The sequence below is a fragment of the Salmo salar genome, chromosome 12 (assembly GCF_965601325.2).
Source record: "Salmo salar chromosome 12, fSalSal1, whole genome shotgun sequence".
Lineage (NCBI taxonomy): Eukaryota > Metazoa > Chordata > Actinopteri > Salmoniformes > Salmonidae > Salmo > Salmo salar.
In genome coordinates, this window is record NC_138302.1 from 73,845,470 (window position 1) to 73,989,648 (window position 144,179).

A 144,179-nucleotide genomic window follows, 5' to 3' on the forward strand; every position below is an offset into this window, starting at 1 on the left:
TTGGGGTTTGGGCGTACAGTATGAGACATGTATGAGGGGTTGGGGGTCAGAGCCACATTACTGGAGGGGCCTGAAGAGAGCCAGATGTTGCGTAACGACTCCCATAAACCAGCAGGGGTGCAGCGTCTCTCTGTTTCCCCCCTTTCTTTGTCTCTGTCTCTGACACCCTGTTTCTCTCTCTTTGCCTGTATCTCTCTCGCTCTCTCTAGGCCTTAATGACAGAGTCACAGCAATAGCTAAACAGGAGGAAAAGATGTTGAGACAACATCCCAACAACGTTTAGGGTTCTATTCAATCTGTATCGGTGAAGCTTAAAGGTATTTCATATTGAGCCGACATATTCAGTGTTTACCGTGAATGCAGTCTCCACTAACAAGGGAACATTGCCTTTAAATTTCAATCACGCTGTAACGCTGAATTTCCGTGATACGGACTGAATAGAGCCCTTAGTCAACGTTAGGCTTCCGGCGTCTCCCACCCAGCTAGATCAAAGTGGAGCCTTAAGTAGCACTGTCTGCTCTATGCACCTCCCCTGTCTGACTGCAACACAACCTCTGAGAGAGAGAGAGGGAGGCCTGACTGCCAACACTACACTGTTTTCACTGTGTGTGTGTGTGTGTGTGTGTGTGTGTGTGTGTGTGTGTGTGTGTGTGTGTGTGTGTGTGTGTGTGTGTGTGTGTGTGTGTGTGTGTGTGTGTGTGTGTGTGTGTGTGTGTGTGTGTGTGTGTGTGTGTGTGTGTGTGTGTGTGTGCATGCGTGTGTGTTGAATGTAAGCATGGCGATTTCATTATCATAAATAGGGACTGGGAAATCTCCTCCATCTTTCAATTTTACCTCTTTTAATTATTTTCTCTCCATCTAATGTTTGATGAAGTAAAAACAGATGGGATGGATAGGGCATTTAATTGCCCTGTACTGATGCTGCCTCTCAACCAACAGACAGGGGAAGACCCCCCCCCCCCCTCCTCAAACACACACACATCCTCCCCTTTAGTCTACCCTACAGGATAGTCATTGTGAACTGATAATGCTACTCATTGGAGAGTTTGGGTTAGGTTTAGGTTCTACGGTTAGTTGTTAATATTTAGTAAGGTTTGGTTTACTGGTAAATGGTTTAATATGGTGGTGGCCCATAGAGTGGGACTTTTCATCCACCCCTCCCTTTTCACCCCCCACATCTGATTTCTCTCCTTACTCTGTTTGCCATTTTTCTCTGCAGATACATGTTGGTTGCAGCAGTCTGACTGATACTATCTTCCCATCCATTTACCACAGTGACATCTACTCTAACCAGGTAGGCTAGTTGAGAACAAGTTCTCATTTACAACTGCGACCTGGCCAAGATAAAGCAAAGCAGTTTGACACACATAACAACACAGATTTACACATGGAGTAAAACAAACATACAGTCAATAATACAGTAGAAAAATAAGTCTATATACAATGTGAGCAAATGAGGTAAGATAAGGGAGGTAAAGGCAATTAATAGGCCATGATGGCGAAGTAAATACAATATAGCAAGTAAAATACTGAAATGGTAGATTTGCAGTAGATGAATGTGCAAAGTAGAAATACTGGGGTGCAAAGGAGCAAAATAAATAAATTAATAAATACAGTAGGGGAAGAGGTAGTTGTTTGGGCTATTTATAGATGGGCTATGTACAGGTGCAGGGATCTGTGAGCTGCTCTGACAGCTGGTGCTTAAAGCTAGTGAGGGAGATAAGTGTTTCCAGTTTCAGAGATTTTTGTAGTTCGTTCCAGTCATTGGCAGCAGAGAACTGGAAGGAGAGGCGGCCAAAGAAGGAATTGGCTTTGGGGGTGACCAGTGAGATATACCTGCTGGAGCGCGTGCTACGGGTGGGTGCTGCTATGGTGACCAGCGAGCTGAGGGGACTTTACCTAGCAGGGTCTTGTAGATGACCTGGAGCCAGTGGGTTTGGCGACGAGTATGAAGCGAGGGCCAGCCAACGAGAGCGTACAGGTTGCAGTGGTGGGTAGTATATGGGGCTTTGGTGACAAAACGGATGGCACTGTGATAGACTGCATCCATTTTATTGAGTAGGGTATTGGAGGCTATTTTGTAAATGACATCGCCGAAGTCGAGGATGGGTAGGATGGTCAGTTTTACGAGGGTATGTTTGGCAGCATGAGTGAAGGATGCTTTGTTGCGAAATAGGAAGCCGAAACTTTGGATTGGAGATGTTTGATGTGAGTCTGGAAGGAGAGTTTACAGTCTAACCAGACACCTAGGTATTTGTAGTTGTCCACATATTCTAAGTCAGAACCGTCCAGAGTAGTGATGCTGGACGGGCGGGTAGGTGCAGGCAGTGATCGGTTGAAGAGCATGCATTTAGTTTTACTTGTGTTTAAGAGCAGTTGGAGGCCACGGAAGGAGAGTTGTATGGTATTGAAGCTCGTCTGGAGGGTTGTTAACACAGTGTCCAAAAAAGGGCCAGAAGTATACAGAATGGTGTCGTCTGCGTAGAGGTGGATCAGAGACTCACCAGCAGCAAGAGCGACATCATTGATGTATACAGAGAAGAGAGTCGGCCCAAGAATTGAACCCTGTGGCACCCCCATAGAGACTGCCAGAGGCCCGGACAACAGGCCCTCCGATTTGACACACTGAACTCTATCAGAGAAGTAGTTGGTGAACCAGGCGAGGCAATCATTTGAGAAACCAAGCGTGTTGAGTCTGCCGATGAGGATGTGGTGATTGACAGAGTTGAAAGCTTGGCCAGGTCAATGAATACGGCTGCACAGTATTGTTTCTTATCGATGGCGGTTAAGATATCGTTTAGGACCTTGAGCGTGGCTGAGGTGCACCCATGACCAGCTCTGAAACCAGATTGCATAGCGGAGAAGGTACGGTGGGATTCGAAATGGTCGGTAATCTGTTTGGGTCAGTCGGTCCTAAGAGATGGGCGATTTTTTTGGCCTTTTCCCCCAGCATTGTACCAGCCATATCCACGCAGCAGGAAGAATTAAGTCCTCCACAATAGTATGGGGCTTGCCTGTCCTAGCCACTCGGTAGCTCACCATATAAGACGCTTCTAGCCCCTTCTTATTAAGGGTATCTGTTGCTTTTATACATGTTTGACTACTCGAAAGTCATCTTAATTCTTGCTCAAAAAACTCCTGTGGTTAAATTTTCAAATTGTCATGTTTCGTTTCTAAATGTCTGCGCAAGAGTGAAGGTTTCCCACGAGAGAGTAACGGTTAATGTGATTGGATGTTATTATTTGACGAGGCTACCTGTATTTGACATCGTGCTGTTATTTCGCTGAACACCAGATGGTGTAATGTTATTTTTGGCAGTGAAAGGCTACTCAGGGGAGAAAAAAACCTCACCCAAATGCATAGCCCTGCTGGAAAATATAAATGTAATGTTTATTTGGCGTACCCCCGACGGCATTACCCCAGTTTGGGAATACCTGGTGTAGACAATCTTTATACCATCTAAACCACTGTGAAATATATTTCCCATAACCAAAAATATTGTATTTTCAGCTGTTTGAAGCTGGTGTACAAAACCGAAAGATCCACCGCTACTTACACTTGCTTTCCATGAGGATGACAGATCTATAACTCACATTTCTATGTGAATTTGATTTCTGTAACCGTTAGCTTACCAGTGTAATATTGACATAAGCTCAGAAACACTTGTTTTGCAAACATGGTCCTGTTTTATCAATGGGCAGTTCATTACCTCTGTCAAATGAATATGTAGCATAAAGTTGTGTGTATTTGTATTTATTTTTACAATAAAGATGGTGACGTTACAATAATACACATTTACAATAGGCCTATATCTAAAAATACATAAAGCATAGTGAGACAAATACAGAGTGTACAAAACATTAAGAACACCTGCTCTTTCCATGACATTGACTGAACATGTGAATCCAGGTGTAAGCTATAATTCTTTACTGATGTCACCTGTTAGAGCCACTTCAATCAGTGTAGATGAAGGGGAGTAGACGCGTTAAAGAACCATTTTTAAGCCTTGAGACAATTAAGACATGGATAGTTTATGTGTGTCGTACAGAGGATGAACTACCAAGACAAAATATATAAGTGACTTTGAATGTGGTATAGTAGTAGGTGCCAGGCCCACCGGTTTGTGACAAGAACTGCAATGCTGCTGGGTTTTTCACACTCAACAGTGTCCTGTGTGTATCAAGAATGCTCCACCACCCAAAGGACATCCATCCAACTTGACACAACTGTGGGAAGTGTTGGAGTCAACATGGGCCAGCATCCGCTTGGAACACTTTCGACACCTTGTAGAATCCATTTTTTTTTATTTTACCCTAATTTTACCAGGTAAGTTGACTGAGAATACATTCTCATTTACAACAACGGCCTGGAGAATAGTTACAGGGGAGAGGAGGGGGGGGATGAATGAGCCAGTTGTAAGCTGGGGATGATTAGGTGGCCATGATGGTATGTAGGCCAGATCGGGAATCCATGCCCTGACAAATTGAGGCTGTTCTGAGGGAAAAAGGTGTTCAATATTAAGAAGGTGTTCGTAATGTTTTCTACACTCAGTGTGTGTGTGTGTGTGTGTGTGTGTGTGTGTGTGTGTGTGTGTGTGTGTGTGTGTGTGTGTGTGTGTGTGTGTGTGTGTGTGTGTGTGTGTGCGCACACACACACACAAAAAGAGCCTAACCAGTTAGCTTTGGCGCTTGATCAACCCTACTCCTTGGCCAGAGCATCCAGTGTGCGCTCTGAACATTCTGAATTTACGAACGGACAATCTGACAATGCTCTGAGTTTACGAACACCCAGAGCTCACTCTGAGCACACTCTGGCACTCAAGATCAAATGTACGACACACCCGTAGTATAAAGCAGCCTTTAGTCTTGAAATCGCTGGTGGTTCAGTACATTTGAATCCTTAAAGAGATGGGTGGGGCTAAGGATTTAGAGGGTGTGAATGCTGATGAATGGGTGTAGACAAAGAAGCGCTCTCCACAAGGTGTACCAAAAATATTCAAGGACCATTTTCTCACAAGTTTATCAACTTTCAAAGCAGAATTACTTTCTCATTGTTCCTCAACTGTAGTGTATGATATACTATTTTCTAGCTCTGAGTCTACTTTTACCAAATGTAAAAAACACAATTTCAAATTTTGCTACATAAGACCAAATCGAGCCAGTCGGTCACAGTTAGGCTGTTTGAGAAGGTTTGAATCCTAATCAACCTGCATACACATTGTTTGAAGTACAGAACAACATAGCTACTGTAGTAGGCCAAAGCTGTGTGCTGGGAAACCTTGGTAGAGCATGGGTGAAGTAGCCTTTCTTCAGGCCTAATCAAAGTAGGTTTTTGTTTTAATTTCAATGGTTTTTACACTGGAAGGTGATTTTCTGTTTAAGGTGCGTATCACAATATTTTCACATGCAAATCCAGATATTTTTTTAGCAAGTCTGCCATTAGCAGTGCTATTGTAACCTTTAATTTAACCTCTGCCAAAAAGTCTGGGCCTTAATGGCACAGCTTGCTTTTAAACCGTTGTCTGCTGGCTGTTGCCCTCTAATATCTAAAATCAGTTTTGAACTAACTATTAAAGTATATTTTGAATTTACCATGGATAGTCAAAAATCATTGTGTGCAGTTGTCAGACAACCTGGACTCAGGGGTAGACATAACAGGCAACGTAAGCACGGGACACTCCAATTAGTGTGATAGGTAACATTTCTTATGGTGCGTATTATTTTGTGGGTATCCATCATCCATTTCGTATGATATGTTCCGAATTGCAATTCATACAATGTTACGAATTTAAAAAACGTATGATATGTTCTGAATTCCAATTTGTTGTTGCTGACGTTAGCTAGGTGGCTAACGCTAATGTTAGCTAGGTGGCTAACATTAGCTAGGCTAGGGAGCGGGGGTTAGGGTTAGTCTTAAGGTTAGGGTTAGCTAACATCCAAAGTAGCTAAAAAGTTGTAAGGTGTCGGAAATTATCTAAAATGTTAAAGTTGTCTGAGATTTGAACACGCAACCCTTGGGTTGCTAGACTTTTGTGTTATACGCCCACCCATCCACTCCGACCAACCACCCTACTAAAGCCACCCCCAGAGGAAGTTGCCCCGACTATTTTGATCTAATTCCTGTTCCTAGTGTGGAATTACTTGTTTAGCTCCACCCTCTGAACACCGACGTATGGCTCCTTATACATATTGATTAATTGGGCGTGCACATCTCCACCTTCCTCCGGAGCACAGCACAGTTAACGGTAGCTATGACAAGGCGATGGACCATCCACTCTCCTCCTCCCTCTTCTGCGATGAAATGTAATGATAAAGGATGATTTCAGAGTTTAGCCAGGCAGCTAGCTACTGGTAACTCTTAGCAACTGTGGATAATTTGTTTCAAACATATGAGTACCTGTAAATATTTCTCATGTCTTATCCGGTGTCCTGTGTGAATTTAAATATGCTCTCTCTAATTCTCTCTTTCTCTCTTTCTGTCTTTCTCTCGGAGGACCTGAGCCCTAGGACCATGCCTCAGGACTACCTGGTATGATGACTCCTTGCTGTCCCCAGTCCACCTGGCCGTGCTGCTGCTCCAGTTTCAACTGTTCTGCCTGCGGCTATGGAACCCTGACCTGTTCACCGGACGTGCTTGTTGCACCCTCGACAACTACTATGATTATTATTATTTGACCATGCTGGTCATTTATGAACATTTTAACATCTTGACCATGTTCTGTTATAATATCCACCCTGCACAGCCAGAAGAGGACTGGCCACCCCTCATAGCCTGGTTCCTCTCTAGGTTTCTTCCTAGGTTTTTGGCCTTTCTAGGGAGTTTTTCCTAGGGAGTTTTTCCTAGTCACCGTGCTTCTTTCACATGCATTGCTTGCTGTTTGGGGTTTTAGGCTGGGTTTCTGTACAGCACTTTGAGATATCAGCTGATGTACGAAGGGCTATATAAATACATTTGATTTTTGATTTTGATTTAAATATACCAGCTAGCTAGCTACCATTCAGCTGTTTATCTGATAACCTAATTATCTGTAGTGTTAAGGTTAGGCAGTTAGTAGCTAGCTACTGTACTCGAAATGTAGCTGCCTGTTAGCTAGCTAACAAATCAACAGCTGGAACGACCTATTTGTATTGTTTACAAATATCCCCACTAGCTGACTACTTAAAAAAGGTCAAATAGGGGGTGCTTATATTTATCCTGTTTCACTGCATGTACAAGTGATAACCTTTACGTATGTGAGGTGTGAAATGGAAGTGTGTTTTTTCTGCCTATCCCAACTCCACAGGTGACACCCTCGGAAAGTGGGGTCACAACCAGGCGTGGGGTCACAATTGACTGCGAACAATATAACCCTAAAGCTTTTTTGGTCCTAAATATTTTTGTAGGGAGCCAAGGAATGCAACTATTGCCTTTATCAGTGATGGACAGTAGCTAGAATGTGGACCAATTATTTTATAGCAATATAGCTAGCTACTCATAGAATACCCCAACTTCTTGAACATTGTTTTGATGAGCAGGTTAGGATGTGACTTGGTCAAATCATACCTTGTACCAAATGCATTGGCTATCAATAAACATCTTACAATGTATACAGTAGAATTACATGACATGTATGTTCCTTATTATTTACTTAGTATTATCCTACTTCATCCAGATATTCCACTGTTGATGTGTATGTAGCACAAAATTACTAGTTAGCTTGTATTCTCAGAAACAATAACACCAGTGTTCCTTAAACAGAATGTGTATACTGTAATATAGGTTATAGCCAAGAGGAGGAAACTGTGGCTTGTTAGAGCACAGACATGGTTCGTATTTCAGTGGTGCTCATGAGGACTCCCATAACAATTGAAATGTCAATGTGGCCCCCTCAAACATATTGTAACATTGGGAACCCTCAGAAGTCAATGTGTTATAGGACCCTGAGTGCAGAAGTAGACTGTGGGCTTTATGTACATTGTAATCATTTTTTTCCATTCCATTGTTTGCTCAGCTTGTAATTGTATTTGGCTATGTAAACATTACAAGAACAGGCATTGAATGATAAATAGAAAAAAACATGGACGCATTCTTTGATATATTTTTTAAACAATTTCATCCACATCCTCACTTTGTCATTACTACAATATTGCTGAATGCTCAGCCTGTGTTCTTGGTCTGCATCACATAACCTGTAACGGCAGTCGTATAGAGGGGACCAAGGCGCGGCGTGTTGAGTGCTCATGATTATTATTTAATGAAAAAATGAAACACTTTACAAATGAACAAAAACGACAGCAAACAGTTCCGTCAGGCAGCAGACAACAAAACGGAAAACAACTACCCACAAAACACCATAGAAAAACCCCAACTTAAATATGATCTCCAATTAGAGACAACACGAACCAGCTGCCTCTAATTGGAGATCATCCCAAAACTCAACATAGAAATAGAAAAACAAGAACTAAACATAGAAACAACAAACATAGACTTCCCACCCATATCACACCCTGACCTAACTACACAGAGATAAAACAGCTCTCATAGGTCAGAGCGTGACATAGCCTGGGAGTCATCAGTCCTGTAAGGGATGGATCCAAATTTGCAGAATGGGTACCTGGAGCAAAATTGGGGAGGGTCATGCTTTTTCAATTTCAGTCAAGGGGAGGGTTCAGTATTTTTTCTTTTAAATATAGTCCAGTGGAGGGTCATGTAATTTCTAATTATTGAAATGTCTATATTTCTCAGTGTTTCAGAATTAGTTGCTACGGTATATAGGCGATATACAGTATTAGATATATTATTAGGTGCAAAAGGCACCTAAAGGACTCTCAGACCAGAAACAAGGTTCTGCGGTCTGATGAAACCTAGATTGAACTCTTTGGCCTGAATGCCAAGCGTCACTTCTGGAGGAAACCTGGCACCATCCCTACGGTGAAGCATGGTGGTGGAAGCATCATACTGTGGGGATGTTTTTCAGAGGCAGGGACTGGAAGACTAGTCAGGATCAAGGCAAATATGAACAGAGCAAAGTACAGAGAGAGCCTTGATGAAAACCTCCAGAGCGCTCAGGACCTCAGACTGGGGTGAAGGTTCACCTTCCAACAGGACAACGACCCTAAACACACAGCCAAGACAATGCAGGAGTGGCTTCGGGACAAGTCTCTGAATGACCTTGAGTGGCCCAGCCAGAGCTCGAACTTAAACCTGATCGAACATCTCTGGAGAGACCTGAAAATAGCTGTGCAGCAAAGCTCCCCATCCAACCTGACAGAGATTGAGAGGATCTGCAGAGAAGAATGGGAGAAACTCCCCGAATACAGGTGTGCCAAGCTTGTAGCGTCATAACCAAGAAGACTCAAGGCTGTAATCACTGCCAAAGGTGCTTCAACAAAGTACTGAGTAAAGTGTCTAAAGACCTGTTTTTGCTTTGTCATTATGGGTATTGTGTGTAGATTGATGAGGGAAAACAACGATTGAATCAATTGTAGAATAAGGCTGTACCATAACAAAATGTGGAAAGTCAAGGGGTCTGAATACTTTCCGAAGGCACTGTAAATAAAACTAGTCTGCAGTGGATATTCCAACCCTGAGCCCCGGCCCGCTCTGCTCTTTTTATGCTGCTAACCAATTCTGTGCTGTCTAGGCCTAAAGTGGCAGTTCAGGAGGAGGGTCAAAGAATTCTTTAGATGTTTTTATTTTATTAAGCCTAGTCTAAAAAATGCAATATGTTGAGCGTGGACTAGCCTATAGCCTATGTTCTGTTCAGTTTGAGAAAGTAGAGCGTGAAGATGAGGAGGACCGGAGGTCAACTTTGATAGCTTGCTACTACTATAATTCATTTGAATAAAAACTAAATGTTTCCTGCCCATAATATATTTATCAGAGTTATTGATCTCACAATGAGCCAGATTTGAGTAACTTCCATTATGGTGCTGAAACTTGAAGCAGCAGTCGTGGCACAATCAATTAGAAATGGAGCTGAAAGTAGGCAAATTCAAGTATGTATAATTCATTTAAAGTCTTCATTTTAATTAGACTTTACTAACGACAAGAGGGTATTGTTTTAGAGACTATTTCTTCCTATTTAAGAAATTTGGCTATAGGCTGCTATATTCAGTACATAGATTTGTCGACCAAATCTACCCACCATAACACTCTACGTTAAAACCAGGACTCAAATGAAGGTAATATGAGTAGGTATGCAATAGACCTACCTTTTATTAAAGAAAATTGCATATGGGATATCATTGTTTAGTTTCTTTGACATTCAGAATCTGAGCTACAACCTTCTATAGCCGAGGAGACCAAAAATTGACTTTGCTTATGAAGTAATTTAATTCTGTCACTGTCAATTGATTAAGCTATACACTTTCTGTACAATAGAAGATGTTCAAACCCAGACAGCTTTTAGGGAAACACTTGTGACCTTCTCTCGTTGGGTTAAGCTATGGAAGAAGAGTAGCCAGCAGTTAAAGCTGTCATTTTTCTGTATGCCTACTCTGTCTGGGGTGGAAAGGACAGGCGGGCCACTCGGGCTGGGCCGGAGGACAGGCGGGCCACTCGGGCTGGGCCGGAGGACAGGCGGGCCACTCGGCTGGGCCGGAGGACAGGCGGGCCACTCTGGCAGACCCGGGCAGTCGGGCCACTCTGGCAGACCCGGGCAGTCGGGCCACTCTGGCAGCTCCGGGCAGTCGGGCCACTCTGGCAGCTCCGGGCAGTCGGGCCACTCTGGCAGCTCCGGGCAGTCGGGCCACTCTGGCTGATCCGGGCAGTCGGGCCACTCTGGCATCTCCGGGCAGACGGGCCACTCTGGCATCTCCGGGCAGACGGGCCACTCTGGCATCTCCGGGCAGACGGGCCACTCTGGCAGCTCCTGACTAGCGGGCGGCTCTGGCGACTCCTGACTGGCGGACAGCTCTGGCGACTCCTGACTGGCGGGCAGCTCTGGCGACTCCTGACTGGCGGGCAGCTCTGGCGACTCCTGACTGGCGGGCAGCTCTGGCGACTCCTGACTGGCGGGCAGCTCTGGCGACTCCTGACTGGCGGGCAGCTCTGGCGACTCCTGACTGGCGGGAAGCTCTGGCAGCTCCTGACTGGCGAGGCTGGGCTGACACACTAGACGCCTGATGCGTGGGGCTGGTACTGGATGTGCCAGCCTGGAGACATGCACCTCAGGGCTAGTGTGGGGAGCTGGTCTGGGGCTCCATTCTTGCCCCGCAAAACTGCCCTTGTGCCCCTCCCCAAAAAAATTCTTGGGGCTGCCTCTCGAGTTTACTTAACTCTTCCATAGCTCTGGAAACGCTCATCCTTATCTCCGCCCACGTCCATCCTTCTTCCTCGTTCCTCCGCTGCTTGGTCCTTTGGTGGTGGGTAATTCTGTCACATCTGTCGTCATGGAGAGAAGTGGACCAAGGTGCAGCGGAGTTAGCGTTCATAATTTTTCATTCAAAACGGAACACTATACACTTCCAAAACAATAAAACACTGACAGCTCAACAGTACTGACAGCATAACACACTGAACAGAAACAATTACCCACAACCCCAAAGAAAAACACACACTACTATATAGGACTCCCAATCAAAGGCAACTCAACACACCTGCCTTCAATTGGGAGTCCAATAACTAACTCACACGTAACACAAACCCCTCTGCCACATCCTGACCAAAACTAATACAATTGCTCCCTCTGCTGGTCAGGACGTGACACACTGCTCTTTGCAGATCTTCTCCAAGTTATTAAGGTTTCGAGGCTGACGTTTGGCAACTCAAACCTTCAGCTCCCTCCACAGATTTTCTATGGGATTAAGGTCTGGAGACTGGCTAGGCCACTCCAGGACTTAATGTGCTTCTTCTTGAGCCACTCCTTTGTTGCCTTGGCCGTGTGTTTTGGGTCATTGTCATGCTGGAATACCCATCCATGACCCATTTTCAATGCCCTGGTTGAGGGAAGGAGGTTCTCACCCAAGATTTGACGGTACATGGCCCCGTCCATCGTCCCTTTGATGCGGTGAAGTTGTCCTGTCCCCTTAGCAGAAAAACACCACCAAAGCATAATGTTTCCACCTCCATGTTTGACGGTGGGGATGGTGTTCTTGGGGTCATAGGCAGCATTCCTCCTCCTCCAAACACCGCGAGTTGAGTTGATGCCAAAGAGCTCCATTTTGGTCTCATCTGACTACAACACTTTCACCCAGTTGTCCTCTGAATCATTCAGATGTTCATTGGCAAACTTCAGACGGGCATGTATATGTGCTTTCTTGAGCAGGGGGACCTTGCGGGCACTGCAGGATTTCAGTCCTTCACGGCGTAGTGTGTTACCAATTGTTTTCTTGGTGACTATGGTCCCAGCTGCCTTGAGATCATTGACAAGATCCTCCCGTGTAGTTCTGGGCTGATTCCTCACCGTTCTCATGATCATTGCAACTCCACGAGGTGAGATCATGCATGGAGCCCCAGGCCGAGGGAGATTGACAGTTCTTTTGTGTTTCTTCCATTTGCGAATAATCACACCAACTGTTGTCACCTTCTCACCAAGCTCCTTGGCGATGGTCTTGTAGCCCATTACAGCCTTGTGTAGGTCTACAATCTTGTCCCTGACATCCTTGGAGAGCTCTTTGGTCTTGGTCATGGTGGAGAGTTTGGAATCTGATTGATTGCTTCTGTGGACAGGTGTCTTTTATACAGGTAACAAACTGAGATTAGGATCACTCCCTTAAGAGTGTGCTCCTAATCTCAGCTCGTTACCTGTATAAAAGACACCTGTGAGCCAGAAATCTTTCAGATTGAGAGGGGGTCAAATACTTATTTCCCTCATTAAAATGCAAATCAATTTATAACATTTTTGACATGTGTTTTTCTGGATTTATTTGTTGTTATTCTGTCTCTCACTGTTCAAATAAACCTACCATTAATATTATAGACTGATCATTTCTTTGTCAGTGGGCAAACGTACCAAATCAGCAGGGGATCAAATACTTTTTTCCCTCACTGTAAATCCCGACCCTTACCTATAAGTTGATTTTGTCCACCCACACCAGACGCGATCAGGACACGCAGGCTGAAATATCAAAACAAACTCTGAACCAATTATATTAATTTGGGGACAGGTCGAAAAGCATAAAAAATGTATGGCAATTTAGCGGCTAGCTTGCTGTTGCTAGCTAATTTGTCCTGGGATATAAACATTGGGTTGTTATTTTACCTGAAATGCACAAGGTCCTCTACTCCGACAGTTAATCCATATATACAATGGTCAACTGAGTTTGTTTCTAGTAATCTCTCCTCCTTCAGGCTTCTTCTTCTTCTTCTTTGGACTTTATATGGAGGTTGGCAACCAAATTTTAGGTATATTACCACAACCGACTGGAGTGTGGACCTTAGTTCATCTTTCAATCAGGTATATGCTTCTAAAAACCAATGAGGAGATGAGAGGCAGGACTTGCAGCGCATTGAGCGTCACAAATAGAACCAAGTTGTATTTTAGCGCCTGGCTACGCAGACGCTCGTGAGCAGTGTGGGTGCAATGATTGAATAACATGTAAAAAACTGTTATTGAGAAATCGACGTCACCATCGTTCATTATACAATATGCTCTTTGCACAGTATGTTCATTATATGTTCTCCTCTCTAACAATGCACTGCACTGTTTTACAACATGTATCCATGTTTAACTAATCCAAAATTATGGCAAGCAGACAAGCTTGGAGTCGGCACAAAAATGTCTGTGTATCCAGTTACTGTTTTGTGTGCCAGTAAGACTACTGAGGAGACCACAATCCAGCAGGCTCCCGTCCTCGGCCTGTTCTCTACTGTAGCAGGGAGAAAAGAAATTGGCATGAGTCAGCCGTTTGTTTCTGCTCGGGTCTCACGGAAGCAGCATAGGCCCTAGTGAGTGGGTGGAGCAGAACTAGTAGAGGAAAGAGCCCAAGTTTAAGATAGAAGGCAGCTTGCAAAGGCAGCTTACATCTGGCATAGGGGAGCCTTATTTTACATCATCGAGCTGGCCCCACACCATCATATACCAGTGGTGGAGGTGGTTATGCATAGAAGTGCAATAATTAGAACAGACAAAAGGTGCTATCTAGAACCTAAAACAGTCATTTGGCTGTCCCCATAGTAGAACTATTTTAAGAACTCTTGGTTCCAGGTAGAACCCTTTCCACAAAGGGTTCTACATGGAACCCAAAAGAGTTCTACCTGGAACCAAAAAGTGTTCTACCTGGAACCAAAAAGAGTTCTACCTGGGACCAAAAAGTATTCTACCTGGAACCAAAAAGAATTCCCTTATGGGGACAGACACATTTATTTTGTTCATGGTCCATCTAATATAGTGGGACAATAGAATTAGCCACTTGTGTATTTGTAACACTGAGAAGGACAAAGCATTGTGAGCCGTCATTTTAAAGCATTACAGCAGAGATGGCTGGCAGTGTACACACCACGTAACATTGGTTTGGATGGGAGTGTCAGCTCTACTAATTGTATTTCTGTGTGATTACGTCATTGCACCTCCACTGTTATTCCCTCTCTGTTCTGTGGTGTGTAATCATCATATATCTTCCTTATAGACGTCTGACAGTGAGATTAATCTATCCTAATTAGCTATCCTAATGTCCCTGGAGTGAGACGAACTGTCACATAATCAATCTATTGATAAACGAACAGATAGATTCCAGCCCGGTTTTTAATTGCAGTTCTGTGGTGTGACAATACAATACTATCACTGCAGCACATGACTGGAGAACATAGGTTAGGCCTTGGAATTGGTCTAGGATCAGTGTTGTATTTTTAACAAATCCTAATGATTAGGGTTATGGCTAGGGTTTGTGTTGAGCCGGGGTGTGGACACGAAGCTAACTTTAGGGTTGGGATTACTGTTTTACTTTAAGTACAATATAATACCAATACCTTAAAATGTACTTTGAAATAATGACACAATAATGAAGGCACTTTAAAAACAGAAAGGCGGTCTCTAAATGTCACCTAGTTTATCATAAGTTGAGCCATCCCACTAGGCACACACTGGTTGAATCAATGTTGTTTCCATGTCATTTTAACGAAATGATGTTGAAATAACGTGGAATAGACGTTGAATTGACATATGAGCCCAGTGGGATGTCTTTGAAAGCATATTGGTGAATGACTTTGGACTGTTTGAATGGTTTCTGTGTGTATGCAGCCTGTGAGGATAACTAGGCAGACGCAGAGCTTAGGCTGAGGACTAAAGACAGAGTCCTCATGGGTCCACAGCAGTCATGGTCCTGTTGTTTACATCAAACATCCAACAACCGTCTGTTCTCAGTCCACACACATGCTTTGTCTTATCTTAAATGTCTACTTATACACCATCCTATACTCTCTTTCTTGCTCTCTCCATCTCCCTCTTGCTTTGTGTGCATGTGTGTGCGTGTGTCAGTGGAGGCTCCTCAGAGGAGGACCATCCTACTCAGTGAATTTCAGAAAAATAAAAAGTGAAACATTTAAAAAGTTATCCTTTTTAGATAAGACTATACTAAATATCTTCACCCCACCAAATATCTGATTATAACACACTTTTGCAATGGTCTACCGTAGCCTCAACAGCACCCTCTAGCGTAACACCATGGAATAGCCAGAGGACAGCTATTTTCCGTCCTCCTCCGTCCTCCTCTTCAATACAAAACCTAGGAGGCTCGTGGTTTTCACCCACTTCCATAGACTTACACAGTAGTTATGACAACTTTGGAGGACGTCCTCCAAACTATTGGCACTCTTGCAGCATGAACTGACATGTTGTCCACCCAATCAAAGGATCAGAGAGTTAATCTAGTACTGAAAGCATAAGCTACAGCTAGCTAGCACTGAAGCGTATAGAATGTGGTGAGTAGGTGACTCAAAGACAATAGTTGAACAGTTTTGAACAACAACAACAACAAAATTTAATGAAGGAGAAGCAGCGAGAGAGAAAGAGAGCCAGCTATATTTAGTTGTATTTTTTTTCACTTAGGCTGCTAGCTAATGCAGCTTATTTAGCCTACTCAACAAACTGACTCAAACAGAGAGGAACATTATTTATGTTAGGTAGCTGGCTAAGGCTATCCAACACTGCAACTCTTCCAAGTCAAGGTAAGCATTTGGTTTTATTAATTTATTGCCACAGGGGCCTGCCGGTGTAACTGCTAAACTGCTTGCTGTACACTGTCCTGTGTGATTGTACCCATGGATATGGTTTGTGGGTTTACTAACACATTCTAAGTTCTAGTTTCTTCACTATAACGTTAATATGGTGACAACGGTGTAGGATTGGTTAGCGGTTATGGTATGAAGTTTTGGCTTGGAGAGGTTTTTGCGCCTGGTCACAGACAGCTATTGTGTTGTGCACTGAAGTCCACAAGCGAAGGGGAAAGGTGAGAAGAGGAGAGTGTGTAGATGCGAGAAGGAATTATACAACAAGCCAAGTTATGATTCTGTGGCTGCTATGAAAGTGAACTGTGTGTGCGGTGATCAGGGGTGTATTCATTCTGCCGATTCTGTTTTAAAATGTTTCTTAAACGGAAGCAAAACGAACGAAACAGGGAGGCACCTATCTTAGTTTGTCCAATAGAAACTAGTTTTAGTTGCAAATGGAACATTTTGCAACTGTTAGGACTAATGATTACACCCCAGATCAGCTAGATGCAGACAGTAGTGTGCAAAGTGGTATTGAATGTGTCACTGTGTCGCCTTGATTACGCCAATTTGTCACTCGACCTGTGCACCTACGTTATAAACTTTCATTTGTAGGTTAGGTTGTAGCAACCTCATGATGGCTAAAGGGAAAATTAGAGTATCATGTAGTAGCCTAAACCTATCGATGTTACATTGAGTCGGGTGAATTTAATAGAAAGGCCATGCTCATGAAAACCACCACTGGCATGTGTGTTCTATAATACTGGTATGGTTTGGATACAAGCTCAGAGCACTAATAGTGTCTGCCTCAGACAGAGAGCCAATAGTTGTAGAGAATATTCAGTCTCATGTAAAAAGAACAGCAGCATCTACCCACAAATTTGAGAACAAAAAAGCACTTTAAGAGTCAGATGAAATGTCAAGGCATTTATTGAAAGTAGAAGTTTAATAACAACTTTAACAGTGCTTGAAGTGGAATTAAAAAGGTGACAGTACTCAATTTAATTGTACTATTTTTATAGAGTCAGTATTCTAGAAAGATGCGGGTTCTAGGGAGCTCTCCACACCACTCTAGACTGTCCCACTTCAACCACTAGCTCAAAAAGCTTTGTCTGATGAAAAGCATAGATCTCAATACATCAAACCATTCCACGACTGACCCTAACCTGATTACATAAAGGCCCTCACACTAAGCCCTCTACATGAACATCAAGATGAAGGTTAGGGGCTGTGTTCTTCTCCACAGCATCACCACAGTGTCTAACCGTATTGTATGTATGCACTCTCTGGCCATCGTTGCATTGACCTGCACATTAATAAAACACAGAGTAGATCCTTCACCCTCGTCTCCCTGACTCCTGGACAAAAAGGGAGAGATGAATTTACAGAAGCCAAAGGCGAGTCGCTCTTCATATCAGGGGTATTCATTTCTGATTTTCATCACAGCCTGTGACCCTGTCACCTCTATTAGAATGCAGCCGCTGTAATTTCATGGTTAATATTCAATAGCCACTTGTCCCCTGCGCTTGCTGTGTGCATGGAACATCTCTAGAGGGGATGTGTGTCATTTATGGTGTGTGTGACTGTATGTGTGTGTACGTGTGAGAAAGACTGTATTGCGTGTGAGTGACTGCAACTGTATTTGTGTATGTACTAAGAAATGGAAATGGCTTCCTCCAAAACAGTTGCAGATGTTGAGAGATGTTCTCTCTCTTTCTCTCCTCCCCATCTGAGGCCCAGTATGAATGGTTTCTCTGTGAGACCTGCAGGGCTGGCATCCAGTGCTGCTTGTGGCCCTGAGGCTAGACACTCACACACTGGCCCAGTTATCTCTGACCTCTACACGGGGACAGTGGGATGGACAGGCTGGGGTACTGACCTCACAGCCAACGCACACTGTACACACTGTACACACTGTACACACACACACACACACACACACACACACACACACACACACACACACACACACACACACACACACACACACACACACACACACACACACACACACAACACAAGACTCTTTACGTCTGTTCACATCTGTGAGTATCTATGTGGGTATAGTATACAGACGGGGTTGGAGGAAGAGAGAGAAGCATGAGAGATGGGATTAAAAAAAGAGAACAACAGAGTGAGATCTCCCCCCCCTCACTTTCTAGCAGAAAAAAGTCCCAGCGTTTCTCCACATATTGATGCATTGGCCCAAACAGGCATTCCTGCTCAACGACTGTGGTCTGTTCTGCATGAGCCCAGTTGTTGATCTGTTTTCTCCACAAAGAAAAGGAAGGGGGAGGAGGGAGTTGAACAGAACAGTGCAAAGACATGGTTATGAGGAAAACAAGATGAAGTAATCATTTTTCAGCAAAAATATAGGTGTTAAGATTATTGTCACCCCTGTTTTCAATACTCCGGTAACCTCCCCTTGTGAGAATAACGGCACTGGGCCTTTAAAATTTTTTTTCATGAGATTGGAGAACACATTAGGAGGAATTCAGTATGGAGGAATGGTCTAAGATCCCTCCCAATGTGTTCTCCTATCTCATAAAACATTTTAGAAAGAGGCTCAGTGCCGTTATCCTCGCAAGGGGAGGGTACCAGAATATTGAAAACAGGGGTGACAATAATTTTGACCCCTATCTTTTTGAGGATATATATTTTTTTAACTTGTTAAACAAAATCTTTCTCTGAGCAATTGTATTAGTATAAAATAATATAATTCCCTTTTTTTCCCATAAAATATAGCTCAATATTTGTATTATTTATTTGATAGTCTGTTTTGGAAAGACATGGAGGGTGCTCAACCAATGTGAATTGAGATGCTCGCCCAAAAAATATGCTCACCATAAAAAATATGTTTAATTTAAGAAAGGTTAAAAGATTAACGTTTCAGCATTCAATACATCAGAACAGTCTTTTTTTGCTCATCTTCATCAAGGGTGCCAATAACTTCCTTCATGACTGTACAGTCGTGGCCAAAGGTTTTGAGAATGACACAAATATTAATTTTCACAAAGTCTGCTGCCTCAGTTTGTATGATGGCAATTTGCATATACTCCAGAATGTTATGAAGAGTGATCAGATGAATTGCAATTAATTGTAAGTCCCTCTTTGCCATGCAAATGAACTGAATCCCCCCCAAAACATTTCCACTGTATTTCAGCCCTGCCACAAAAGGACCAGCTGACATCATGTGAGTGATTCTCTCATTAACGCAGGTGTGAGTGTTGACGAGGACAAGGCTGGAGATCACTCTGTCATGCTGATTGAGTTCGAATAACAGACTGGAAGCTTCAAAAGGAGGATGGTGCTTGGAATCATTGTTCTTCCTCTGTCAACCATGGTTACCTGCAAGGAAACACGTGCCGTCATCATTGCTTTGCACAAAAAGGGCTTTACAGGCAAGGATATTGCTGCCAGTAAGATTGCAACTAAATCAACCATTTATCGGATCATCAAGAACTTCAAGGAGAGCAGTTCAATTGTTGTGAATAAAGATTGGTACCAACACATCCTCCGAGAGCAACTTCTCCCAACCATCCAGGAACAGTTTGGTGATGAACAATGCCTTTTCCAGCATGATGGAGCACCTTGCCATAAGGCAAAAGTGAGAACTAAGTGGCCCGGGGCACAAAACATCGATATTTTGGGTCCATGGCCAGGAAACTCCCCAGACCTTAATCCCATTGAGAACTTGTGGTCAATCCTCAAGAGGTGGGTGGACAAACAAAAACCCACAAATTCTGACAAACTCCAAGCATTGATTATGCAAGAATGGGCTGCCATCAGTCAGGATGTGGCCCAGAAGTTAATTGACAGCATGCCAGGGCAGATTCCAGAGGTCTTGAAAAAGAAGGGTCAACACTGCAAATATTGACTCTTTGCATCAACTTCATGTAATTGTCAATAAAAGCCTTTGACACTTATGAAATGCTTGTAATTATACTTCAGTATTCCATAGTAACATCTGACAAAAATATCTAAAGACACTGAAGCAGCAAACTTTGTGGAAATTAATATTTGTGTCATTCTCAAAACTTTTGGCCACGACTGTAGATACTCTATTTAGGGCCTATCAAAATAAAGTGTTACTCAATACAACATGATTGAATCTTAAAGGTAATGTTCCAGCGTTAATGAAGACTGTATTCACGGTAAAAGCTGCATATGTCGGCTCAATCAGAAATTACCTTTACATTTCTATGGTGCAATCTGTTACACTTCAGCGATACAAATTGAATAGAGCCCTTAGTCTGTTCAGAGAAGAGGCATTTAAGTAAATATGGACATAATGGTAGATACATAGAGGAAAGACCAGTCTGCATCGGTACCTGATGACAAAAATATAGACACCGTTTCACTTCTAACACGGTCATTTTATTACACATGGTACTGGGTAACCACTAAACACATGTACTGGACATAATGTTTGTATCAGCTACTTTCACCAGAGCAAGCTAAGATTTCATCTTGACACCCATGAGATGTCTCAAGGCCCATTTCACGAGACAAGACATGAAAAAGGAAAAACTCAGAGAGATTGTAGTGGAGGGGAACCTTGCACTGTCAGGGAATGCAAAAAGTCACTGTTCACTCGGGCAGTATCAAGTTGATTATATTCCAGTTGTCTCCTAACTATTTAAGAGTTAACACCACAGTTTGACTACATTAGATACGGTTCCCTGTTTGATCCAGAGTGTATCCAAAACAACAAACATTATTACGGCTTCATATACGTATACAGTTGAAGTCGAAAGTTTACATACACCTTAGACGAATACATTTAAACTCAGTTTTTCACAATTCCTGACATTTAATCCTAGTAAAAATTCCCTGTCTTAGGTCAGTTAGGATCACCACTTTATTTTAAGAATGTGAAATGTCAGAATAATAGTAGAGAATTATTTCTTTCAGCTTTTATTTCTTTCATCACATTCCCAGTGGGTCAGAAGTACATACACTCAATTAGTATTTGGTAGCATTGCCGTTAAATTGTTTAACTTGGGTCAAACGTCTCCGGTAGCCTTCCACAAGCTTCCCACAATAAGTTGGGTGAATGTTGGCCCATTCCTCCTGACAGAGCTGGTGTAACTGAGTCAGGTTTGTAGGCCTCCTTGCTGGCACACGCTTTTTCAGTTCTGCCCACAATTTTCTATAGGATTGAGGTCAGGGCTTTGTGATGGCCACTCCAATACCTTGATTTTGTTGTCCTTAAATAATTTTGCCACAACTTTGGAAGAATGCTTGGGGTCATTGTCCATTTGGAAGACCCATTTGCCACCAAACTTTAACTTCCTGACGGATGTCTTGAGATGTAGCTTCAATATATCCACATAATTTTACTTCCTCATAATGCCATCTATTTTGTGAAGTGCACCACTCCCTCCTGCAACATGATGCTGCCACCCCGTGCTTCACGGTTGTGATGGTGTTCTTCGGCTTGCAAGCCTCCCCCTTTTTCCTCCAAACATTAACGATGGTCATGATGGCCAAACAGTTCTATTCATGTTTCATCAGACCAGAGGACATTTCTCCAAAAAGTACGATCTTTGTCCCCATGTGCAGTTGCAAACCGTAGTCGGCTTTTTTTTATGGCGGTTTTGGAGCAGTGGATTCTTCCTTGCTGAGCGACCTTTCAGGTTATGTCGATATAGGACTCGTTTTACTGTGGATATAGATACTTTTGTACCTGTTTCCTCCAGCATCTTCACAAGGTCCTTTTCTGTTGTTCTGGGATTGATTTGCACATTTCGCACCAAAGTACATTAATCTCTAGGAGACAGAATGCATCTCCTTCCTGAGCGGTATGACAGCTGCGTGGTCCCATGGTGTTTATACTTGCGTACTATTGTTTGTACAGATGAACATGGTACCTTCAGGCGTTTGGAAATTGCTCCCAAGGATGAACCTTTTTTCTGAGGTCTTGGCTGATTTCTTTTGATTTTCCCATGATGTCAAGCAAAGAGGCACTGAGTTTGAAGGTAGGCCTTGAAATACATCCACAGGTACACCTCCAATTGACTCAAATTATGTCAATTAGCCTATCAGAAGCTTCTAAAGCCATGACATCATTTTCTGGAATTTTCCAAGCTGTTTAAAGGGGCAGTCAACTTAATGTATGTTAACTTCTGACCCACTGGAATTGTGATACAGTGAATTATAGCTTAAATAATCTGTCTGTAACCAATTGTTGGAAAAATTACTTGTGTCATGCACAAAGTAGATGTCCTAACGGACTTGCCAAAACTATAGTTTGTTTACAAGAAATTTGTGGAGTGGTTGAAAAACAAGTTTTAATGACTCCAACCTAAGTTTATGTAAACTTCCGACTTCAACTGTATCTCTCAAATTCCCACTTCTGATTTCTAGTTTTATTTTCAATTAAAAACACTATTGTTAAGAGTAGGCATATTTCCAGGGCTTTACTCAGCAATGACTTGGATGTACAATATGACACCTCTCTCCACATTATTTGTAATCCGGAATAAAACTTTAATGCATATTTTTAATCTTACCTTAATCTCCATGTAGATGTACAGTTAGCTCTTTCATCAGAGATTCCTAGTATTCCCAATAAGGCATGTCTTTCATTACTAGTTACACCCAGTAATACAATACAGATTATCTATCTGTAAAGTCTGTAGTCTTTGGAATCAAGCAATTGGCTAGTTTGATTAGCCATAGCCTACAACCAAGTTTAAAACCTTCCACAGAATATAGGATGTAAAGATTCAGCAACAGCAAACTCTTTGATTTGCTTTGGTATTTCTGAGAGACAAAGGGCCCTATTCAATCTGCATCGCGGAAGTTCAGCTCTACAGCATGATTGACTACATTCACGGTAAACGCTGCAAATGTCGGCCCAATCGGAAATTACCTTAAAATGCATAGCGCAGAATCTGTAACGCTTCAGAGTTTCAGATTGAATAGACCCCAAAGTCATAAGAGGACCAACACAGTTTTTGCTGAGGGCAATCAGAACCCACTGGGTATAAAATATACAAACATAATCTTAGTAGAAAAAGACATTATATCTCATGAGTTGCTGGGCAGAAAAGGGTATGTGTTGGAGTGTGCAGGATCTATTCTATTATGATAAAACTAATATACTTACCATTCAAAATGCTAGCATATGGATCATACTTAGCATAATATCCGCAGATATTCTAAATCTGGGAATGAAATGACATTTTGAAGAACGACTGCTTTGCAGGGAGAGAGGTTGGAACTGATAACATAGAAATGTGATTTCACATTGGAAGAGAAATGCAAATATCTAAACTAAAATCTACACAAAATAAGATGGATTAATAGAATTTTTGTTGCAAGGAGAGACAATCCAGGCCTGGAGTAAAGCAGAGGCCTTCCGTTCACATACTATACAGTACAAGAGAATGAGGAGGTAAAAGCATTGAGAGTTTGAATGATCTCTTCCAGTCTATCTGTTAGTAACCATCTGTGATCAGTTTACAGCCAGACATTTGGACAATTACAGAAAGATGAAAGACGAGCTCTCCTTTCACATGTTTGAGTCAGATGGAGGATGTGTCGATTGTTTGGTCTGTCAATAACGCCCCTACAAACACTGCAGACTTTCGTTCCAGCCCAGCACTACTCAATTCATCAACTAACCATAAAATCTCGATTAGCTGAATCAGGTGTGCTAATGCTGGCTACGGAAAAAAAATATTTGTAGCAGTAGCTAGGTTTCCATCCAATTTGAGACAGATGTTCATGCAAATATTCTGAATTTGCATAAAGAAAATATGCGTATAAAAATCAGTGCCTGATAAAGCAGTGACACAAAATGTACTTTTCCTCTCCAGCTTTCATGTACCAAATAAAAATCTAAATCTAACATCTAAAGTAAATCTAAAGTGTTTCCATCGCATTTTCAACTCTACCAATAGTTTAGTCACAAAAACTGCTGTGTTAAATAGCAAATTTGCCAACTCTGGTCTTGGCAGATGCGCTGTAGCCATCAGCTCTCAGATACTGAGCAGATAGGCTCGTCTACATGATACGGTTATTATGGATAAGAGTGAGAATATCTGTACTTGTCAAATGGCAGTCAAGCGTCGATCATCACTTCACCATTTCTCGCATAATACATTTTACCGGCACAAAAATGTCGGCATTTTTTGTATTTTTGTATTTTTTCACAGCTGTCCTGATTTTTGTTTATACGGTATGACTTCACTTGCATAAACTGTGGATGAAAACGTGTTTAGTGTTGACATATTTCCATTGGTTTGTAGCCAAGCCCCCTACTCCCAGTCCTAGTCATCTACAGTAGACACACCCTCCACACAAACTGTGCACGCTGAGAAAAACGGTTAGCACTAAAACTGGAAGACTTTAACCTTGCCAAGGACAAACTAGGGTTCTGCTCCGATCTGAGCGACCATTTTCCTATTACTCTGCTGTCTTATCTACAGAAACACTGAAATCCTGTTAAATGGAGCCATTTTCTCATTTGCCTGCGAGGTCATTTTCATGCATGGAGAGATCCATTCATTGTGCTGCTGAGCCTCTGGAGACAGGGGGTTCTGCTGTAAGAAGAGACAGCTCACTGAGGCAGATCACTGAGGGTCCAAAGGAACAGTCCAGAGAGAGAAGCCGTTCAGAACCATCGCTGGATCACAGCTATCATGCAGTATACACATCTGCATAGCAATGGGTGGTAACAAGGGAGATATCCATAATTCTCCTTAGCAAACTGACAGGCAACACAGAAGAGAGGTGAGCAGGACAAGCCAAAGAGTAGTCCATGTCCTTAGATTGGTCAATTCCAATGGATTGTCCACAACATTGACCAATGCCAGCACTTGATCTTGGTCAAAGCCAATGATATGTCCTTACGTGGACCAATGGCAACTCTCAATATGTCCTCAATATTGGCCAATGGTCCTGCCCCTCCATTACCCTCTCTACTGAGCCTGGGCTGTGTGAGACAGAGAGATATCACCCACTGCAGTTTGGGAGGCTCAGGAGGAGAAACAGAGGCCGCAGCACTCCATACAGATCTCCAGGCAGTCTGCAGACTCGCAGCACGCGTCGATGATCCCACAGTCCATGTCACACGGCAGTTCACAGTCGCCGCACTCCTCCGAGGCGCAGCAGCAGCAGAAGCACGCCGAGTCGTCCCCCGCACACGAACCACAGGTGGCACAGTCCAACACGATGTTACACAGAGTCAGGAACTCACAGAACAGACAGGCCAGGATACAGTGAACACAACAGTCTGAGAGGGAGAGATGGGAGTTATTCATCTTTATTTGACCTGGTAAGTTGCTTGAGAATGCATACTGTTTGGACAAGAGGATGGGGGAGACGGGAGAAGGGATGGAGAATAATAGGAGATGAGACACAGGAGGAGGGAGGAAGTATAGGATACAGTGAGAGACTAGATCAGGTAACAACTCACCATCCTGTACCTCTGTAGGTATCTGGGAGCTGTTGCTCTTGGAGGAGCTCTTGCTCCTCTTGCTGCTCTGAGAGGTGATGGAGGGGTTGGACTGGAGCTTCTTGGAGTTCTTCATCCCCGACGAGGAGGAGGAAGAGGCTGCCTTAGGGAGGGAGCCAGGGGCCGGCCGATCACAGGGGCCTCCGTTCCTCACTCCGTTGGTGTGAGGGGCGTGCGTGCAGTTGGGGCCGTGTGTGTGGGGCTTGGCTCCGTCTCGTGGCTGGCTGGTTGACTGTGTTAGGGAGGGTTGTGTGTGGGGCTTGGCTCCGTCTCGTGGCTGGCTGGTTGACTGTGTTAGGCAGGGTTGGGTGGGGTGGATGTGGGTGGATCGAGCCTGGGGCTGACCTGAGGACAGGAACAAACATTTTAGTCATTTAGCAGACGCTCTTATCCAGAGCGACTTACAGTAGTGAATGCATACATTTCATACATTTTTTTTTTTTTTTCTGTGCTGGCCCCCCGTGGGAATCGAACCCACAACCCTGGTGTTGCAAACACCATGCTCTACCAACTGAGCTACAGGGAATAAAAACATTTACAATAGTTGCTTTCGTTGTAACCGCGGGACACATGGGAAACGTAGTCATTGATACAGCAGGCCCCAATGGCTCCTGGGAAGGGCCATGTGTATTATGATGACTTCTGACCTGGCTCGTCTAGACGCTTACACGACAACCCACAGACACTCTCCTCTAACGTCCCCTCCTCCTCTCCTGTCCTCCCCTCTCACTGCCATGAATAAACAGGAACAAGTTGGTGGGAGAAACGGGTCTTGGACACATCATCATTACAGTTAATCCCCGTAAGAAATAGGCCTTCAGTTTGGCCAGGTCAAATTCCCAGAACATTAAGAATCTATTCAAATCATTTACCAAGGACAATTGGTACTTCATGGTCTACCACTGGCAGCTGCACATTGCTAGGTGCCCCCTGCATTCATACAGTATGTAACTCATGACTGTGATGCATATATGGTTGCTAGTTTTAGGGTTTTGATTTATGTGGACAGAGGGGCTGAAATGGCCTGGTTCTCACTCCTCACAGTCTCAAATGTAGGCCACACACACACACACACACACACACACACACACACACACACACACACACACACACACACACACACACACACACACACACACACACACACACACACACACACACACACACACACACAGCCCTGGTGTGTTTACAGCCTACAAACCCTCTCCTGTTCCTCCTTTAACTCAGACCAGGGTTGATGTTGGCTGTCCAACATGCACCTCTTCGTATATTTTACTCTGAGCAGTGCCACCAGTACTCATTTCCTGAGGTGTGAAAGCACACCACCTCTGTCAAAACAAACACCTTGAAAAATATATCATATATTATGATAATATTTAATACCATCCTTTCGAGGCCCTAAATATTTTCTTGACCTGAACACACAGATGGAGAGAGGTGTGACTTCACAGGGTAGAAAACCACTGCAGGATGTCCAGAGAGAAACACACACACACACACACACACACACACACACACACACACCCACACACACACACACACACACACACACACACACACACACACACACACACACACACACACACACCGGGGGCTGAGATGCAGTGAAGCCTAGCGGGCAGTAAAACCGTCCATTAGACAATCATTCAGAGACAGATAACCCTGCTAGGGCTGTTTTGATTGGCCCATGGCCGGGGTCACACAACCAATCGAGTGTGATTAAAGATTCTTTCATTCAGCGTTTTCTAACCCCATTCCAGATGTCTGGCAACCCACGGGGTAGTGTGTGTGTGTGTGTGTGTGTGTGTGTGTGTGTGTGTGTGTGTGTGTGTGTGTGTGTGTGTGTGTGTGTGTGTGTGTGTGTGTGTGTGTGTGTATTGCGTCTTCTGAAGTATGTCATAAGTCAATACCTGCTGCTCTGCTGTTATGTCTCCTTTTTCCTCCTTCTCTCTCCTTCTCTCTCCCCCACTCTCTCTCCTTCTCTCTCCTTCTCTCTCCTTCTCTCTCCCCCACTCTCCTTCTCTCTCCCCCACTCTCCTTCTCTCTCCCCCACTCTCCTTCTCTCTCCCCCACTCTCCTTCTCTCTCCCCCACTCTCCTTCTCTCTCCCCCACTCTCTCTCCTTCTCTCTCCCCCACTCTCCTTCTCTCTCCCCCACTCTCTCTCCTTCTCTCTCTCCCACTCTCTCTCCTCTCTCCCCCACTCTCCTTCTCTCTCCCCCACTCTCTCTATCTCCTTCTCTCTCCCCCTCTCTCCCCCACTCTCTCTCCTTCTCTCTCCCCCACTCTCTCTCCTTCTCTCTCCCCCACTCTCTCTCCTTCTCTCTCCCCCACTCTCCTTCTCTCTCCCCCACTCTCTCTCCTTCTCTCTCCACCACTCTCTTTCTCTCTCCCCCACTCTCCTTCTCTCTCCTTCTCTCTCCCCCACTCTCCTTCTCTCTCCTTCTCTCTCCCCCACTCTCCTTCTCTCTCCCCCACTCTCTCCTTCTCTCCCCACTCTCTTTCTCACTCCCCCACTCTCTCCCCCTCTCCTTCTCTCTCCCCCACTCTCTCTCTCTCCCCCTCTCCCCCACTCTCTCCCCCCCTCGCTCTTTGTCTCTCCCCCTCGCTCTCCCCCGGTCTTTCACTTGAACCATTCTCACATTTTCAAAGATACAGTACAATGCTATGTAGTACATTACAGCATAACGGTTTGGTTCTGTCTAGAGGAGGAGAGAGCGAGGGATGGTGAGTAGAGGAGGGGACAGGATGTGTGGCCACCATTGTTCTCCAAATGATCGGTAAGGAGGAACAGTCAGACCCATCCAAACCCTGGACCCCAGAGAGAGAGAATCTGCCCTAAAAAACATGTCTCAGCTTTTCACTTCACTAGAAAACACGCACACACACACACACACACACACACACACACACACACACACACACACACACACACACACACACACACACACACACACACACACACAGAGAGAGAGACATAATTGCAGCCATCAACCCTAATCAGAGTCAGTTTTAGTGAAACCACACAGAGTGATGCCTTTACCCCACATCTCTGGTAGTCATTCTCTAAGTAGCACAGTGAAAGTCCATGTCTGGTTAAAAGTACATTCCTATGGTTGGTAAAGACAACATCAGCAGGAATACAATATTGTTTGTTTACTGAATGCCATTGGAGTCTTTAAAAAAGGATTGCTGGAAATGGAGCAAGGGGTAACTTCCTTCTAACTGGACAGAGAGAGAGTTCAAATGGTGTCTGGGTATTATTTAGAGAGGTAGGAGAGTTCATTCCCCCCCTCCCCTGTGTGGGTGTCTGTTACGTTCCCCAGTTTCTGTGTTATAGTTTGTGTTTCAGGTAATGGCTTCCTGAAGTTCTCCAAGCAGCTGATTGGTCGGCCCCATTGCTGATTGGAGAGCTGACCCCGCCCCCTCGTCAGGACACAGCTGTCTCCAATTAACAACCCCACCTAAAGCTATATAAGCCAGTGTGCTGTTGCTCAGAGGAGGAGACACACAGATGATGGCAGAGAGATATTTGCTGGGAGACACAGATAATGGCTGAGAGTTATAGCATGTTGGTTGTTGCTAAGACATTTGGTATGTACTGTGTAGTTGTTGCTGTGAGAGCTGATTGTAATTTTCTGTGTTAGTTTGTTGCTCAGAGAGAGCTTCTTTAATGTCCTGAGGTTTTCTCAGATTAGTTGTGAAATTGTTTGTTATTCTGTTTCCTTTGTTCCCAGGGGGGAAGGGGAAGGCACCTAGGGAGTGTTTAGGCAAGAGGCCCGCGGGCATACATATACCCGTAGTAGTTTACTGTCTATGCACACTAGGAAAGACCTGGGCGGACCATCCCCTGTATTTTGGTTAGTGCACCAGGTGGTGCTAGTTAGGTAAGTAGTGGGTAGGCAGGTAAGGTAGGAGAGGGGGCTTTGATATTTACTTTCTTTGCTTTGGTTCCGTCCAGCCCCTTTTCCCCAAACTTACCGTGTCAAGGAATAAATTCCCTGTTAACGGTATTCTCTGCCTAGTTGTCATCCTTACTCACACCTACAGTCCATACCTCTTTCACACCACGGAGAGTTAAGTTGTAGCAGGGTGTTGCGTTCCCTCTTTCTAGAGGCGTGCGTAACAGTGTCAGTATGAGAGTTCATTCCCCCCCTCCCCTGTGTGGGTGTCAGTATGAGAGTTCATTCCCCCCTCTCCCCTGTGTGGGTGTCAGTATGAGGGTTCATTCCCCCTCTCCCATGTGTGGGTGTCAGTATGAGAGTTCATTCCCCCTCTCCCCTGTGTGGGTGTCAGTATGAGAGTTCATTCCCCCCCTCCCCTGTGTGGGTGTCAGTATGAGGGTTCATTCCCCCTCTCCCCTGTGTGGGTGTCAGTATGAGAGTTCATTCTCCCCTGTGTGGGTGTCAGTATGAGGGTTCATTCCCCCCTCTCCCCTGTGTGGGTGTCAGTATGAGAGTTCATTCCCCCCCTCCCCTGTGTGGGTGTCAGTATGAGGGTTCATTCCCCCTCTCCCCTGTGTGGGTGTCAGTATGAGAGTTCATTCCCCCCTCTCCCCTGTGTGGGTGTCAGTATGAGAGTTCATTCCCCCCCTCCCCTGTGTGGGTGTCAGTATGAGGGTTCATTCCCCCTCTCCCCTGTGTGGGTGTCAGTATGAGAGTTCATTCCCCCTCTCCCCTGTGTGGGTGTCAGTATGAGAGTTCATTCCCCCTCTCCCCTGTGTGGGTGTCAGTATGAGAGTTCATACCCCCTCTCCCCTGTGTGGGTGTCAGTATGAGAGTTCATTCCCCCTCTCCCCTGTGTGGGTGTCAGTATGAGAGTTCATTCCCCCCTCTCCCCTGTGTGGGTGTCAGTATGAGAGTTTGTTCCCCCCCTCCCCTGTGTGGGTGTCGGTGGGGGTGGTTGTGTGTGGGTGTCAGTATGAGGGTTCATTCCCCCCCCTCCCCTGTGTGGGTGTCAGTATGAGAGTTCATTCCCCCCCTCCCCTGTGTGGGTGTCAGTATGAGAGTTCATTCCCCCCCTCCCCTGTGTGGGTGTCAGTATGAGAGTTTGTTCCCCCCCTCCCCTCTGTGGGTGTCGGTGGGGGTGGTTGTGTGTGGGTGTCAGTATGAGGGTTCATTCCCCCCCCTCCCCTGTGTGGGTGTCAGTATGAGAGTTCATTCCCCCCCTCCCCTGTGTGGGTGTCAATATGAGAGTTCATTCCCCCTCTCCCCTGTGTGGGTGTCAGTATGAGAGTTAATTCCCCCCCTCCCCTGTGTGGGTGTCAGTATGAGAGTTAATTCCCCCCCTCCCCTGTGTGGGTGTCAGTATAAGAGTTAATTCCCCCCCTCCCCTGTGTGGGTGTCAGTATGAGAGTTCATTCCCCCTCTCCCCTGTGTGGGTGTCAGTATGAGAGTTCATTCCCCCCCTCTCCCCTTTGTGGGTGTCAGTATGAGAGTTCATTCCCCCCCTCCCCTGTGTGGGTGTCAGTATGAGGGTTCATTCCCCCCTCTCCCCTGTGTGGGTGTCAGTATCAGGGTTCATTCCCCCCCTCCCCTGTGTGGGTGTCAGTATCAGGGTTCATTCCCCCCCTCCCCTGTGTGGGTGTCAGTATGAGAGTTCATTCCCCCCTCCCCTGTGTGGGTGTCAGTATGAGAGTTCATTCCCCCTCTCCCCTGTGTGGGTGTCAGTATGAGGGTGCATTCCCCCCTCTCCCCTGTGTGGGTGTCAGTATGAGGGTTCATTCCCCCTCTCCCCTGTGTGGGTGTCAGTATGAGAGTTCATTCCCCCCCTCCCCTGTGTGGGTGTCAGTATGAGGGTTCATTCCCCCTCTCCCCTGTGTGGGTGTCAGTATGAGGGTTCATTCCCCCTCTCCCCTGTGTGGGTGTCAGTATGAGAGTTCATTCCCCCTCTCCCCTGTGTGGGTGTCAGTATGAGAGTTCATTCCCCCTCTCCCCTGTGTGGGTGTCAGTATGAGAGTTCATTCCCCCCCTCCCCTGTGTGGGTGTCAGTATGAGAGTTCATTCCCCCTCTCCCCTGTGTGGGTGTCAGTATGAGAGTTCATTCCCCCCCTCTCCCCTGTGTGGGTGTCAGTATGAGAGTTCATTCCCCCCCTCCCCTGTGTGGGTGTCAGTATGAGGGTTCATTCCCCCCTCTCCCCTGTGTGGGTGTCAGTATCAGGGTTCATTCCCCCCCTCCCCTGTGTGGGTGTCAGTATCAGGGTTCATTCCCCCCCTCCCCTGTGTGGGTGTCAGTATGAGAGTTCATTCCCCCCTCCCCTGTGTGGGTGTCAGTATGAGAGTTCATTCCCCCTCTCCCCTGTGTGGGTGTCAGTATGAGGGTGCATTCCCCCCTCTCCCCTGTGTGGGTGTCAGTATGAGGGTTCATTCCCCCTCTCCCCTGTGTGGGTGTCAGTATGAGAGTTCATTCCCCCCCTCCCCTGTGTGGGTGTCAGTATGAGGGTTCATTCCCCCTCTCCCCTGTGTGGGTGTCAGTATGAGGGTTCATTCCCCCTCTCCCCTGTGTGGGTGTCAGTATGAGGGTTCATTCCCCCCCTCCCCTGTGTGGGTGTCAGTATGAGAGTTCATTCCCCCTCTCCCCTGTGTGGGTGTCAGCATGAGGGTTCATTCCCCCTCTCCCCTGTGTGGGTGTCAGTATGAGAGTTCATTCCCCCTCTCCCCTGTGTGGGTGTCAGTATGAGAGTTCATTCCCCCTCTCCCCTGTGTGGGTGTCAGTATGAGGGTGCATTCCCCCCTCTCCCCTGTGTAGGTGTCAGTATGAGGGTTCATTCCCCCCTCTCCCCTGTGTGGGTGTCAGTATGAGAGTTCATTCCCCCTCTCCCCTGTGTGGGTGTCAGTATGAGAGTTCATTCCCCCCTCCCCTGTGTGGGTGTCGGTGGACAGTAAACAGGTGGGTCTCTTGGGCATCTAGCAGCCAGACAGACTGACGAGGTTTCAGAGGAGTCATGACTGTCTCCATACAAAGCCTAAGGACAAACAACAAGGCTGACACACACACACACACACACACACACACACACACACACACACAGAGAGCGAGAGACACAGAGAGAAACAGCTCAGACTGCGATAGAGTGTGTGTGTTTGTGAGATAGAGAAACAGACGACAGTGTGTGAAAGGATATACAGCCCTAAGCTTCGGCTGTCTTGTCTATTTTGGGTCAGGAGTGATGTAAGGGCGTGCCACACAAACACAATGATTCAGCAGCACATAGTTAAAAATAACAACAAATAAAAAGCCAAACGACTGTGGGCTTAGCATGATGAAACTGGCACACCACAAACTGAAGGAGGGGAGAAACACAGAGCAGGAAGGAGCGTGAGTCAATAGTGTAGTCTGGGCCAGAGAATGCAAGAATATATACAAAACAGTGTGTGAGAGAGACAGAGCGAGAGACAGAGAGTGTTAATTTTGATTGTTTATTTCACTTTTGTTTATTATCTATTTCACTTGCTTTGGCAATGTTAACATGTTTCCCATGCCCATAAAGCCCTTGAATTGAATTGAGAGAGACAGGGTGAGAGAGGGTGAGAGAGGGTGAGACAGGGAGAGACAGGGAGAGACAGGAAGAGAGAGGGAGAGACAGGGAGAGAGAGGGAGGGAGAGAGAGGGAGAGACAGGGAGAGAGAGGGAGAGACAGGCCCAGTGCCCAGCCTGTTGCCTGCAGCGATGGGGGTGTGGTATGTCTGGCCTGAGAGAGGGTGAATCACAGTCGGCTGAATGCTCACCTCCTCCCCCCTCTCTCCCCAAATCCCTCCATTCACTCACCTCCTCCTCCCTCTCTCCCCAAATCCCTCCATTCACTCACCTCCTCCTCCCTCTCTCCCCAAATCCCTCCATTCACTCACCTCCTCCCCCCTCTCTCCCCAAATCCCTCCATTCACTCACCTCCCATTACCCTCCTACTGATCACTGCACCTCTCTACCTTTCCAACCTCCTCCTCACTTCCTCCCCCTCCCTCTCTCTCCAAATCCCTCCATTCACTCACCTCCCATTACCCTCCTAATGATCACTGCACCTCTCTACCTTTCCAACCTCCTCCTCACTTCCTCCCCCTCCCTCTCTCTCCAAATCCCTCTCCTCCCACCACCTCCCCTTCAGTCACCCCCCTCCCACCACTCTAGACTTGAGGCTATGATTACTACTGATCACTGCACCTCTCTACCTTTCCAACCTCCCTCCTCCTACCTCCCTCTTCCCCCCCTTTTCCTCCCTCTCTCCCTCAGTGACTCAGCAGTCTGACCAGTAGACAGTAAACAGAGTGCTGTTTATGCCAGCTCATCGGCTCAGACCAGGCCAGCTGAACTCGGTCAGAGCTGTGAGGGACCTGCTGGGCCCCTGTTTTCCCTCCCTACATATAGAACAGAACAGAACTGTTACTACAGATCACAGCTAATCACAACTAAGTGCTTTACATGGTAAGTACTGTCACCTTGTCCTTCCACTGTCACCTCATTCACCACCAATGGGACTTGATGAGGACTGGGAGGTGGGGGGGGGGGGGGGGGGTGTTAAAATGGGTGACCCCTCAAAAACACTGACCTCATAAGCCCCTGGCTACTTCAGCTCATTTTAATAACAATCTCTACAGGGATGGGGAATCTAATCTCAGAATAACAGAGTGTGGTATTTCTAAAGACTGGTATTCCAATGGAAGTGTAGCTTATTTCCCTATACAGAGTGGGCAATGGGGGCTGAGAGAGGATAAACGCTCTACTTAACTGGGAGAATGGGGTGAAAATAGGGAGAGAGGGAGGGAGGAGAGATGGAAGGAGGAGAGAGGGAAGGAGGAGAGAAGAAAGGTGGAAAAGGTGAAAGGTAAGACAGAGGAGAGAGGGAAGGAGGAGAGAGGGAAGGGGAAAGAATGGGTCAGAAGTAAAGTTGGGGTTAGGTGCCACTCTTTCCAGACTGTGTGTGTGTGTGTGTGTGTGTGTGTGTGTGTGTGTGTGTGTGTGTGAGAGAGAAGAAAGAGGAAGAAAAGGAGAGATTAATCAGACTAGTGTGTGCGTGCGTGTGAAGGAGGAGGAAGAGGAGGATGAGGACAGATTCATCACAGACTGGTGTGTAATTAAAGGCACTGTGTCACGATCCTGTTACATTTTACACCGGCGACACTCTAACCTGGTCCACATCCCCTTTAATGAGCCCATCATCATACTGACCTCACCAAGCTGTCAACTCAGCCTTTCCACTGCACTGTTGTGTGTGATACGCCTTACAACTAAAACGTTAACTAAATATTGCTCCATTTCAGCTGTTATTAACTTGTCTGTATGGAGCATTTTCTAACTGAAGTTGTACAAATGAGTCATGAGGACTGATGAATCCCTGTGGGTCCTTAACTCTCTGTGTTCCACTGTGGCGCCAGACAAAGGGAGTGAGGGAGTGAGGGAGTGTGAGTGAGGGGTCTGACAGTGAGGGGTCTGACAGTGAGGTGGTGGTGATGGTGCAGACCTGAGGTTTGGATGAAAACAGTTGAAAACATACAAGAGCACCCCAAAGGAGAGGTCAGTCATGAGTCAGACAGCTGTTCACCCCCCATGCTACTTACTGGCAGGGTGTATAGGACTGTGACAGCTGGACTGATGCTTTACTGAATCACTGTGCTAGAGACACAGAAACACACCACTCAACTACTGAAGAGAACAGCATACACACACGCAGGCACAGCACACACTCGTGCACACACAGCATACACACACACACACAGGCACAGCACACACAAACCCGTGTACACACTCATGCACACACACATGCGCCACATTAACACAAACCCGTTAACGGCTCTCTGCACATTAGTCTCAGACAGCTTGTCAGAGGCCCTGCGCCAGACACATGCTACAGCCATGATGTCATCACTGTGAGACAGAGCATCTGAGTTGCAGAATGCAATCTCGCTTCTGTTTTCCTCCACACACACACACGTCATGTACATGATGACATCACCACACACACACACACACACACACACACACACACACACACACACACACACACACACACACACACACACACACACACACAGACATCTAGTCATTTAGTCATTTAGTAGCAGCAAAAGCCACTAGTTCATATTTGATATTTATTTGATATATTTTTATTTCACCTTTATTTAACCAGGTAGGCCAGTTGAGAACAAGTTCTCATTTACAACTGCGACCTGGCCAAGATAAAGCAAAGCAGTTCGACACACATAACAACACAGATTTACACATGGAGTAAAACAAACATACAGTCAATAATACAGTAGAACAAAAGAAAACAAAAAGTCTATATACAGTGAGTGCAAATGAGGTAAGTTAAAGCAATAAATAGGCCATGGTGGCGAAGTAATTACAATATAGCAATTAAACACTGGAATGGTAGATGTGCAGAAGATGAATGTGCAAGTAGAGATACTGGGGTGCAAAGGAGCAAGATAAATAAATACAGTATGGGGATGAGGTAGATAGATGGGCTGTTTACAGATGGGCTATGTACAGGTGCAGGGATCTGTGAGCTGCTCTGACAGCTGGTGCATACGGGGGATATAATCTCTCTTTCTGGCTGTGGTTGTAGCAGGTAAGAGGATCTAGAAAGTTAGTCACAGTGTTGCTGATGATACAATAGTGTTCAATTTACAACTTCCACACACACACAATACGAGCCCCAGACTGACTCACCAGCCACCTGCATCAGCAGAGAAAAGCAGGCGGAACAGAGATGACATGGCTTGTAGATGCTGATCTAAGGTCTGTTTTGATTTCGTCCCCTAATGGTTAAGGTTAGGCTTGGGGAAGGGAAAGCTGATCCTAGATATGTACACCAGAGTGGGTCTAGGGTTTGAAAGGAGGTGTAGAGGATGGATGGAGGGAGGTATAGGGGATGGAAGAAGGGAGATATAGGGGGATGAAAGGAAGGAGGTATAGGGGGATGGAAGGAGGGAGGTATAGGGGGATGGAAGGAGGGAGGTATAGGGGGATGGAAGGAAGTAGGTATAAGGGGATGGAAGGAAGGAGGTATAGGGGGATGGAAGGAGGGAGGTATAGGGGGATGGAAGGAAGGAGGTATAGGGGGATGGAAGGAGGGAGGTATAGGGGGATGGAAGGAAGTAGGTATAAGGGGATGGAAGGAAGGAGGTATAGGGGGATGGAAGGAGGGAGGTATAGGGGGATGGAAGGAGGGGGGTATAGGGGATGGGAGAAGGGAGGTATAGGGGAATGGAAGGAGGGAGGTAGGGGGATGGAAGGAGGGAGGTATAGGGGATGGAAGGAGGGAGAAATAGGGGGATGGGAGGAGGGAGGTATAGGGGGATGGAAGGAAGGAGGTATAGGGGGATGGGAGGAAGGAGGTATAGGGGGATGGGAGGAAGGAGGTATAGGGGGATGGAAGGAAGGAGGTATAGGGGGATGGAAGGAAGGAGGTATAGGGGGATGGAAGGAAGAAGGTATAGGGGGATGGGAGGAAGGAGGTATGGGGGATGGAAGGAAGGAGGTATAAGGGGATGGAAGGAAGGAGGTATAAGGGGATGGAAGGAAGGAGGTATAGGGGGATGGAAGGAGGGAGGTAGGGGGATGGAAGGAGGGGGTATAGGGGATGGGAGAAGGGAGGTATAGGGGGATGGAAGGAGGGAGGTATAGGGGATGGAAGAAGGGAGGTATAGGGGGATGGAAGGAAGGAGGTATAGGGGGATGGAAGGAGGGGGGTATAGGGGATGGAAGGAGGGAGGTATAGGGGGAAGGAAGGAGGTATAGGGGGATGGAAGGAGGGGGTATAGGGGATGGGAGAAGGGAGGTATAGGGGGATGGAAGGAGGGAGGTATAGGGGATGGAAGAAGGGAGGTATAGGGGGATGGAAGGAGGGAGGTATAGGGGGATGGAAGGAAGGAGGTATAGGGGGATGGAAGGAGGGGGGTATAGGGGATGGGAGAAGGGAGGTATAGGGGGATGGAAGGAGGGAGGTATAGGGGGATGGAAGGAGGGAGAAATAGGGGGATGGGAGGAGGGAGGTATAGGGGGATGGGAGGAAGGAGGTATAGGGGGATGGAAGGAGGGAGGTATAGGGGGATGGAAGGAAGGAGGTATAGGGGGATGGGAGGAAGGAGGTATAGGGGGATGGGAGGAAGGAGGTATAGGGGGATGGAAGGAAGGAGGTATGGGGGATGGAAGGAAGGAGGTATAGGGGGATGGGAGGAAGGAGGTATGGGGGATGGAAGGAAGGAGGTATAGGGGGATGGAAGGAAGGAGGTATAAGGGGATGGAAGGAGGGAGGTATAGGGGGATGGAAGGAGGGGGTATAAGGGGATGGAAGGAGGGAGGTATAGGGGGATGGAAGGAGGGGGTATAAGGGGATGGAAGGAGGGAGGTATAGGGGGATGGGAGGAAGGAGGTATAGGGGGATGGAAGGAAGGAGGTATAGGGGGATGGGAGGAAGGAGGTATAGGGGGATGGAAGGAAGGAAGTATAGGGGGATGGAAGGAGGGGGTATAAGGGGATGGAAGGAGGGAGGTATAGGGGGATGGGAGGAAGGAGGTATAGGGGGATGGGAGGAAGGAGGTATAGGGGGATGGAAGGAAGGAAGTATAGGGGGATGGAAGGAGGGGGTATAGGGGATGGGAGAAGGGAGGTATAGGGGGATGGAAGGAGGGAGGTATAGGGGATGGAAGAAGGGAGGTATAGGGGGATGGAAGGAAGGAGGTATAGGGGGATGGAAGGAGGGGGGTATAGGGGATGGGAGAAGGGAGGTATAGGGGGATGGAAGGAGGGAGGTATAGGGGATGGAAGAAGGGAGGTATAGGGGGATGGAAGGAGGGAGGAATAGGGGGATGGACGGAGGGAGGAATAGGGGGATGGAAGGAGGGAGGTATAGGGGGATGGAAGGAGGGAGGTATAGGGGGATGGAAGGAGGGAGGAATAGGGGGATGGAAGGAGGGAGGTAAAGGGGGATGGAAGGAAGGAGGTAAAGGGAGATGGAAGGAGGGAGGAATAGGGGGATGGAAGGAGGGAGGAATAGGGGGATGGAAGGAGGGAGGTATAGGGGGATGGAAGGAGGGAGGTATAGGGGGATGGAAGGAGGGAGGTATAGGGGGACGGAAGGAGGGAGGTATGGAGGAAGGTGTGAGATGGATAGAGGGAGGTATAGAGGGTAAGGAGGTACAGGGGGATGGAGGAAGGTGTGAGATGGATAGAGGGAGGTATAGAGGGTAAGGAGGTACAGGGGGATGGAGGAAGGTGTGAGATGGATAGAGGGAGGTATAGAGGGTAAGGAGGTACAGGGGGATGGAGGAAGGTGTGAGATGGATAGAGGGAGGTATAGAGGGTGAGGAGGTACAGGGGGATGGAGGAAGGTGTGAGATGGATAGAGGGAGGTATAGAGGGTAAGGAGGTACAGGGGGATGGCGGAAGGTGTGAGATGGATAGAGGGAGGTATAGAGGGTAAGGAGGTACAGGGGGATGGAGGAAGGTGTGAGATGGATAGAGGGAGGTATAGAGGGTAAGGAGGTACAGGGGGATGGAGGAAGGTGTGAGATGGATAGAGGGAGGTATAGAGGGTAAGGAGGTACAGGGGGATGGAGGAAGGTGTGAGATGGATAGAGGGAGGTATAGAGGGTGAGGAGGTACAGGGGGATGGAGGAAGGTGTGAGATGGATAGAGGGAGGTATAGAGGGTAAGGAGGTACAGGGGGATGGAGGAAGGTGTGAGATGGATAGAGGGAGGTATAGTGGGTGAGGAGGTACAGGGGGATGGAGGAAGGTGTGAGATGGATAGAGGGAGGTATAGAGGGTAAGGAGGTACAGGGGGATGGAGGAAGGTGTGAGATGGATAGAGGGAGGTATAGAGGGTAAGGAGGTACAGGGGGATGGAGGAAGGTGTGAGATGGATAGAGGGAGGTATAGAGGGTGAGGAGGTACAGGGGGATGGAGGAAGGTGTGAGATGGATAGAGGGAGGTATAGAGGGTAAGGAGGTACAGGGGGATGGAGGAAGGTGTGAGATGGATAGAGGGAGGTATAGAGGGTGAGGAGGTACAGGGGGATGGAGGAAGGTGTGAGATGGATAGAGGGAGGTATAGAGGGTAAGGAGGTACAGGGGTATGGCGGAAGGTGTGAGATGGATAGAGGGAGGTATAGAGGGTAAGGAGGTACAGGGGGATGGAGGAAGGTGTGAGATGGATAGAGGGAGGTATAGAGGGTAAGGAGGTACAGGGGGATGGAGGAAGGTGTGAGATGGGGCTTGTACATTTTGTCCGTAGTCTAGTAACTCTTGCAGCACAGTGTATGGAGCTCGTTTTATAGGGGACATAAAATAAGAGAAGAATGTTGAATACAGACAGACACACACACACACACTCGCTAAAATCCCACAGAAACCTGTTTCATAAGTATTTCAACATTACCTGGCCCAATTCCCCCATAACCCTAAACCCAGTCCCTCTCCTAGTATTACCCAATCTCTCTCTCTCTCTCTCTCTCTCTCTGTCTGTCTGTCTGTCTGTCTGTCTGTCTGTCTGTCTGTCTGTCTGTCTGTCTGTCTGTCTGTCTGTCTGTCTGTCTGTCTGTCTGTCTGTCTGTCTGTCTGTCTGTCTGTCTGTCTGTCTGTCTGTCTGTCTGTCTGTCTGTCTGTCTGTCTGTCTGTCTGTCTGTCTGTCTGTCTGTCTGTCTGTCTGTCTGTCTGTCTGTCTGTCTGTCTGTCTGTCTGTCTGTCTGTCTGTCTGTCTGTCTGTCTGTCTGTCTGTCTGTCTGTCTGTCTGTCTGTCTGTCTGACACAGCCTCTTAAACACACCATCATTACAGCTCCTGGAGTTACTTTGCGGTAACTCAGTAACTATCAGGAAGTGGCTCACGTTACTTGGAGCAGAGGACCCCTGGCCGGACTACACTGGGATGATGTGTGTGTGGTTAGGGGTTTAGGGGGAGACAGGAATGTATGTGTGTATCAGTATGTTAGTGTACAGTATCTGTATGTTATTGATGCCAGGGCTGCTTTTCCAGCAGGAAGTGAATGCAGCACTGTATTGAGGGACCATATGGTGTTTAGGGGTCAGTGAAGGACATTTGTTCAGCTCTGTGATCCACCTTTACCGTTTGGACTTCTTGTGACCCATCAATGAAACAAACCAGTGTTTCTAGCCAGGACGAGGCCTTGAACTGTGACCCCCCCTAATCCAAAAGGTCTGATGATAAACTGTCAGCCCAGGTAATGGTCTATATTACTACATAAACATGGTTCATACTTCACAAAGATGCCCAAGAGAATACGGGGGAGAGACGGACACAGCCAAAAACTATACTGTCTGAGTCACTTAGGTATAGTAGTCATAGCGACTCCCAGCAATCACAGTTACCACCAAACAGACAGGAAATAGTCAAATGGAGGAGAGGTGTTTCATTTGGCCGCAGCATGTGGCGTTTAACAGGCAGGTAGCCTAGTGGTTAGAACGTTGGACTAGTAACTAACAGGCAGGTAGCCTAGTGGTTAGAACGTTGGACCAGTAACTAACAGGCAGGTAGCCTAGTGGTTAGAACGTTGGACCACTAACTAACAGGCAGGTAGCCTAGTGGTTAGAGCGTTGGACCAGTAACTAACAGGCAGGTAGCCTAGTGGTTAGAATGTTGGACCAGTAACTAACAGGCAGGTAGCCTAGTGGTTAGAACGTTGGACCAGTAACTAACAGGCAGGTAGCCTAGTGGTTAGAACGTTGGACCAGTAACTAACAGGCAGGTAGCCTAGTGGTTAGAGCATTGGACCAGTAACTAACAGGCAGGTAGCCTAGTGGTTAGAACGTTGGACCAGTAACTAACAGGCAGGTAGCCTAGTGGTTAGAAAATTGGACTAGTAACTAACAGGCAGGTAGCCTAGTGGTTAGAACGTTGGACTAGTAACTAACAGGCAGGTAGCCTAGTGGTTAGAGCGTTGGACCAGTAACTAACAGGCAGGTAGCCTAGTGGTTAGAACGTTGGACTAGTAACTAACAGGCAGGTAGCCTAGTGGTTAGAACGTTGGACTAGTAACTAACAGGCAGGTAGCCTAGTGGTTAGAACGTTGGACCAGTAACTAACAGGCAGGTAGCCTAGTGGTTAGAACGTTGGACTAGTAACTAACAGGCAGGTAGCCTAGTGGTTAGAACGTTGGACCAGTAACTAACAGGCAGGTAGCCTAGTGGTTAGAACGTTGTACTAGTAACTAACAGGCAGGTAGCCTAGTGGTTAGAACGTTGGACCAGTAACTAACAGGCAGGTAGCCTAGTGGTTAGAACGTTGGACCAGTAACTAACAGGCAGGTAGCCTAGTGGTTAGAACGTTGGACCAGTAACTAACAGGCAGGTAGCCTAGTGGTTAGAACGTTGGACCAGTAACTAACAGGCAGGAAGCCTAGTGGTTAGAACGTTGGACCAGTAACTAACAGGCAGGAAGCCTAGTGGTTAGAACGTTGGACCAGTAACTAACAGGCAGGTAGCCTAGTGGTTAGAACGTTGGACCAGTAACTAACAGGCAGGTAGCCTAGTGGTTAGAGCATTGGACCAGTAACTAACAGGCAGGTAGCCTAGTGGTTAGAACGTTGGACCAGTAACTAACAGGCAGGTAGCCTAGTGGTTAGAACGTTGGACTAGTAACTAACAGGCAGGTAGCCTAGTGGTTAGAACGTTGGACCAGTAACTAACAGGCAGGTAGCCTAGTGGTTAGAACGTTGGACTAGTAACTAACAGGCAGGTAGCCTAGTGGTTAGAGCGTTGGACCAGTAACTAACAGGCAGGTAGCCTAGTGGTTAGAACGTTGGACCAGTAACTAACAGGCAGGTAGCCTAGTGGTTAGAACGTTGGACTAGTAACTAACAGGCAGGTAGCCTAGTGGTTAGAACGTTGGACTAGTAACTAACAGGCAGGTAGCCTAGTGGTTAGAACGTTGGACTAGTAACTAACAGGCAGGTAGCCTAGTGGTTAGAACGTTGGACCAGTAACTAACAGGCAGGTAGCCTAGTGGTTAGAACGTTGGACTAGTAACTAACAGGCAGGTAGCCTAGTGGTTAGAACGTTGGACCAGTAACTAACAGGCAGGTAGCCTAGTGGTTAGAACGTTGTACTAGTAACTAACAGGCAGGTAGCCTAGTGGTTAGAACGTTGGACCAGTAACTAACAGGCAGGTAGCCTAGTGGTTAGAACGTTGGACCAGTAACTAACAGGCAGGTAGCCTAGTGGTTAGAACGTTGGACCAGTAACTAACAGGCAGGTAGCCTAGTGGTTAGAACGTTGGACCAGTAACTAACAGGCAGGAAGCCTAGTGGTTAGAACGTTGGACCAGTAACTAACAGGCAGGAAGCCTAGTGGTTAGAACGTTGGACCAGTAACTAACAGGCAGGTAGCCTAGTGGTTAGAACGTTGGACCAGTAACTAACAGGCAGGTAGCCTAGTGGTTAGAGCATTGGACCAGTAACTAACAGGCAGGTAGCCTAGTGGTTAGAACGTTGGACCAGTAACTAACAGGCAGGTAGCCTAGTGGTTAGAACGTTGGACTAGTAACTAACAGGCAGGTAGCCTAGTGGTTAGAACGTTGGACCAGTAACTAACAGGCAGGTAGCCTAGTGGTTAGAACGTTGGACTAGTAACTAACAGGCAGGTAGCCTAGTGGTTAGAGCGTTGGACCAGTAACTAACAGGCAGGTAGCCTAGTGGTTAGAACGTTGGACCAGTAACTAACAGGCAGGTAGCCTAGTGGTTAGAACGTTGGACTAGTAACTAACAGGCAGGTAGCCTAGTGGTTAGAACGTTGGACCAGTAACTAACAGGCAGGTAGCCTAGTGGTTAGAACGTTGGACTAGTAACTAACAGGCAGGTAGCCTAGTGGTTAGAACGTTGGACTAGTAACTAACAGGCAGGTAGCCTAGTGGTTAGAACGTTGGACTAGTAACTAACAGGCAGGTAGCCTAGTGGTTAGAACGTTGGACCAGTAACTAACAGGCAGGTAGCCTAGTGGTTAGAGCGTTGGACCAGTAACTAACAGGCAGGTAGCCTAGTGGTTAGAACGTTGGACTAGTAACTATCTTGCAGGTAGCCTAGTGGTTAGAACGTTGGACTAGTAACTAACAGGCAGGTAGCCTAGTGGTTAGAACGTTGGACCAGTAACTAACAGGCAGGTAGCCTAGTGTTTAGAGCGTTGGACCAGTAACTAACAGGCAGGTAGCCTAGTGTTTAGAGCGTTGGACCAGTAACTAACAGGCAGGTACCCTAGTGGTTAGAACGTTGGACCAGTAACTAACAGGCAGGTAGCCTAGTGGTTAGAACGTTGGACTAGTAACTAACAGGCAGGTAGCCTAGTGGTTAGAACGTTGGACCAGTAACTAACAGGCAGGTAGCCTAGTGGTTAGAACGTTGGACCAGTAACTAACAGGCAGGTAGCCTAGTGGTTAGAACGTTGGACCAGTAACTAACAGGCAGGTAGCCTAGTGGTTAGAACGTTGGACCAGTAACTAACAGGCAGGTAGCCTAGTGGTTAGAATGTTGGACTAGTAACTGAAAGGTTGCTAGATCGAATCCCCGAGCTGACAAGGTAAATATCTGTCATTCTGCCCCTGAACAAGACAGTTAACCCACTGTTAACCTGGTAGGCTGTCATTGTAAATAAGAATTTGTTCTTAACTAAATGGCTAAATAAAAAAATCCCTCTGTTGACAATTCAATTCAGAGGTGTGAGAGTGTGTATCTGACCTACTTCTTAGGGCTGTGTGTGTTCATTCAGGGTCCAGACGGTGTGACTCACAACACCGGGGCTCAGTAATGGAACCCAAACATTCAAAGCCATTTATGTATTTGTATGTATGTATGTGTGTGCGTGAGAGAGTGTGTACATATGTGCAGACAGATGTGTGTGTGTGTGTGTGTGTGTGTGTGTGAGAAACTCACAGGTAATGCTCTTGCTAGGTGTCGTCAGGTCCGGCTGTGAGAGACTGTTGTTGTTGTTGCCGTTCTCTGTGTCTCCTAGCAACCCCTCTGGTTTAACCTTTGGCATCTCGATGAGGGGCTCCATGCTCCTGTCCAAATCTGGAGGTAACAGAGAGAGAGGAGAGACAGACAGAGGGACAGGACCAACGTTCCCTCTAAGCTGCGTGAGCGCACAGCTACCCTCAGACTGCCACACCGAAGAAAAAAAAAAAAATGTAAATGTAACATAGAAATACAAAACATAGAACATAGACCAAAACCCGGAAATAATAAATCAAACACCCTACTACATACACCACCACCCCGAACCACATAAAACAAATACCCTCTGCCATGTCCTGACCAAACTACAACAACAAATAACCCTTAATACTGGTCAGGACGTGACAACATGGTGATCAAATAGCCACAATAGCCTACTTGGCCACTGTTAAAACTAATTTGAAGCAGGTACAGCAGTAAACACGTGCCGGAAGATGCACTAAAGCTCAGCAGACCTGAAATTTGCTCAGTGATTAAACATTTTTGAGGGAACATTGGACAGGACACACATTCATCTGGAGGTAACAGAGCGAGGAGAGAGACAGACAGGACACACATTCATCTGGAGGTAACAGAGAGAGACAGACAGGACACACATTCATCTGGAGGTAACAGAGAGAGGAGAGAGACAGACAGGACACACATTCATCTGGAGGTAACAGAGAGAGACAGACAGGACACACATTCATCTGGAGGTAACAGAGAGAGGAGAGAGACAGACAGGACACACATTCATCTGGAGGTAACAGAGAGAGGAGAGAGACAGACAGGACACACATTCATCTGGAGGTAACAGAGAGAGGAGAGAGACAGACAGGACACATTCATCTGGAGGTAACAGAGAGAGACAGACAGGACACACATTTATCTGGAGGTAACAGAGAGAGGAGAGAGACAGACAGGACACAAATTCATCTGGAGGTAACAGAGAGAGGAGAGAGACAGACAGGACACACATTCATCTGGAGGTAACAGAGAGAGACAGACAGGACACACATTAATCTGGAGGTAACAGAGAGAGGAGAGAGACAGACAGGACACACATTCATCTGGAGGTAACAGAGAGAGGAGAGAGACAGACAGGACACACATTCATCTGGAGGTAACAGAGAGAGGAGAGACAGACAGGACACATTCATCTGGAGGTAACAGAGAGAGACAGACAGGACACACATTCATCTGGAGGTAACAGAGAGAGACAGACAGGACACACATTCATCTGGAGGTAACAGAGAGAGACAGACAGGACACACATTCATCTGGAGGTAACAGAGAGAGACAGACAGGACACACATTCATCTGGAGGTAACAGAGAGAGGAGAGAGACAGACAGGACACACATTCATCTGGAGGTAACAGAGAGAGGAGAGAGACAGACAGGACACACATTCATCTGGAGGTAACAGAGAGAGGAGAGACAAACAGGACACACATTCATCTGGAGGTAACAGAGAGAGGAGAGACAGACAGGACACATTCATCTGGAGGTAACAGAGAGAGGAGAGACAAACAGGACACACATTCATCTGGAGGTAACAGAGAGAGGAGAGACAGACAGGACACATTCATCTGGAGGTAACAGAGAGAGGAGAGACAAACAGGACACACATTAATCTGGAGGTAACAGAGCGAGAAAGAAGAGAGACTGAGACAAAGGCAATAGACATTCACAAAGCCTTTATGAAGGCTACTTAAAAAGGCTATGAACTGTTATACTTGAATTCTTCTCAAGTTATTGAATGTCTCCTCTTCCTCCAGACAAGTTGCTGAGAACAGCTGAAACATCACTATTTTATCACTGTAGCTGCTTTGTTCTGTCTTTGATAGAGTTGCCAATGTACTCAAGGACTACCACATATAACACTCATACACATGGACCGAGAACACACACACACACACACCCTTTCATATTGTAGATTCCACTAACAGGACATTGAACGTCTACTGCTAGTCATTCCAACCTTCAAGCTGTTCACTGGATGGAACACAGACTGTATAATTACTCCTCTCCCTCAAACAGAGAGTGAGTGAGAACATCATTGTGTGAGGGAGTGTATGTGTGTGTGTGTGTGTGTGTGTGTGTGTGTGTGTGTGTGTGTGTGTGTGTGTGTGTGTGTGTGTGTGTGTGTGTGTGTGTGTGTGTGTGTGTGTGTGTGTGTGTGTGTGTGTGTGTCTGGAGACAGTACAATCCAACCCCTTTTGACTGTTTAGGGGTGTATGTGCATGCCTGTGAAACCTGTATGGGGTATGTGAGGACATATGTAGTGCATTAAATGTACGTGAGTACATATATAGAGCATTAAATGTATGTGAGGACATATATAGAGCATTAAATGTACGTGAGGACATATATAGAGCATTAAATGTATGTGAGGACATATATAGAGCATTAAATGTATGTGAGGACATATATAGAGCATTAAATGTACGTGAGTACATATATAGAGCATTAAATGTACGTGAGGACATATATAGAGCATTAAATGTACGTGAGTACATATATAGAGCATTAAATGTACGTGAGGACATATATAGAGCATTAAATGTACGTGAGGACATATATAGAGCATTAAATGTACGTGAGGACATATATAGAGCATTAAATGTACGTGAGGACATATATAGAGCATTAAATGTACGTGAGGACATATATAGAGCATTAAATGTACGTGAGGACATATATAGAGCATTAAATGTACGTGAGGACATATATAGAGCATTAAATGTACGTGAGTACATATATAGAGCATTAAATGTACGTGAGGACATATATAGAGCATTAAATGTACGTGAGGACATATATAGAGCATAAAATCTACATGAGGACATATATAGAGCATTAAATGTATGTGAGGACATATATAGAGCATTAAATGTACGTGAGTACATATATAGAGCATTAAATGTATGTGAGGACATATATAGAGCATTAAATGTACGTGAGTACATATATAGAGCATTAAATGTACGTGAGGACATATATAGAGCATTAAATGTACGTGAGGACATATATAGAGCATTAAATGTACGTGAGGACATATATAGAGCATTAAATGTACGTGAGGACATATATAGAGCATTAAATGTACGTGAGGACATATATAGAGCATTAAATGTACGTGAGGACATATATAGAGCATTAAATGTACGTGAGGACATATATAGAGCATTAAATGTATGTGAGTATACATGTTTAATATGTGCCTGCTGGAGCCAGGCGGTCCATAATGAAGCTGTAATTATGCAGGGCTACACACACAGGTTGTGGGCCTCTGAGAGGTGCAGACTCATTCCTGGGCAAATGGGAGCCAGCTGGGTTTGATCTGCCATCTGACACACACACACACACACACACACACACACACACACACACACACACACACACACACACACACACACACCATCTTCTCTCTACTACAGACGCCATATCTCTACTACAGACGTCATGTCTCCACTACAGACACCATGTCTCTACTACAGACGCCATATCTCTACTACAGACGTCATGTCTCTACTACAGACGCCATGTCTCCACTACAGACACCATGTCTCTACTACAGACCCCATGTCTCTACTACAGACGCCATGTCTCTACTACAGACGTCATGTCTCCACTACAGACACCATGTCTCTACTACAGACGCCATGTCTCTACTACAGACGCCATGTCTCTACTACAGACGCCATGTCTCTACTACAGACGCCATGTCTCTACTACAGACGCCATGTCTCTACTACAGACGCCATGTCTCTACTACAGACACCATGTCTCTACTACAGACACCATGTCTCTACTACAGACACCATGTCTCTACTACAGACGTCATGTCTCTACTACAGACACCATGTCTCTACTACAGACACCATGTCTCTACTACAGACGCCATGTCTCTACTACAGACACCATGTCTCTACTACAGACACCATGTCTCTACTACAGACACCATGTCTCTACTACAGACGCCATGTCTCTACTACAGACCCCATGTCTCTACTACAGACCCCATGTCTCTACTACAGACACCATGTCTCTACTACAGACGTCATGTCTCTACTACAGACCCCATGTCTCTACTACAGACACCATGTCTCTACTACAGACACCATGTCTCTACTACAGACGCCATGTCTCTACTACAGACCCCATGTCTCTACTACAGACACCATGTCTCTACTACAGACCCCATGTCTCTACTACAGACGTCATGTCTCTACTACAGACCCCATGTATCTACTACAGACACGTCTCTACTACAGATGTCATGTCTCTACTACAGACCCCATGTCTCTACTACAGACGCCATGTCTCTACTACAGACCCCATGTCTCTACTACAGACACGTCTCTACTACAGACACGTCTCTACTTCAGACGCCACGTCTCTACTACAGACGCCACGTCTCTACTACAGAGCCCATGTCTCTACTACAGACCCCACGTCTCTACCACAGACCCCATGTCTCTACTACAGATGCCACGTCTCTATTACAGACGTCATGTCTCTACTACAGACGCCATGTCTCTACTACAGACCCCATGTCTCTACTACAGACCCCATGTCTCTACTACAGACCCCATGTCTCTACTACAGACGCCATGTCTCCACTACAGACACCATGTCTCTACTACAGACGCCATATCTCTACTACAGACGCCATGTCTCCACTACAGACACCATGTCTCTACTACAGACACCATGTCTCTACTACAGACGCCATGTCTCTACTACAGACGCCATGTCTCTACTACAGACCCCATGTCTCTACTACAGACCTCATGTCTCTACTACAGACGCCATGTCTCTACTACAGACGCCACGTCTCTACTACAGACGCCATGTCTCTACTACAGACGCCATGTCTCTACTACAGACACCATGTCTCTACTACAGACGCCATGTCTCTACTACAGACGCCATGTCTCTACTACAGACACCATGTCTCTACTACAGACACCATGTCTCTACTACAGACACCATGTCTCTACTACAGACGTCATGTCTCTACTACAGACACCATGTCTCTACTACAGACACCATGTCTCTACTACAGACGCCATGTCTCTACTACAGACACCATGTCTCTACTACAGACACCATGTCTCTACTACAGACACCATGTCTCTACTACAGACGCCATGTCTCTACTACAGACCCCATGTCTCTACTACAGACCCCATGTCTCTACTACAGACGTCATGTCTCTACTACAGACCCCATGTCTCTACTACAGACACCATGTCTCTACTACAGACACCATGTCTCTACTACAGACGCCATGTCTCTACTACAGACCCCATGTCTCTACTACAGACACCATGTCTCTACTACAGACCCCATGTCTCTACTACAGACGTCATGTCTCTACTACAGACCCCATGTATCTACTACAGACACGTCTCTACTACAGATGTCATGTCTCTACTACAGACCCCATGTCTCTACTACAGACGCCATGTCTCTACTACAGACCCCATGTCTCTACTACAGACACGTCTCTACTACAGACACGTCTCTACTTCAGACGCCACGTCTCTACTACAGACGCCACGTCTCTACTACAGAGCCCATGTCTCTACTACAGACCCCACGTCTCTACCACAGACCCCATGTCTCTACTACAGATGCCACGTCTCTATTACAGACGTCATGTCTCTACTACAGACGCCATGTCTCTACTACAGACCCCATGTCTCTACTACAGACCCCATGTCTCTACTACAGACCCCATGTCTCTACTACAGACGCCATGTCTCCACTACAGACACCATGTCTCTACTACAGACGCCATATCTCTACTACAGACGCCATGTCTCCACTACAGACACCATGTCTCTACTACAGACACCATGTCTCTACTACAGACGCCATGTCTCTACTACAGACGCCATGTCTCTACTACAGACCCCATGTCTCTACTACAGACCTCATGTCTCTACTACAGACGCCATGTCTCTACTACAGACGCCACGTCTCTACTACAGACCCCATGTCTCTACTACAGACGCCATGTCTCTACTACAGACGTCATGTCTCTACTACAGACCCCATGTCTCCACTACAGACGCCATGTCTCTACTACAGACGCCATGTCTCTGCTACAGACCCCATGTCTCTACTACAGACCCCATGTCTCTACTACAGACGTCATGTCTCTACTACAGACCCCATGTCTCTACTACAGACCCCATGTCTCTACTACAGACGTCATGTCTCTACTACAGACCCCATGTCTCCACTACAGACGTCATGTCTCTACTACAGACCCCATGTCTCTACTACAGACCCCATGTCTCTACTACAGACCCCATGTCTCTACTACAGACCCCATGTCTCTACTACAGACGCCATGTCTCTACTACAGACGCCATGTCTCTACTACAGATGTCATGTCTCTACTACAGACCCCATGTCTCTACTACAGATGTCATGTCTCTACTACAGACGCCATGTCTCTATTACAGACCCCATGTCTCTACTACAGACGTCATGTCTCTATTACAGACCCCATGTCTCCACTACAGACACCATGTCTCTACTACAGACCCCATGTCTCTACTACAGACACCATGTCTCTACTACAGACCCCATGTCTCTACTACAGACCCCATGTCTCTACTACAGACACCATGTCTCTACTACAGACACCATGTCTCTACTACAGACCCCATGTCTCTACTACAGACGCCATGTCTCTACTACAGACACCATGTCTCTACTACAGACCCCATGTCTCTACTACAGACACCATGTCTCTACTACAGACCCCATGTCTCTACTACAGACCCCATGTCTCTACTACAGACCCCATGTCTCTACTACAGACACCATGTTGTTTCTCTGTGGTTTATAAAAACCCAAAGTGCCTCGCTCGCTCATATTTTCTACTTTTTTAACAGCTTATTTAAAACTGCTGTTGAGAGAACTTTAAAAGCCATCTTTAAAACTACTTTAAAACTACTAAAACTACTAACGTCTGCTTTTACGGAAAAGATTGGTTCCTTTGTCCGAAACCACGTTGCAGTATATTCTTTAACTGTGTTGTTGCAAAAACATATGTATCATCACAGTCTCGTTGTGTGTTAACTTTGCTTAAAAAGGCTTCTGGGAAGCGGTGTCTTACAAACAGTACACATGAACTACAACACAGTAGCCATTTTCAAGGTGAGAATGCCTGCACTGTTATCTCTTCTTTCCTTTATATTTTAGTTAGCAAAATCAAATACTCTCAACTAAAATCCATATTTGACTTTTGAGACATCAAAAACCCTCAAACAACATGGTAGAAGTAAACATGTTTACACAGAGAAACTAATCATCATCATTATTATTAATATCAATATACTCTTCATCTTTAATGGAAAATATCAAAGCCATCAAAACAACATGCTAGGATAAACAGGAAAAGTGTGTGTGTGTGTGTTCTCACTGCGAGTGTTGACCTGTATGTGAGCAGGATCATAGAAGAGGGGAAATGCTTCCTCTACACCCTGTCTCTCCCCCTCTCACACACTGCCCCATATACAGAGACACTCCCTGTGTCCCTCCTCCGCATGTGGAAAACATTTCAAAGGCAGCGGCCGCCATGCTGCTTCCATTATAGTCAATCAGGACCTGAACCAGATATAAAAGCACTAGTCAGGGGAGCCGCCATCAATACACTGACTGTTCTCTCTCTGTGTGTGTGTGTGGTTCTGAGGTATGTGTGTCTGAAAATCAGGGCATCTATTGTTCAATCTATTGTTGTATCATTCTTTCTATCTATACTGAGCACAAATATGAACACAACATGTAAAGTGTTGGTCCCATGGTTCATGAGCTGAAATAAAAGATCCCAGAAATTTTCTGGAGGCACAAGAATATTATTTGGCTAAAATTTTGTCCACACATTTGTTTACATCCCTGTTAGTGAGCCTTTCTCCTTTGCCAAGATAATCTGACAGCTGTGGCATATCAAGAAGCTGATTAAACAGCATGATCATTACACAGGTGCATGTTGTCCTGGAGGCAATAAAAAGCCAATCTAAAATATGCAGTTTTGTCACAACACAATGCCACAGATGTCTCAAGTTGTGAGGGAGCGTGCAATTGGCATGTTGAGTGCAGGAATGTCCACCAGAGCTGTTGACAAAGAACTGAATGCTAATTTCTCTTCCATAAGCCACATCCAACGTCATTTTAGAGAATTTGAAAGTATGCCCAATCAGCATCACAACCGCAGACCACGTGTAACCACGCCAGCCCAGGACCTCCACGTCCGGCTTCTTTACCTGAGAGATTGTCTGAGACCAGCCACCCGGACAACTGATGAAACTGAGGAGTATTTCTGTCTGTAATTAAGACCTTTTGTGGGGAAAACTACTTCTGATTGACTGGGCCTGGCTCCCCAGTGGGTGGGCCTGGCTCCCCAGTGGGTGGGCCTATGCCCTCCCAGGACCCCCATGGCTGCGCCCCTGCCCAGTCATGTGAAATCCATAGATTAGGGCCTAATGATTTTATTTCAATTGACTGATTTCCTTATATGAACTGTATCTCAGTAAAATTCTTGAAATTGTTGCATTTATATTTTTGTTCAGTATATCTAGCATTCTATCAATAATTATATCGTTCAATATCTTGTTCTATCATTCTTTTTCTCTATCCTGTAACTTGAACAGTTCTTATGGTTTCTCATAGACATGTGAGGGTTAAACACCAAAACAAATGGATTGTATCTCCAAGCCCTTGTCTGCCCTTAGTAAGCCACCACCATTGGACCAAAACAAATCTGAACCCATTATCAAATGTGACTAGAGCCAATTCTATGCTGGCACTCATGCCAAACCACCAAACCGTGAAGCGATTTCCGAGGTCTGAGAACGATGAATCTCTAATTCAAATCAGACCAAAGTAATCAAGCAATGCTGGAGCTAGCTGTGTATACACACACATGTTGGTGTGTGTCTGTGTGTGCGTGTGTCTTTGTCTGTCTGTCTGTGTGTGTGTGTGCGTGTGTGTGTTTGTGTGTGCGTGCATTAGTAAAGTGGCAAAAACATCAACACAGATACATATGGAGATATTATTTTTGCCTCGATGGGGAGGAGGATGGGGTGGTGATGGGTCATTGGATCAGCAAAAACTTGCAGTACGGACTGTTTGTTATGCAGATGTACAAAGGAGTGAAGATGGATGCCGTATAAATACTATGAGGGTGGTTGATTAATCAAGAGTGAGGCGGACTTGTGGTTAATGAAGATTGGATGCAGGTGTGCAAATTACCGTAAATTCCGGACTATAAGCCGCAACTTTTTCCCCAGGCTTTGAACCTCGCGGCTTAAACAATGACGCGGCTAATATATGGATTTTTCCCGCTTTCAATTTTTTTTCTCCAAAAAAACACATTCTGTGACGTGCTCAGTTTTTTGGCAGCATGAAGCTTTCATTAGACCAATGAAATTGCCGAACGGGTTAAGGTCAAACAACTTTTTTGTTTACGGTTTAGATTAAATCGAGCGCTCTCAAACTTCCCATCATTCTGATTACGGTAGTCATTTTGTCACCCTCATCATGGCAAAGACACGGAGAAATGCATATGATGCAGCTTTCAAGTTGAAGGCGATTGATCTGGCTGTTGGAAAAGGAAATAGAGATGCTGCACGGGAGCTTGGTCTTAGTGAGTCGATGATAAGACGTTGGAAACAGCAGCGTGAGGAATTGACTCAGTGCAAAAAGACAACTAAAGCTTACTGCTAATTTGTAATTTTTTGTTACAAGCCGTGTTTCGTTAAAGCCTATTTATTTTTTGTTACAAGCCGTGTTTCGTTAAAGCCTATTTATTTTTGTTACAAGCCGTGTTTCGTTAAAGCCTATTTATTTTTGTTACAAGCCGTGTTTCGTTAAAGCCTGTGTAAAGTTCATTTGTTTCAATGTACCGGTAGGCACCTGCGGCTTATAGACATTATTTATGTTCAAAATAATAATTTTTTTTTTAAATTCAGTGGGTGCGACTTATATTCAGGTGCGCTTAATAGTCCAGAAATTACGGTAGAGAATGACCGATAATCTGTTGGGCTGATATGTTTTAGCGATATTAGCCTTTCCTTGGGTTCCGGACTGTAGGGCGACTCTGGCTGCGCCGGTTCCGGACTGTGGGCCGACTCTGGCTGCGCCGGTTCCGGACTGTGGGCCGACTCTGGCTGCGCCAGTTCCGGACTGTGGGCCGACTCTGACTGCGCCGGTTACGGACTGTGGGCCGACTCTGGCTGCGCCGGTTCCGGACTGTGGGCCGACTCTGCAGGCTCCGGACTGTGGGCCGCCTCTGCAGGCTCCGGACTGTGGGCCGTCTCTGCAGGCACCGGACTGTGGGCCGTCTCTGCAGGCTCCGGACTGTAGAACATCGCCGGAAGCACTAGACGGGGAACTGTCGCCGGAAGCTCTAGACGGGGCACTGTTGCTGGAAACTCTGGACGGGGAACTGTCGCCGGAAGCTCTGGATGGGGAACTGTTGCTGGAAACTCTGGACGGGGAACTGTCACCGGAAGCTCTGGATGGGGAACTGTTGCTGGAAACTCTGGACGGGGAACTGTCATCAGAAGCTCTAGACGGGGAACTGTCATCTGAAGCTCTGGACGAGGAACTGTCGTCGGAAGCTCTGGACGGGGACTGCGCACTGAAGGCCTAATGCGTGGGGCTGGCTTTGGAGGCGCCAGACTATTTTCACGCACCACAGGGCTAGTGTGAGGAGCAGGAGCAGGACGAACTGGACTGGGCTGACGCACTGGAGGCCTAGTGCGTGGGGCTGGTACTGGAGGTACCAGACTGGAGACACGCACCCCAAGGTTAGTGCGAGGAGCGCGAACAGGACGTACTGGACTGGGCTGATGCACTGGAGGCCTGGTGCGTGGTGCTGGCTTTGGAGGCGCCAGACTAGAGACACGCACCTCAGGGCTAGTGCGAGGAGCAGGAACTGGATACACCGGGCCATGAACAAACACTGGAGGTCTGGAGCGCACAGCCTGCACCACCCGTCCTGGCTGGGTAGTCACAGTAGCCCTGCACGGGCGGAGTGCTGGCACAGGACGAACTGGGCTGTGCAGAGACCTGATGGCTGCCGTGCGTAGAGCAGGCGCAAGGTAGCCTGGAGGGGGGCTGGTATCGCTCGCACCGGACTGTGCGTGCGCATGGGCGAGATCGTGCGCACATCCGCATAGACCGACGCTCTTCTCCCCACCAAACTCTCCCCATAATAATCACGGGGAGTTGGCTCAGGTCTATTGCCTGACCTAGCCACACTCCCCGTGTGCCCCCCCCCAAATAATTTATTGGGGGTGCCTCTCGCACTTGCCAATCGGCGCGTATAATGCCTCATAACGGCGCCGCTCCGCCTTGGCTGCCTCCAGCTCCTCCTTAGGGCATCGGTACTCCCCAGCCTGGTGCCATGGTCCTGCCCCATCCAAAATTTCCTCCCATGTCCATGACTCCAAATCCCTCTGCTGCTCCTTCCTCCGCTGCTTGGTCCATTGGTGGTGGGTAGTTCTGTCAAGCTCGTCGTAAAGATGGGACCAAGGCACAGCGGGAATGTGTATGCTCATCTTCTTATTTATTTGAGAAGAAAACGAAACAAAAACACTTAATCAAAACAACAAGGACGAAAAAACTGTCCTGTGAGACACACAGCTTACATACAGAACAACTACCCACAAAAACCCATAGAAAAACACCCCTACTAAATAGGACCTTCAATTAGAGGCAACGAGAAACAGCTGCCTCCAATTGAAGGTCAAACCAATAAACTAAGCATAGAAATAGATAAACTAGACACAGACATAGAAATAGACTAACATAGAACATTGCCCAACAAACCCCGAAACACATTAAACAAACACCCCCCTGCCACGTCCTGACCAAACTACAATAACAAATAACCCCTTTACTGGTCAGGACGTGACACATACAATGAGGGAAAAAAGTATTTGATCCTCTGCTGATTTTGTACGTTTGCCCACTGACAAAGAAATGATCAGTCTATAATTTTAATGGTAGGTTTATTTGAACAGTGAGAGACAGATTAACAAAAAAAATTCCAGAAAAACGCATGTCAAAAATGTTATAAATTGATTTGCATTTTAATGAGGGAAATAAGTATTTGACCCCTCTGCAAAACATTACTTAGTACTTGGTGGCAAAACCCTTGTTGGCAATCACAGAAGTCAGACGTTTCTTGTAGTTGGCCAACAGGTTTGCACACATCTCAGGAGGGATTTTGTCCCCTCCTCTTTGCAGATCTTCTCCAAGTCATTAAGGTTTCAAGGCTGACGTTTGGCAACTCGAACCTTCAGCTCCCTCCACAGATTTTCTATGGGATTAAGGTCTGGAGACTGGCTAGGCCACTCCAGGACCTTAATGTGCTTCTTCTTGAGCCACTCCTTTGTTGCCTTGGCCGTGTGTTTTGGGTCATTGTCATGCTGGAATACCCATCCACGACCGATTTTCAATGCCCTGGCTGAGGGAAGGAGGTTCTCACCCAAGATTTGACGGTACATGGCCCCGTCCATCGTCCCTTTGATGCGGTAAAGTTGTCCTGTCCCCTTAGCAGAAAAACACCCCCAAAGCATAATGTTTCCACCTCCATGTTTGACGGTGGGGATGGTGTTCTTGGGGTCATAGGCAGCATTCCTCCTCCTCCAAACACGGCGAGTTGATGCCAAAGAGCTCCATTTTGGTCTCATCTGACCACAACACTTTCACCAGTTGTCCTCTGAGTCATTCAGATGTTCATTGGCAAACTTCAGACGGGCATGTATATGTGCTTTCTTGAGCAGGGGGACCTTGCGGGCGCTGCAGGATTTCAGTACTTCACGGCATAGTGTGTTACCAATTGTTTTCTTGGTGACTATGATCCCAGCTGCCTTGAGATCATTGACAAGATCCTCCCCTGTAGTGCTGGCCTGATTCCTCACCGTTCTCATGATCATTGCAACTCCACGAGGTGAGATCTTGCATGGAGCCCCAGGCCGAGGGAGATTGACAGTTCTTTTGTGTTTCTTCCATTTGCGAATAATCGCACCAACTGTTGTCACCTTCTCACCAAGCTGCTTGGCGATGGTCTTGTAGCTCATTCCAGCCTTATGTAGATCTACAATCTTGTCCCTGACATCCTTGGAGAGCTCTTTGGTCTTGGCCATGGTGGAGAGTTTGGAATCTGATTGATTGATTACTTCTGTGGACCGCTGTCTTTTATACAGGTAACAAACTGAGATTAGGAGCACTCCCTTTAAGAGTGTGCTGCTAATCTCAGCTCGTTACCTGTATAAAAGACACCTGGGAGCTAGAAATCTTTCTGATTGAGAGGGGGTCAAATACTTATTTCCCTCATTAAAATGCAAATCAATTTATAACATTTTTGACATGCGTTTTTCTGGATTTTTGTTGTTGTTATTCTGTCTCTCACTGTTGAAATAAACCTACCATTAAAATTATAGACTGATCATTTCTTTGTCAGTGGGCAAACGTACAAAATCAGCAGGGGATCAAATACTTTTTTCCTTTGTATGTATGTCCATTCATTCACTCTCCACATCCACTCTCTCACTGGATTATTCTCCCTTACAGAGAAGTTTAGGCCATTCACATCTGCCAGTTTCCTGGAGTCAGTTCCCAAGACAAGTCCTGTCATCACTCAAGCCCAGGGAGTGAGTGAGCACAGACCATTATCCAAACATCTGTATCTCTGTCCCTGAGCCAGCAGCCATCCATAGCATAGACATGCAGAGCAGAGATCCCTCACACATAAGACCTCTCAAACCATCCAAACGTCCAATGATCAATCCAGATGCCTCCAGTCAATTAAGCTTTGTCATATAACGTTACATCCAACCCTGAATAACCATAAGCTCCCATAGTAATTACACATGCAAACATATACACACACACAACATACACAAATCCTACACGCACACACACAGAGAAACACACAGAAACACACAGAGAAACAGACAAAGAAACACACAGAGCAACACACACAGAGAAACACAAAGAGACACACACACAGAGAAACACACACAGAGCAACACACAGAGAAACACAAAGAGAAACACACACAGAGCAACACACAGAGCAACACACAGAGAAACACACACAGAGAAACACACACAGAGAAACACACACAGAGAAACACACAGAGAAACACACACAGAGAGACACACACAGAGAAACACACACAGAGAAACACACAGAGACACACACACAGAGAAACACACAGAGAAACACAAAGAGACACACACACAGAGAAACACACACAGAGAAACACACAGAGAAACACACACAGAGAGACACACACAGAGAAACACACACAGAGAAACACACAGAGACACACACACAGAGAAACACACAGAGAAACACACACAGAGAGACACACACAGAGAAACACACACAGAGAAACACACACAGAGAGAAACACACAGAGAAACACACACAGAGAGACACACACAGAGAAACACACAGAGAAACACACAGAGAAACACACAGAGAAACACACAGAGAAACACAGACCCTAGCTATATGTCTCTAATGGTGTTGGTCACGGCGTGTTGGTCACGGGGCGTGTTGGTCACAGCGTGTTGGTCACGGGGCGTGTTGGTCACGGTGCGTGTTGGTCACGGGGCGTGTTGGTCACGGCGTGTTGGTCACGGGGCGTGTTGGTCACGGCGTGTTGGTCACGGCGTGTTGGTCACGGGGCGTGTTGGTCACGGGGCGTGTTGGTCACGGCGTGTTGGTCACGGCGTGTTGGTCACGGGGCGTGTTGGTCACTGTGTTGGTCACGGGGCGTGTTGGTCACGGCGTGTTGGTCACGGGGCGTGTTGGTCACGGCGTGTTGGTCACGGCGTGTTGGTCACGGCGTGTTGGTCACGGGGCGTGTTGGTCACGGTGTCTTGGTCACGGGGCGTGTTGGTCACGGTGTTGGTCACGGGGCGTGTTGGTCACGGGGCGTGTTGGTCACGGCATGTTGGTCACGGGGCGTGTTGGTCACGGTGTGTTGGTCACGGTGTGTTGGTCACGGTGTTGGTCACGGGGTGTGTTGGTCACGGGGCGTGTTGGTCACGGTGTGTTGGTCACGGGGCGTGTTGGTCACGGGGTGTGTTGGTCACGGCGTGTTGGTCACGGTGTTGGTCACGGGGCATGTTGGTCACGGGGCGTGTTGGTCACGGCGTGTTGGTCACGGGGCGTGTTGGTCACGGCGTGTTGGTCACGGCGTGTTGGTCACGGTGTGTTGGTCACGGTGTTGGTCACGGGGTGTGTTGGTCACGGGGTGTGTTGGTCACGGGCGTGTTGGTCACGGTGTGTTGGTCACGGGGCGTGTTGGTCACGGGGCGTGTTGGTCACGGCGTGTTGGTCACGGGGCGTGTTGGTCACGGCGTGTTGGTCACGGTGTTGGTCACGGGGCATGTTGGTCACGGGGCGTGTTGGTCACGGCGTGTTGGTCACGGCGTGTTGGTCACGGCGTGTTGGTCACGGGGCATGTTGGTCACGGGGCGTGTTGGTCACGGCGTGTTGGTCACGGTGTTGGTCACGGGGTGTGTTGGTCACGGGGCGTGTTGGTCACGGCGTGTTGGTCACGGTGTGTTGGTCGCGGTGTTGGTCACGGGGCGTGTTGGTCACGGTGTTGGTCACGGGGCGTGTTGGTCACGGGGCGTGTTGGTCACGGCGTGTTGGTCACGGTGTGTTGGTCACGGGGCGTGTTGGTCACGGTGTTGGTCACGGGGTGTGTTGGTCACGGTGTGTTGGTCACGGGGCGTGTTGGTCATGGCGTGTTGGTCACGGCGTGTTGGTCACGGTGTTGGTCACGGGGCGTGTTGGTCACGGGACGTGTTGGTCACGGGACGTGTTGGTCACGGGGCGTGTTGGTCACGGCGTGTTGGTCACGGCGTGTTGGTCACGGCGTGTTGGTCACGGGGTGTGTTGGTCACGGGGCGTGTTGGTCACGGGGCGTGTTGGTCACGGCGTGTTGGTCACGGGGCATGTTGGTCACGGCGTGTTGGTCACGGTGTGTTGGTCACAGTGTGTTGGTCACGGCGAGTGGGATGGTAAACAGGTGGCGTCGCTTAGCAAAATACATCTCATAGATTAAATGCACCACCAGCAAATACATTCATCACACACATTTTGTTTTATTATCCTTGTGGGGACCAAACAATTGATTCCCATTCAAAATCCTATATTCCCTAACCCCTTACCCTAACCCTAACCTTAACTCCTAACCCTAATTCTAACTGTAACTGTAATTGTAACCCTAAACCAAAACCAAAACCCGTAAACATAAAATAATAGGCAAAATGTTCCTACTTGTCTGAATTGTCCTTGTTTTACTATATATTTACTATGAAGACTTCTGGTCCCCACAAGGATTGTAAAACCAAACACACACACACACACAAATGCAACCCCACACTCTGTCAAACAATACAGAACAATTCCCACAATAATTCCTCAGAGATCCTTAAGAGAGTGTGTGTGTGTTGTAATTAAGAAATTAATAAGACAAAAAGGAAAACAATTAGTCATGGAGATACAGTCACGTCAATGAACACACACACACACACACACACACACACACACACACACACACACACACACACACACACACACACACACACACACACACACACACACACACACACACACACACTCACACACGCACTCACGCACACACACACTCACACTCACACACAGCATAGCCTAATCTGCCCTGAAACCCAGCCAGGACTCAAAGACACACTTGAGAGAAAAGCGCTTTCTGAGGGGAGTGCTGGATAGAGTCCAGAAAGGCAGATTATTGTTGCTTAGAGAGAATGAAGCAGTGTCAGCTCATTAAAGACTGAAACGGTCTGCTGTTTAACAGGCCTAAGAGGAATTTCATTGTGTTACTTTGTCTCAGAGATTCTTCTTCTGGGAAAAACTGAGGCTAGTGTTTAGTTAGCGTCTCCTTTGTGGCATGCATCTAAACACACACAGAGGTCATGACAGGTCAGGTTCTCTTTGATGTGTAGAAACACACAAACACATGTTTGAGAGACCACGCATCTCTGTTTGGTCAACGGAATCAACAGCCAATCTCTGCTAACGAGGGTTCAAAGGTCTCCTTTATAGCCACATTTCCTATGTAACCGTTTGACACACCACCTCAGGGTTGCTCTGTGCCTTCAGTAGGGGGGAAAGTATGTCTAGATTCTCTACACTCCAAGGACCCGTTATGGTTGAGGAGCAACACAACCTCTGCATCGCTGCTGTCCTGCATTCTCCAGAGGAGAAGCTACCGTAGGCCAGTTCAGCGAGGGCCAAATGTGTGTCAGAGTTGGAGAGGTTGGGAAAACAAACTCTCATGCTTTTTCATAGTTCAACTATGTTGTAAAAATGCCTCAAACTGCACCACGTTTATTTCCGTCAGTGAGAGAAAGCAAATTACACACCCAGCCTCTAACACACATGAAGAGAAAACACACACTAACACACACAGCCTAACACGGGGGGAGAGAGAGAAGGGATAAACTTGTTGGTATTTAGAATGGTAGAAAGATTCCCATGTAAACAAGCTCACTGATTGCATCTTCACGGCAGAGAGAGAGAGAGAAAGAGAGAGAGAGAGAGAGACAGAGAGAGACAGAGAGAGAGAGAGAGAGACAGAGACAGAGAGACAGAGAGAGACAGAGAGAGAGAGCGAGAGAGTAACAGAGAGAGAGAGAGAAACAGAGAGAGAGAAACAGAGAGAGAGAGAGAGAAACAGAGAGAGAGAGAGAAACAGAGAGAGAGAGAGAGAAACAGAGAGAGAGAGAGAGAGTATGTAGTGATAGAAGGCAACACCTGGACAGCAAGCCTTGAATCAGCAATCCTGCAGTTAACTGTACAAGCACCTGTGCTGTAAGCCCTCTAGGCACATGCCGTAGACGGAAAGAGTAGACCGTTACATTGCCATATGGAACCAGGATGGTAGCAGATTTTCTGGGCAGAGCACAGCACAAATAGACCAAATAAGTCAGGACCACTCTCCACACACGAACACACATCCCTGTGGTGCCAGCCCAGCTAGCAGAAATCAATGGGCCCTGTGTGTGTGTGTATTCTCCACGTCTGATACACACGGGGCGCAGTGCTGGTCTGGGATTCTGGGAGGGTGAAGTTAGGGGTGGGGGTGGGGAGCTGGTGGGGTGTGGGGAGCTGGTAAGTGATGAAAGCAAGTCCTTGTTGCCCTCTATGGAAGTGAAGCCAGTTCTCATTCCATTCCTCATTCCGCCCTCCCATCCCTTCCTTTTCTTCACCCACCTAAACTCATTCCACCCTCCCATCTCTTCCTTTTCTTCACCCACCTAAACTCATTCCACCCTCCCATCCCTTCCTTTTCTTCACCCACCTAAACTCATTCCACCCTCCCATCCCTTCCTTTTCTTCACCCACCTAAACTCATTCCACCCTCCCATCCCTTCCTTTTCTTCACCCACCTAAACTCATTCCGCCCTCCCATCCCTTCCTTTTCTTCACCCACCTAAACTCATTCCACCCTCCCATCCCTTCCTTTTCTTCACCCACCTAAACTCATTCCACCCTCCCATCCCTTCCTTTTCTTCACCCACCTAAACTCATTCCACCCTCCCATCCCTTCCTTTTCTTCACCCACCTAAACTCATTCCACCCTCCCATCCCTTCCTTTTCTTCACCCACCTAAACTCATTCCACCCTCCCATCCCTTCCTTTTCTTCACCCACCTAAACTCATTCCACCCTCCCATCCCTTCCTTTTCTTCACCCACCTAAACTCATTCCACCCTCCCATCCCTTCCTTTTCTTCACCCACCTAAACTCATTCCACCCTCCCATCCCTTCCTTTTCTTCACCCACCTAAACTCATTCCACCCTCCCTCCCATCCCTTCCTTTTCTTCACCCACCTAAACTCATTCCACCCTCCCATCTCTTCCTTTTCTTCACCCACCTAAACTCATTCCGCCCTCCCATCCCTTCCTTTTCTTCACCCAGCTAAACTCATATCCGTCCTCCCAAATCAACTCACCCCCTTTACACCCCTTCTTAGGTGGTTATGGGTAACATTTACCCGGAGCTAGTGGTTAGGGAGAACTGCATGTTGGGACAACCTCTGTGAAGACTGAAACTAAAAACAACACAACTGAATTACCTTAAAAAATATTACTCATTATCTGATGGCCAACTTACATTTCTGATGGTTAGCCTCAAAGGTCTGTGTGTGTGTGTTGAGGGGGGTGTACAGTGCATTCGGAAAGTATTCAGACCCCTTCCCTTTTTCCACATGTTGTTACGTTACAGCCTTATTCTAAAATTGATTAAATAATTTTTTTCCCTCATCAATCTACACCCAATGCCCCATAATGACAAAGCAAAAACAGGTTTTTTGAAATTTTTGCAAATGTATTAAAAATGTAAAACAGAAATACCTATTTTACATAAGTATTCAGACCCGTTGCTATGAGACTTGAAATTGAGCTCAGGTGCATCCTGTTTCCATTGATTATCCTCAATGTTTCTACAACTTGATTGGAGTCCACCTGTGGTAAATTCAATTGATTGGACAAGATTTGGAAAGGCACACACCTGTCTATATAAAAGATCTGGGGAAAGCTACCAAAAAATGTATTCAGCATTGAAGGTCCCCAACAACACAGTGGCCTCCATCATTCTTAAATGGAAGAAGTTTGGAACCACCAAGACTCTTCCTAGATCTGGCCGCCCGGCCAAACTGAGAAATCAGGGGAGAAGGGCCTTCTTCAGGGAGGTGACCAAAAACCAGATGGTCACTCTGACAGACCTCCTGAGATCCTCTGTGGAGATGGGAGAACCTTCCAGAAGGACAACCATCTCTGCAGCACTCCACCAATCAGGCCTTTATGGTAGAGTGGCCAGATGGAAGCCACTCCTCAGTAAAAGGCACACGACAGCTCACTTGGAGTTTGCCAAAAGGCACCTAAAGACTTTCAGACCATGAGAAACATTATTCTCTGGTCTGATGAAACCTAGATACAACTCTTTGGCCTGAGTGCCAAGTGTGGAGGAAACCTGGCACCATCCCTACGGTGAAGCATGGTGGTGGCAGCATCATGCTGTGGGGATGTTTTTCAGTGGCAGGGACTGGAAGACTAGTCGGGATTGAGGCAAAGATGAACGGAGTAATATACAGAGAGATCCTTGATGAAATCCTGTTCCAGAGCGCTCAAGACCTCAGACTGGGGTGAAGGTTCACCTTCCAACATGACAACGACTCTAAGCACACAGCCAAGACAACGCAGGAGTGGCTTCAGAACAAGTCTCTGAATGTCCTTGAGTTGCCCAGCCAGAGCCCGGACTTCAACCCAACTGAACATCTCTGGAGAGACCTGAAAATAGCTGAGCAGCGACGCACCCCATCCAACCTGACAGAGCTTGAGAGGATCTGCAGAGAAGAATGGGAGAAACTCCCCAAATACAGGTGTGCCAAGCTAGTAGCGTCATACTCAAGAAGACTCGAGGCTGTAATCGCTGCCAAAGGTGCTTCAACAAAATACTTAGTAAAAGGTCTGAATACTTATGTAAATGTGATATTTCCGTTTTTATTTTTTATACTTTTGCAGAAATGTATAAAAAGTTGAACAATTGAATCAATTTTAAAATAAGGCAGTAACGTAACAAAATGTGGAAAATGTAAAGGGGTCTGAATACTTTCCGAATGCACTGTATGTGTGGTAGGCAGTAGACACACGTGCATCCACATGTTCCTATGTTACTGTATTCTTCTAGAATATAGATCCTAGTGTTCTGGGTCCAGGCTTGCCCTATAGAAGACTCCTCCCACCATGGAGGATGTTTGTGGCTTGTTCCCATGGCAACAAATCACTTGACATCCCAGTTGACTTCCCTAACCCCGCCTCCCTCTATCCTATCTTAAACAGCACTGTCCTCTTACCAGGACTTCCTGGAGCTTTAGGATGCAAATAGAGATGAAACACGCAGCTAATAGAGTTAGAGCAAAGGTGGGATAAAGACACTTCTAGCCAATCAAAACACAGAATCATTCACACACGCCTACCTCCTCCCTCACGCCCATCAATAAATCTCTCCACAAATAAATCTCACCATGACCAATCAGGCTTTATGTTGGCTCTTTGTTGCCCAACTCCAAACCTCAACCGGAAACCCAACAGCGGGATAGAAGAGGGAGCCCTGAGCTGTCCCTACAAGCACCAAAGGTTGCCATTCATTCAGGCTCTTTGTTACACTGCACACACACAGTATCCCTGCTGTACTTCATACTGTTGCTTTGACAGTGAGCTGAGTTAGGTGTCCTGGTAGGAAGAGAGTACAGAGACAGATCTGGTCTTCATTATGACCTACTGTACTGTACAGACTTTCACTATGTCTACTCCACAGGGAGAACAAACACATCGTTCAGGACTTTTTTAACACACACACACACACACACACACACACACACACACACACAATACAGACATACTGTACACATACTCACACAGTATGCACACATCGGTCCCTTTCAACACTCCATGTGTGTACAGTCTCTCTCTCTCTCTCTCTCTCTCTCACACACATGAATGAATGTATGCATGTACACACACATGCACAAGCATACATGCACACATACACACGAGCACACCAACACACAACAATACACACACACACCGCTCATCTCCCTATCTTAGTTAAGCTCATACACAAACACACTCTAAAAGCATCCAGACAATCAGTGTTGATGGTAATCACTTCCCCCATCCACTGAGACAGGCATGTCCCAACCCACCACACACACAGCCCCTCTCCCCTCTTTCAGACTCCAAGGATGGGATGGAGAGGAAGGGTACATGTTTATAGTGTTTGAATAGGGCCTCCTTCCTTTCTGTCCTTTCCTTACGTACAGGATGGCACTTGATAAAGCAGCTTAGCATCATGTAATGACATTAGAATGACATTAGCTTCCCCTAAACCAGGGGTGTCAAACTCATTCCAAGGAGGGCCGAGTGTCTGCTGGTTTTTGGCTTTTCCTTTCTGTTAAGACCTAGGCAACCAGGTGAGGGGAGTTCCTTACTAATTAGTGACCTTAATTCATCAATCAAGTACAAGGGTGGAGCAAAAACCTGCAGTCACTCGGCCCTCTGTGGAATGAGTTTGACACATGTGCCTTAGACCTTCAGTACTGTCAATGCCACAACAGTTCACTCACCTGTGGTGTGTGTGGGGGTTGAAATAGGGGTGGAGGCTGGGATGTCCGTGGAGGGGTTGGGATGCGGAGTGGGGGGAAGTGGGTCCCTATCATCAGGGGGCTCAGGTGAGCCGACAGGGGGGCTCCTCTCCTCATCCATGGGTGTGGCTCACTAGGGGGTGGGGGGGGGGGGACAGGTGTCAAGCCTGACAGAGACACAGAGAACCCTGTCAGACAACACACACAGAGAACCCTGTCAGACAACACACACAGAGAACCCTGTCAGACAGCACACAGAGAACCCTGTCAGACAACACACACAGAGAACCCTGTCAGACAACACACACAGAGAACCCTGTCAGACAACACACACAGAGAACCCTGTCAGACAACACACACAGAGAACCCTGTCAGACAACACACAGAGAACCCTGTCAGACAACACACACAGAGAACCCTGTCAGACAACACACACAGAGAACCCTGTCAGACAACACACACAGAGAACCCTGTCAGACAACACACAGAGAACCCTGTCAGACAACACACAGAGAACCCTGTCAGACAACACACACAGAGAACCCTGTCAGACAACACACACAGAGAACCCTGTCAGACAACACACACAGAGAACCCTGTCAGACAACACACACAGAGAACCCTGTCAGACAACACACACAGAGAACCCCGTCAGACAACACACAGAGAGAACCCTGTCAGACAACACACACAGAGAACCCTGTCAGACAACACACACAGAGAACCCTGTCAGACAACACACACAGAGAACCCTGTCAGACAACACACACAGAGAACCCTGTCAGACAACACACACAGAGAACCCTGTCAGACAACACACAGAGAACCCTGTCAGACAACACACACAGAGAACCCTGTCAGACAACACACACAGAGAACCCTGTCAGACAACACACACAGAGAACCCTGTCAGACAACACACACAGAGAACCCTGTCAGACAACACACACAGAGAACCCCGTCAGACAACACACAGAGAGAACCCTGTCAGACAACACACACAGAGAACCCTGTCAGACAACACACACAGAGAACCCTGTCAGACAACACACACAGAGAACCCTGTCAGACAACACACACAGAGAACCCTGTCAGACAACACACAGAGAACCCTGTCAGACAACACACAGAGAACCCTGTCAGACAACACACACAGAGAACCCTGTCAGACAACACACACAGAGAACCCTGTCAGACAACACACACAGAGAACCCTGTCAGACAACACACACAGAGAACCCTGTCAGACAACACACACAGAGAACCCCGTCAGACAACACACAGAGAGAACCCTGTCAGACAACACACACAGAGAACCCTGTCAGACAACACACACAGAGAACCCTGTCAGACAACACACACAGAGAACCCTGTCAGACAACACACACAGAGAACCCTGTCAGACAACACACAGAGAGAACCCTGTCAGACAACACACAGAGAGAACCCTGTCAGACAACACACACAGAGAACCCTGTCAGACAACACACACAGAGAACCCTGTCAGACAGAGAGAGAGAGAATTGACCATGCTTAGAACCCCAATCAGCAGAGCACCACAGCGTGGAAACAGAAAAAGGATAAAATCAACCAAACAAACAATCTTCCATAAAATCAAACTACCATACAGTGTTTGTATCTTGACCCTTTCCTCCGAATGTTTGAGAAAAGTTCCAGAATCCTAACAGAGTATGCAGAAGTTGGCCAGCATCGGGGGATTAGAGAGCACCAGCTCAGCTGCATGTGCGTGACCATCTCTGTGGGACAGCTGTGCTCTGGTGTGCTCCTCAAGCAACACAGACGGCAAGGCCTCTGTCACAGCTCGGTATGGAGCACGACCAGCCAGCCATTGACATGTTCATATTTCATGTATTGCACTCACATGGGACATTCATTTTATTTCAGAAAACCCATCTCCACTTCTTCCTTCTCATGACTGTCTGGATGCATTCTAGAACCTTCCGGGCTAGAATTTATTTTGGCCTGGTTGAGATAACTGGATAACCTTTTATTCAATGGGCTTCTACACTTTTGGCACTTTTAGTAATCTAAACTGGCTGTAGCCTACACTAAACACTTACAGTAGCATAGTATCTCAATATCGTGTCTGAAATATGTGCATTCTCTATACAAAGATGATCTGCTAATAACATTAAAATGGTATCAAACTTTGAATTACTTATTTTAAAACATTTAAGGATGTTAGAAAACTTTCTGAAGTTGGCAAAGTTCTCAACTAAACTGCTGTGTTGATCCTTGATCACAATTAAAGGCATCTGATCATTACCTTAACCCTGACCTGAACCCTGACCTGGGCTTGAGGAGAAGAGGTACTGGTTCAACCCTGACCCTAACCTTAACCTAGTGTTAAACAATTCTGAAATTAAAAATCGGTTTGCAGGTCAGGAGTGTCCATATAGTTGTCATTATATTTACATTGCATTACATGCCTGCCTGGTTTCTTCCTCCTGACGAGTCCATGCACGCTCCCCCAGCCAGCCGACTCAACCATGTGGTCCTGTTCAAACTCAATCTTTATTGAAGCAAAAGGCGAGGAGTTAGACAACAACATGGTTTAACTCCTCAAAACCACTTACCTTACTGTTGGCTGCGACACAGGGCACTCGTTGTTCGCTAATTCATTCTCTGACCCCTTTCCCAGGTAGACTAGATTCTCCTCTCTGACTTTCCCGTGCTCTCCACTCTTCTGCTCTACTCTCCTCTAACTTTCCCCTCTCGTTGTCACCACAACTCTTCTTCTCGTCTCCATAAACTCCTTTGTGCGTAATTTTAGGGCATTTCTTGATGCAGAAGTGGACTGTTAGGATTTTTTCGACAAGTTTTTCTCTCCTTCCAAACTCTCTCCGCCTGTCCCGTTCCTCCGCCTGTCAGTGTGAATGTGGGTTCGAGCTCTACGGGCAGTCCCCAGAACAGTCTTTGTCTCGGGTTCAAGAGGTTTGACATAGGCTACAATGCTCTCTTTACAAAGTAACAAAAAAAAACATTTATAACTTTCCAAACTCACGAGTTGTCTGTTGCTGTAGATGATTCAGCGTTGAAACATTGGATGTCATCAGCCTTGCCCGTACTTCACTCACTCCTGCCTGTCCCTCCTCTCTCCCCTCAAACGCTTGTCTGGTGAAAGCTCCAGTCTGTTAGAAAATAAACTATAGTCAACACTGATTACCATGCTTCCTCCAGGCACACATTTAGAATTACCCCAAACTAGAACCACGGATTGACTAACATGGGATCTCAGATGAGTTCTATTATTATATAGACGCATACCTCGAAGTGATATTTAGGATTATGATAACAATGTTTATTATCACCATAGTAGGATAATATAGCTAGGCCTAGTATTAAGCAATAATTATAAATTATAACATGTTGAAATTGTTGGACTAGCCTATGCGTAAAAACAGTAGCCTATATTATGATGTATAAAACAAGCCTAATAATAGGTCTAATAATAATCATAAATCATTCTTTTTTTAAATAATTTTTATAGGAATAGTCTTGGTGTCAGATCCTCTCACGTTAACAAATGGTTCATGTTCAAAGTGCGTTTAGGTAGGCGACACAAACAATTAATTGTGCATAGCCTAGGCTAACCACAGATGTGATTACCATGCATCAAACAGTTGAAAAGGCCTGCCTCATCCATTCTCGCCATTCGCGCAGCCTCATCCATTCCCGCCATTCGCGCAGCCTCATCCATTCCCGCCATTCGCGCTGTCTCATCCTCGCGCCCGTACAGGGGTCACATTTATTAAATGTGTGTACGCACCAAAAATACTCTAACCTTGCATGCGCCATTTTTCCGCCACTGTTGTTATTTATCAGTTTTGAACTTTCAGGAAAGTGTATGCATCTCCAAGCACAGCACAGACCATGCCTTAGCACAACTTCTATCGGTTGATCAATTGTATTGCAAGCAGATATTGCTCTTATGGGGAAATGGAGGCGTTTGATGCAGGGGAATTATTATAATGGTCGGCTAATACAAACATTAAAACACTAACACTAATGATAAAACAGATGCACTTGCCATTGGTAAGGACATTTATTATTTGTACTTTTATTATATAGGCCTAAATCCTAATCATAAATTGCAGGATGTCTCCTTTTCTGACATGGTTTGTTTATTCCCACTGTACAACTAATATTAGCCAACCATTTATCCATCGCTCATTCAATAGCCAAGCATGCTCGAAAGTAAATAGACCAGTAGTTTACTTAACATGTTTGACAGTATGGATAAGCTATACTTATTGCTGTGTGGTATGAGCACGGTCTCATAGACTAGACGTAACATAGTAAATGTAAATCCAGGACACACAAAGTAGTATTATATATTATGTTTGGTATCGCTTTATAAAACAGAAAGTCACTTAATTCTAAAACGAAAGGAGGGTGGTTGGTTGGTCAGTTATTTTTTCCCCCAGATCTCATCATGGACAACTTAAGCTAATTAGCTAATTTTCAACTACTTACTACTTTTTAGCTACTTTGCAACTATGTATGTTAGCAAAACCTTCCCCTAACCCTTTAACCTAACCCCTAACCTTAACCCTTTAACCTAACTCCTAACCTTAACCCTTTAACCTAACTCCTAACCTTAACCCTTTAACCTAACTCCTAACCTTAACCCTTTAACCTAACCCCTAACCTTAACCCTTTAACCTAACTCCTAACCTTAACCCTTTAACCTAACTCCTAACCTTAACCCTTTAACCTAACTCCTAACCTTAACCCTTTAACCTAACTCCTAACCTTAACCCTTTAACCTAACTCCTAACCTTAACCCTTTAACCTAACCCCTAACCTTAACCCTTTAACCTAACTCCTAACCTTAACCCTTTAACCTAACTCCTAACCTTAACCCTTTAACCTAACTCCTAACCTTAACCCTTTAACCTAACCCCTAACCTTAACCCTTTAACCTAACTCCTAACCTTAACCCTTTAACCTAACTCCTAACCTTAACCCTTTAACCTAACTCCTAACCTTAACCCTTTAACCTAACCCCTAACCTTAACCCTTTAACCTAACTCCTAACCTTAACCCTTTAACCTAACTCCTAACCTTAACCCTTTAACCTAACCCCTAACCTTAACCCTTTAACCTAACCCCTTACCTTAACCCTTTAACCTAACTCCTAACCTTAACCCTTTAACCTAACTCCTAACCTTAACCCTTTAACCTAACTCCTAACCTTAACCCTTTAACCTAACCCCTAACCTTAACCCTTTAACCTAACTCCTAACCTTAACCCTTTAACCTAACTCCTAACCTTAACCCTTTAACCTAACTCCTAACCTTAACCCTTTAACCTAACCCCTTACCTTAACCCTTTAACCTAACTCCTAACCTTAACCCTTTAACCTAACCCCTAACCTTAACCCTTTAACCTAACTCCTAACCTTAACCCTTTAACCTAACTCCTAACCTTAACCCTTTAACCTAACCCCTAACCTTAACCCTTTAACCTAACACCTAACCTTAACCTTAACCTTTACACTGGGTGAAAAGGGTCAATATCAGGGGATATCTTTAGCTTTATATTTCCGGATATCTGACATTTTACTACATATACAGTGGCAAGAAAAAGTACTGTATGTGAACCCTTTGGAATTACCTGGATTTCTGCATAAATTGGTCCTAATATTTCATCTGATCTTCATCTAAGTCACAACAATAGACAAACACAGTGTGCTTAAATTAATAACACACAAATGATTGTATGTTCTTGTCTATATTGAATACATAATTTAAACATTCACAGTGTAGGTTGGGAAAAGTACGTGAACCCCTAGGCTAATGACTTCTCCAAAAGCTAATTGGAGTCAGCTAACCTGGAGTCCAATGAATGAGAGATGTTCTTTAGAGCTGCCTTGCCCTTTAAAAACACTCACAATTAGAGTTTGCTATTCACAAGAAGCATTGCCTGATGTGAACCATGGCTCGAACAAAAGAGATCTCAGAAGACCTAAGATGAAGAATTGTTCACTTGCATAAAGTTGGAAAGGGTTACAAAAGTATGTCTAAAAGCCTTGATGTTCATCAGTCCATGGTAAGACACATTGTCTATAAATGGAGAAAGTTCAGCACTGTTGCTACTCTCCCTAGGAGTGGCCGTGCTGCAAAGATGACTGCAAGAACACAGCGCAGAATGCTCAATGAGGTTAAGAAGAATCCTAGAGTGTCAGCTAAATACTTACAGAAATCTCTGGAACATGCTAACAACTCTGTTGACGAGTCTACGATACGTAAAACACTAAACAAGAATGGTGTTCATGGGAGGACACCACGGAAGAAGCCATTGCTGTCCAAAAAAAACTTTGCACCACGTCTGAAGTTTGCAAAAGAGCACTTGGATGTTGCAAAGCGCTACTAGCTAAAAATTTGGTGAACAGATGAAACTATAGTTGAGTTGTTTGGAAGGAACATACAACTTTATGTGCGGAGAAAAAAAGGCACAGCACAGCACACCAACCTCAAAACCTCGTCCCAACTGTCCCGATTGAGATGCTGTGGCAATACCTCACACCAGACATCCCAAGAATATTGTTAAACTGAAACAGTTTGGTAAAGAGAAATGGTCCAAAATTCCTCCTGACCGTTGTGTGCAGGTCTGATCTGCAACTACAGAAAACATTTGGTTGAGGTTATTGCTGCCAAAAGAGGGTCAACCAGTTATTAAATCCAAGGGATCACATACTTTTTCCACCCTGCACTGTGAATGTTTACATGGTGTGTTCAATAACGACATGAAAATGTATAATTGCTTGTGTGTTATTAGTTTAAGCAGACTGTGTTTGTCTATTGTTGTGGCTTAGATGAAGATCAGATCAAATTTTACGACCAACTTATGCAAAAAAACAGGTAATACCAAAGGGTTCATATAGTTTTTCTTGCCACTGTAAGGAGTAGACATGCTCCAGATATGCATGTCCTTCATTTCAAATACGAAGTTAGGATATTCTCCTTAATGGACCAGTTTCTACATGCATCCAATCCGGACCTCAGAAATCCCCCTGCTAGTGAATGAGTCCAGGGAGATATCTAGGGTAAGATATGTGCACCTGTTTACAAATGTATACAATATTCTAACTCTGGAAAGGGTGTGTCAACATGCTGACATATCTAAGCCTTCATACTTAGCCATGAACAAATCCATATATTTTCAGAAATGTATCATATCTGTAGTCATTACCTGATCATTTCAATAGATATCCTTACATGATATGTAATATTCATCCTCATATGTCTGATCGAAAATGGGCTAAATCCAACTCATGTCCAATGTCCAGCACCCAAATAATTGTACCTGTTCAGGCGCTAGAAATCATCAGCTATGTCACCTTCATGTGAAGGTGATTATCTGAGCATACATTTGCACCATATTCAGTAGTAGGCTACAAAGCACAGGAAGGCAAACATCGTCATATTTAATCTAAGTTGCTATTTCTAAAGCAAATCTCTGCTATTTCTGTTTCAAACATGAGGCGTTGCAAATCCAGAGCTCCAATCACAGCGCATGTTTTCTGTAAAGATGCAAACATAGGCAATTCTTTGGAAAACAAAAAATAAAAGTTGCACACCCTCAATACCCCTGCCTGCCCTGTTTGTTATGGACGATGGATGCAGATTGGGTCATCAGCAGCAGTCCCTCGCAGTCCAGACCCAACGTAGCGGCAGTGTTGGTCTGTGATCCACTCCAAACCATCAATGTATAAATCACGGATCAAAATTGTGTTGATATTGCAAGAAAATATTGTCATGTCACTTAACCATACCATAAGGTAGCTACTCTACCTGCTTCATTCATGACGAGAAAACTAACTGGAACTAGCTAGCCAAGTTGATTGTTAGCTAGCTAGCTTACATTAACGAGTCATAAAAAAATACACCTAAATGTTTTAAAATGTTAGCTGTCACCTTGAGGCTTCAAAAAAAATCCCTACAGGAAAAGCAATGTCATTATTTGTTAGCTAGCTAGGCTGCCAACCAGTTAGCTTTTAACCCCCTATCAAGCCTAGCTAGCAAGCTAGCTAACCCTACTGGCTGCTGGCCAAATTAGCTAACGATCCTTGATTCTAGTTTTTTATTTATTTTTATTTAACTAGGCAAATCAGTTAAGAACAAGTTCTTATTTACAATGACGGCCTATCAAAAGGCAAAAGGCCTCCTGCGGGGAAATAAATACAATATAAATATATGACAAAACACACATCACAACAGGAGAGACAACACTACATAAAGAGAGACCTAATACAACAACATAGCAAGGCTGCAATACATGACAACACATCATGGTAGCAGCACAAAACATGGTACAAACATTATTGGGCACAGACAACAGAACAAAGGGCAAGAAGGTAGAGACAACGATACATCACGTAAAGCAGCCACAACTGTCAGTAAGAGTGTCCATGATTGAGTCTTTGAATGAAGAGATTGAGATAAAACTGTCCAGTTTGAGTGTTTGTTGCAGCTCGTTCTAGTCGCTAGCTGCAGCGAACTGAAAAGATGAGCGAGTTACTACAATAAATAAAACATCTCAAATTAGCTACTTACTTTTGCATTAACTTCTTTAAAGTATTTTCGGGAACAGCTTCTCACTGCTTTGTTTCTCCAGTTGTCAGTTCGACCACACACATTTTACACACTCATTTGTGGCACCCAAATCAAATAAAATGACAGTTGGAACTCCACGGTTTGCATGCACCTTTATGCAGAGGAAAGTATAGCTAGTGTCTTAAAGAATGAGGCTTGAGCGTGTCCTCAAAACTCAAATAAGCATCAAAAATGGTCCTTATTTAGCATATCAAAACGCATCAAGATCCTGACATGGACCTCAGCCAAGAGCATATGCATTGTGCTGAGAACATATACTGTGTAGGTCTACTGTCAGTATTTGTCATCATATAGAGAAAATAAGAAGTCAACATAGGCCTATCTCAGGATTTCTATCTGGCCATACAGTGCTTGATATCTGGAGGGAATCCAAAAATGATTTGTGCATGATAGAAAAACATGGATTTCATATTTGTCAAATTATTGAGCATGTGCCGAAAACTCAGAAATGCATCGGAAATCTTCCTTATTTTCAGCATATCAAAAATCATATCAAGATCTGGATATGGACCGTCCTCTGCCAAGAGAAGGTTCTACAGCTCCACCATCGAGAGCATGCGCTGACCAACTGGCAAGTGTCTTCACTGACATGTTCAACCTCTCCCTGTCTGAGTCTGTAATACCAGCATGTTTCAAGCAGACCACCATAGTCCCTGTGCCCAAGAACACTAAGGTAACCTGCCTAAATGACTACCGACCCGTAGCACTCACGTCTGTAGCCATGAAATGTTTTGAAAGGCTGGTCATGGCTCACATCAACACCATTATCCCAGAAACCCACTCCAATTTGTATACCACCCCAACAGATCCACAGATGATGCAATCTCTATTGCACTCCACACTGCCCTTTCACACCTGGAGAAAAGGAACACCTATGTGAGAATGCTGTTCATTGACTACAGCTCAGTGTTCAACACCATAGTGCCCTCAAAGCTCATCAATAAGCTAAGGACCCTGGGACTAAACACCTCCCTCTGCAACTGGATCCTGGACTTCCTAATGGACGAGACAGCCTACAAGGAGGAGGTCAGAGACCTGGCTGTGTGGTGCCAGGACAACAACCTCTCCCTCAACATGATCAAGACAAAGGAGATTATTGTGGACTACAGTAAAAAGAGGACCAAGCACTCCCCCATTCTCATCGACTGGGTTGTAGTGGAGCAGGTTGAGAGCTTCAAGTTCCTTGGTGTCCACATCACCAACAAACTATCACAGTTCAAGCACACCAAGACAGTCGTGAAGAGGGCACGACAAAACCTTTTCCCCCTCAGGATACTGAAAAGATTTGGCATGGGTCCTCAGATCCTCAAAAGGTTCTACAGCTGCACCATCGAGAGCACCCTGACTGGTTGCATCATTGCCTGGTACGGCAACTGCTCGGCCTCTGACCGCAAGGCACGACAGAGGGTGATGCGTACGGCCCAGTACATCACTGGGGCCAAGCTTCCTGCCATCCAGGACCTCTATCCCAGGCAGTGTCAGAGGAAGGCCCTAAAAATTGTCCAAGACTCCAGCCACCCTAGTCATAGACTGTTCTCTCTGCTACCGCATGGCAAGCGGTACCTTATTGCCAAGTCTAGGTCTAAGAGGCTTTTAAACAGCTTCTACCCCCAAGCCATAAGACTCCTGAACATCTAATCAAATGGCATCTCAGAATATTTTCATTGCCCCCATCTTTTACGCTGCTGCTACTCTCTGTTATTATCTATGCATAGTCACTTTAATAATTCTACCTACATGTCACACATTACCTCAATTACCTCGACTAACCGGTTCCCCCGCACATTGTACCGGTACCCCCTGTATATAGCCTCGCTATTGTTATTTTACTGCTGCTCTTTAACTATTTGTTACTTAAATTAAAAAAAAAGTTCTTAACTGCATTGTTGGTTAAGGGCTTGTAAGTAAGCATTTCACTGTAAGGTCTACACCTGCTGTATTCGGCGCATGTGACAAATAAAAAATTATTTGAAATTTCGTATGTTGAATGTACTGCGAAAACACAATATTTGTCAATATGAAGAGACAGAATAGGATGTCACATATGTCATTATATTGAATGAGTCCATGTCCGGCCATAGGAAATGTCCATGTGTGATATTCGGAGTAGTCTAATCCCAGTATAATATATGTCTAAAACACACTGGATCTGGGTTCAGAATTGGTCAGGATATGGTGCAGATCCACAAAACTCAAAATATGCATTGGAAATGGTCTGTATTCTCTAGAATATCAAAAAAGTGTAATGTAAAGATATCCCCTAATATATCCCCTTTTTTCCCAGTGTAACCCTAACACTAACCGCTAGCCTTGCTAGCGTTAAGCAGCTAGCTAATGCTAGTGTTAGCCACGAATTCGTAACATAACATACATTTTGCAAATGCATAAAACAGTCTATTGTACATTTTACAAATGTGTAACATAGGCTATTGTACGAATTGCAATTTGTAGCATATTGTACAAGTTGTCATTTGTAAGATACTATACAATACGAACTGTAACATATCATACTCAATGTAGTATGTGGATTTACTTACAGAATAATACAAAATGCTCTGAGACCAGGTTGCAGCAGGAGCAGGAAATATTTCATCTTAGAGCCTATACCGAAGCAGGAGATATAAACACAACCATGTACTAATAAGCAAAATATTGAACAACAATTCGTATTTTGCATAGAAGTGTGGGTTGAAGCATTTATACTTTTAAATTGTTCGAATAGACAATCAGTCTCGCAGAATGCAAGGCCAGTGTTTGACTCTCGCTATAGGTAGCATGCATTCTTTTGTTTGAAAGTCACTGCAACAGATGAACACATTCTGCCCACACCTCTACAGAAATGTGATCAAACTTGCCATACAGCAATTTAGGACGTTTTTGTTACCATAAAAGTATAATGGAGGGCGTCTTCCTACTATTTCTAGTAGTAGTGGGAATAATTGAAACCCGTTATGTCAGAAAAGGAGAGACATGTCCTACAACATGGTTCTGATTTAGGCCTATAGGTCTATAATAAAAGTCAAATAAATATATCAGGCGACATGCAATCTCCTTACCAATGGCAAATGCATCTGTTTTATTATTAGGCCTATGTTTGAATGTTTTTATTAGCCTACCATTATTATAGGCTAATAACCGTGCATCTCCCATTTATCCCAAACAAACAATAAGCATATTTGCTTGCAATAAGCCTACAGTTGATCAACCTTCTAAAAGTTGTCTACAAGCATGGTTTGACATTTGCAGGAAGATACGTTCATTTTTCCGTCAAGTTCAAAATGGATAAATACCAACTTCTGTGGGAAAAATGCCGCATGCAAGGTTTAGAGTCTTTTTTGTGCTCACGCACCTTTGATAAATGAGGCACCTGGCCTGGTAGCGGGACTGATGAGAGTCGTTGGTGTGATTGACGTGTGGAGGACTGGCGAGGCCACGAAGTAAATCGGTGCGGTTAATCAAATGATGCATTCAAACAAAACAGCCTGCATTTTTCAGAGAGAGGTGCGTGAGGTTCAACAACACACACGCCCAATCATATTCAATTTGTCTCACAAATAAAAACCTCCTGACACTGAATCCTGACACGAGGCCTGACACTAGGCCTGACACTGAATCCTGACACTAGGCCTGACACTAGGCCCGACACTGAATCCTGACACTAGGCCTGACACTAGGCCCGACTGAATCCTGACACTAGGCCTGACACGAGGCCTGACACTAGGCCTGACACTAGGCCTGACACTGAATCCTGACACTAGGCCTGACACTAGGCCTGACACTAGGCCTGACACTAGGCCTGACACTGAATCCTGACACTAGGCCTGACACTAGGCCTGACACTAGGCCTGACACTGAATCCTGACACTAGGCCTGACACTAGGCCTGACACTGAATCCTGACACTAGGCCTGACACTAGGCCTGACACTGACTTCTGACACTAGGCCTGACACTAGGCCTGACACTGAATCCTGACACTAGGCCTGACACTAGGCCTGACACTGAATCCTGACACTAGGCCTGACACTAGGCCTGACACTGAATCCTGACACTAGGCCTGACACTAGGCCTGACACTAGGCCTGACACTAGGCCTGACACTGAATCCTGACACTAGGCCTGACACTGAATCCTGACACTAGGCCTGACACTAGGCCTAACACTAGGCCTGACACTGAATCCTGACACTAGGCCTGACACTAGGCCTGACACTAGGCCTGACACTAGGCCTGACACTGAATCCTGACACTAGGCCTGACACTGAATCCTGACACTAGGCCTGACACTAGGCCTGACACTGACTTCTGACACTAGGCCTGACACTAGGCCTGACACTGAATCCTGACACTAGGCCTGACACTAGGCCTGACACTGAATCCTGACACTAGGCCTGACACTAGGCCTGACACTAGGCCTGACACTGAATCCTGACACTAGGCCTGACACTGAATCCTGGACACTAGGCCTGACACTAGGCCTGACACTAGGCCTGACACTGAATCCTGACACTAGGCCTGACACTGAATCCTGACACTAGGCCTGACACTGAATCCTGACACTAGGCCTGGGCCAACTGTAGCCTATCATATCTCTTATGAAGATGTTTAGGCTACCGCACAGCTGTTATGAACAAATTTAATTTCATCAATCCAGCAGTGAAATTATATTCGTTGACACATTTCACCCATTTGAAGCAGCTGAATACAAAGCAGCAGGAAGAAAACAGAGAACCCTGAATGTGCATACTGAGGGTTGGCCTATTTAGAAATAGCATGGTTACATACACTCAATTCGTTTAAGACATTTACATGCTTTGCAAGAAGAACGATTTCCCTATTAATCCTGTTTACATAGACACATCTGAAATCAGGCTTGGGACTTTTGATAAGGGACAGTTCGAAATTATTGTGGGGGGGGTGTTGTGTGTTTTTTGGGGGGGCACAGGGGAGTTACCCCTGGACTACATTTGCCCTTTTGCAGCTTTTACTACCGTAAATTCTGGACTATAAGCCGCAACTTTTTTCCCACGCTTTGAACCTCGCGGCTTAAACAATGACGCGGCTAATATATTTTTTTCTCCCCAAAAACACATTCTGTGACGTGCTCAGTTTTTTGGCGGTATGAAGCTTTCATTAGACCAATGAAATTGCCGAACGGGTTAAGGTCAAACAGTGACGAGGGCGACAATGAAAACGATCCAATATCGGATGAAGCAATTCTGAGGCTATTCAACTCCGACACCGAAGGAGATGACTTCAGTGGTTTCAGTGCACAGGAGGAGGAAGATAGTGACCAATGACTTTCTTGGTAGGCTACTGTTTACTGCTAATTTTAAATTTTTTGTTACAAGCCGTGTTTCGTTAAAGCCTATTTATTTTTGTTACAAGCCGTGTTTCGTTAAAGCCTATTTATTTTTGTTACAAGCCGTGTTTCGTTAAAGCCTGTGTAAAGTTCATTTGTTTCAATGTACCGGTAGGCACCTGCGGCTTATAGACATGTGCGGCTTATTTATGTTCAAAATAATACTTTTTTTTAAATTCAGTCGGTGCGGCTTATATTCAGGTGCGCTCAATAGTCCGGAAATTACGGTATATATTTTCTCCATTCTAGCTAAATTTCCTCATCTGTTTGCATGTGCCTCCCCTATATTAAGGTGTTTTGGTAATTCCCTTATGCACTATGCTTTTCCATGCACTAAATATTACTACACTACAGATCAATATACACTGAGTGTACAAAACATTAGGAACACCTTCCTAATATTGAGTTGCACCCCCTTTTGCCCTCAGAACAGCCTCAATGTGTCGTGGCATGGATTCTACAAGGTGTTGAAAGCGTTCCACAGGGATGCTAGCCCATGTTGACTCCAATGCTTCCCACAGTTGTGTCAAGTTGGCTGAATGTCCTTTGAGTGGTGGGCCATTCTTGATACACACGGGAAACTGTTGATTGTGAAAAACCCAGCAGCGTTGCAGTTCTTGACACACTCAAACTGGTGCACCTGGCACCTACTACCATACCCTGTTCAAAGGCACTTACATAATTTGTCTTGCCTATTCACCCTCTGAATGGCACACATACACAATCTACACTATGTCTCAATGGTCTCAAGGATTAAAAATCCTTCTTGAACCTGTCTTTTCTCCTTTGTCTACACTGATGGAAGTGGATTTAACAAATGACAACAATAAGGGATCATAGCTTTCACCTGGATTCACCTGGTCAGTCTATGTCATGGAAAGAGCAGATGTTCCTAATGTTTTGTACACTCAGTGTATACGGTATAAATGTATTTATTTGATGTATTTTTTGCCTCTCGGGCCCTCTACGGGCATGGGCCCAGAGGCTTCAGCCCTGTAAACTCCTGCATTATTCCGGCCCTGCTTTTCAGTACGTTTATATGCATACTAATAATTGGATATTAAACTGATTATGGTATGGCACTAGTCATGTAAACACTTTACTCTGCTTATGTTAATTGGTGTAATCAAAGTAAGCATACACCGATTAAAACCTGTTTTTCTGAGCAATGTTTTGAATTATTAGGACGTTTAAACAGCTTAATCAGCGTTCCAGCGGTGTATTTGATCTACACATGTGCCAGCACCGGTAGTACATGCCTGGTAGTGCACGCCTGGTAGTGCACGCCTGGTAGTGCACTTCTGGTAGTGCACGCCTGGTAGTGCACGCCTGGTAGTGCACGCCTGGTAGTGCACGCCTGGTAGTGCACTTCTGGTAGTGCACGCCTGGTAGTGCACGCCTGGTAGTGCACGTCTGGTAGTGCACGCCTGGTAGTGCACGTCTGGTAGTGCAAGCCTCCCTCTTATACTTGTGTGAATCTGTGAAGAATCAAATATGATTCACAAAAATAACATGGTTGCTGTATTCATCAAAGTCCCATCAGGTCTGATTTCAGATGTCCATGGAAACAGGATTATTAGGAAGTCGGTCTTCTTGCAAAGCATGTACATTTTTAAATTGAACTATTATATGAATCTGACTATTCATAATAGTCCTATTATTGTGTGCATGTAAATAACCATATTCAATGTCCCTGTATTATCCTACTGATGTTTTTAGGTCATAGGCTACTCTGAAAGACCATGACTTATGGAATGATAGGGTCTGCACAGTGCTAATGTAGTTCTTTAACCCAAAACTAAAGTATTGTGTAATTGGTCAGCTGCTCAATTATGCTTATGTATTCTGTCCACGAGAGATACTCAGTGCATACTCAACTGATCCAACAGAAGCCTTTACTATAGTAACGAGAGAGATACTCAGTGCATACTCAACTGATCCAACACAAGCCTTTACTATAGTAACGAGAGAGATACACAGTGCATACTCAACTGATCCAACACAAGCCTTTACTATAGTAACGAGAGAGATACTCAGTGCATACTCAACTGATCCAACACAAGCCTTTACTATAGTAACGAGAGAGATACTCAGTGCATACTCAACTGATCCAACACAAGCCTTTACTATAGTAACGAGAGAGATACACAGTGCATACTCAACTGATCCAACACAAGCCTTTACTATAGTAACGAGAGAGATACTCAGTGCATACTCAACTGATCCAACACAAGCCTTTACTATAGTAACGAGAGAGATACTCAGTGCATACTCAACTGATCCAACACAAGCCTTTACTATAGTAACGAGAGAGATACTCAGTGCATACTCAACTGATCCAACAGAAGCCTTTACTATAGTAACGAGAGAGATACTCAGTGCATACTCAACTGATCCAACACAAGCCTTTACTATAGTAACGAGAGAGATACTCAGTGCATACTCAACTGATCCAACAGAAGCCTTTACTATAGTAACGAGAGAGATACTCAGTGCATACTCAACTGATCCAACACAAGCCTTTACTATAGTAACGAGAGAGATACACAGTGCATACTCAACTGATCCAACACAAGCCTTTACTATAGTAACGAGAGAGATACTCAGTGCATACTCAACTGATCCAACACAAGCCTTTACTATAGTAACGAGAGAGATACTCAGTGCATACTCAACTGATCCAACACAAGCCTTTACTATAGTAACGAGAGAGATACTCAGTGCATACTCAACTGATCCAACAGTTTAGTATAGTAACGAGAGAATGTTTGAGAGCTGCCAAACATCAGTTGGGTCCACACTGTCTGGTTACTGGCCCACAACAGGGTGTGTTTAACTCTATTATCACACTCCTCTCTGGTCTGCACCACATGATTGGGGCCAGGAGTAGCCAAATATGTCACTGGCCCGAAAAATTCCACACCTCTGCCTTCTCCGATCAAATCACTTTCCAGTGGATGAAACATAAAACACAGCACAGGAAGCTGCTACCCGGCATGCAGCTAAACAGATATAGGATCAGACTACTTGTTAAACTATTACACCAGGTTAGCCTAGATAGGGTCTGGGCTCTTGGCAGTATGCTCAAATGTTGGACTAGCCACATGTCCATGCAGCTTATATACTGTACTATACTACCCTGGGGAAAACTTTCCCATATATTTGGGATGGAAGCCTGCAGATTTCTCCTAATGCATATAACTGGGTCTACACAACAGTGGTCAATGGACTCAGCTCAACTTTAAACAACATGAGGTATGGAAAGGTCTAGCAAACAGGTTTTGGAGTACAGTATTGCTCTAAAGATTGAGTATTTACACCATGAAAGCCAGTTGTTCTCATCTAGTGGCTAACGCCTGGAGGAAGTCTTATTTTTTAGCACTACAAATAACACAGGAAAATGCAACACAACATACGCAATACAACACACTGACCTCCAGCAGACAGGGAGAGGGCAAGGTAAAGAGGGAGCCAGTGGAAGGGTGTATTAGGGAAGGAAGGGAAAGGAACTAGAGAGGGAGAGAGAAAGAGAGTGACTGTGCAAGAATTAGAAGAGGAGGTCAGGTTAAAAGTGAGAATTTGGTAGAGCTAAAGGTGTTGGCAATACTGTGTGTGTGTGTCTGTGTGTGTGCGAGACTTTGACCACCGCTACGTGCTGCAGATATCTGCAGGGAGGTTTTGGGGAGTATTATTTTAAACTTTTGACGTTGATTGTTTTCAATGGGTTTGAATAGTCTGGCGTCACTGGGGAGAGGAGAGTGGGAGAAAGAGAGGAGAGAGGGAGGAGGGTGAAAATGTGGTTCCAATCACTCACAAAGATGCTTTTGTTCTACGGCTGAGGCCCTCACTCTCTTAGTGAGCCCTCAGGAGCCTGCAGACTGGAGCTCTCCTCTCATCACAGGCCTTATTATACTGAAGATGACTGCACTTCCAGTTCCAGTTTGGGTGGCTGCTACAGCATGGACCTGGGAGGGGGCATTTATTACAACTAGCTGCAAACTGGGTGACATAAGGTGACATTTAGCTGACATAGGGTGACATTTAGGTGATATAGGGTGACATTTAGGTGACATAGGGTGACATTTAGGTGATATAAGGTGACATTTAGGTGACATAGGGTGATATAGGGTGACATTTAGGTGACATAAGGTGACAGGTGATATAGGCTGACATTTAGGTGACATAGGGTGACATTTAGGTGACATAGGGTGACATTTAGGTGATATAGTGTGACATTTAAGTGACATAGGGTGACATTTTGATAGCACAAAAATGCTTCTTAAATTATCTTAATACCAATTGTATCCAACATGAGTATATTTAAAACCATTATTCCATTAGCATACTTTATTGGTATGTTTGTGTGTATGTCACGCTTTTTGTCCTGACCACAGAGTGAGAGCACAGTAGGCCTCTTCTCTTCATTTAACCCAACCAAACCGATCCAAGCCGAGGAAAGTAACCAAAATAGCTGTCGTGTTTTGTTTAGAGTGAGTCAACATACAGGAGAGCAAAAACAGCCTAAACACACACACACACACACACACACACACACACACACACACACACACACACACACACACACACACCACACACACACACACACACACACACACACACACACACACACACACACACACACAGAGAGAGAGAGAGAGAGGCAGCGAGAGGTCTCTGTACAGTATGAGCTGGACTCAGAAGGTCTCCCTGGACCTCAGTGTTTCAGTGTTCCTCTCAGAGCTACAGCTAACAGCTAGCCAAGACCCTGCCAGAGGGGCTTTATCCTCTTCCTCTAACACACATGCCTTCACACACACTCATATGCATGTACCGCGTACACACACATGCGAACCAGCATGAATGCAAAAATACATGCTCACATACACATACACACCTGTTACATAAGCACAGAAATTCACAAGCCAATAGAATGCACACAGACACATAAACTCCAACTCTAAAGAGCCTAGGTTTGTACAGTACTTCTCTCCAGATAATAATAAGAAATAGTTTAATATAAATTAGTTTCACGTCTAAGCCAAACAATACTGAACCAAGTATGAGATGTCTGTGTGTTGCCCCTGCACCTTGGCTCACCTTGTGTACAGTACAGAGTTTCTATTTAGTATGCATACGGCAGGGTATGTTTGTGCGTCTTTAGTATGCATATGACAGGGTCTCTCCCAAACCAAACGTTACAGGGATTTAAGCGCCAAGAACGCATTTCCTCCCTCGTGACTAACAGAACAGTTCACAAAAAGCACCAGATTAAATAAAGTTTCAACTTTCCAAAAACATTGAACAGTATAAAAAAAAGTCCCTGTGGCAACAGATCCACAGTGGCGCGCCGAGGTTTACAGATAAGCTTAAGGGCATGTTTCAAACCGTGAGGAGAGGGAGATGGGGAAGAAGGGGAAAGGTAGTGAAAGAAAGAGGTGGAGAATGAAGGAGGAAGAGAAGAGGGGGTTAAGAGAAGGGGGAGAGAGATAGAGAAAGGAAAGGAACCTGATCTCTCTCAGCTGGGCTGGAATAACACACCTCCACCCAGTGGCTGTCTGAGTCTGTCAGGGGTGAGAGAGTTCTGACACACATACACATACACACACGCGTGCGCGCGCGCACACACACACACACACACACACACACACACACACACACACACACACACACACACACACACACACACACACACACACACACACACACACACACACACACACACACACACACGCACAGTAATTGGGTCTGAATGTATCTGTGTTGTGAGTTGCTTCTGACTAACACAGCATATTTGGAGCCACAATGAAACATTGTAACTAAAAGGAACCTCTTACTATGTTTAGATCCTTGGTCTGATCTAAACGTTCTACTGTATGTGTTATAGATCATCCTTGGTCTGATCTAAACGTTCTACTGTATGTGTTATAGATCATCCTTGGTCTGATCTAAACGTTCTACTGTATGTGTTATAGATCATCCTTGGTCTGATCTAAACGTTCTACTGTATGTGTTATAGATCATCCTTGGTCTGATCTAAACGTTCTACTGTATGTGTTATAGATCATCCTTGGTCTGATCTAAACGTTCTACTGTATGTTTTTTGTATGTGATTTGATATGTGATCTTTAAAATAGTATTACGTGTCCATTTCAATTTTCCCTCAGGAACAATAAAGTTGATTTTAAATTATCTCTCAATCATATCTTGGCTGTGTACGGTTAAAGGATCCACTGATAGGAAAACAAAAGACCTACACCCAATGGCTTTCACCAATCCAACCTGGTCAGATCAGTGATTACCAGATCAGTGATTACCAGATCAGCGGTCAAGGAAGGAAGAAAGGAAGGGAAGAGTGAAGGAAGAATTTAGTATGTGAACAGGCCCAGTGTCCTCCAGGCTGTGTGTCTACTAGGAAAGAAGAAAGGAAGGAATCATGTCAACAGTATGTGAACAGGCCCAGTGTCCTTCAGGCTGTGTGTCTACTAGGAAGGAAGAAAGGAAGGAATCATGTCAACAGTATGTGAACAGGCCCAGTGTCCTTCAGGCTGTGTGTCTACTAGGAAGGAAGAAAGGAAGGAATCATGTCAACAGTATGTGAACAGGCCCAGTGTCCTTCAGGCTGTGTGTCTACTAGGAAGGAAGAAAGGAAGGAATCATGTCAACAGTATGTGAACAGGCCCAGTGTCCTTCAGGCTGTGTGTCTACTAGGAAGGAAGAAAGGAAGGAATCATGTCAACAGTATGTGAACAGGCACAGTGTCCTTCAGGCTGTGTGTCTACTAGGAAGGAAGAAAGGAAGGAATCATGTCAACAGTATGTGAACAGGCCCAGTGTCCTTCAGGCTGTGTGTCTACTAGGAAGGAAGAAAGGAAGGAATCATGTCAACAGTATGTGAACAGGCACAGTGTCCTTCAGGCTGTGTGTCTACTAGGAAGGAAGAAAGGAAGGAATCATGTCAACAGTATGTGAACAGGCCCAGTGTCCTTCAGGCTGCATGTTTAGAAGCAGTTGCTTCTGTTGTCTGGTTTGTTTACCCCTCCTGGTGGCCACACACTGTATCACAGCAACAGCTGCTGACCGACTCACTCAAGAAGACCGAGTATCAGCTTACCCTTCCCAAACCCTAACCTTGACCATTAGGGCGGAAACACAAAACTGGATAAGGGTCAGGAGAGAGAAGGCTGAGGACTTCCTCACTGTGATATTAGAGCATGTAGACACAAACTACTGATAAATGAGCACTACAACTGAGGGGAAAACAAGGTGAGCACTACGTCATGCAGTCAAAGTGCTGAATATGATTTGATACATGTCATCAGCTAAATGAGAGACTGGTAGAGGATGGAATGTCTCTCAGCAGACAGACTCCATACTAGTCCAGATGGTTCCCTTGACACACACACCACACACTAACTGAGCCCTGCTCTCACACTCTGCCCCTTTGCCTCAATAATGATGGGGTGATGAGTGAGTCCACCTACAGTATGTGCTGTGTGGGTGTGTGTGTTTTGTGTGTGTGTGCTCCTTGCCAGAGCCAGTGTTTGTTCTGAGGCCTCGCCCTGCCTGCCACTCTGATTCAGAGCACATTTCCCTCCTTTCTCCCTCTCTTCTTCTCTCCCTCTCTTATACACACAATGGAAGTCTTTCTAAAACTCTGTAAGTGTGAAACGTTGGTGAGCTGGGGAGAAAGAGTAGTGCAGGAGTTGAGAGAGGGAGTAGTGGACACAGCTATGGTGTAGGCAGCTGTATAGTATGAGGTAGGCACTTGCTTGAACTATGGCTCCATCCCTTTACCTCTAGGATGAATCTGTATGTGCGCGCGTGTGTGTGTGTGTGTGTGTGTGTGTGTGTGTGTGTGTGTGTGTGTGTGTGTGTGTGTGTGTGTGTGTGTGTGTGTGTGTGTGTGTGTGTGTGTGTGTGTGTGTGTGTGTGTACGTAAGGGCAGTCTCCTTCCACCTAGCCAGATAAAGAACATCACGCTGACACAGTCAGACAGTGTAATAAGTATTTTATTGCATTTTATAATGCCATTGTCAATAATTAGTACAGATTACATGCAACTAGACCTACTGTACAGCTGTTTTATTGTCTGCATGGACAGACACAAGAAGATTCAGGTTACAAATACACAGATATATGTGTGTGTTTTATACAGCATGAGGAAAGGGGCAGTGACTGGCATTACACCCAGGGAAGGGTGAAAGGGCAAAGGTCTCGGTGGCAGTTGCCTTTTTTTAAACCTCTTTTAGACCGTCTGAAAAACCACCAGCTCCTACTGTACCCCTTCGCCTGGGTCACACTTACAAAGTAAACAAACAGAATGAAATAAAAAGATAAAAGAGAGGTAAACAGGTAAACTGAAACTAAGTAACGTTACAGAGAGTCACTGCTGAAAATGTACACACATTCCTAAGATACAACCAGAGGACAGCTGAAGTGGTAGTTCCATTTTTCTGGGCCGTGAAGTTAATAATACCATCGGGCAACACCCCTTTAAGACCTCTTCTCCTCGACATGACACCTCAGAGCTGTCCAATCATAGAGCGGGGGCGGGCCCAAGTAGGACCCCGGAGTCACTAATGATCCAATAGGAAGAGTGCTCGTCTGAGAGATGATAGTGATTGGGATAGCGTAGAATGGTTTGAGGTATGGGAAGTAGCTTGTGGTATATTACATTGCTAATACAGGACCTTCACCTTGGTGTTGCTCTAGAGCATTGCCTAGGGTTGGTTTGGTTACGGTTGTGGTAGTCTGTTAGCTGATGTGCCACGGCCACTCACAAAACCTTCGGTGCATGACTGAAGATGAACTGCATTTCTGAAAGCCATTAGAATGTGTGTGTGTCGGTGTGTTTGGGAATACAAGAAAACAAAGATTCTGATTGGACAAACGTCACCAGGTGTGTGACTCAGGGCCACGCCCAGTTGCCCTGTGGAGTGATTGACAGCTGTGAGGCTTAAAGGTCATCAGGAATGACTGGGGTCAGGGATCAGAGGACACATATTGGCACCTTAAGGACCAAAAACGTCACCTCAACATTGCTTCATCTTCAAAAGCAACATATTTTCTTCAATTATTTTTCTCTCTTTTTTCTGAGGTTTTGGTCCTGTCTTAGAGAAAAGTCCTTCTGAGGTATCATCAATACATAATGAAGTCAACTTTTTACATTGTTTTCAGTAAGTTTTTCTTTTTCTTTCCTTAAAAATGCATAAATGCAGTACAGAGACAAAAGTATCAAAATAGACCTAGCTAAGATAAATATACAAACAGGTGTTACCTAAACCACTTATCTAACTTTAATTATTTAATTTTTTAGAGATAATACACTTAAAAAATCATCGTCCCAGACGTTTTTATGAAGAAAACTGAAAAAAAGGACAAAACAAAAACTATTAAACCCAGATACCTGCAGCACTTAATATGATAAAATACATAGACTTCAGCATTAGCAATACAGTATAGGAATCAGAGCTGGAAGCTTTACAATAGCTAAACAGGTGCAGAAAATGAACACAACAGAAAATCAAAAAGACATAATGGGAAAGAATGCCCTCGAGAGTTAAGCCAAGCGTTAATATACAATAATACATCATAACAGCCAAGGAAGGAACAGAACCGTCTATGGCGATCTGTCAACACCATCAACCAATGTCAATCTACATCTTTATAAAACAGCGTGGTTTACAGGTGTACCTTAAAGCACGATAATTCAAAGATCATTTATATTTACTGAATGCAGCAGTTCCTCATTCATGACAGTTTGGATCATAACAATAATAATAGCAGTAATGAGAAATTCCTTTGTAAGCGTGTGTTATTATTGCCGTCTCCCAGCGAGTGGCGATTGAGGGTGTACAGTGTACAGTAAGCTCTGTGTTTGTCTTTGGATAGTATCTTTAGTTACTCAGAGCCTCTCCTCAGCTGTCTGAACCACAGGGGCCACCAGGGGCCCGGCTCCTAGTGACAGCGGCCACTATTCACCATGAGGGGACAGCTCCATGTCACAGGGATTATACTCCCAGCTCTGACTGGTACTCAGGGCCCTTTGGATTGAACTCAGACTGTAAGAGCGTGTGTCTTTTATCGCTGCCATCTTACAGCCCTTTTCTGCATTAATGTGAAGTGCAGGCCACTGGCGTGTGGCGGGCACTAGTGTGTGTGTGGCCCACTGGCGGGTGCCGGGCACTGATATATTCTGCCCCTCCTCCCTCCTGACAATCAGCTTCCTGCCCCATTGAGTCGCCGCTAACGACCGGACTATCATTGGCTGCCGGCAAAGCCTGCTCATCAATATGCGTGATATACAATTAGAGCGCCCAATTAAGAGGCTGTTCACGGAGCCATATGCTAATGAAGCACAGAGACAGCCAATAATACCCAGCTGAGAGCAGACCTTTTAAACCACTTCACTCTTAGGAGAACGCCTCGGTTCTCTGTGGTTTTAGGAGAGGTAGTCATCTTTAACGGGATGCAACGTCGTTGTAACGTCTCTTTGTTTTTGCGCTCACGCTCGTGAATTTGGAGTCCAGATAGCAAGACAAGCTTTTTCAGCCCCACAAAATGTGTAGTAACAGTAAGCTGTGTTTTGGTATATTTCACTATTATTATTGAGGAAGAATGGGAAAAAAACGGAAATATTTAGGGTCTCCAGTCTCCCATTTGCTTTTATTGTGTGAACCATTTTGAAAAGGAGGTAGTGTTATTTTTGGTTTTTACTCTCGTTTCAAGGTGTCCCTCTCCCACTTTGTTTGTTATAAAACAATCTGATGACGTGAAGCATCATAACCCTGCTTCGACAGGAGACAGTGCTGTTTTACACAGGAAGTCAATACAAAGACTCCTCTATTTAAAAAAGAAAGCAAATGGTCTGAAGTGAAGAGTTGATTTGACAAAACTCTTCCCCGAATGTTGTTTTAGAGAAAAATACATAAGTTGACATGTCCCTTGGTGTGTTCCTTTTACATATGCATGATTTTGTCGTTTGTCAGTTGTTTGCTGTAAATATCACAAGTGGTCATAATGGTATGTCTGTTCTGAATAGCCCTCCCTACCTGTCCATTGATGTGATGTTTGGGATGACAGCTTCAAACTGTCTTTATCACAACTACTCACAGCACATCTGAGACTGGGGATATGAATGTGTTTCTATAGCAATGTGAGAGCATGAAGACAATATAGGAGTGAACAATTATCATTGTTCCTATGTATTATAACACTTGTCCTTTTTGGTATTTGTTAAACTGTTGTGTCTGGAGGAGTATACTGTAGGTGAGCACTACAGAAGGTACAGTAAGTAAACGGTTCATGGCTAAACGGTTCACGGCTAGACAATTGGACTTTGTTATTCAGTCTAACTGGTACCGGGTCAAGAAGATAACATTCTGCTGCATAGCACGAAGGGATGTTTGAATTTATAGTGTTGAGTTTCACAATGAAAGCATTGTTTTGGTTGAGGAAATTAATCCAAACATGCATTATTGCAGTGCAATAACAATGTCTTTCTTTGGCCCGGTATCCCAGTTAATAGACAACTGACAACAGCCCACAGTTAGTTTTTTTGCTGGCTTCTAGTGTCACATAAAGGGATATAAATGTTGTGTTCAAGTGCCTTATGAGGGTAAGATAATTATTTGCCATCTTTAACTGTAAAGTCCATCTTAGGCCTGCCCACAGCGGAGCCTCTCTTAGGGTTGTGTTTGAAACACAGGTAGCCTGAGCATGGAGAGATACACATTTAAATCTGAAGCGCTTTCTTTCTTTATCGAAGGAATTGCAAGAGGTTGTTTGTTAATACTGTTTTTGGACTTCTACCATAGCATACCTAATGTGAGTCGTCATTCGCACCAGTTAACACGTATGTAAAAAGCTTTTAACATCACCAAATTCTATTCTGCATTTTATACTTTGGTTTTTGGAATGGTCAGTACTGTCATGAACAAATTCAATGCAAGAGTTACGATAATACAATGATAACTTAGATTTCAGGTGTTGGTTGTCTTTTGGCCAGTTCTTTAGAGGAAAAACTCAAAAAGGGGAAAAATAAACTACAGGGTTTTTGGTTTTCTACACATTTCTTTGGTTACCTGTAACAAAAATAAAATGGGAAAAAAGCAGAAAATACATTAAAATAATTTGTTTAAATTTGGTATGGCACTGCAGAGAAGGTAATGCTTTTATGCTCACTGAAAACAAAAGATTTGTAATCTCACGTGCTATTCCTTTAGTCCAACTCACACAGTGAATTGCAGATAGCTTCTATACAGTAACTATAGTAACAATAGAACTTTGAACTGAAACTGAGTTGCCACATTTTGGTGTCCCGCAGAAAGAATTCCCCTTATTTCTTTAACATTTTGGACACAGTTCCAGATGGAACCTTTGTGGGATGAGGTATTCTCTGACCGTAATAATATATTTTTTAAAGCATTGCTTTGTATCACAGCTGATGTTTCTCAACTAACTACGAGAAGATAAAATAAAAAGGAATGAGTTGAAAAGGAATAATAAAAATGTATGATAAACTGTGGGGATAATGAGTGAGTGTTCTCAGGAGCTGAGGCCCCAGATCCTAAAGGCTATTCTCAATCTCCTGCCATCTAACCTGGCACACCCAGCCCCACAGAAAGGTATTCAGCATAGGGTGGGGTGGGTATGGGTATTTTTGGAACAACGCTTTCTTTGCTGACAATACTAGTATAGAATGGTGTGAACCAGCAGAGTCAATAAAAACAAAAAACTACAAAATACACTTTGAAACAGAATTATATCACCATGGAAATATAAAAATAAACAAAGAAACCATCAAATAAAAAAGATGTGAAAAAGATACCACTTTTTGGATGTAACATTTTTCATATTCCATAATCCTCAACCATTTTATTAAGATATCGCTGTGTGGATGCTCCCTCCCTCCCTCTCTCATCCCTCTCTTTCTCTCTCTCTCTCATGGTCTGGGGCCCATCACTCTATCTCGCATGAAGAAGGAGTTATGCAACAAAGGGTGCTCTTCCTGAAATCTGTTTTGTGGGGATGGGGGATTTCTTCTTTCTGTGTTTGGCATAAGGAGGAGAGAGAGTCTTGTCTGGCTTGGGCAGAGAATGGGTAGAGAGTGGGCATAGGGCAGAGTCCTGCCATCCAGTCTCAGTCTCACCTATGGATCACTGACTGGCTTGTACGCTTGGTTTCTGATGTGTGAGCAGATGTGGGGTAATCTTTGAGAAAACTACAACTGTCTTTCCTTCTCTCTCAGTTAACAGAAGAAAATAAAAATCAACTGACAGGATCAGAGGAGAAGTATACACATCCTGGTGACTGTTCCAAAATATATATATACATGATCTGGTGTGTGTGTGTCTCTACACTCTCCCTCACACACACCTGTATGTATATTTAAGTGGTGTGAACATCAAACTACCAGCACTAAAGGACTGTAGGGTGGATAGACCATCTGTCACAATCAGCAGGGAGAGGAGGACAGAGGAGAAGAGAAGAGGAGACCTCCATATCACCACTGAGAGCTGTCTCTCTGGCAATACGCTGCTCATAGGGTGGGGGAGGAGGGAGGGGGTGAAAACGTATGGGGATAAAGCAATGCTCCAGAGTGTTATTTTTGCATCGGTACATAACGGAGGTCTAACCCTGTTTGAAGTTTCTCATTGTTGTTGGTTTCTTGCTCTAAAAAAAATCCTACGTTTTTTTTATTTTAACTCTCTATATCTTCTGTTTTATGTGTCATAATTTCTCTTCCCTCCAATGGAGGGGGCGGGATTAAACCTCAAAGACCCGCCCACTGGTTCAGCTCTTCCAATCCTACTCCAGCTCGTCGGTTGGAAGCTCATCCTCCAAATCTCGGTCATCCCGATCGCTAGGCAATGCCATGTTGCCATGAGTGATAGTTGCCATGAGCGACACGGAGCGTCTGTCCTCCTCAACCTCAGTGGGCTCCTCCTTCACATGGACCTGGTGTCTGAGAGACAGAGGGATGAGTTAGAAAGGGGGAGAGACAGCGAGAGAGAGAGAGAGAGAGAGAGAGAGAGAGAGAGAGAGAGACACATTCGAGAGGGAGAGAAAGAGGGTGTGTGAGTGTGTGTGTCTTACCCATACTGCTGTGGGCTGAGTGTAGGGCTGCAGCTACCATTGCTGTTGACCTGTTCCACAGTGGAGCTGACGTCATTGTGACCCATCCCGTGTAGCATGTTGAGGCTGGCAGCAGAGGAGGGGTTAACCAGGCCCTGGCTGTTCAGCAGAGTCAGACTGCTCTCTGCAAGGGCCGCCTAACACACACAGACACACACACAGACAGAAACACACAGGTTTACATTACAATAACCATTGTTTACAATGGTACTTCATTTAAAAGACACTCACACACATCCAAATAGACTTCAAGTACTTATGGATCCACAAATACACTTTGTTAGTATGAAGGACTCATAGATTTATGAGGCAATAGAGATGCTTAGACTGGTGAGTCCTGTTGAGATCTTGCTGATACTGAGTAATGCTGAAGACTAGAGCAAGGCAGGGTGACTACATTTTCAGGTTAACCCCTTACAACCACTAGGGGGCTCCTGAACTCTACACTTCACTGCTCAAGGGTTTAATGGTACAGTATGTGCAGGCTTGTCGGTGTGTGTGTGTGTGTGGAGTCGGGGTGGGTTAGGGGGGCAGAGAGAGATGTGCTGGTTGGTTTGAGTCGGGGTGGGTTAGGGGGGTAGAGAGAGATGTGCTGGTTGGTTTGAGTCGGGTTGGGTTAGGGGGGTAGAGAGATGTGCTGGTTGGTTTGAGTCGGGGTGGGTTAGGGGGGTAGAGAGAGATGTGCTGGTTGGTTTGAGTCGGGGTGGGTTAGGGGGGTAGAGAGATATGCTGGTTGGTTTGAGTCGGGGTGGGTTAGGGGGGTAGAGAGAGATGTGTTGGTTGGTTTGAGTCGGGGTGGGTTAGGGGGGTAGAGAGAGATGTGTTGGTTGGTTTGAGTCGGGGTGGGTTAGGGGGGTAGAGAGATGTGCTGGTTGGTTTGAGTCGGGTTGGGTTAGGGGGGTAGAGAGATGTGCTGGTTGGTTTGAGTCGGGGTGGGTTAGGGGGGGTAGAGAGAGATGTGCTGGTTGGTTTGAGTCGGGGTGGGTTAGGGGGGTAGAGAGATATGCTGGTTGGTTTGAGTCGGGGTGGGTTAAGGGGGTAGAGAGAGATGTGTTGGTTGGTTTGAGTCGGGGTGGGTAAGGGGGGTAGAGAGATGTGCTGGTTGGTTTGAGTCGGGGTGGGTTAGGGGGGTAGAGAGAGATGTGTTGGTTGGTTTGAGTCGGGGTGGGTTAGGGGGGTAGAGAGAGATGTGTTGGTTGGTTTGAGTCGGGGTGGGTTAGGGGGGTAGAGAGAGATGTGTTGGTTGGTTTGAGTCGGGGTGGGTTAGGGGGGTAGAGAGAGATGTGCTGGTTGGTTTGAGTCGGGGTGGGTTAGGGGGGTAGAGAGATGTGTTGGTTGGTTTGAGTCGGGGTGGGTTAGGGGGGTAGAGAGATGTGTTGGTTGGTTTGAGTCGGGGTGGGTTAGGGGGGTAGAGAGAGATGTGTTGGTTGGTTTGAGTCGGGGTGGGTTAGGGGGGTAGAGAGAGATGTGCTGGTTGGTTTGAGTCGGGGTGGGTTAGGGGGGTAGAGAGAGATGTGCTGGTTGGTTTGAGTCGGGGTGGGTTAGGGGGGTAGAGAGAGATGTGCTGGTTGGTTTGAGTCGGGGTGGGTTAGGGGGGTAGAGAGATGTGTTGGTTGGTTTGAGTCGGGGTGGGTTAGGGGGGTAGAGAGATGTGTTGGTTGGTTTGAGTCGGGGTGGGTTAGGGGGGTAGAGAGAGATGTGTTGGTTGGTTTGAGTCGGGGTGGGTTAGGGGGGTAGAGAGAGATGTGTTGGTTGGTTTGAGTCGGGGTGGGTTAGGGGGGTAGAGAGATATGCTGGTTGGTTTGAGTCGGGGTGGGTTAGGGGGGTAGAGAGAGATGTGTTGGTTGGTTTGAGTCGGGGTGGGTTAGGGGGGTAGAGAGATGTGCTGGTTGGTTTGAGTCGGGGTGGGTTAGGGGTGCAGAGAGAGATATGTTGGTTGGTTTGAGTCGGGGTGGGTTAGGGGGGTAGAGAGATATGTTGGTTGGTTTGAGTCGGGGTGGGTTAGGGGGGTAGAGAGAGATGTGTTGGTTGGTTCGCCCAGAGAGAGAGAGAGAGAGAGAGAGAGAGAGAGAGAGAGAGAGAGAGAGAGAGAGAGAGTGTGTGATAGGAGTGATAGGAGTGGCACTGAAATTGATTTTCTAGGACAGGCACTAATTTTATTCAGTGACCTTAATTGACAAATACTTGATGCTATAAATCATCTGAGTCAAAGTCGGCTGGAGTAGAATGTTTGTGTGTGTGTGGGGAGGTGTGTGTCTGTACGTGTGAGAGTGTTAGGGCAGGTGTATGTGTCGTTAGGGAATGCACTAATTATAAGAGGAAATTGATATTAGTGCACTTGATTGTGACTGGCTATCGCACACGTGTCACTGTGACAACCCTCACCTGCGAACTAGTGTGTGTGTGTGTGTGTGTGTGTGTGTGTGTGTGTGTGTGTGTGTGTGTGTGTGTGTGTGTGTGTGTGTGTGTGTGTGTGTGTGTGTGTGTGTGTATACACTAACCTGGTAGCTGGCGTTTAGGGAACCGAAGCCCAGGCCTGAAATCATATTCTTCACCAGAGTAGGACTCCTAGAGAGAGAAAGAGAGAGAGAAAGATATGGGGGAATGGAAATAAACCCATATTGAGTACATGTGTGCAGAAGAGTTGGTCCAGCCAAAAACAACTAACAAGTGTAACAAACGCACCTGCTACACACAGAAACATACACACATACTGTAAACAGATGCTCTACACACACACACACACAGAAACATACACACATACTGTAAACAGATGCTCTACACACACACACATACACAGAAACATACACACATACTGTAAACAGATGCTCTACACACACACACACACACACACACACACACACAGAAACATACACACATACTGTAAACAGATGCTCTACACACACACACACACACAGAAACATACACACATACTGTAAACAGATGCTCTACACACACACACACACACACACACACACACACACACACACACACACACACACACACACACACACACACACACACACACACACACACAGCCAGTGACTCCCAGTCTCTGATATCTGTTGTGCAGGCATGTTTATGTGTATGTGTGTGTGTTTGATTGTGTAATTTGTCCTGATTTCTCTGGAAGTTGTGCAGAAAGCTGTTGATACACTCTAACAAGCCTCTGTCCTCTGGGTGTTTGATTACACATGGTAACAAGCCTGCATCATACACAGCCGCACAGTAATGGTGTCCACAAATGGGAAATACATACACACACACACACACACACACACACACACACACATACACACACGCACGCACACATGCACGCACACTGTACAGTGCCTTCAGAAAGTATTCACACCCCTTTACTCTTTTCACATTTTGTTGTTACCGCCTGAATTTGAAATGGATTATATTGAGATTTTGTGTCACTGATCTACACACAATACCCCATAATGTCAAAGTAGAATGTTATTTTTTTTATTTTAGAAATTAATAAAACAATTAATGCTGAAATGTCTTGAGTCAATAAGTATTCAAGCCCTTTGTTATGGCAAGCCTAAAGAAGTTCAGGATAAGAAATGTGCTTATCATTTCTTGTTCAATAATAACATGATTTTTGAATAACTATCTCATCTCTTTACCCCAAACAGTCAAATAAAGGTTAAATTAAATAAAAAATACTATTATTTGTAAGGTCCCTCAATCGAGAAGTGAATTTTCAAGCACAGATTTAACCACAAAGACCAGGGGGGGTTTTCAATGCCTCGCAAAGAAGGGCACAGATTGGTAGAATAGAAGTAGACGATGAATATGCCTTTGAGTGGTGAAGTTATTAAATAGGCTTTGGGTGGTGTATCAATACACCCAGTCACTACAAAGATACAGGCGTCCTTCCTAGGAAGGAAACTGCTCAGGGATTTCACCATGAGGCCAATGATGATTTTAAACAGTTATAGAATGTAATGGTTGTGATATGAGAAAAACTGAGGATGGATCAAACATGCATCCTGTTTGCAATAAGCCACGTAAGTAATCCTACAAAAAAATGAACTTTTTGTCCTGAATAAAATCCAACACAACACATCACTGAGTACCACTGTACCACTCTTCATATTTTCAAGCATGGTGGTGGCTGCATCATGTTATGGGTATGCTTGTCATTGGCAAGGACTAGGGAATTCTTTAGAATAAAAATAAACTAAATACAGCTATAATCACAGGCAAAATGTGGAAGATGAGGAAGACCTGGTTCAGTCAGCTTTCCAACAGACACTGGGAGACGAATACCCCTTTCAGCATCTCAGTGCTCGAGGCGTCACTACAGACCCTGGTTCGATTCCAGGCTGTATCAACAGGCTGTGATTGGGAGTCACATAGGGTGGTGCACAATTGGCCCAGCGTCGTCTGGGTTTGGCCGGGGTAGGCTGTCATTGTAAATAAGAATTTGTTCTTAACTGACTTGCCTAGTCAAAATAAAAAATGAATAAATAAAATAAATAATATAAAACACAAGGCCAAATCTACACTGGAGTTGCTTACCAATACGACACTGAGTGGCCGAATTACAGTTTTGACTTAAATCTACTTGAAAATCTATGGAAAGACTTGAAAATGGGTGTCTAACAGTGATCAACAATCAACTTGACAGAGCTTGAAGAATGTTTAAAAGAATAATGGGAAAATATTGTTCAATCCAGGTGCGCAAAGCTCTTCGAGACTTACCCAAAAAGACTCACAGCTGTAATCACCACAAAAGGTGCTTCTACAAAGTATTGACTTAGGGGTGTGAATACTTATGTAAATCAGATATGTTTATTTATTTTTTAATATACATTTGCAAACATTTCTAAAAACATGTTTTCAGTTTATTATTATGGGGTATTGTGTGTAGATGGGTGAGAAAAAAACTATTTCATCTATTTTGAATTCAGGCTGTAACACAACAACATGTGGATTAAGTCAAGTTGTATGAATACTTTCTGAAGGCACTGCATGCATATCATCCATCAGAGCCAGGGCTGGCTGGCTGACTGGCTGGCTGGCTGGCTGGCTGGCTGGCTGGCTGGCTGGCTGGCTGGCTGGCTAGCTGATAAATGTGTGTGATGAGTTTGTACCCGGTCATCTTTGGTGGTCTTCTCTTTTGGTATTCCACTTCGTCCACCGTCCACACGGCCCCCTTCACGTTCTCTACCCTCACAAAACACTTATGCAGACTCAGGTTGTGGCGCACAGCATTCTGAACAGAGGAAAAGAAAGAGACGGAGAGAGGGAGATAGAGATAGAGAGAGGGGGAGTGAAGGAGATAAAGACCATCCAATTTGAAGAATAATTTGCTTTCATAAACACGCGGAATTCGTGCCTAAAAACAGTTATTTTCAGTTATACTGAAGAGAACCAAATACGACAAAAACCTGCTCAGACAAATAACGAATGACTCGTGGACACACACACACACACACACACACACACACACACACACACACACACACACACACACACACACACTACAGAGAAAAACACTTTTGTCTGGGCGCGTGAAAAATAAGACAAGGATATGCATCCCCTCCCCTTTATTTATTTTTTTACATTTCTGTAATCAGCCACAATCCACCCAGCCCCACCCCCAGCCCCACCCCCAGCCCCACCCCCACACACACCACTATCTGTGGCTCACTCCCCTAGGGATAGTCTTCTCTTTTCATCTACTATTTGTAGTTTGTTCATGCCCAATTTCATTACCAATTTTAATTTGTCTATAATTAAATCCTGCATATTTTCTCTGACACGCTTTTTTTATCCATGAGGGAGGGACAGGCAAAGCGTGCATCACTCCTCACCGTAATTACACACACACACACACACACACACACACACACACACACACACACACACACACACACACACACACACACACACACACACACACACACACACACACGTAATTACACGAGCCATAATCAGCCCCAGACACCCCCCTCTCTCCTTCGAGTTGCGATGCTCAGTTTTGTAAATGAGTATAGAGAGGGAGATGAGGATAGAGGGAGAGGAGGATAGCGGTAGAGGAGGACAGAGGGAGAGGAGGACACAGGGAGAGGAGGATAGAGGGAGAGGAGGACAGAGGGAGAGGAGGGGGAGAGATAGAGGGATATAGCTGGGTTATAACCCGTTAATGTCAAGCAAAACAAATCATATTAAGCCATTATTTATTTTCTTCCATATTCACACATATTCAATGTAACACCAGACATATGTGCCACTGTGTCTGTCATTGGAAGAGGACAGTAGGGAGACATGTGAGTGTGCAGGGTGCAGCAGATACCAATGATGACTTCATATAAATAAATATTCACATTTATGTGACTGCAGATAGTTGTTTATTTTCCTGTTTAGAGTTTTTCAAGAGACCAGAGGGCTTCACACTCCTGTCCAAACAGACACATGGAAACACACACAATAGTGGGCTTGCACCAAACACTTCAGAGTATAAACTAGACTTCCTCCTCACAGAAAAACAGAACAAAGTCAAAACATGAAAGAGTCAACTGTTGAACTCAGAACAAAACAACCAGACAGTTTACACAGTGGAGGAGAGATTGTAAGAGTGAGGGGAGGGAGTTATGTAAAAAAGTACATTATAGATGTATATCATTTCAATATAACCTTATTATTTTTTAGTGCATGTGTGTGTGTGTGTGTGTGTGTGTGTGTGTGTGTGTGTGTGTGTGTGTGTGTGTGTGTGTGTGTGTGTGTGTGTGTGTGTGTGTGACCTCAGTGTGGGAGAAGAACACCTGGACATGAGCTCATGTGTTTTCATAGCAACAGAGAGAGAGAGGACCTAATCTCTGATTTACTCCTAATACACTTCTGCCCTGAAATATGTGTGTGTGGGTGCGCGTGTGTGTGTGTGCGTGATTATATGTGAGTGTGTGTGTGAGATAGAGTGTGTGTGTTGTGTCACAATGGCGGTGATGTTTGTTTCCTCTGCTGTGGGAGGACGCAGGACCTTCTGATCTTTCCCAGCATCCCGCTCCCTCTCTCCCTCCCATTTACCCTCCCCTACTTCCTCTCTCCCTCCATTCACCCTCCCCTACTTCCTCTCTCCCTCCCATTCACCCTCCCCTACTTCCTCTCTCCCTCCCATTCACCCTCCCCTACTTCCTCTCTCCCTCCCCTTCTCCCTCTCTCCCTCCCATTCTACCCTCCCCCTCACCTCTCCTCTCTCCCTCCCATTCACCCTCCCCTACTCTCCTCTCTCTCCCTCCCCTCTCCCTCTCTCCCTCCCCTTCTCCCTCCTCTCCCTCCCATCTCTCCCTCCCCTTCTCCTCTCTCCCTCCCATTCACCCTCCCCTACTTCCTCTCTCCCTCCCCTCTCCCTCCCTCCCCTCACTCCTCCTCTCTCCCTCCCCTACTTCCTCTCTCCCTCCCCTTCTCCCTCCCCTCTCTCCCCTTCTCCCTCCCCTCTCTCCTCTCTCTCCCTCCCCTTCTCCCTCTCTCCCTCCCCTTCTCCCTCTCTCCCTCCCCTTCTCCCTCCCCTTCTCCCTCTCCCTCCCTCCCCTTCTCCCTCCCCTACTTCCTCTCTCCCTCCCCTTCTCCCTCTCTCCCTCCCCTTCTCCCTCTCTCCCTCCCCTTCTCCCTCCCTCTCCCTCTCCCTCCCCTTCTCCCTCCCCTACTTCCTCTCTCCCTCCCCCTACTTCCTCTCTCCCTCCCCTTCTCCCTCCCCTTCTCCCTCCCTCTCCCTCCCCCCCTTCTTCCTCTCTCCCTCCCCTTCTCCCTCCCCTACTTCCTCTCTCCCTCCCCTTCTCCCTCTCTCCTCCCATTCTCCCTTCTCCCTCCCTCCCTCCCTCCCCTTCTCCCTCTCTCAATCTCATTCTACCTCTCTCCCTCCCCTTCTCCCTCTCCATCCCTCCCTCCCTCCCTCCCTCGCTCCCTCCCTCCCTCCCTCTCTCAATCTCATTCTACCTCTCTCCCTCCCCTTCTCCCTCTCCATCCCTCCCTCCCTCGCTCCCTCCCTCCCTCCCTCTCTCAATCTCATTCTACCTCTCTCCCTCCCCTTCTCCCTCTCCCTCCCATTCTCCCTCCCTCCCATTCTCCCTCCCCTTCTCCCTCTCTCCCTCCCATTCTCCCTCCCCTTCTCCCTCCCCTTCTCCCTCTCTCCCTCCCCTTCTCCCTCTCTCCCTCCCATTCTCCCTCCCCTTCTCCCTCCCATTCTCCCTCCCTCCCATTCTCCCTCCCTCCCATTCTCCCTCCCTCTCTCCCTCCCCTTCTCCCTCTCCCTCCCATTCTCCCTCCCTCCCATTCTCCCTCCCTCCCATTCTCCCTCCCCTTCCCTCTCTCCCTCCCATTCTCCCTCCCTCCCATTCTCCCTCCCTCCCATTCTCCCTCCCTCCCATTCTCCCTCCCCTTCTCCCTCTCCCTCCCATTCGCCCTCCTCCCTCCCTCCCTCCCTCCCTCCCTCCCTCCCTCCCTCCCTCCCTCCCTCCCTCCCTCCCTCCCTCCCTCCCTCCCTCCCTCTGTCATTACCAGGGTTATTTGCAGGTTGCTGCTGCCTGCCCTGACTGTATGTGTTCAACTATGTGCCATTACACAAGTTTTCTGGAGTTTCTAAATGATTTGTGTATTTCTGACTATCTGTGAACAAGGACTACACGGGACCTCTTTTCTGCTCATGACAACTCTGAGACTATGTGTGTATGTCTTTAAGTGAGTTTGGCAATATCAGACTGAGAGAAGAAATGAACCAATAACAATGATGTCATGGCATGGCTAATCCCGGCATAGATAGACGGCTCAACACAAGTGCATGATAATAATAACAAAATATGATCTCACCCTCCCCCTACTCCCCCTCTTTACTCCCCCACTCCCTCTTTACTTCCCCACTCCCTAGCTCTCTCTTTACTCCCCCACTCCCTCTTTACTTCCCCACTCCCTAGCTCTCTCTTTACTCCCCCACTCCCTCTTTACTTCCCCACTCCCTAACTCTCTCTTTACTCCCCAACTCTCTCTTTACTCCCCCACTTCCTAACTCTCTCTTTACTCCCCCACTCCCTCTTTACTTCCCCACTCCCTAGCTCTCTCTTTACTCCCCCACTCCCTCTTTACTCCCCCACTCCCTAACTCTCTCTTTACTCCCCAACTCTCTCTTTACTCCCCCACTTCCTAACTCTCTCTTTACTCCCCAACTCTCTCTTTACTCCCCCACTCCCTAACTCTCTCTTTACTCCCCCACTCCCTCTTTACTCCCCCACTCCCTAACTCTCTCTTTACTCCCCAACTCTCTCTTTACTCCCCCACTCCCTAACTCTCTCTTTACTCCCCCACTCCCTAACTCTCTCTTTACTCCCCCACTCCCTCTTTACACCCCCACTCCCTAATTCTCTCTTTACACCCCCACTCCCTAATTCTCTCTTTACACCCCCACTCCCTAATTCTCTCTTTACACCCCCACTCCCTAATTCTCTCTTTACACCCCCACTCCCTAATTCTCTCTTTACACCCCCACTCCCTAATTCTCTCTTTACACCCCCACTCCCTAATTCTCTCTTTACATCCCCACTCCCTAATTCTCTCTTTACACCCCCACTCCCTAACTCTCTCTATAATCCTCCACTCCAACATAATTTTGTCCTATTTTCCTCCATTCTCCCCCCCCCCCCTCCAACTCTGTGGCTCAGTCATAAACAGTAGCCAGGTTTTTTCTGTGCGTCCCGACAATGAGTCTCTGTTTACTCCTCAGCCCTCTCAGCCCAGGATTCAACCCACATTACACATTACCATCAGCCCCACTAACCACAGCCAACAAAGTACTATACCAGACAGCACAGAGCGAGAGAAAGAGACAGGAGGGGAAATTAGTAAATGTCTCTACTATTCAGGAAAATTAAATTAGATAGAAGAGGAGAAGAGAAGAAAAGAGGTGATGGGAAGAGGATAGTGGCGGGACAAAGAGAATAAAGGGGATGGGAGGAAAGGGGGAGAGAAAGAGAGAGATCAAAGATCAGAAGGAAGAAAAGAGTTGGAAATAGAAGAGTGTCTCCTCTCGTCTCTCGTCTCTTCCTGCCCGGAGCGATGACTAAGGAAGGCTGGAGGGGAGCGCACTGTCGACCTGACGGCTTTATCTGTCACTGTTTGGTTTGTCTCTCTCTCTCTCTCTCTCTCTCCCTCCTCCTCTCGCTCCCCCTCTCGCACCACCTGCCCTGAGGCTGTGTGAAATAAGACACCAAACAACAGCTTTCCTCTCAAAACTTTCCCAGCCTGCCTCTGGCTTTGATCAGACTGTCCGCTGCCATCATTTCACAACACCTCCTCTGGGTATGTGTGTGCATACATGTGAGTGTGTGTGTACCATGCCATGTTAATACACACTATCCCTCCAGATATTATCTCAGTGGATAATTATAAAGTCTGTTTCTCTACCTTACAGAGCATTGTTAGGTTTTGGTAAAGCCTTGGTTAAGGGTTCCTTTGGCCTCTTTTAAAAGATTCATAATGGGTTTGCTAGGGGTTTGTTATGGGTTTGTTATGTGTTAGCCACACGTGGACTGTCCTGAAGCTGATAGTTGTAGAGATATGAGGATCTCAGTGGAATGTGCCTGTGTGTATTGGTGAGTTTGTTCGCCTGACATGTTGTGTGTTGTGTCATCACGCTAACAAATAGTGACAACTAACTGTTTACATCAGGCTTAGATGTATTACCCCTTGTTCCCACCAGCATTACCCCCTCACCCCTCCCTCTCCACTTTACACACCATCCCCAAAGACTCCAAACAGGCAAACAGTCAAGACAGAGAGGTAAAGAAAGGCAGAGAGAAGAGAGAGAAGGAAAGCAGGGGGAGATGGACAGAGGGAGCTGCTGTTTCAAGTCTTTGCTAGCGCCATGGAAACAAAGAGCTGTGATTGTAAATGAGCTAATTAAGTAAACCGCTAACGAAGCGTGGAAACAATTTGCTTGACCCTTCAGAGCACAGAACTCTGGGAGCACAACACTAATCAGCTAGAGACGGGAGGTTCCAGATACAGACAGGTAACACACACACACACACACACACACACACACACACACACACACACACACACACACACACACACACACACACACACACACACACACACACACACACACACACACACACACTGAATGACTTGTGCTATCTTATAAGGCGTAGGTTTCTTTGATACCTTATCAGCACCATGTCACAGGTTCTCTCACTACACACCACGTAAAGAGAGATAGAGGGATTGAAGTGAGGGATAAAGGGATGAGAGAAGGCTGACAGAGAGAGAGAGAGAGCTGTTAAATAATGTAGACGGACACACAATAACAAAACGCTCTGCTCTACCAAGGGAGCCTGATGTAACCGATAGCAACTGATTCATTATTGATGGAAGGCTGTAGAAAGCTACACTGACTGACACTCAGCACTGGCTAGTCGCTGCGTTCGCTGGTACTGTCTGGGCTGACTGATATAGTAGTACTTACTGTAGAGCGAGTCCTACACTAGTCACTAGAAAGTCATGCTAGGAAGAGTGAAAGTGACAATCCGTCAGCAATAGGGGCCCGTCCATTCTTTGTAGCATGGGCTGACTGACACACCCTGGCTGTGTGGAGGAGAGTCGTTGGTGGATGTTACTCACTTGATGAACTGTCCCATGTCATCACACAGAGCCTCACAGCCAGGCCATTTACACTCTCCATGGCCATAGAGAGGATGGGAACCTGCATGCTCCTCATGGCTGAGGGGGGAGAGAGGGGTGGGTGTGGGGAGAGAGAGAGAGAGAGAGAGGGAGAGAGAGAGAGAGAGAGAGAGAGGGGGGAGAGAGGGGTGGGTGTGGGGAGAGAGAGAGAGAGAGGGGGGAGAGAGGGGTGGGTGTGGGGAGAGAGAGAGAGGGAGAGAGAGAGAGAGGGAGAGAGGGGGGAGAGAGGGGTGGGTGTGGGGAGAGAGAGAGAGAGAGGGAGAGAGAGGGGGGAGAGAAGGAGATAGGGGGGAGAGAGGGGGAAGAGAAAAATAGCAGGTTAGAATTATGTGAAGCTAACATAACAGATGTACAGAGATCACATACTGTACAGACATACTGTACAGACAACACATACTGTACAGACAACACAAACTGTACAGACAACACATACTGTACAGACAACACATACTGTACAGACAACACAAACTGTACAGACAACACATACTGTACAGACATACTGTACAGACAACACAAACTGTACAGACAACAGACAACAGACATACTGTACAGACAACACAAACTGTACAGACAACACATACTGTACAGACAACACATACTGTACAGACAACACAAACTGTACAGACAACACATACTGTACAGACAACACATACTGTACAGACAACACAAACTGTACAGACAACCCATACTGTACAGACATACTGTACAGACAACACATACTGTACAGACAACACATACTGTATAGACAACACATACTGTACAGACAACACATACTGTACAGACATCACATACTGTACAGACAACACATACTGTATAGACAACACATACTGTACAGACAACACATACTGTACAGACAACACATACTGTACAGACATCACATACTGTACAGACAACACAAACCGTACAGACAACACATACTGTACAGACAACACATACTGTACAGACATACTGTACAGACAACACATACTGTACAGACATCACATACTGTACAGACAACACAAACTGTACAGACAACACATACTGTACAGACATACTGTACAGACAACACAAACTGTACAGACAACACATACTGTACAGACAACACATACTGTACAGACATACTGTACAGACAACACATACTGTACAGACATCACATACTGTACAGACATCACATACTGTACAGACAACACATACTGTATAGACAACACATACTGTATAGACATCACATACTGTATAGACAACACATACTGTATAGACAACACATACTGTACAGACAACACATACTGTACAGACATCACATACTGTACAGACAACACATACTGTACAGACAACACAAACTGTACAGACAACACATACTGTACAGACAACACATACTGTACAGACATACTGTACAGACATACTGTACAGACAACAGACATACTGTACAGACAACACATACTGTACAGACATCACATATTGTACAGACAACACATACTGTACAGACAACACAAACTGTACAGACAACACATACTGTACAGACAACACATACTGTATAGACATCACATACTGTATAGACAACACATACTGTATAGACAACACATACTGTACAGACATACTGTACAGACATCACATACTGTACAGACAACACATACTGTACAGACAACACATACTGTATAGACATCACATACTGTACAGACATACTGTACAGACATCACATACTGTACAGACAACACATACTGTATAGACATCACATACTGTATAGACAACACATACTGTACAGACAACACATACTGTATAGACAACACATACTGTATAGACAACACATACTGTACAGACATCACATACTGTACAGACAACACATACTGTACAGACATCACATACTGTACAGACATCACATACTGTACAGACAACACATACTGTATAGACAACACATACTGTATAGACAACACATACTGTACAGACAACACATACTGTACAGACATCACATACTGTACAGACAACACAAACTGTACAGACAACACATACTGTACAGACAACACATACTGTACAGACATACTGTACAGACATACTGTACAGACAACAGACATACTGTACAGACAACACATACTGTACAGACATCACATATTGTACAGACAACACATACTGTACAGACAACACAAACTGTACAGACAACACATACTGTACAGACAACACATACTGTATAGACATCACATACTGTATAGACAACACATATTGTATAGACAACACATACTGTACAGACATACTGTACAGACATCACATACTGTACAGACAACACATACTGTACAGACAACACATACTGTATAGACATCACATACTGTACAGACATACTGTACAGACATCACATACTGTACAGACAACACATACTGTATAGACATCACATACTGTATAGACAACACATACTGTACAGACAACACATACTGTATAGACATCACATACTGTATAGACAACACATACTGTATAGACAACCCATACTGTATAGACATCACATACTGTACAGACATCACATACTGTACAGACAACACATACTGTACAGACAACACATACTGTATAGACATCACATACTGTATAGACAACACATACTGTACAGACACATACTGTACAGACAACACATACTGTATAGACATCACATACTGTATAGACAACACATACTGTATAGACAACACATACTGTATAGACATCACATACTGTATAGACAACACATACTGTACAGACAACACATACTGTATAGACAACACATACTGTATAGACAACACATACTGTACAGATAACACATACTGTATAGACAACACATACTGTACAGACAACACATACTGTATAGACAACACATACTGTATAGACAACACATACTGTACAGACAACACATACTGTATAGACAACACATACTGTACAGACAACACATACTGTATAGACAACACATACTGTACAGACAACACATACTGTACAGACAACACATACTGTATAGACAACACATACTGTATAGACAACACATACTGTATGGGAAAAGGAATTAGTGATCTCATTTGAGATGACCAATGACAGGTGAAGTAAAACACATCAGAACCACAGAAACATGTCTCTGAGCAGCAAAAGCACACAGTGCAAGCATCCATTGGTCCACACACAGTGCAAGCATCCATTGGTCCACACACAGTACAAGCATCCATTGGTCCACACACAGTGCAAGCATCCATTGGTCCACACACAGTGCAAGCATCCATTGGTCCACACACAGTGCAAGCATCCATTGGTCCACACACAGTGCAAGCATCCATTGGTCCACACACAGTGCAAGCATCCATTGGTCCACACACAGTGCAAGCATCCATTGGTCCACACACAGTGCAAGCATCCATTGGTCCACACACAGTGCAAGCATCCATTGGTCCACACACAGTGCAAGCATCCATTGGTCCACACACAGTGCAAGCATCCATTGGTCCACACTAAGGCCATAGTTCCTTTACTGTCATCAGAGCATAGTGAACATGAAGCTAAGAGCAGAATGGTGTGTGTGTTCCTCCGTTTCAAACGTTCATCCTCACAATGCCCCAGTCCCCACCCCCCCTCTCCAGACGGCCCGCCTGATTGGTGAGTAGGGCGGTGGTCTTATCCCTCATACGGCGGTGTTTCTAAGACGTGGCTGTATGCTTTATTGTGGTGAGACAGTTCTCTCTCTCTCTGTGTGTGTGTGTGTGTGTGTAGCTCTGGGATGCTGATTCTGGTTTGGGCCGGATCCAGGCCAGTGACGGCGGGTCCAGTGGCTGTGTGTGTTTGGTGTGTGTCCAGTAGCCAGTGTACAGGGTTCACATTGTGCTGCAGATGAGGTTTGGCCCAGCCTGGCCTCATGTCTGACACACTCCCACTGAGAGTTCACACTTTATTTACATCAAATCTACCAGCATGCAGAGACATACAGGCTGGAACAGCAATGTTCACATGTGTTTGTGTTTGTGTGTGTCTGTGTGTGTGGAGAAGGTTGAGGCTTCTCCCAGATCCACATCACAGGGTTGTATAACACAAACCATCCCTCTCACAGATGGGACCATCCCAAAGACAAGCACATACTCATCCCCTCCTCTCCTTCCTCTCTTTTCCCCTCTCATTGGTCAGATGTGCTGGCAGTGGTTGTGCTGTGTGTGCGTGTGCGTGTGCGTGTGTGTGTGTGTGTGTGTGTGTGTGTGTGTGTGTGTGTGTGTGTGTGTGTGTGTGTGTGCGTGTGCGTGCGTGTGTGTGCATGCGTGCGTGCGTGTTTGTGTTGGCTGTGGTTGACTCCACTCAGTTCAGAAGCTGCTCAGACTGCAGAAACGACAAACTACTGGCAACCACACACCAGTCCACATCAGCCATGCATTATCTGTAGCATGCTAGCCCCCTCTTTCTCCTCCCTTCAGTCTCCTCTGCCTCCCTATTAGCAATGCTAGGGTAGTGTTAGCATGGGCCAGTCAAATAGCACAGGAGCTAGCTCTCTTATACTTCCTCCACACAGAGGGAGCATGTCCTCATTCTCGGCATGTTAGGTCTGTGTGTGTTTCTGAGTGTGTGTGTGTGTGTGTGTGTGTGTGTGTGTTACTCACTGGCTGCTGGATAGTGGGCCGCCTTTGGTGTAAGGCATGAGGTGTTCATCTCCGAGGTCTGCCTTGCTGAAGGAGGAGATCCATTCAAAGAGTCTTGCTCTTAAAGATGAAATGAACACAACCCACGGGTGAATACCGATGCACCCCCAACATACCCAACACACACAATCTGAAACACACATCTCCCCTGAACACACACATACCCAACAACACACACATACCCAACAACACACATCTCCCCTGAACACACACATACCCAACAACACACACATACCCAACAACACACATCTCCCCTGAACACACACATACCCAACAACACACACATACCCAACAACACACATCTCCCCTGAACACACACATACCCAACAACACACACATACCCAACAACACACATCTCCCCTGAACACACACATACCCAACAACACACACATACCCAACAACACACATCTCCCCTGAACACACACATACCCAACAACACACACATACCCAACAACACACATCTCCCCTGAACACACACATATCCAACAACACACACAAATAATAACACTACATACACACAACACTTTTTCTACTTTGTGCTCACATTCGAACAAACCATTTCTCAGGTCACCCCTTCCTCATTCACTCCTCCTCAACTCTTCCTCCTCCTCCTCTTCCTCCCCTTCTTCCTCCTCCTCCCCCTCTTCCTCCCCCTTTTCCCCCTCCTCCCCCTCTTCCTCCTCCTCTTCCTCCTCCTCCTCCTCCCCCCTTTCTTCCTCCTCCTCCTCCTCTTCCCCCTCATAATGTTCACCCAGATACACTCATGCCAAACTGGCCCCTGGACGGCAGTAGAGTAGTAGTTTGTCCTCCACTCCAGACAACACATGCGAAAACCACAAATTAAATGAACTGAGGGCCGTTTACACTAGAATATTACACACACCAGCTTATTGCACAGTACTTTACACAAATACACACATCCTACACACACACAATACACACACACTATACACACTATACACACTATACAAACACACACACACATACCTTACACACAGATACACACATCATGGAAGTCTAAAGACATAGTAACTATGTGTGAATTAGTTCCAGCACAGTTCTTCTACAGGGCACATGGAGCACACATCAGTCACACTGTATCACTATCTGTGTACACTTGTGGCCAAAAGTTTTGAGAATGACACAAATATTAATTTTCACAAAGTCTGCTGCCTCAGTTTGTAGGATGGCAATTTGCATATACTCCAGAATGTTATGAAGAGTGATCAGATGAATTGCAATTAATTGCAAAGTCCCTCTTTGCCATGCAAATGAACTGAATCTCCGCCAAAATGTACACTGCATTTCAGCCCTGCCACAAGAGGACCAGCTGACATCATGTCAGTGATTCTCTCCTAAACGCAGGTGTGAGTGTTGACGAGGACAAGGCTGGAGATCACTCTGTCATGCTGATTGAATTCGAATAACAGACTGGAAGCTTCAAAAGGAGGATGGTGCTTGGAATCATTGTTCTTCCTCTGTCAATCATGGTTACCTGCAAGGAAACACGTGCCGTCATCATTGCTTTGCACAAAAAGGGCTTCACAGGCAAGGATATTGCTGCCAGTAAGATTGCACCTAAATCAACCATTTATCAGATCATCAAGAACTTCAAGGAGAGCGGTTCAATTGTTGTGAAGAAGGCTTCAGGGCGCCCAAGAAAGTCCAGCGAGCGCCAGGACCGTCTCCTAAAGTTGATTCAGCTGCGGGATCGGGGCACCACCAGTACAGAGCTTGCTCAGGAATGGCAGCAGGCAGGTGTGAGTGCATCTGCCCGCACAGTGAGGCAAATACTTTTGGAGGATGGCCTGGTGTCAAGAAGGGCAGCAAAGAAGCCACTTCTCTCCAGGAAAAACATCAGGGACAGACTGATATTCTGCAAAAGGTACAGGGATTGGACTGCTGAGGACTGGGGTAAAGTCATTTTCTCTGATGAATCCCCTTTCCGATTGTTTGGGGCATCTGGAAAAAAGCTTGTCCTGAGAAGACAAGGTGAACGCTACCATCAGTCCTGTGTCATGCCAACAGTAAAGCATCCTGAGACCATTCATGTGTGGGGTTGCTTCTCAGCCAAGGGAGTGGGCTCACTCACAATTTTGCCTTAAAACACAGCCATGAATAAAGAATGGTACCAACACATCCTCCGAGAGCAACTTCTCCCAACCATCCAGGAACAGTTTGGTGATGAACAAAGCCTTTTCCAGCATGATGGAGCACCTTGCCATAAGGCAAAAGTGATAACTAAGTGGCTCAGGGAACAAAACATCGATAATTTGGGTCCATGGCCAGGAAACTCCCCAGACCTTAATCCCATTGAGAACTTGTGGTCAATCCTCAAGAGGCGGGTGGACAAACAAAAACCCACAAGTTCTGACAAACTCCAAGCATTGATTATGCAAGAATGGGCTGCCATCAGTCAGGATGTGGCCCAGAAGTTAATTGACAGCATGCCAGGGCAGATTGCAGAGGTCTTGAAAAAGATGGGTCAACACTGCAAATATTGACTCTTTGCATCAACTTCATGTAATTGTCAATAAAAGCCTTTGACACTTATGAAATGCTTGTAATTATACTTCAGAATTCCATAGTAACATCTGACAAAAATATTTAAAGACACTGAAGCAGCAAACTTTGTGGAAATTAATATTTGTGTCATTCTCAAAACTTTTTGCCACTACTGTACATCACACTCTCTCTAGCTCTATCAGATGTGTGTGTGAGCATATGTGTGTGTGTGTGAGCATGTGTGTGTGTGTGTGAGCATGTGTGTGTGTGTGTGAGCATGTGTGTGTGTGTGTCAGCTTTTCAAAATGCCAGTGCTCTGGCAGTCCACCGCGTAACAAGCTCTCGCCGGGGGACACAGTCATCTAACAATTACCCAGATAATAAAATACATTTCTGAAATATGTCCCCGATGGTGCATTCATATGAAACGTTTGTAAAGCACCCAACTGTACCTGTCTCTATATCTGTCTCTCTTTGGGGTGTGGTTGCTCTGTCCGTTGTGCAGGCTGTGCAGGGTGCTGTGTGTGTTTGCTTTGGGGAAGGAGGATGAGGTAGAGTTGGTGCTGAGGTCCAGACCCTCTCCAGTCTGCTGCTGCTGCTGCTTCAGGGCCTCCTCTGCAGACTGCACCCCCGACACCTCCTTCCACAGCTGCTGCAGGTCCCCAGGACACATGGCTGCGGGGGGGGGGGGGAATGAGGAGAGGGGAGGAGAGTGAGGGATGAGAGAGGGGAGGAGAGTGAGAGAGGAGAGTGAGGGATGAGAGGAGAGGAGAGTGAGGGATGAGAGGAGAAGAGAGTGAGGGATGAGAGGAGAGTGAGGGATGAGAGGAGAGTGAGGGATGAGAGGAGAGGAGAGTGAGGGATGAGAGGGGAGGAGAGGAGAGTGAGGGATGAGAGGAGAGGAGAGTGTAGATTTAGAGTTATTAGATATTAGTTATTACTCACAAAACCACACCATAACCCCCAATACTGTTACACATGTATCTACATGCATGCACTCACACACAGAGAGACTCACACATGCAGTCACACACAGAGACTCACACACACATACAGAGACTCACACACGCACTCACATACAGAGAAACTCACACACACACTCACACACAGAGACTCACACACACACTCACACACACAATCACACACAGAGACTCACACACGCACTCACACACAGAGAGACTCACACACAGAGAGACTCACACACACACTCACACACAGAGAGACTCACACACGCACTCACACACAGAGACTCACACACACACTCACACACAGAGAGACTCACACACGCACTCACACACAGAGAGACTCACACACACTCACACACAGAGACTCACACACACACTCACACACAGAGACTCACACACACACTCACACACAGAGACTTACACACACTCACACACAGAGAGACTCACACGTGCACTCACACACAGAGAGACTCACACGTGCACTCACACACAGAGAGACTCACACGTGCACTCACACACAGAGAGACTCACACATGCACTCACACACAGAGAGACTCACACGTGCACTCACACACAGAGAGACTCACACATGCACTCACACACAGAGAGACTCACACATGCACTCACACACAGAGAGACTCACACATGCACTCACACACAGAGAGACTCACACGTGCACTCACACACAGAGAGACTCACACATGCACTCACACACAGAGAGACTCACACGTGCACTCACACACAGAGAGACTCACACATGCACTCACACACAGAGAGACTCACACATGCACTCACACACAGAGAGACTCACACATGCACTCACACACAGAGAGACTCACATGTGCACTCACACACAGAGAGACTCACACATGCACTCACACACAGAGAGACTCACACGTGCACTCACACACAGAGAGACTCACACATGCACTCACACACAGAGAGACTCACACGTGCACTCACACACAGAGAGACTCACACATGCACTCACACACAGAGAGACTCACACATGCACTCACACAGTGGTTAAGTATGAGGAAAATGATGGGGTATGAACTGGAGGAAGCTAAAGGCTAATTTCTGTAGGTTTTTGTTATCTTTCTACATCTCCCCTATTCCCCAGCCTTCCCTGTTAGTAATTACTGATGTCCAATGCTAGCAACGCTTCTTCTGTTGCTGCGCTGTGTATGTGTGTGTATGTGTATATGTGTGTGTGTGTGTGTGTGTGTGTGTGTGTGTGTGTATGTTGTAGCTATTTCTCCTCATATTTCACTGTGAGAGGAGAGAAAGGTCCACCCAGCAATCCCCCATCACACACACCTGACCCTCTGACCCCCTCCGCATCTGACCCAAGCTCTCCCTGAAAGACACACACGCGCACACACAGAAATCCAAATATTATGTCTGCTCCTTCTACATTCTCCTCTCAGCCAGCCAAAACAAAATCCTCACTCTAGAGGAATGAAACTGTGTATATCTGTGTGCGTTTGAGAGAGAGAGAGTGTATGCATGTATGTGTGAATAGATTTAAACTGACAGCTATCTTTATTGGATACCGCATATGTGTGTGTGTGTGTGTGTGTGTGTGTGTGTGTGTGTGTGTGTGTGTGTGTGTGTGTGTGTATATATGTGTGTGTGTGTGTGTGTGTGTGTGTGTGTGTGTGTGTTGTGTGTGTGTGTGTGTGTGTGTGTGTGTGTGTGTATGGCATGGCTGACCAGAGGAATGCTCTTCCTCACGCCTGGCTGAGCCGTCACAATGGACAGGCTCTTTCACACTGCAGGGAAATTCCACTCTGACGAGAGGGAGTGAGCGAGTAAGACAGAAGAAGAGGAGAGCGAGAGAGAGAGAAAGAGAGGAAGAGGAGAGAAAGAGAGAAAGACAGACTAAGAGATAGAGAGAGAAAGAGAAAGAGGGGGAGATGCCAAAGCCCAGGGTTTAAAGCTGTCTGATAAATTCCACTCTTCTACTCTTAAAACATCTACAGTCTGTCTTTCACACTCACTCAGTGTGCAGTACTTTTAGAGGTGAAGTCTGGAGTAAAAAGTCTAGGCCTGCAGAACTGAGGGGTGGGAGTCGCTAGTGTACTGCGATAGAGAGAAGAGAGAGAGGCGAGGGAGGGGGAGAAAGGGAGGGAGGATGGGGGAGGAAACTCTATCCTGATCTGTGTGTGTTCTTGCCAGTCGGGGATTTAGTAATGTTGCGGCCACTTTGGAACGCCAAAGCTCTGTGTGTATGTGTGTGTGTGTGTGTGTGTGTGTGTGTGTGTGTGTGTGTGTGTGTGTGTGTGTGTGTGTGTGTGTGTGTGTGTGTGTGTGTGTGTGTATGCGTGTGTACACTCTTAAAGCTGGGGTTGGTTATGAAGAGCCGAGCATACACACACACACACACACACACACACACACACACACACACACACACACACACACACACACACACACACACACACACACACACACACACACACACACACATACACACACACACATAAACACGCATACACACACATACACACACACATATACACACACTGAAGTGGGGTGGTCAGCAGTCAACATTCATATCTGGAAAACCTCTGTGACAAAACAAGGGGACCAGATAAACACACACACATACACACACACACTAGGGAGAGACAGAACAAGAAGGAAGGGCTGTGTGTCTGGCTCATCTCAAGCATTAACACAGACACACATAGATACTCCCTCCTTTCTCCTCTTGGAGCTCTGAATTTGGTGGCATATTTTACTTATTATCCAAATGACTGCCTTCCACAAACAATCAGGCCCAGCTTTTATCTTTTATGAGCTGACTAAGTTAACAGCCTTCACATGTGGCTGTAGGTACTGGGGCTGTGTGTGTGTGTGTGTGTGTGTGTGTGTGTGTGTGTGTGTGTGTGTGTGTGTGTGTGTGTGTGTGTGTGTGTGTGTGTGTGTGTGTGTGTGTTTGTGCTCCTGTGCGTATGTGAGTGTGAGTGAGTGAGTGAGTGAGTGTGTGTGTGTGTGTGTGTGTGTGTGTGTGTGTGTGTGTGTGTGTGTGTGTGTGTGTGTGTGTGTGTGTGAGTGTGTGTGTGAGTGTGTGTGTGAGTGTGTGAGTATGTGTGTGTGTGTGAGTGTGTGTGTGTGTGTGTGTGTGTGTGAGTGTACACAGCTTGAGATGATAGCTGGGCTGAGGGCAGTGCTAGCTATTTAGTACTGTCATTATTAGCACTAAAACACTCCCACCAACTGGCAACCAGACCTCTGGGCTATGTCTAGTAGGGAGGTATGGAGGAGGGGGGATTTGGTGGGTAAGGAAGTAATGGGATTTGAGAGGTAAGGGTAAAGGTGAGGCTGGGTGTGTGTACCTTGCTGCAGGCTCTGCATGGGGTTAGTGGGCTGTAGGGAGACCAGGCCTTGTCTCTGCAGGTTGAGGATGTGCTGCTGCTGAAGCTGCTGCATCTGAATGAGCTGCTGCTGGAAGGCCAACTGCTTGTTACCTATCTGCTGCTGTGGAGAGAAAGACAGAGAATGTACTTACTTAGTTGTTGTTAAAACTCTAAAATGTATTTCCCAGTATTTCTACCCCACTCCATTGGAGAGCATTTGTATTAAGGTTTAAGGAAGCCACTTCCATCAATGCATCTCAGGTACATTGTAAAATGGAGTCTGAAAGACTCCACACAGACTAGCAGTGTTGGAAAGTAAAACTGTGAGACCCCAAAACTTGAATCTGTTGTATGGGGACTTTTGAGGAAAGAGAGAGATGGAAGCAGGGAAGGAAGGGATGGAGGGAGGGAGGAGGTGAAGGGGTGAGTGGTACAGACTACATGGCATGTGGCGATAACGTCAGTGCGTGTCGCGGTGATAAATGTCCCCTTTCCTGGTTTCCCTGTCGGTGCCGTCCCAAGCCTGTGTTACACTGTTTGATGTCCCCCCTGAGAGATGGCCCTTATCTTCCCCAGATAACAGAAGGAGAGGAGAGACAGCGAGAGAGAGGAACAGAGAGAGAGAGAGAGAGAGAGAGAGAGGGAGAGAGAGGGAGAGAGAGAGAGAGAGAGAGAGAGAGAGAGAGGGGGGGGGAGAGAGAGAGAGAGAGAGAGGGGGAGAGAGAGAGAGAGGGAGAGAGAGAGAGAGAGAGAGAGAGAGAGAGGGGGGGGGAGAGAGAGAGAGAGGGGGGAGAGAGAGAGAGAGAGAGAGAGAGAGAGAGAGAGAGAGGGGAGAGAGAGAGAGAGGGAGAGGGAGAGAGAGAGAGAGAGAGGGAGAGAGAGGGAGAGAGAGAGAGAGAGAGAGAGAGAGAGAGAGTTAGAGAGAGAGGAGGAGACAAGGGGTGGAAAAATAACTAAATCGAGGTTTTTCTATCGGAGAGCCAGCAGCGGCCGACGAGCCTTTGAACAGACAGGAGGAACTCACAGGAAGGCCACGAGGTCACTTCCTGCCAGACTGGGCGTCTGGGGAGGTAGGTTGTGTGTGTGTGTGTGTATAGGGAGGCAGAGGGTCACTGTGTCATCACAACAGGAATTCCCTCCAGAGAGGGAAGCGAAGAGAAGAGAAGTCCTCCAGCAGGAGACTCTGACCCACCGCTGTCACAACTACACACTCAACAACCTTCTCGTAGACCAAGCACAATATACTTTAGTCTATACAGCTAGATACTTTCCTGACCATGGAACCAGGACCTAGAGTTTTTCCTGGTCTAGTCATGTGGTCAGGAAAACCTCCTGGCCTTATCTGTAGCTCTTGATGCCCACCTAAAAGCTGTTAGAAGCTTTCTTGTACTGTTCAACACTTTCCCTCCCTTGGTCCATCTCTCCTTCTCCCTGGTACTGTCTGTCCATCTTCCCCCACACCTCCCTCTATCCCACCCTCTCTCTCCAGAGACTTGGTAGTGGTTCTTTAACTCATTGTGTGTGTGTTCTGTTTACATTAGCCGCGGCTGAGTGGCCAAAGCTAGCGCAGTAACAGGCTGTCAACGTGATTTATGAGCACATCACACACTGTCTGAGCCTGCCAGTCTCACACACACACACACACACACAGACACACACACAGACACACACACACACACACACACACACACACACACACACACACATACACACACACACACACACACACACACACACACACACACACACACACACACGCGTACGTACACACTGCCAGTCCCAAACGTCTAGTGTGACAGACAGTCACTTCATTAAGCTGACTTCTGACCAGCTCCAATGCACCAGTCACACACTCTTTCAGCATCACTTCTACACAGAAAAGAACGAGTGGAACATTCAGAGAATACAGAGGGGGTCAAAAAGTGAGTCACTGACGCACACATGTTAAAAAATGCACAGGGGAGATTTTTATTTTTCTCCTACTCCCTCTCTCTGTCCCTCTCTCCATCCCTCTCTCCATCCCTCACTCCATCCCTCTATCTGTCCTTCTCGCCATCCCTCACTCCATCCCTCTCTCCACCCCTCTCTCCGTCCCTCTCTCTGTCCCTCTCTCCATCCCTCTCTCCATCCCTCACTCCATCCCTCTATCTGTCCTTCTCGCCATCCCTCACTCCATCCCTCTCTCCACCCCTCTCTCCGTCCCTCTCTCTGTCCCTCTCTCCGTCCCTCTCTCCATCCCTCTCTCCATCCCTCTCTCCATCCCTCTCTCCATCCCTCTCTCCGTCCCTCTCTCCGTCCCTCTCTCTGTCCCTCTCTCCGTCCCTCTCTCCATCCCTCTCTCCATCCCTCTCTCCATCCCTCTCTCCATCCCTCTCTCCCTCTTTTCGTCTGTTGAGTGACCAGCAGAGCACACAGAGCTTTTACTCCATTCATCCATTCATCCACTGGATGTGTCTATTACTTTAACAACTATGCATTAGAATACGTTATGAAGGACTAGTACTCACGTGTAGTACTCCCCTAAGTATATCCCCTCGACCCTTCATCTAACCCCTATGCCCTGGGCACTTGATAAGTAGGTGACCTATGTAGGCCTATGTAACCTACCTGCCATACCCATTCTAACCAGTAGGGTGAGCACCTCCGGGCCTCGAGGTCCTCAGCAGTGTTGCTTCTCTTTCTTCCTCTCAGACCTGGGACACCAGGTGAGTGGAGACTCTGGCCAATCAATGACATTAACCATTCAATTAACCACCAGCTAGAGAAGAAATCCACCAGTGTTGTACTGCTGGAGGAATTGGACTATTGATTGCTATAAGGCAGTGAGTTAGACTGTAGATCAGGCTTTAGCTGTACATAGGAGAGGATATATGTCCACAACAGTGGGAGTGGTGAGCCACCACACATCAGCTTTGTGTGTGTGTGGTGTGTGGGTGTGTGTGAGGTGTGTGTGTGTGTGTGTGGTGTGTGTGTGTGTGTGTGTTTGTGACCGGTGTTTGCACTTGTCTGCTTGTTACAGGAAAAATATGCCCGGAGAATCGGACAGGAGTAAAAAAATAGAAAAGGAATCAGACACAGTCTCTACATGCAAGTCAACCACAACTGGTTTGCTTTGGTCACGGTGGAGTTGGCTGACCGCTGTAGGCAAGGGGAGAGAGGGTCCACAGGGAGAGGGGGATGAGAGAGGAGGGAGGGAGAAAAGAGGGAAGATCTAGGCCGAGCCTCCTCATGCGATTCCCACAATGGTCTCTGGAGGCCATGAGCTCCCTAGAAGGCTTCTCTGTTTCTTACCTGCTCCCTCTCTCACCTCTCTCTCCCCCTCTCCCTCCTCAACTCCCCCCCTCTCTCCCCTTCTCTCTCTCACTCTCTCTCACTATTCTCTTTTTCTCTGCCCCTGCCACATCCCTCCTCTACTCTCTGAAAATGTCAGGTTGGATGGGGAATATGTACTGTATGTGTGTCAGGTTGGATGGGGAATATGTACTGTATGTGTGTCAGGTTGGATGGGGAATATGTACTGTATGTGTGTCAGGTTGGATGGGGAATATGTACTGTGTGTGTGTCAGGTTGGATGGGGAATATGTACTGTAAGGTTGGATGGGGAATATGTACTGTATGTGTGTCAGGTTGGATGGGGTATATGTACTGTATGTGTGTCAGGTTGGATGAGGAATATGTACTGTATGTTTGTCAGGTTGGATGGGGAATATGTACTGTATGTGTGTCAGGTTGGATGGGGAATATGTACTGTATGTGTGTCAGGTTGGATGGGGAATATGTACTGTATGTGTGTAAGGTTGGATGGGGAATATGTACTGTATGTGTGTAAGGTTGGATGGGGAATGTGTACTGTAAGGTTGGATGGGGAATATGTACTGTAAGGTTGGACGGGGAATATGTACTGTATGTGTGTAAGGTTGGATGGGGAACATGTACAGTATGTGTGTCAGGTTGGATGGAGAATATGTACTGTATGTGTGTCAGGTTGGATGGGGAATATGTACTGTATGTGTGTCAGGTTGGATGGGGAATATGTACTGTATGTGTGTCAGGTTGGATGGGGAATATGTACTGTATGTGTGTCAGGTTGGATGGGGAATATGTACTGTATGTGTGTCAGGTTGGATGGGGAAAATGTACTGTATGTGTGTCAGGTTGGAAGGGAATATGTACTGTAAGGTTGGATGGGGAATATGTACTGTAAGGTTGGATGGGGAATATGTACTGTATGTGTGTAAGGTTGGATGGGGAACATGTACAGTATGTGTGTCAGGTTGGATGGGGAATATGTACTGTATGTGTGTCAGGTTGGATGGGGAATATGTAGAGTATTTGTGTCAGGTTGGATGGGGAATATGTACTGTATGTGTGTCAGGTTGGATGGTGAATATGTACTGTATGTGTGTCAGGTTGGATGGGGAATATGTACTGTATGTGTGTCAGGTTGGATGGGGATTATGTACTGTATGTGTGTCAGGTTGGATGGGGAATATGTACTGTATGTGTGTCAGGTTGGATGGGGAATATGTACTGTATGTGTGTCAGGTTGGATGGGGAATATGTACTGTATGTGTGTCAGGTTGGATGGGGAATATGTACTGTGTGTGTGTCAGGTTGGATGGGGAATATGTACTGTAAGGTTGGATGGGGAATATGTACTGTATGTGTGTCAGGTTGGATGGGGTATATGTACTGTATGTGTGTCAGGTTGGATGAGGAATATGTACTGTATGTTTGTCAGGTTGGATGGGGAATATGTACTGTATGTGTGTCAGGTTGGATGGGGAATATGTACTGTATGTGTGTCAGGTTGGATGGGGAATATGTACTGTATGTGTGTAAGGTTGGATGGGGAATATGTACTGTATGTGTGTAAGGTTGGATGGGGAATGTGTACTGTAAGGTTGGATGGGGAATATGTACTGTAAGGTTGGACGGGGAATATGTACTGTATGTGTGTAAGGTTGGATGGGGAACATGTACAGTATGTGTGTCAGGTTGGATGGAGAATATGTACTGTATGTGTGTCAGGTTGGATGGGGAATATGTACTGTATGTGTGTCAGGTTGGATGGGGAATATGTACTGTATGTGTGTCAGGTTGGATGGGGAATATGTACTGTATGTGTGTCAGGTTGGATGGGGAATATGTACTGTATGTGTGTCAGGTTGGATGGGGAAAATGTACTGTATGTGTGTCAGGTTGGAAGGGAATATGTACTGTAAGGTTGGATGGGGAATATGTACTGTAAGGTTGGATGGGGAATATGTACTGTATGTGTGTAAGGTTGGATGGGGAACATGTACAGTATGTGTGTCAGGTTGGATGGGGAATATGTACTGTATGTGTGTCAGGTTGGATGGGGAATATGTAGAGTATTTGTGTCAGGTTGGATGGGGAATATGTACTGTATGTGTGTCAGGTTGGATGGTGAATATGTACTGTATGTGTGTCAGGTTGGATGGGGAATATGTACTGTATGTGTGTCAGGTTGGATGGGGATTATGTACTGTATGTGTGTCAGGTTGGATGGGGAATATGTACTGTATGTGTGTCAGGTTGGATGGGGAATATGTACTGTATGTGTGTCAGGTTGGATGGGGAATATGTACTGTATGTGTGTCAGGTTGGATGGGGAATATGTACTGTATGTGTGTCAGGTTGGATGGGGAATATGTACTGTACGTGTGTCAGGTTGGATGGGGAATATGTACTGTACGTGTGTCAGGTTGGATGGGGAATATGTACTGTATGTGTGTCAGGTTGGATGGGGAATATGTACTGTATGTGTGTCAGGTTGGATGGGGAATATGTACTGTATGTGTGTCAGGTTGGATGGGGAATATGTACTGTATGTGTGTCAGGTTGGATGGGGAATATGTACTGTATGTGTGTCAGGTTGGATGGGGAATATGTACTGTATGTGTGTCAGGTTGGATGGGGAATATGTACTGTAGGTGTGTCAGGTTGGATGGGGAATATGTACTGTATGTGTGTCAGGTTGGATGGGGAATATGTACTGTACGTGTGACAGGTTGGATGGGGAATATGTACTGTATGTGTGTCAGGTTGGATGGGGAATATGTACTGTATGTGTGTCAGGTTGGATGGGGAATATGTACTGTATGTGTGTCAGGTTGGATGGGGAATATGTACTGTATGTGTGTCAGGTTGGATGGGGAATATGTACTGTAAGGTTGGATGGGGAATATGTACTATATGTGTGTCAGGTTGGATGGGGTATATGTACTGTATGTGTGTCAGGTTGGATGGGGAATATGTACTGTATGTGTGTCAGGTTGGATGGGGAATATGTACTGTATGTGTGTCAGGTTGGATGGGGAATATGTACTGTATGTGTGTCAGGTTGGATGGGGAATATGTACTGTATGTGTGTAAGGTTGGATGGGGAATATGTACTGTATGTGTGTAAGGTTGGATGGGGAATGTGTAATGTAAGGTTGGATGGGGAATATGTACTGTAAGGTTGGATGGGGAATATGTACTGTATGTGTGTAAGGTTGGATGGGGAACATGTACAGTATGTGTGTCAGGTTGGATGGGGAATATGTACTGTATGTGTGTCAGGTTGGATGGGGAATATGTACTGTATGTGTGTCAGGTTGGATGGGGAATATGTACTGTATGTGTGTCAGGTTGGATGGGAAATATGTACTGTATGTGTGTCAGGTTGGATGGGGAATATGTACAGTATGTGTGTCAGGTTGGATGGGGAATATGTACTGTAGGTGTGTCAGGTTGGATGGGGAATATGTACTGTATGTGTGTCAGGTTGGATGGGGAATATGTACTGTACGTGTGACAGGTTGGATGGGGAATATGTACTGTATGTGTGTCAGGTTGGATGGGGAATATGTACTGTATGTGTGTCAGGTTGGATGGGGAATATGTACTGTATGTGTGTCAGGTTGGATGGGGAATATGTACTGTATGTGTGTCAGGTTGGATGGGGAATATGTACTGTAAGGTTGGATGGGGAATATGTACTATATGTGTGTCAGGTTGGATGGGGTATATGTACTGTATGTGTGTCAGGTTGGATGGGGAATATGTACTGTATGTGTGTCAGGTTGGATGGGGAATATGTACTGTATGTGTGTCAGGTTGGATGGGGAATATGTACTGTATGTGTGTCAGGTTGGATGGGGAATATGTACTGTATGTGTGTAAGGTTGGATGGGGAATATGTACTGTATGTGTGTAAGGTTGGATGGGGAATGTGTAATGTAAGGTTGGATGGGGAATATGTACTGTAAGGTTGGATGGGGAATATGTACTGTATGTGTGTAAGGTTGGATGGGGAACATGTACAGTATGTGTGTCAGGTTGGATGGGGAATATGTACTGTATGTGTGTCAGGTTGGATGGGGAATATGTACTGTATGTGTGTCAGGTTGGATGGGGAATATGTACTGTATGTGTGTCAGGTTGGATGGGAAATATGTACTGTATGTGTGTCAGGTTGGATGGGGAATATGTACTGTATGTGTGTCAGGTTGGATGGGGAATATGTACTGTAGGTGTGTCAGGTTGGATGGGGAATATGTACTGTATGTGTGTCAGGTTGGATGGGGAATATGTACTGTACGTGTGACAGGTTGGATGGGGAATATGTACTGTATGTGTGTCAGGTTGGATGGGGAATATGTACTGTATGTGTGTCAGGTTGGATGGGGAATATGTACTGTATGTGTGTCAGGTTGGATGGGGAATATGTACTGTATGTGTGTCAGGTTGGATGGGGAATATGTACTGTAAGGTTGGATGGGGAATATGTACTATATGTGTGTCAGGTTGGATGGGGTATATGTACTGTATGTGTGTCAGGTTGGATGGGGAATATGTACTGTATGTGTGTCAGGTTGGATGGGGAATATGTACTGTATGTGTGTCAGGTTGGATGGGGAATATGTACTGTATGTGTGTCAGGTTGGATGGGGAATATGTACTGTATGTGTGTAAGGTTGGATGGGGAATATGTACTGTATGTGTGTAAGGTTGGATGGGGAATGTGTAATGTAAGGTTGGATGGGGAATATGTACTGTAAGGTTGGATGGGGAATATGTACTGTATGTGTGTAAGGTTGGATGGGGAACATGTACAGTATGTGTGTCAGGTTGGATGGGGAATATGTACTGTATGTGTGTCAGGTTGGATGGGGAATATGTACTGTATGTGTGTCAGGTTGGATGGGGAATATGTACTGTATGTGTGTCAGGTTGGATGGGGAATATGTACAGTATGTGTGTCAGGTTGGATGGGGAATATGTACTGTATGTGTGTCAGGTTGGATGGGGAATATGTACTGTGTGTGTCAGGTTGGATGGGGAATATGTACTGTATGTGTGTCAGGTTGGATGGGGAATATGTACTGTATGTGTGTCAGGTTGGATGGGGAATATGTACTGTATGTGTGTCAGGTTGGATGGGGAATATGTACTGTATGTGTGTCAGGTTGGATGGGGAATATGTACTGTATGTGTGTCAGGTTGGATGGGGAATATGTGCTGTATGTGTGTCAGGTTGGATGGGGAATATGTACTGTATGTGTGTCAGGTTGGATGGGGAATATGTACAGTATGTGTGTCAGGTTGGATGGGGAATATATACTGTATGTGTGTCAGGTTGGATGGGGTATATGTACTGTATGTGTGTCAGGTTGGATGGGGAATATGTACTGTATGTGTGTCAGGTTGGATGGGGAATATGTACTGTATGTGTGTCAGGTTGGATGGGGAATATGTACTGTATGTGTGTCAGGTTGGATGGGGAATATGTACTGTATGTGTGTCAGGTTGAATGGGGAATATGTACTGTACGTGTGTCAGGTTGGATGGGGAATATGTACTGTATGTGTGTCAGGTTGGATGGGGAATATGTACTGTATGTGTGTCAGGTTGGATGGGGAATATGTACTGTATGTGTGTCAGGTTGGATGGGGAATATGTACTGTATGTGTGTCAGGTTGGATGGGGAATATGTACTGTATGTGTGTCAGGTTGGATGGGGAATATGTACTGTAAGGTTGGATGGGGAATATGTACTATATGTGTGTCAGGTTGGATGGGGTATATGTACTGTATGTGTGTCAGGTTGGATGGGGAATATGTACTGTATGTGTGTCAGGTTGGATGGGGTATATGTACTGTATGTGTGTCAGGTTGGATGGGGAATATGTACTGTATGTGTGTAAGGTTGGATGGGGAATATGTACTGTATGTGTGTCAGGTTGGATGGGGTATATGTACTGTATGTATGTCAGGTTGGATGGGGAATATGTACTGTATGTGTGTCAGGTTGGATGGGGAATATGTACTGTTTTGTGTGTCAGGTTGGATGGGGTAAATGAACTGTATGTGTGTAAGGTTGGATGGGGTATATGTACTGTATGTGTGTCAGGTTGGATGGGGAATATGTACTGTATGTGTGTCAGGTTGGATGGGGAATATGTACTGTATGTGTGTCAGGTTGGATGGGGAATATGTACTGTATGTGTGTCAGGTTGGATGGGGAATATGTACTGTATGTGTGTCAGGTTGGATGGGGAATATGTACTGTATGTGTGTCAGGTTGGATGGGGAAAATGTACTGTATGTGTGTCAGGTTGGATGGGGAATATGTACTGTAAGGTTGGATGGGGAATATGTACTGTAAGGTTGGATGGGGAATATGTACTGTATGTGTGTAAGGTTGGATGGGGAACATGTACAGTATGTGTGTCAGGTTGGATGGGGAATATGTACTGTATGTGTGTCAGGTTGGATGGGGAATATGTACTGTATGTGTGTCAGGTTGGATGGGGAATATGTACTGTATGTGTGTCAGGTTGGATGGGGAATATGTACTGTATGTGTGTCAGGTTGGATGGGGAATATGTACTGTATGTGTGTCAGGTTGGATGGGGAATATGTACAGTATGTGTGTCAGGTTGGATGGGGAATATGTACTGTATGTGTGTCAGGTTGGATGGGGAATATGTACTGTGTGTGTCAGGTTGGATGGGGAATATGTACTGTATGTGTGTCAGGTTGGATGGGGAATATGTACTGTATGTGTGTCAGGTTGGATGGGGAATATGTACTGTATGTGTGTCAGGTTGGATGGGGAATATGTACTGTATGTGTGTCAGGTTGGATAGGGAATATGTACTGTATGTGTGTCAGGTTGGATGGGGAATATGTGCTGTATGTGTGTCAGGTTGGATGGGGAATATGTACTGTATGTGTGTCAGGTTGGATGGGGAATATGTACTGTATGTGTGTCAGGTTGGATGGGGAATATGTACTGTACGTGTGTCAGGTTGGATGGGGAATATGTACTGTATGTGTGTCAGGTTGGATGGGGAATATGTACTGTATGTGTGTCAGGTTGGATGGGGAATATGTACTGTATGTGTGTCAGGTTGGATGGGGAATATGTACTGTATGTGTGTCAGGTTGGATGGGGAATATGTACTGTATGTGTGTCAGGTTGGATGGGGAATATGTACTGTAAGGTTGGATGGGGAATATGTACTATATGTGTGTCAGGTTGGATGGGGTATATGTACTGTATGTGTGTCAGGTTGGATGGGGAATATGTACTGTATGTGTGTCAGGTTGGATGGGGTATATGTACTGTATGTGTGTCAGGTTGGATGGGGAATATGTACTGTATGTGTGTAAGGTTGGATGGGGAATATGTACTGTATGTGTGTCAGGTTGGATGGGGTATATGTACTGTATGTGTGTCAGGTTGGATGGGGAATATGTACTGTATGTGTGTCAGGTTGGATGGGGAATATGTACTGTATGTGTGTCAGGTTGGATGGGTACATGTACTGCATGTGTGTAAGGTTGGATGGGGAATATGTACTGTATGTGTGTCAGGTTGGATGGGGTATATGTACTGTATGTGTGTCAGGTTGGATGGGGAATATGTACTGTATGTGTGTCAGGTTGGATGGGGAATATGTACTGTTTTGTGTGTCAGGTTGGATGGGGTAAATGAACTGTATGTGTGTAAGGTTGGATGGGGTATATGTACTGTATGTGTGTCAGGTTGGATGGGGAATATGTACTGTATGTGTGTCAGGTTGGATGGGGAATATGTACTGTATGTGTGTCAGGTTGGATGGGGAATATGTACTGTATGTGTGTCAGGTTGGATGGGGAATATGTACTGTATGTGTGTCAGGTTGGATGGGGAATATGTACAGTATTTGTGTCAGGTTGGATGGGGAATATGTACTGTATGTGTGTCAGGTTGGATGGGGAATATGTACTGTATGTGTGTCAGGTTGGATGGGGATTATGTACTGTATGTGTGTCAGGTTGGATGGGGAATATGTACAGTATGTGTGTCAGGTTGGATGGGGAATATGTACTGTATGTGTGTCAGGTTGGATGGGGAATATGTACTGTATGTGTCAGGTTGGATGGGGAATATGTAATGTATGTGTGTCAGGTTGGATGGGGTATATGTACTGTATGTGTGTCAGGTTGGATGGGGAATATGTACAGTATGTGTGTCAGGTTGGATGGGGAATATGTACTGTATGTGTGTCAGGTTGGATGGGGAATATGTACTGTGTGTGTCAGGTTGGATGGGGAATATGTACTGTATGTGTGTCAGGTTGGATGGGGAATATGTACTGTATGTGTGTCAGGTTGGATGGGGAATATGTACTGTATGTGTGTCAGGTTGGATGGGGAATATGTACTGTATGTGTGTCAGGTTGGATGGGGAATATGTACTGTATGTGTGTCAGGTTGGATGGGGATTATGTACTGTATGTGTGTCAGGTTGGATGGGGAATATGTACAGTATGTGTGTCAGGTTGGATGGGGAATATGTACTGTATGTGTGTCAGGTTGGATGGGGAATATGTACTGTATGTGTGTCAGGTTGGATGGGGAATATGTACAGTATGTGTGTCAGGTTGGATGGGGAATATGTACTTTATGTGTGTCAGGTTGGATGGGGAATATGTACAGTATGTGTGTCAGGTTGGATGGGGAATATGTACTGTATGTGTGTCAGGTTGGATGGGGATTATGTACTGTATGTGTGTCAGGTTGGATGGGGAATATGTACAGTATGTGTGTCAGGTTGGATGGGGAATATGTACTGTATGTGTGTCAGGTTGGATGGGGAATATGTACTGTATGTGTGTCAGGTTGGATGGGGAATATGTACAGTATGTGTGTCAGGTTGGATGGGGAATATGTACTTTATGTGTGTCAGGTTGGATGGGGAATATGTACAGTATGTGTGTCAGGTTGGATGGGGAATATGTACTTTATGTGTGTCAGGTTGGATGGGGAATATGTACTGTGTGTGTCAGGTTGGATGGGGAATATGTACTGTATGTGTGTCAGGTTGGATGGGGAATATGTACTTTATGTGTGTCAGGTTGGATGGGGAATATGTACAGTATGTGTGTCAGGTTGGATGGGGAATATGTACTTTATGTGTGTCAGGTTGGATGGGGAATATGTACTGTGTGTGTCAGGTTGGATGGGGACTATGTACTGTATGTGTGTCAGGTTGGATGGGGAATATGTACTGTATGTGTGTCAGGTTGGATGGGGAATATGTACTGTATGTGTGTCAGGTTGGATGGGGAATATGTACTGTATGTGTGTCAGGTTGGATGGGGAATATGTACTGTATGTGTGTCAGGTTGGATGGGGTATATGTACTGTATGTGTGTAAGGTTGGATGGGGAATATGTACTGTATGTGGGTCAGGTAGCATGGGGAATATGTACTGTATGTGTGTCAGGTTGGATGGGGTATATGTACTGTATGTGTGTCAGGTTGGATGGGGAATATGTACTGTATGTGTGTAAGGTTGGATGGGGAATATGTACTGTAAGGTTGGATGGGGAATATGTACTGTATGAGTGTCAGGTTGGATGGGGAATATGTACTGTATGTGTGTCAGGTTGGATGGGGAATATGTACTGTATGTGTGTAAGGTTGGATGGGGAATATGTACTGTATGTGTGTCAGGTTGGATGGGGAATATGTACTGTATGTGTGTAAGGTTGGATGGGGAATATGTACTGTAAGGTTGGATGGGGAATATGTACTGTATGAGTGTCAGGTTGAATGGGGAATATGTACTGTATGTGTGTCAGGTTGGATGGGGAATATGTACTGTATGTGTGTAAGGTTGGATGGGGAATATGTACTGTATGTGTGTCAGGTTGGATGGGGAATATGTACTGTATGTGTGTCAGGTTGGATGGGGAATATGTACTGTATGTGTGTCAGGTTGGATGGGGAATATGTACTGTAAGGTTGGATGGGGAATATGTACTATATGTGTGTCAGGTTGGATGGGGTATATGTACTGTATGTGTGTCAGGTTGGATGGGGAATATGTACTGTATGTGTGTCAGGTTGGATGGGGTATATGTACTGTATGTGTGTCAGGTTGGATGGGGAATATGTACAGTATGTGTGTCAGGTTGGATGGGGAATATGTACTGTATGTGTGTCAGGTTGGATGGGGAATATGTACTGTGTGTGTCAGGTTGGATGGGGAATATGTACTGTATGTGTGTCAGGTTGGATGGGGAATATGTACTGTATGTGTGTCAGGTTGGATGGGGAATATGTACTGTATGTGTGTCAGGTTGGATGGGGAATATGTACTGTATGTGTGTCAGGTTGGATGGGGAATATGTACTGTATGTGTGTCAGGTTGGATGGGGATTATGTACTGTATGTGTGTCAGGTTGGATGGGGAATATGTACAGTATGTGTGTCAGGTTGGATGGGGAATATGTACTGTATGTGTGTCAGGTTGGATGGGGAATATGTACTGTATGTGTGTCAGGTTGGATGGGGAATATGTACAGTATGTGTGTCAGGTTGGATGGGGAATATGTACTTTATGTGTGTCAGGTTGGATGGGGAATATGTACAGTATGTGTGTCAGGTTGGATGGGGAATATGTACTTTATGTGTGTCAGGTTGGATGGGGAATATGTACTGTGTGTGTCAGGTTGGATGGGGAATATGTACTGTATGTGTGTCAGGTTGGATGGGGAATATGTACTGTATGTGTGTCAGGTTTAATGGGGAATATGTACTGTATGTGTGTCAGGTTGGATGGGGAATATGTACTGTATGTGTGTCAGGTTGGATGGGGTATATGTACTGTATGTGTGTAAGGTTGGATGGGGATTATGTACTGTATGTGGGTCAGGTAGCATGGGGAATATGTACTTTATGTGTGTCAGGTTGGATGGGGTATATGTACTGTATGTGTGTCAGGTTGGATGGGGAATATGTACTGTATGTGTGTAAGGTTGGATGGGGAATATGTACTGTAAGGTTGGATGGGGAATATGTACTGTATGAGTGTCAGGTTGGATGGGGAATATGTACTGCATGTGTGTCAGGTTGGATGGGGAATATGTACTGTATGTGTGTAAGGTTGGATGGAGAATATGTACTGTATGTGTGTCAGGTTGGATGGGGAATATGTACTGTATGTGTGTAAGGTTGGATGGGGAATATGTACTGTAAGGTTGGATGGGGAATATGTACTGTATGAGTGTCAGGTTGAATGGGGAATATGTACTGTATGTGTGTCAGGTTGGATGGGGAATATGTACTGTATGTGTGTAAGGTTGGATGGGGAATATGTACTGTATGTGTGTCAGGTTGGATGGGGAATATGTACTGTATGTGTGTCAGGTTGGATGGGGAATATGTACTGTATGTGTGTCAGGTTGGATGGGGAATATGTACTGTAAGGTTGGATGGGGAATATGTACTATATGTGTGTCAGGTTGGATGGGGTATATGTACTGTATGTGTGTCAGGTTGGATGGGGAATATGTACTGTATGTGTGTCAGGTTGGATGGGGAATATTTACTGTATGTGTGTCAGGTTGGATGGGGAATATGTACTGTATGTGTGTCAGGTTGGATGGGGAATATGTACTGTATGTGTGTAAGGTTGGATGGGGAATATGTACTGTATGTGTGTAAGGTTGGATGGGGAATGTGTAATGTAAGGTTGGATGGGGAATATGTACTGTAAGGTTGGATGGGGAATATGTACTGTATGTGTGTAAGGTTGGATGGGGAACATGTACAGTATGTGTGTCAGGTTGGATGGGGAATATGTACTGTATGTGTGTCAGGTTGGATGGGGAATATGTACTGTACGTGTGTCAGGTTGGATGGGGAATATGTACTGTATGTGTGTCAGGTTGGATGGGGAATATGTACTGTATGTGTGTCAGGTTGGATGGGGAATATGTACTGTATGTGTGTCAGGTTGGATGGGGAATATGTACTGTATGTGTGTCAGGTTGGATGGGGAATATGTACTGTATGTGTGTCAGGTTGGATGGGGAATATGTACTGTATGTGTGTCAGGTTGGATGGGGAATATGTACTGTATGTGTGTCAGGTTGGATGGGGAATATGTACTGTAAGGTTGGATGGGGAATATGTACTGTATGTGTGTCAGGTTGGATGGGTACATGTACTGCATGTGTGTAAGGTTGGATGGGGAATATGTACTGTATGTGTGTCAGGTTGGATGGGGTATATGTACTGTATGTGTGTCAGGTTGGATGGGGAATATGTACTGTATGTGTGTCAGGTTGGATGGGGAATATGTACTGTATGTGTGTCAGGTTGGATGGGGAATATGTACTGTAAGGTTGGATGGGGAATATGTACTGTATGTGTGTCAGGTTGGATGGGTACATGTACTGCATGTGTGTAAGGTTGGATGGGGAATATGTACTGTATGTGTGTCAGGTTGGATGGGGTATATGTACTGTATGTGTGTCAGGTTGGATGGGGAATATGTACTGTATGTGTGTCAGGTTGGATGGGGAATATGTACTGTTTTGTGTGTCAGGTTGGATGGGGTAAATGAACTGTATGTGTGTAAGGTTGGATGGGGTATATGTACTGTATGTGTGTCAGGTTGGATGGGGAATATGTACTGTATGTGTGTCAGGTTGGATGGGGAATATGTACTGTATGTGTGTCAGGTTGGATGGGGAATATGTACTGTATGTGTGTCAGGTTGGATGGGGAATATGTACTGTATGTGTGTCAGGTTGGATGGGGAATATGTACAGTATTTGTGTCAGGTTGGATGGGGAATATGTACTGTATGTGTGTCAGGTTGGATGGGGAATATGTACTGTATGTGTGTCAGGTTGGATGGGGATTATGTACTGTATGTGTGTCAGGTTGGATGGGGAATATGTACAGTATGTGTGTCAGGTTGGATGGGGAATATGTACTGTATGTGTGTCAGGTTGGATGGGGAATATGTACTGTATGTGTCAGGTTGGATGGGGAATATGTACTGTATGTGTGTCAGGTTGGATGGGGTATATGTACTGTATGTGTGTCAGGTTGGATGGGGAATATGTACAGTATGTGTGTCAGGTTGGATGGGGAATATGTACTGTATGTGTGTCAGGTTGGATGGGGAATATGTAATGTGTGTGTCAGGTTGGATGGGGAATATGTACTGTATGTGTGTCAGGTTGGATGGGGAATATGTACTGTATGTGTGTCAGGTTGGATGGGGAATATGTACTGTATGTGTGTCAGGTTGGATGGGGAATATGTACTGTATGTGTGTCAGGTTGGATGGGGTATATGTACTGTATGTGTGTCAGGTTGGATGGGGAATATGTACTGTATGTGTGTCAGGTTGGATGGGGAATATTTACTGTATGTGTGTCAGGTTGGATGGGGAATATGTACTGTATGTGTGTCAGGTTGGATGGGGAATATGTACTGTATGTGTGTAAGGTTGGATGGGGAATATGTACTGTATGTGTGTAAGGTTGGATGGGGAATGTGTAATGTAAGGTTGGATGGGGAATATGTACTGTAAGGTTGGATGGGGAATATGTACTGTATGTGTGTAAGGTTGGATGGGGAACATGTACAGTATGTGTGTCAGGTTGGATGGGGAATATGTACTGTATGTGTGTCAGGTTGGATGGGGAATATGTACTGTACGTGTGTCAGGTTGGATGGGGAATATGTACTGTATGTGTGTCAGGTTGGATGGGGAATATGTACTGTATGTGTGTCAGGTTGGATGGGGAATATGTACTGTATGTGTGTCAGGTTGGATGGGGAATATGTACTGTATGTGTGTCAGGTTGGATGGGGAATATGTACTGTATGTGTGTCAGGTTGGATGGGGAATATGTACTGTATGTGTGTCAGGTTGGATGGGGAATATGTACTGTATGTGTGTCAGGTTGGATGGGGAATATGTACTGTAAGGTTGGATGGGGAATATGTACTGTATGTGTGTCAGGTTGGATGGGTACATGTACTGCATGTGTGTAAGGTTGGATGGGGAATATGTACTGTATGTGTGTCAGGTTGGATGGGGTATATGTACTGTATGTGTGTCAGGTTGGATGGGGAATATGTACTGTATGTGTGTCAGGTTGGATGGGGAATATGTACTGTATGTGTGTCAGGTTGGATGGGGAATATGTACTGTAAGGTTGGATGGGGAATATGTACTGTATGTGTGTCAGGTTGGATGGGTACATGTACTGCATGTGTGTAAGGTTGGATGGGGAATATGTACTGTATGTGTGTCAGGTTGGATGGGGTATATGTACTGTATGTGTGTCAGGTTGGATGGGGAATATGTACTGTATGTGTGTCAGGTTGGATGGGGAATATGTACTGTTTTGTGTGTCAGGTTGGATGGGGTAAATGAACTGTATGTGTGTAAGGTTGGATGGGGTATATGTACTGTATGTGTGTCAGGTTGGATGGGGAATATGTACTGTATGTGTGTCAGGTTGGATGGGGAATATGTACTGTATGTGTGTCAGGTTGGATGGGGAATATGTACTGTATGTGTGTCAGGTTGGATGGGGAATATGTACTGTATGTGTGTCAGGTTGGATGGGGAATATGTACAGTATTTGTGTCAGGTTGGATGGGGAATATGTACTGTATGTGTGTCAGGTTGGATGGGGAATATGTACTGTATGTGTGTCAGGTTGGATGGGGATTATGTACTGTATGTGTGTCAGGTTGGATGGGGAATATGTACAGTATGTGTGTCAGGTTGGATGGGGAATATGTACTGTATGTGTGTCAGGTTGGATGGGGAATATGTACTGTATGTGTCAGGTTGGATGGGGAATATGTACTGTATGTGTGTCAGGTTGGATGGGGTATATGTACTGTATGTGTGTCAGGTTGGATGGGGAATATGTACAGTATGTGTGTCAGGTTGGATGGGGAATATGTACTGTATGTGTGTCAGGTTGGATGGGGAATATGTAATGTGTGTGTCAGGTTGGATGGGGAATATGTACTGTATGTGTGTCAGGTTGGATGGGGAATATGTACTGTATGTGTGTCAGGTTGGATGGGGAATATGTACTGTATGTGTGTCAGGTTGGATGGGGAATATGTACTGTATGTGTGTCAGGTTGGATGGGGATTATGTACTGTATGTGTGTCAGGTTGGATGGGGAATATGTACAGTATGTGTGTCAGGTTGGATGGGGAATATGTACTGTATGTGTGTCAGGTTGGATGGGGAATATGTACTGTATGTGTGTCAGGTTGGATGGGGAATATGTACAGTATGTGTGTCAGGTTGTATGGGGAATATGTACTTTATGTGTGTCAGGTTGGATGGGGAATATGTACTGTGTGTGTCAGGTTGGATGGGGAATATGTACTGTATGTGTGTCAGGTTGGATGGGGAATATGTACTTTATGTGTGTCAGGTTGGATGGGGAATATGTACAGTATGTGTGTCAGGTTGGATGGGGAATATGTACTTTATGTGTGTCAGGTTGGATGGGGAATATGTACTGTGTGTGTCAGGTTGGATGGGGAATATGTACTGTATGTGTGTCAGGTTGGATGGGGAATATGTACTGTATGTGTGTCAGGTTGGATGGGGAATATGTACTGTATGTGTGTCAGGTTGGATGGGGAATATGTACTGTATGTGTGTCAGGTTGGATGGGGAATATGTACTGTATGTGTGTCAGGTTGGATGGGGTATATGTACTGTATGTGTGTAAGGTTGGATGGGGAATATGTACTGTATGTGGGTCAAGTAGCATGGGGAATATGTACTGTATGTGTGTCAGGTTGGATGGGGTATATGTACTGTATGTGTGTCAGGTTGGATGGGGAATATGTACTGTATGTGTGTAAGGTTGGATGGGGAATATGTACTGTAAGGTTGGATGGGGAATATGTACTGTATGAGTGTCAGGTTGGATGGGGAATATGTACTGTATGTGTGTCAGGTTGGATGGGGAATATGTACTGTATGTGTGTAAGGTTGGATGGGGAATATGTACTGTATGTGTGTCAGGTTGGATGGGGAATATGTACTGTATGTGTGTAAGGTTGGATGGGGAATATGTACTGTAAGGTTGGATGGGGAATATGTACTGTATGAGTGTCAGGTTGAATGGGGAATATGTACTGTATGTGTGTCAGGTTGGATGGGGAATATGTACTGTATGTGTGTAAGGTTGGATGGGGAATATGTACTGTATGTGTGTCAGGTTGGATGGGGAATATGTACTGTATGTGTGTCAGGTTGGATGGGGAATATGTACTGTAAGGTTGGATGGGGAATATGTACTATATGTGTGTCAGGTTGGATGGGGTATATGTACTGTATGTGTGTCAGGTTGGATGGGGAATATGTACTGTATGTGTGTCAGGTTGGATGGGGAATATGTACTGTATGTGTGTCAGGTTGGATGGGGAATATGTACTGTATGTGTGTCAGGTTGGATGGGGAATATGTACTGTATGTGTGTAAGGTTGGATGGGGAATATGTACTGTATGTGTGTAAGGTTGGATGGGGAATGTGTAATGTAAGGTTGGATGGGGAATATGTACTGTAAGGTTGGATGGGGAATATGTACTGTATGTGTGTAAGGTTGGATGGGGAACATGTACAGTATGTGTGTCAGGTTGGATAGGGAATATGTACTGTATGTGTGTCAGGTTGGATGGGGAATATGTACAGTATGTGTGTCAGGTTGGATGGGGAATATGTACTGTATGTGTGTCAGGTTGGATGGGGAATATGTACTGTGTGTGTCAGGTTGGATGGGGAATATGTACTGTATGTGTGTCAGGTTGGATGGGGAATATGTACTGTATGTGTGTCAGGTTGGATGGGGAATATGTACTGTATGTGTGTCAGGTTGGATGGGGAATATGTACTGTATGTGTGTCAGGTTGGATGGGGAATATGTACTGTATGTGTGTCAGGTTGGATGGGGAATATGTGCTGTATGTGTGTCAGGTTGGATGGGGAATATGTACTGTATGTGTGTCAGGTTGGATGGGGAATATGTACAGTATGTGTGTCAGGTTGGATGGGGAATATATACTGTATGTGTGTCAGGTTGGATGGGGTATATGTACTGTATGTGTGTCAGGTTGGATGGGGAATATGTACTGTATGTGTGTCAGGTTGGATGGGGAATATGTACTGTATGTGTGTCAGGTTGGATGGGGAATATGTACTGTATGTGTGTCAGGTTGGATGGGGAATATGTACTGTATGTGTGTCAGGTTGGATGGGGAATATGTACTGTACGTGTGTCAGGTTGGATGGGGAATATGTACTGTATGTGTGTCAGGTTGGATGGGGAATATGTACTGTATGTGTGTCAGGTTGGATGGGGAATATGTACTGTATGTGTGTCAGGTTGGATGGGGAATATGTACTGTATGTGTGTCAGGTTGGATGGGGAATATGTACTGTATGTGTGTCAGGTTGGATGGGGAATATGTACTGTAAGGTTGGATGGGGAATATGTACTGTATGTGTGTCAGGTTGGATGGGTACATGTACTGCATGTGTGTAAGGTTGGATGGGGAATATGTACTGTATGTGTGTCAGGTTGGATGGGGTATATGTACTGTATGTGTGTCAGGTTGGATGTGGAATATGTACTGTATGTGTGTCAGGTTGGATGGGGAATATGTACTGTTTTGTGTGTCAGGTTGGATGGGGTAAATTAACTGTATGTGTGTAAGGTTGGATGGGGTATATGTACTGTATGTGTGTCAGGTTGGATGGGGAATATGTACTGTATGTGTGTCAGGTTGGATGGGGAATATGTACTGTATGTGTGTCAGGTTGGATGGGGAATATGTACTGTATGTGTGTCAGGTTGGATGGGGAATATGTACTGTATGTGTGTCAGGTTGGATGGGGAATATGTACAGTATTTGTGTCAGGTTGGATGGGGAATATGTACTGTATGTGTGTCAGGTTGGATGGGGAATATGTACTGTATGTGTGTCAGGTTGGATGGGGAATATGTACTGTATGTGTGTCAGGTTGGATGGGGAATATGTACAGTATGTGTGTCAGGTTGGATGGGGAATATGTACTGTATGTGCGTCAGGTTGGATGGGGAATATGTACTGTATGTGTCAGGTTGGATGGGGAATATGTACTGTATGTGTATCAGGTTGGATGGGGTATATGTACTGTATGTGTGTCAGGTTGGATGGGGAATATGTACAGTATGTGTGTCAGGTTGGATGGGGAATATGTACTGTATGTGTGTCAGGTTGGATGGGGAATATGTACTGTGTGTGTCAGGTTGGATGGGGAATATGTACTGTATGTGTGTCAGGTTGGATGGGGAATATGTACTGTATGTGTGTCAGGTTGGATGGGGAATATGTACTGTATGTGTGTCAGGTTGGATGGGGAATATGTACTGTATGTGTGTCAGGTTGGATGGGGAATATGTACTGTATGTGTGTCAGGTTGGATGGGGATTATGTACTGTATGTGTGTCAGGTTGGATGGGGAATATGTACAGTATGTGTGTCAGGTTGGATGGGGAATATGTACTGTATGTGTGTCAGGTTGGATGGGGAATATGTACTGTATGTGTGTCAGGTTGGATGGGGAATATGTACAGTATGTGTGTCAGGTTGGATGGGGAATATGTACTTTATGTGTGTCAGGTTGGATGGGGAATATGTACAGTATGTGTGTCAGGTTGGATGGGGAATATGTACTTTATGTGTGTCAGGTTGGATGGGGAATATGTACTGTGTGTGTCAGGTTGGATGGGGAATATGTACTGTATGTGTGTCAGGTTGGATGGGGAATATGTACTTTATGTGTGTCAGGTTGGATGGGGAATATGTACAGTATGTGTGTCAGGTTGGATGGGGAATATGTACTTTATGTGTGTCAGGTTGGATGGGGAATATGTACTGTGTGTGTCAGGTTGGATGGGGAATATGTACTGTATGTGTGTCAGGTTGGATGGGGAATATGTACTGTATGTGTGTCAGGTTGGATGGGGAATATGTACTGTATGTGTGTCAGGTTGGATGGGGAATATGTACTGTATGTGTGTCAGGTTGGATGGGGAATATGTACTGTATGTGTGTCAGGTTGGATGGGGTATATGTACTGTATGTGTGTAAGGTTGGATGGGGAATATGTACTGTATGTGGGTCAGGTAGCATGGGGAATATGTACTGTATGTGTGTCAGGTTGGATGGGGTATATGTACTGTATGTGTGTCAGGTTGGATGGGGAATATGTACTGTATGTGTGTAAGGTTGGATGGGGAATATGTACTGTAAGGTTGGATGGGGAATATGTACTGTATGAGTGTCAGGTTGGATGGGGAATATGTACTGTATGTGTGTCAGGTTGGATGGGGAATATGTACTGTATGTGTGTAAGGTTGGATGGGGAATATGTACTGTATGTGTGTCAGGTTGGATGGGGAATATGTACTGTATGTGTGTAAGGTTGGATGGGGAATATGTACTGTAAGGTTGGATGGGGAATATGTACTGTATGAGTGTCAGGTTGAATGGGGAATATGTACTGTATGTGTGTCAGGTTGGATGGGGAATATGTACTGTATGTGTGTAAGGTTGGATGGGGAATATGTACTGTATGTGTGTCAGGTTGGATGGGGAATATGTACTGTATGTGTGTCAGGTTGGATGGGGAATATGTACTGTATGTGTGTCAGGTTGGATGGGGAATATGTACTGTAAGGTTGGATGGGGAATATGTACTATATGTGTGTCAGGTTGGATGGGGTATATGTACTGTATGTGTGTCAGGTTGGATGGGGAATATGTACTGTATGTGTGTCAGGTTGGATGGGGAATATGTACTGTATGTGTGTCAGGTTGGATGGGGAATATGTACTGTATGTGTGTCAGGTTGGATGGGGAATATGTACTGTATGTGTGTAAGGTTGGATGGGGAATATGTACTGTATGTGTGTAAGGTTGGATGGGGAATGTGTAATGTAAGGTTGGATGGGGAATATGTACTGTAAGGTTGGATGGGGAATATGTACTGTATGTGTGTAAGGTTGGATGGGGAACATGTACAGTATGTGTGTCAGGTTGGATGGGGAATATGTACTGTATGTGTGTCAGGTTGGATGGGGAATATGTACAGTATGTGTGTCAGGTTGGATGGGGAATATGTACTGTATGTGTGTCAGGTTGGATGGGGAATATGTACTGTGTGTGTCAGGTTGGATGGGGAATATGTACTGTATGTGTGTCAGGTTGGATGGGGAATATGTACTGTATGTGTGTCAGGTTGGATGGGGAATATGTACTGTATGTGTGTCAGGTTGGATGGGGAATATGTGCTGTATGTGTGTCAGGTTGGATGGGGAATATGTACTGTATGTGTGTCAGGTTGGATGGGGAATATGTACAGTATGTGTGTCAGGTTGGATGGGGAATATATACTGTATGTGTGTCAGGTTGGATGGGGTATATGTACTGTATGTGTGTCAGGTTGGATGGGGAATATGTACTGTATGTGTGTCAGGTTGGATGGGGAATATGTACTGTATGTGTGTCAGGTTGGATGGGGAATATGTACTGTATGTGTGTCAGGTTGGATGGGGAATATGTACTGTATGTGTGTCAGGTTGGATGGGGAATATGTACTGTACGTGTGTCAGGTTGGATGGGGAATATGTACTGTATGTGTGTCAGGTTGGATGGGGAATATGTACTGTATGTGTGTCAGGTTGGATGGGGAATATGTACTGTATGTGTGTCAGGTTGGATGGGGAATATGTACTGTATGTGTGTCAGGTTGGATGGGGAATATGTACTGTATGTGTGTCAGGTTGGATGGGGAATATGTACTGTAAGGTTGGATGGGGAATATGTACTATATGTGTGTCAGGTTGGATGGGGTATATGTACTGTATGTGTGTCAGGTTGGATGGGGAATATGTACTGTATGTGTGTCAGGTTGGATGGGGTATATGTACTGTATGTGTGTCAGGTTGGATGGGGAATATGTACTGTATGTGTGTAAGGTTGGATGGGGAATATGTACTGTATGTGTGTCAGGTTGGATGGGGTATATGTACTGTATGTGTGTCAGGTTGGATGGGGAATATGTACTGTATGTGTGTCAGGTTGGATGGGGAATATGTACTGTATGTGTGTCAGGTTGGATGGGTACATGTACTGCATGTGTGTAAGGTTGGATGGGGAATATGTACTGTATGTGTGTCAGGTTGGATGGGGTATATGTACTGTATGTGTGTCAGGTTGGATGGGGAATATGTACTGTATGTGTGTCAGGTTGGATGGGGAATATGTACTGTTTTGTGTGTCAGGTTGGATGGGGTAAATGAACTGTATGTGTGTAAGGTTGGATGGGGTATATGTACTGTATGTGTGTCAGGTTGGATGGGGAATATGTACTGTATGTGTGTCAGGTTGGATGGGGAATATGTACTGTATGTGTGTCAGGTTGGATGGGGAATATGTACTGTATGTGTGTCAGGTTGGATGGGGAATATGTACTGTATGTGTGTCAGGTTGGATGGGGAATATGTACTGTAAGGTTGGATGGGGAATATGTACAGTATTTGTGTCAGGTTGGATGGGGAATATGTACTGTATGTGTGTCAGGTTGGATGGGGAATATGTACTGTATGTGTGTCAGGTTGGATGGGGATTATGTACTGTATGTGTGTCAGGTTGGATGGGGAATATGTACAGTATGTGTGTCAGGTTGGATGGGGAATATGTACTGTATGTGTGTCAGGTTGGATGGGGAATATGTACTGTATGTGTCAGGTTGGATGGGGAATATGTACTGTATGTGTGTCAGGTTGGATGGGGTATATGTACTGTATGTGTGTCAGGTTGGATGGGGAATATGTACAGTATGTGTGTCAGGTTGGATGGGGAATATGTACTGTATGTGTGTCAGGTTGGATGGGGAATATGTACTGTGTGTGTCAGGTTGGATGGGGAATATGTACTGTATGTGTGTCAGGTTGGATGGGGAATATGTACTGTATGTGTGTCAGGTTGGATGGGGAATATGTACTGTATGTGTGTCAGGTTGGATGGGGAATATGTACTGTATGTGTGTCAGGTTGGATGGGGAATATGTACTGTATGTGTGTCAGGTTGGATGGGGATTATGTACTGTATGTGTGTCAGGTTGGATGGGGAATATGTACAGTATGTGTGTCAGGTTGGATGGGGAATATGTACTGTATGTGTGTCAGGTTGGATGGGGAATATGTACTGTATGTGTGTCAGGTTGGATGGGGAATATGTACAGTATGTGTGTCAGGTTGGATGGGGAATATGTACTTTATGTGTGTCAGGTTGGATGGGGAATATGTACAGTATGTGTGTCAGGTTGGATGGGGAATATGTACTTTATGTGTGTCAGGTTGGATGGGGAATATGTACTGTGTGTGTCAGGTTGGATGGGGAATATGTACTGTATGTGTGTCAGGTTGGATGGGGAATATGTACTGTATGTGTGTCAGGTTGGATGGGGAATATGTACTGTATGTGTGTCAGGTTGGATGGGGAATATGTACTGTATGTGTGTCAGGTTGGATGGGGAATATGTACTGTATGTGTGTCAGGTTGGATGGGGTATATGTACTGTATGTGTGTAAGGTTGGATGGGGAATATGTACTGTATGTGGGTCAGGTAGCATGGGGAATAAGTACTGTATGTGTGTCAGGTTGGATGGGGTATATGTACTGTATGTGTGTCAGGTTGGATGGGGAATATGTACTGTATGTGTGTAAGGTTGGATGGGGAATATGTACTGT

The 144,179-nt window shown here is 45.6% G+C and overlaps 2 protein-coding genes across 4 annotated transcripts in view; both read right to left on the reverse strand.

The window, feature by feature from the left end:
• Positions 1-20,483: 20,483 nt before the first annotated feature.
• On the reverse strand, positions 20,484-69,910 carry LOC106565701 (uncharacterized). 3 transcript variants are annotated; one of them, XM_045691695.2, is made up of 5 exons: positions 69,368-69,910; positions 66,753-66,937; positions 44,464-44,601; positions 25,556-25,939; positions 20,484-25,372 (listed from the first exon to the last, which is right to left on the reverse strand). In XM_045691695.2, the coding sequence occupies exons 2-5, from the start codon at positions 66,889-66,891 to the stop codon at positions 25,116-25,118; spliced, it is 918 nt and encodes a 305-aa protein (XP_045547651.2). In that variant the 5' UTR covers positions 66,892-66,937; positions 69,368-69,910; the 3' UTR covers positions 20,484-25,115. The 3 variants fall into 3 exon arrangements, with proteins under 3 accessions (XP_045547651.2, XP_045547650.2, XP_045547649.1); XM_045691694.2 differs by having other exon boundaries at positions 66,753-66,958; XM_045691693.2 differs by lacking the exons at positions 66,753-66,937; positions 69,368-69,910 and having other exon boundaries at positions 44,464-46,617.
• Positions 69,911-88,761: 18,851 nt separating this feature from the next.
• LOC106565700 (forkhead box protein P4) overlaps positions 88,762-144,179 on the reverse strand; it is a 182,401-nt gene continuing 126,983 nt past the window's right edge. Inside the window, exons 5-14 of the mRNA XM_082959567.1 lie at positions 120,629-120,739; positions 118,001-118,142; positions 114,144-114,366; positions 111,148-111,246; positions 106,535-106,633; positions 101,319-101,322; positions 100,015-100,259; positions 97,408-97,474; positions 94,868-95,043; positions 88,762-94,736 (exon numbers count right to left, since the gene is read on the reverse strand). Coding sequence (XP_082815693.1) covers positions 94,580-94,736; positions 94,868-95,043; positions 97,408-97,474; positions 100,015-100,259; positions 101,319-101,322; positions 106,535-106,633; positions 111,148-111,246; positions 114,144-114,366; positions 118,001-118,142; positions 120,629-120,739 — 1,323 coding nt within the window. The 3' untranslated portion in view covers positions 88,762-94,579. The remainder of the gene's footprint in view (positions 94,737-94,867; positions 95,044-97,407; positions 97,475-100,014; positions 100,260-101,318; positions 101,323-106,534; positions 106,634-111,147; positions 111,247-114,143; positions 114,367-118,000; positions 118,143-120,628; positions 120,740-144,179) is intronic.

Excerpts from the sequence above, each read along its gene's own strand:
- LOC106565701 (XM_045691693.2), bottom strand. The coding sequence starts at position 44,752 with ATGTTCTATGTTTTGTATTTCTATGTTACATTTACATTTTTTTTTTTT. Across the intron at positions 25,940-44,463 it reads ACCTAGCAAGAGCATTACCT|GTCAGCCCCAGGCTCGATCC; the intron begins GTGAGTTTCTCA and ends TCCTGTCCTCAG. Across the intron at positions 25,373-25,555 it reads ACCTACAGAGGTACAGGATG|ACTGTTGTGTTCACTGTATC; the intron begins GTGAGTTGTTAC and ends TCTCCCTCTCAG.